This window comes from Pantherophis guttatus, chromosome 2 (genome assembly GCF_059756535.1).
Source record: "Pantherophis guttatus breed Tessera chromosome 2, ASM5975653v1, whole genome shotgun sequence".
Lineage (NCBI taxonomy): Eukaryota > Metazoa > Chordata > Lepidosauria > Squamata > Colubridae > Pantherophis > Pantherophis guttatus.
In genome coordinates, this window is record NC_142064.1 from 150,086,428 (window position 1) to 150,193,471 (window position 107,044).

The 107,044-nt window shown below is 38.6% G+C and overlaps 1 protein-coding gene and 1 pseudogene across 1 annotated transcript; one reads left to right on the forward strand and one right to left on the reverse strand.

Annotated features, from left to right (window-relative positions):
* Positions 1 to 12,496: 12,496 nt before the first annotated feature.
* LOC148115374 (uncharacterized) lies at positions 12,497 to 17,151 on the reverse strand (annotated as a pseudogene).
* A 7,811-nt stretch (positions 17,152 to 24,962) lies between these two features.
* Positions 24,963 to 95,783, forward strand: LOC148115375 (ABC-type organic anion transporter ABCA8-like). Its single transcript, XM_087885153.1, has 35 exons — positions 24,963 to 25,155; positions 26,025 to 26,226; positions 29,187 to 29,345; positions 37,156 to 37,256; positions 39,376 to 39,602; positions 40,033 to 40,171; positions 40,367 to 40,552; positions 41,260 to 41,392; positions 42,886 to 43,057; positions 43,402 to 43,460; positions 44,684 to 44,794; positions 45,396 to 45,571; positions 45,883 to 46,002; positions 52,086 to 52,224; positions 55,423 to 55,513; positions 56,691 to 56,830; positions 57,326 to 57,442; positions 57,825 to 58,014; positions 58,796 to 58,959; positions 60,218 to 60,345; positions 61,422 to 61,559; positions 61,795 to 61,911; positions 62,731 to 62,907; positions 75,242 to 75,333; positions 76,756 to 76,879; positions 78,693 to 78,816; positions 78,998 to 79,089; positions 79,584 to 79,750; positions 80,240 to 80,315; positions 81,481 to 81,575; positions 82,331 to 82,450; positions 90,746 to 90,886; positions 91,952 to 92,031; positions 94,636 to 94,691; positions 95,416 to 95,783. Exons 1-35 carry the CDS (start codon positions 25,051 to 25,053, stop codon positions 95,512 to 95,514), a joined length of 4,557 nt encoding a protein of 1,518 aa, XP_087741279.1. The 5' UTR covers positions 24,963 to 25,050; the 3' UTR covers positions 95,515 to 95,783.
* Positions 95,784 to 107,044: the final 11,261 nt, after the last annotated feature.

Consider the following 107,044-nt stretch of genomic DNA (forward strand, 5'->3'; position numbering starts at 1 on the left):
AGACCCCTGGCCATGTCTAGGCCAAATTTGTATCATCACTCTAAGGTTAAAATGTACTCTAGGGCAAAACTTCTTGAGCTGCGAGATTCCCCCCTCTCGCAGGCCTGGCCCTCTATGTTATCGAGGGCCCACCTTAATGACGGATCTTGGGACCCCGAGAGGTGGCATGTCGCAAAAAGGGGATTGAGGGGTTTTTTAAAGACTTTTTTAATTAGATTTTTAAGGGGTTCTGAGGGTGGGGGAGGTTATGTGGGTTTGGGGGAAAACCCACAGGGGTTGGAGACTAGTCCGGCTGCTATTAATGGTGCCGTAGGGGGTACGGACTCTGGGGGAAAGAGGACTGTTAGAATGCCCTCTAGTGAGGGCTTCTCTATTAACACGCTGAGTGGGAGGGGCAGGTATGGCGGGAGCAGGGGGCCATATCATTGGTGGGGGCACGTGCTCGCTATCTCCAAGCGATTGTGTGCCCCGGTCCCCTTAGCTCTTCCCGTTCCCCAGGCTGCTTAGAGTCTCAGCGCCCGAGTCTCCGGCTGATGTTATGTAATGCCAGGTCCGTAGTAAATAAAGCCCCCCTCATTTGTGATCTTATTCAGGAGGGGGGAGCGGACCTGGCAGGTATCACGGAGACCTGGTTGGGCCATGAGGGGGGAGTTCCCCTCGTGGAGATGTGCCCATCAGGCTTCCGTGCATTTCATCAGCCGAGAGCTCAGGGCAGGGGCGGGGGGGTGGCGGTCATTTTAAAAGAGGGTCTTGATCCGAGGGAGGCCACTGTACCTCAGATAGCCGGATGTGAGTCCCTTTTTGTGAAGTGGGGTCGTGGGGTGCAGATGGGTCTGTTGATCACGTACCTGGCTCCCTGCCACGTGGCAACGACCCTGCCCAAACTCCTCAATGTTATAGCCGAGGTGGCGGCTGATACCCCCAGACTTGTGGTCATGGGGGATTTCAACCTGCCATCCATCGGTGAGACATCTGAGGTGGCTCGGGAGTTCATGGCTTCCATGACGGCCATGGACCTGACCCAGGTAATTCACGGCCCTACTCATATGGGGGGACACACACTGGACTTAGTTTTTATCTCTGGTCAGTGGTTGAGTGGCCTTGATATAGGGGATGTAGATATTGAACCCTTGTCATGGTCTGACCACTCGCTCCTTCGACTTGACTTTCTGACCGCCGTACCCCATCGCAGGGAGGCGGAACCGACCAGGTGGTTCCGCCCCAGGCGCCTGATGGACCCTGATAGGTTCCAGATGGAGCTTGGGCCATTTCCTGAGACTCTAGCTCATGACTCGGCTGATGACCTGGTGGCCGCCTGGGATAGGGCGGCTGCCGGGGCTTTGGACCAGGTCGTGCCTTTGCGGCCTCTGACCCGGCACCGAACTCACTTAGCTCCTTGGTTTTCTGAGGAGCTGAGGGTGATGAAGCGCCGGAAAAGACGCCTAGAGAGCGGTTGGAGGGCCAGTCGTTCCGAGTCTGACTTGACACTGGTAAGGTCTCACATTAAGACCTACCTAGTGGCGATAAAAGCGGCGAAATCTAGCTATTTTGCCGCTCTTATCGCGTCATCAGATAACCGCCCAGCCGCCCTGTTTAGGGTGACCCGCTCCCTCCTTCATCTGGGAGCGCGGGAGGACCCCTTGCAGGGCCGAGCTGAGGATTTTGTACAGTATCTGGATGATAAAATAACTCAGATTCGGGAAGACTTGGCCGCCAACTGGGTTAGTTCAGACGAGATGACTGAGGCAGGCCTTGAGAGCGTTATCTGGGAGGAGTTCGATCCTGTGGCTCCCGAGGACATGGACAGGATCTTGGGGCGGCTGAACGCAACCACATGTTTATTGGACCCGTGTCCCTCCTGGTTGGTGCTGGCTTCCCGGGAGGTTACATGAGGCTGGCTCCAGGGGATTATTAACGCTTCTTTGAGCGAGGGTGTCCTGCCGGCTGCCTTGAAAGAGGCGGTGGTGAGGCCTCTCCTCAAGAAGCCATCCCTGGATCCGGCTGTTTCGGCTAACTATCGTCCAGTCTCCAACCTTCGCTTTATTGCGAAGGTTGTTGAGAGTGTGGTGGCGCGACAGCTTCCCCAGTACCTGGATGAAGCTGTCTATCTGGACCCGCTCCAGTCCGGCTTCAGACCTGGGTACAGCACGGAAACGGCATTGGTCGCGTTGGTGGATGATCTCTGGAGGGCCCGGGATAGGGGTTCTTCCTCTATTCTGGTCCTATTAGACCTCTCAGCGGCTTTTGATACCATCGACCATGGTATCATGTTGCGCCGGCTGGAGGGACTGGGAGTGGGGGGCACCATTTTGCGGTGGTTCTCCTCCTATCTCTCTGACCGGTCGCAATCCGTGTTGACAGGGGGGCAGCGGTCGACCCCAAGGCGCCTTGTTTGTGGGGTGCCGCAAGGGTCGGTCCTCTCGCCTCTCCTGTTCAACATTTATGTGAAGCCGCTGGGTGAGATCATCCGTGGTTTTGGGGTGGAGTTCCATCAGTACGCTGATGATACTCAGCTGTACATTTCCACCCCAGACCACCCCAACGATGCCTTGGAAGTGATGTCCCAGTGTCTGGAGGCCGTGCGGGTCTGGATGGGGAGAAACAGGCTTCGACTCAACCCTTCCAAGACCGAGTGGCTGTGGCTGCCGGCGTCCCGGTATAGCCAGCTGACGCCATCGCTGGTTATTGGGGGCGAATCATTGGCCCCCACGGAGAGGGCCCGCAACTTGGGTGTCCTCCTGGATGCGCGGCTGTCTTTAGAGGGGCATATGACAGCCGTGGCCAGGGGGGCTTTTTGTCAGGTTCGCCTGATACGCCAGTTGCGCCCCTTTCTGGACCGGGACTCCCTACGCACGGTCACTCAAGCACTCGTCACTTCTCGTCTGGACTATTGTAACGCTCTCTACATGGGGCTCCCCTTGGGGTATACCCGGAGGCTCCAACTGGTGCAGAATGCGGCTGCGCGGGGGATTATGGGAGCGACGGTGCGCTCCCATGTGACTCCTCTCCTGCGCGAGCTGCATTGGCTTCCGGTGGACTTCCGGGTACGCTTCAAGGTGTTGGTGATCACCTTTAAAGCGCTCCATGGCTTAGGGCCAGGGTACTTACGGGACCGCCTTCTGCCACCAATAGCCTCCCACCGGCCGGTTCGCTCCCACAGAGAGGGCCTCCTCAGGGTGCCGTCGGCCAGACAATGCCGGCTGACGACCCCCAGGAGGAGAGCCTTCTCTGTGGTGGCACCTACCCTATGGAACAATCTACCCCCAGAGATACGAGTGATCTCCGACCTTCGGATTTTTCGTCGGGCCCTAAAAACTTATTTTTTCCAGTTAGCCGGTCTGTCTTGATTTTAGGGTTAGTTTTAAAATTTTAATATTGATTTTAATTGACAAGTTTTAAATTATGGGCCAAATTTATAAATTATTTTAACTTTATTTTAATTGTGATGTTTGTATCGATGTTTTTATCTTGGCTGTTCACCGCCCTGAGTCCGAAAGGAGAAGGGCGGTATACAAATTTGAATAAATAAATAAATAAATAAATAAATAAATAAATAAATAAAGCAGCATTATCGACAGCTGAAATTCCAAAATCTTGGACAGAAACCATTATTACATTAATACACAAAGAAGACACAGACCCGACCCAGGTTAGAAACTATAGACCAATTTCATTACTCAATGTGGATTATAATCTATTCATGTCAATACTGGCACAGAGACTCAAAGCAATAATTCACAAATACATACATCCAGACCAAAATGGCTTTATACCTAGGAGACAGATTAAAAACAATTTGAGAACGATTATAAATATTTTGGAATACTATGATCAGAAGATAAACAAAGAAGTGGCTCTAATATTTCTCGATGCCCAGAAGGCCTTCGATAATTTAAATTGGTCCTTTCTTACAACACAACTTGAGTCGATGAACTGTGGAGATCAATTTCTCAAATTGATAAAAAAAATATATTCCCACCAAACAGCAAAAATCTCAATAAACGGCGACATGACACAAATTTTTGATATTCAGAAAGGAGTATGACAAGGATGTCCTATGTCACCCTTATTATTTATAATAGCATTGGAAGTTGCACTAAACAAAATCAGGAAAGAGGAAGAAATTAAAGGTCTCAGGAGGAGTATAAACTACTCACCTTCGCAGATGACGTAATTTTCATTCTGGAAAATCAACACTTTCTGGACCCAGGCTGATGGCAATGATAGAGGAATATGGGGAAGTCGCGGGCCTCAAAATAAATAAACAAAAAAATGAAAGTACTGACGAAAAATATGACTCAGATACAGAGGTTGAAATTAAAAGAAGAATTAGGAATCCAAATAGTAAAGAAGATAAAATACTTAGGTATTTGGTTGATGGCAAAAGCAACTACGATTAAAGAAGACAATTATACTAAATTACTAAAACAAATTAAAAAAGATTTGGAAATTTGGAATAGATTACAACTGTTGCTGTTGGGCAGAATTGCCTCAATAAAAATGAACATATTACCAAGAGTATTATACCTATACCAGGTAATACCAATACATCCGGGAAGAGATTTTTTCAAGAACCTTAACAAAACAATAATGACATATATGGCAGGGAAAGAAGGCCAGAATCAAGGTCAGATTCATTAATACAATTAGAGATGGACAGGGTGTCGTTCTACCTACGCTTCCAAAATGTAGAAGAAGACAAAGAGGAGGATCTGGGAGAGAAGATGGTGGAACTAATTGCAGAAGTACTCCAACAGGACAAACGTGAGATTATTAGAGAACTGGACGATGTTTACAGAGTCCAAACAAACTATGCGAGGAGGAATAGGCTCCCCAGAGAAGTCCACATTCGATTCGCAGGAAAAAAAGTAAAAGACATCTTATACAACATGGCGAGGGACGGACAAATAACATATAGAGGAAAAGAAGTGATAATACTAAAACAGATCCCAAGAAGAGTGAGGGAGGTGAGAAAAGGTTATAGATTTTTGGCAGTGCAATTGAATAAAAGAAATATATTATTTAGATGGCTCCTGCCAGAGGGGATGCTAATCACCTGGCAGGGGAGAAAAATAAAAATAGATAGCTTGAGCACAGCACAAGACTTTCTCAACCAGCTAAGGGGTGCAGAAGAAGAACAAAGTAGTAAGGAGGAAGTAGAGGTGACAAATTTAGAAGAGGAAGGAACCGCGGAGAAGAAGACCGAAGAAGAAGCCAAGGAAAAAAAAACAAGACCAGTAAGAGCCGTAAGACTAAACAAGAACTAAAACCGAGCAAGGAAAATAGGAATGAAGGATTTGAAATTAATTTCAGTAAATGTTAATGGATTAAACGATAGCAAAAAAACGAAATTAACACTTACAAAGCTAGCAAAACAAAATATGGATATAATCTGCCTACAGGAGGTTCATATAAAAAAAGATGAGGGCAAATGTCTGGAGTATAAAAAGTATGGTAAATTATTTACCTCATTAGCAGAAAAAAGAAAGAGAGGGGTAGCAATTTATGTCAAAAAAGGAATTGAAGCAGAATTGAAATATATTATATAAATATAATATAATTATATTTCATTATATAATGAAATATAATAATTGAAATATATAATACAAAGGGAAGAATATTCATGGTTGAAGTTTCGATAGAAAATTCTAAAATGTTACTAGTGGGCATTTATGCCCCAAATAAAAAGCAGGGAGAATTTTTTCAAAAGCTTCGTGAACAATTAGGGAATATGGAATACAATGAAATTTGCATGATAGGGGATTTTAATGGAATCATAGACCCAGATAACGATCATAAAAGCAGTAAAAGGAACAAAAATACGACCTTGCCAAAACCCTTTTTTGACCTGGTGGAGGAAATGAATTTAATTGATATATGGCGAACTTTGCACCCAAGTGAAAGACAATTTACATTTTATTCCAATTCGCAACAGTCATGGTCGAGATTAGATATGGCTTGGGTTACCAGGACGTTGGGGGTAGAAATAGAGACGGCAGAAATCAGCCCAAACATTTGGGCAGATCATAACCCCCTGGAAATAAAATGGAGAAACATAAGGAGAAAGAAACAACAGAGATGGAGGCTCAATGCAAAATTACTATGTGACAAAGAGTGTATAGAAAAGCTGAAAGGAGAAATAAAGACTTTTTTCTTAGAAAATGAAAACCAAGGGACACCCCGCAAAATAGTATGGGATACAATGAAGGCCTATCTAAGAGGGGTAATAATATCTTACACAGCATATAAAAATAAATTAAAGCGAAAATCCAGGGAAGATCTCATTAAACATCTAGATGAAGCAGAAAGGAAACTTCAGAAGATGCCTGGAGATGCTTTAGCAAAAGAAAGTTGGATGGTGTGGCGACATAAATTAAATATTTTAGACCAAGAAGAGCTAGCCCAAAAAATAAAAAGAACAAAACAGCACTATTTTGAAAATGCCAATAAATCAGGCAGGTGGCTGGCCTACAAATTAAAAAAGGAAAATGACAAAGGGACAATTCAGATACTAGAAGACGCTGAGGGAAATCTCCTAAATAAAGAAGAAGATAAACTGGAAAGAGCGAGAGACTATTATGAATCCCTATATAAAGAAGAGGAGGCCTCGGAGGAAAAAATAGACCAATTTGGCAAATGTCGAGCTCCCACAAATAACGGAGGAAGAGAAGGAGATGCTAAACGCGAAGATAACAACTGAAGAATTTAAAAAAGCCCTCTCCAAACTCAAAAACAATAAATCACCTGGCCCAGACGGATTCCCAGGAGAAATATACAAAAAATTGGAAGAAATTCTACAGCCCAAATTAATGGAAATTTTCAATGAGGTTTTGACGGGCTCAAAAATCCCTGACTCGTGGAGGGAAGCCCATGTTACATTACTGCCGAAAGAAGATGCCGATCCAAAAAAAATCCAAAATTATAGACCGATTTCACTTCTAAACACCGATTATAAATTATTTATGTGTATAATGGCAGAAAGAACCAAAAAAATATTAAACAATTGGATTCATAAAGACCAAAATGGATTCCTCCCGGGACGACAAATTAGGGACAATTTGAGAATTGTGTTAGATATTCTAGAATACTATGAGGAACACCCAGAAAAGCAGTTGGCCTTAGTCTCTTTGGATGCCCAAAAGGCATTTGATAATTTAAACTGGAATTTTATGATCAAGCAAATCAAAATAATGGGATTCGGGCAAAATTTCGAAAAGATGATAAAGACTATTTATGATAATCAGAGGGCAAGCATTCTTGTGAATGGAGATAGGACAAGAACTTTTCAAATTAAGAAGGGAGTAAGGCAAGGCTGCCCCCTGTCACCGCTACTATTTATTTTGGCTCTAGAAGTTCTGTTACGCAAGATTAGAAATAACGAGGAAATCAAAGGTCTGAAAATTAGAAAAGAGATTTATAAAACGCAAGCCTTTGCGGATGACGTGGCGTTAATACTAGAAGACCCATTAATATCTGGACAAAAAGTATTAGAGGAATTGGGTAAATATGGAGAGGTGGCTGGCTTTAAATTGAATAAATCTAAAACTAAAATACTTACTAAGAATGTAACTGAGACGCAGAAGAAAGAGATAGAAGAAACTCTGGGCCTACAAGTTGTTCCAAAAATAAAATATCTAGGTATTTGGTTAACCAAAAGGTGTTCATCTCTAAAAGAAGACAATTATACCCCATTAATTAATAAATTAAAACAAGATTTGGATAGATGGAAAAAGATTAAATTGTCACTTATAGGCAAAATTGCGGCAATCAAGATGAACATCCTCCCCAAGATTTTATTTTTATATCAAAATTTGCCAGTGAACTTAGAGAAAAATATTTTTTTAGAACTAAATAAGACTATCAGGGAATTTGTTTGGGAGGGAAAAAAATCGAGGATCTCACTCAAAATTTTGCAGGAAAAAAGGAATGTGGGAGGACTTGGACTCCCAAATTGGGAAACGTATTACAGAGCAGCAAAGTTGATATGGATACGGGATTGGATCACCTTGGAGAATAAGAGAATTCTAACGTTAGAAGGCCACGACCTACAGAAAGGGTGGCATGCGTATTTATGGGACAAAGACAATAAAAAGAAAACCTATTTCCACAGGCATAAAATTAGGGGCTCCTTAATACAAACGTGGGTGGGGATTAGGCAGAGATACTACTCAAAAGTCCCAAACTGGCTCTCTACGGCAGAGGCAATGATTTACCCCAACAGGTGGGGAATGGAGAAATTGTGCAGATATAAAGACATTGTTGATGGTGGGGGAAACATTAAATCAAATGATGCTCTGAGAGACCAAGGTATAGTCTTAGATTGGTGGATTTATCTGCAAATAAAATCAAGATACCAGAAAGATAAAGAGGAATATGGCTTAGAATTAGGATATAGTGGATTAGACAAAATTTTGATGGGACCAGGGAAAAAAGCTTTGGCCAAGCTGTATAATTACCTATTAGACGAAGACAGAGACGAGGATAAAATCAGAGACCAATTGAGAGCATGGGAGAGAAATATTGGACACAGTTTGAATTTTAATGAATGGGAAGAAGCGTGGAATAGAAACTATAAATTAACTAGAGCAGCCTCGTACAAGGAAAACCATTACAAAATGCTTCATAGGTGGCACTTAGCACCTGCAAGACTAGCAAAGATGTTCCCCAATGCTCATCCAAATTGTTGGAAATGTGGCCATGGTCACGGCACTTTCTTTCATATGTGGTGGACATGCCCCGAAGCAAAAAGATATTGGAGCAAAATTCGGAGATGGCTGAAAGACATACTTAAAGAAGAAATTGATTTGAATCCAGAAATATTTCTCCTGGGAATGGCAAAGAAAGGACATGGAAAGGAAAAGGTCCACCTCCTAATACACATAACTACAGCTGCCAGACTGGCATATGCTCAATACTGGAAAAAGAAAGACCTACCACCAGATGATCTTATAATTAACAAAATATTAGAGTGTGCAGAGATAAGTAAATTAACGCACGAGATAAATGATGATGAAAATTCAGATTATGATACTGTGTGGGGAAGATGGTATGAATGGATAAATGATAGAATTAAGGAAGGAGTAAAAGGTGCAGAAATTAGTTAGAAATGTATAGTATAAATGACACCAGATATTTATTCATATAAATATGTACAAACACTGCGAATCCGATGCTAAATAGAATTGTTACTATATTTTATTTGTGTAAAAAAAAATCAATAAAATTGTATTAAAAAAAAAAAACAGAATCAAGATCAAAGCTTTACAAGATTCACGAGACAATGGAGGCCTAGCAATACCAGATTGGGAACTCTACTATAAGGCATCAGGGCTGACCTGGATTAAAGAATGGATGAAATTGGACAATAAAAGAATTCTATATTTAGAAGGCTTCGATTTAACATGAGGATGGCATGCTTTCCTATGGGACGGACCAGACAAATGACATATGTATTTCCAATGACATATAATTCGAGCTTCACTACTCAAGATTTGGCAGGGAATTAAGAAAAATCATTACACCAGAATACCAAAATGGTGGTCCCCGATGGAGGCATTGATACATCCAAACACTCTCGAGATAGGAAAGATGATGCGGTACCAAGACCTATTAAACCAGGAAGGTGAACTCATTCCAAGACAGCAACTTCAAAATTGTGGCATAAATATTGAGTGGTGGCCCTATACCCAAATATACTCAAGATACACAACAGACAAAAAACAATATGGAATCTCGAACAACCTGAATGAATTGGACAAGATTTTACAAGGTGCAGAACAAAAGTTGATAACCAAAATATACAACTATCTTCTTAGATACAAGTGAGGGTGACTTTCCCGCCGCCTTGAAAGAGGCGGTGGTGAGGCCTCTCCTCAAGAAGCCTTCCCTGGACCCGGCAATGTTGGTAAATTATCGTCCGGTCTCCAACCTTCGCTTTGTTGCGAAGGTTGTTGAGAGTGTGGTCGCGCAACAGCTCCCCCAGCACCTGGATGAAACGACGTATCTGGATCCGTTCCAGTCGGGTTTCAGGCCCGGGTACAGCACGGAAACGGCATTGGTCGCGTTGGTTGATGATCTCTGGAGGGCTCGGGACAGGGGGTGCTCCTCTGTCCTGGTCCTGTTAGATCTCTCAGCGGCTTTTGATACCATCGACCATGGTATCATGCTGCACTGGTTGGAAGAGTTGGGGGTGGGAGGCACTGTGTTGCGGTGGTTCTCTCTGACCGGTCGCAGTCTGTGTTGACAGGGGGACAGAGGTCAACCCCGAGGCCCCTTATATGTGGGGTGCCGCAAGGGTCGGTCCTCTCGCCTCTCCTGTTCAACATTTATGTGAAGCCGCTGGGCGAGATCATCCGTGGTTTCGGGGTGGAGTACCATCAGTATGCTGACGAAACCCAGCTGTACATCTCCACCCCGGATCACCCCAACGATGCCCTTGAAGTGATGTCCCGGTGCCTGGAGGCCATACGGATCTGGATGGGGAGGAACAGGCTCAGGCTCAACCCATCCAAGACTGAGTGGCTGTAGTTTCCGACGTCCCGATATAGTCAGTTGACGCCATCACTGACTATTGGGGGCGAATCATTGGCCCCCACGGAGAGGACTCGCAACTTGGGCGTCCTCCTGGATTCACGGCTGTCTTTAGAAGAGCACTTGACAGCCGTGACCGGGAGGATTTTTCATCAGGGTCGCCTGATTCGCCAGTTGCGTCCCTTTCTGGATCGGGACTCGTTACGCACGGTCACTCATGCCCTTGTCACCTCCCGCCTGGACTATTGCAATGCTCTCTACATGGGGCTCCCCTTGAGGAGCACCCGGAGGCTCCAACTGGCGCAGAGTGCGGCCGCGCGGGTGGTAATGGGAGCGACATGGCGTTCCCATGTAACAACCCTCCTGCGCGAGCTGCACTGGCTCCCGGTGGTCTTCCGTGTGCACTTCAAGGTTCTGGTTACCACCTTTAAAGCGCTCCATGGCTTAGGACCCGGGTACTTGCGGGACCGCCTACTACCACCAATAGCCTCCCACCGGCCGGTACGCTCCCATAGAGAGGGGCTCCTCTGGGTGCCATCAGCCAAACAATGCCGACTGGCGGCCCCCAGGGGGAGAGCCTTCTCTGTGGGGGCACCTACTATCTGGAACGAGCTCCCCCCAGAGATACGGAGGATCCCGGATCTGCGCACCTTCCGCCGCGCCTTAAAGACCTTACTATTTCACCAGGCTGGCCTGGCCTAATTTTCCCCCTCTTTTATAAAAGATTTTTAAAATTTTAAATATCTTTTAGTATTTTATATATTCAATTTTAAATTGGTTTTAAAAGTTTATGGTTTTAAATTTGTCGGGGCCAAAATTATTTAATTTGATTTTATTCTATTTTTAAATTTTGTATTGTATGTGTTTTTATTGTTTGGCTGTGCACCGCCCTGAGTCCTTCGGGAGTAGGGCGGTATAGAAATCTAATAAATAATAATCATAATCATAATCATAATCATAATCATAATCATAAAATTATTAGAAGAAACAGTAAAAGAAAACATGATAAGGTGGGCTAGGGACATAAGGCATAATATTCAATTGGCAAATTGGGAGAAATTGTGGAAACAAAACATTAAAATGACAAGGGCCACATCTTATAAAGAGAATCTTATCAAAATGTTCTACGGATGGCACCTACCACCGGTTCGATTAGCCAAAATATACCCGAACGCCTCCTCACTCTGTTGGAAGTGTAAAACAAAAAAGGGGATATATTACCATGCTTGGTGGAAATGTATGAAGGCCCAAAAATATTGGCAAGACATAAAGAAAATCATTGGGGAAATAACGAACCTACAAGTAGAAGATAGCCCAGAATTTTTTTTATTCGGCATGATAGCAGCACAATACACCAAAGAGACGAAATATCTTATTATACATATTTTGACAGCAGCACGATTACTGTTCGCTCAAAACTGGAAATTAGACCAACTCCCAACCAAAGATAAAATCATCTCAAAGATAACAGAATGTGCCGAAATGGATAGATTGACGCTGGAACTCCAGGATAAGGAAGAAAGTGACTACTATCTCGTGTGGCACCAATGGTACCAATGGCTGGAAAGGAAAATCAGTACAACTGTAGATGAAAGTACATAGGGGGAAAGATTAATAGTAGGAGATGAATACAGAGAAGATGCAAGATTATTCTTAGTTTAAACTATTTGAATTAAGAGTTTAATACTATTTTCTTATTAATACGTAAAGAAATATATTATATATTCTGTTGATGACAAAAAGCATATACGTAGAATGTTGTGTGGGTTTGTAGGTGGTGGGGTTTTGTTTGTCTTTGTATTGTTTTTATATTTTTGTTTATATTTTAATAATAAAAACATTAAAAAAAAAACTCTGGTGAGACTGAGTTGCTCCAAAGTAACACAATACATTGACTGTGCAGGAAGGCAGTTGCTTTTGTTACAACTTGTGTGAGGTTCAGCTCTTTCCTGAGCCAGATTTAAGCTCAGGTGGTCAATTCCAGGGATCTGTAAAGGAGATCTTTCTCCTTCGACTCAAGCATTCCTTTTCTCTTAAGGACAATGTGGATAACTATGACTCTGGGTTTTGGGCTCAAACCAAACTGACTGCAGAACACCACTTTGGACTTCCAAAGAGATGCACAGTCCATCTACAGGAAACCAATGGTGTCATGTCTTGAACCACATATATGTACAAACTTGCATAGGGCCCGGGCTTAGTTGTGCTTCATTGTGTCAACACTATATTTGAAAGTGTAGTTAAGAAATTACAAATAATGTAATTTAAAATATATAATCTTAAAGCAAAACTGGTACACGTTAAAGATTTACGACCATAATTGAGCCCAAATTTTATTTTGCTGAGACATTTGTTAAGTGAGTTTTATCCCATTTTATGACTTTTCTTCCTACTGTTGTTAAGTGAATCAATGGAATTGATGAATTAGTAACCTGGTTCTTAAGCGAATCTGACTTCCTCATTGGCTTTGCTTGTCGGAAGTTCGCAAAAGTTGATCACATGACCCTGGGATACTGCAACCGTCATTGCCAAATCCATTGCCAAGCACCTGAATTTTGATCACATGACCATGGGGATGCTGCTGTAAGTGTGAAAATGGTCATAAGTCACTTTTCTCAGTGCTGTTTTAACTTTGAATAGTCAATAAACAAACTGTTGTAAGTCAAGGACTACCTGTACATATCAGCATTAAAACTGTTTTGAAGGGTAAATTTAAAGAGTGCGTCTTGATACTCTTTCTAAAAAGAAAGAAGAGATCAGTTGCAATTCCAAAGGGGCTTGTCCTTAGGAGCCAGGCGTCAGTGCTTTACCTACCTTCCTGGTCCCCTTCCACTCATTTTTTAAATTTCATATTTATTTTATTTATTTATTTTTATTTTACTTCAAATTTATATACCGCCCTTCTCCCTAGGGACTCAGGGCGGTGTACAGCCAAGTAAAAACACATAAATACATAATACATAATACATAGATTAAGAAACAGATTTTAAGGAAATACCTCAATTTGGCCCAAAATTTAAAAAGACAAACGAATTTAAAATCATTTAAAATCATTTAAAAGGATTTGTTAGGCCAGCCCGGCTTGTTGAAAAAGGAAAGTTTTAAGGGAACGGCGGAAGGCACGAAGGTCTTGGATTCTCCTTATCTCTGGGGGCAGTTGATTCCAGAGAGTGGGAGCCCCCACAGAGAAGGCCCTCCCCCTGGGGGTCACCAGCCTGCATTGCTTGGCTGATGGCACCCTGAGGAGACCCTCTCTGTGGGAGCGCATGGGTCGATGGGAGGTCGTCGGTGGCAAAAGGCGGTCTCGGAGATAACTAGGTCCTATGCCATGGAGTGCTTTAAAGGTGGTAACCAACACCTTGAAGCGCACCCGGAAGACCACTGGGAGCCAGTGCAGCTTGCGCAGGAGCGGTGTTATGCGGGAGCGCCATGCAGCTCCCGTAATTACCCACGCGGCTGCATTCTGGACCAGTTGGAGCCTCCGGGTGCTCCTCAGGGGAGCCCCATGTAGAAAGCATTGCAGTAGTCCAGGCAAGAGGTGACGAGGGCATGAGTGACTGTGCACACGGAATCCCGATCAAGAAAAGGGCACAACTGGCGAATCAGGCGAACCTGACAAAGATCCCCCTGGCAACAGCCGTCAGATGTTCCTCCAAGGACAGCTGTGTATCCAGGAGGACACCCAGATTGTGCGCCCTCTCCACGGGGGCCAAAGACTCGCCCCCGATAGTCAGCGAGGAGTCAGCTGACTATATCGGGATGCCAGGAACCACAGCCACTCGGTCTTGGAAGGGTTGAGCTTGAGCCTGTTCCTCCCCATCCAGATCCGTACAGCCTCCAGACACTGGGCCATCACTTCAAGGGCATCGCTGGGGTGGCCTGGGGTGGAGATGTACAGCTGGGTGTCATCAGCGTACTGGTAGTATCTCACCCCAAAGCCATGGATGATCTCGCCCAGCGGCTTCACATAAATGTTGAACAGAAGGAGCGAGAGGACCGACCCTTGTGGCACTCCACAGATGAGAGGCCTCGAGGTCGACCTCTGCCCCCCATCAACACAAACTGCGACCAGTCGGAGAGAAAGGAAGAGAACCACCGTAACACGGTGCCCCCCATCCCCAACTCTTCCAGCCGGTGCAGCATGATACCATGGTCGATGGTATCAAAAGCTGCTGAGAGATCTAATAGGACCAGAACAGAGGAGCAGCCCCTGTCCCGAGCCCTCCAGAGATCATCAACCAACACGACCAATGCTGTTTCCGTGCTGTGCCCAAGCCTGAACAGATCTAGATAGGACGTTTCCTCCAGGAATTGTGGAAACTGTCGTACGACCACACTCTCAACAACAAAGCGAAGGTTGGAGACAAGACGGTAGTTAGCCAATACTGCCAGGTCCAGGGAGGGCTTCTTGAGGAGAGGCCTCACCACCGCCTCTTTCAAGGCAGCGGGGAAGTTACCCTCACTCAACGAAGCGTTGATAATTCCCTGGAGCCAGCTTCATGTGACCTCCCGGGAAGCCAGTACTAACTAGGAGGGACAAAGGTCCAGTAAACATGTGGTTGCATTAAGTCTCCCCAAAATCCTGTCCACGTCATCCGGAGTCACAGAGTCAAACTCTTCCCAATGTGTTGGAAGTGCAAGACACAAATGGGGACATATTACCATCTCTGGTGGTTTTGCAGGAAGGCACAACGCTACTGGCAAGAGATTAAGAGAATAATTGAAGAAACAATGAGGCAAAGTGTAGAAATGAAACCAGAATTCTTTCTATTTGGAATGACTACACCACAGTGTACCAAGGAGATAAAATATCTTACCATCCACATATTGACAGCGGCACGTATAGTGTACGCTCAGAATTGGAAATCCGAGATAATACCAACAGAAGAAAAAATAATAACAAAAATAAATGAATGCGCAGAGATGGATAGGCTCACAAAAGAGCTCCAAGATAAAGAGAACACTGACTTTTATTTAGTTTGGCAAAAATGGTACACATGGTTAGAAAGAAGGATAGGGCCAACAACATAGGACATTAGGAGAACATAACTGAAGAATTGTAGAAATAGATACATGAGATGAGCTGTAGGATTGTATAAATAAATGGTTAATATGATTATAGAAAGATACTGCTGAACTTCAATGAATGTATTAAGGTATAAGCAAGTAAATTTGTAAATAGTATGATTAAGGAAAATTGGTTAAATGGACATTAATCACCGATGCGAAGGTTTTCTAGAAGTTAGTCAATTGACTTTTTGTTAATGTATAAGTGTTTACATGTATTTGTGTTTTACGTTTGTTTATGTTAATAAAATTTAATTAAAAAAAAAAAAGTCTCCCCAAAATCCTGTCCACGTCATCCGGAGTCACAGAGTCAAACTCTTCCCAGATAACATTCTCAAGACTATTCCTCGCCATCCTGCCCGGATCTACCCAGTCAGAGTCCAAATCCCGCCGGATCTGAGCGATTTTGTCATACAGATATCATCCGAAATCCTCAGCCCTGCCCTCCAAGGGGTCCTCCCGCACTCCCGGTTGAAGCAGGGAGCGGGTCATTCTGAACAGGGCCGCCGGACAATTCTCTGATGACGCAATAAGAGCGGAAAAGTAATTAGACTTCGCCACTTTTATCGCCACTAGGTAGGTCTTAATATGCGACCTTACCAGTATTCGATCAGATTTTGTGAGACTGGCCCTCCAACCGCTCTCCAGGCGTCTTTTCCAGCGCTTCATCTCCCTCAGCTCCTCAGTGAACCAAGGAGCCGCGAGGGATCGACACCGGGTCAGAGGCCGCAAAGGCACGACTCGATCTAAAGCTCCGCTAGTTGCTTGATCCCAGGCCGCCAGGTCCCCGATCGAGTCATGTGCTAGAACCTCAGGAAATGGCCCAAGCTCCATATGGAATCTATCAGAATCCATCAGGCACCTGGGGCGGACCCATCTTGTAGGCTCCGCCTACCTGCGGCGGGGTGTAGCGGTTCGAAGATCTAGGCGAAGGAGTGAGTGGTCAGACCATGACAAGGGTTCCATGTCTATATCCCCTATAACAAGGCCACTCAACCACTGGCCAGAGACAAAAATCAAGTCCAGAGTGTGACCCCCCCTGTGGGTGGGGCCATGAACTAACTGGGTCAGGTCCATGGCCATCATGGAAGCCATGAACTCCCGGGCCATCTCAGACGTCTCACCAACGGATGGCAGGTTGAAATCACCCATGACCATAAGTCTGGGTGTATCAACTGCCACCGTGACTATCACATCGAGTAGATCGGGCAGGGCCATTGCCACGCGGCAGGGAGCCAGGTACATGAGCAACAGGCCCATCTGAGCCCCATGACCCCATCTCACAAAGAGGGTTTCACATCCGGCAATCTGTGGCACAGTGGTCTCCCTCGGACCAAGACCTTCTTTAATAATAACCGCCACCCCCCCGCCCCTCCCCTGGGCCCTCGGCTGATGAAGCGCTCTGAAGCCCGGTGGGCACGTCTCAACCAGGGGGACCCCTCCCTCCGGGCCCAACCAAGTCTCAGTAATAGCTGCCAGGTCCGCTCCCCCCTCCTGTATAAAATCATGGATGAGGGGGGCCTTATTAATCACGGACCTGGCATTGCATAACATCAGCTGGAGGCCCAGGTCCTGAGTATCTAAGCCACCTAGTATCTGAGTGGAGTCTTGGGGACCGGGGCGCGCAATTGCTCTCAAACAGCGAGTGCGCGCCCCCAGCACATGATGTGGCCCCCTACTCCCGCCATATCTTATTATGATACATATATATGTATCATTAGTACATATATTATTGTACTTCCAGTGTTTATTTTTATTGTATTGTTTATTTACATTTTTGATTTTTTTTTCCTGTTTTGTTGTAAGCCGCCTAGAGCAGCCCCATGGCGAGATGGGCAGCAAATAAATGTAACAAATAAATACATTAATTAAAATATAAATAATTAAGGGTGACTATTATACTTCTGATCAACTTAGTATTATCTATATTTATCCACCCAGGGATGCCTTTTTCCAAGAGCAGGCAAGCTACTCAACATGCATGCACAAATGCACTCCTAGATTCTTTGTATGCCTACTTTTTCAGTGGGTTTTATTGTACATTTGAAGTAAAGGATTCAGTGATTAGGTAGGGATGGGAAGAAAATGTTGGAGAAAAAAAAATGTAACACATGCATTTGCGAATGTTCATGTTTTGTTTTTAGTTAATCCTACTTTGTGGCTTGCATATGTTTCAAAAGCAAGTGACTGACACATATTTTGTCCCTGATACCATATTTTGGTACTGACTCAAACTATCATATCAAAGTTATATTTCTTCCTTTGAAAGGCAAAATATATATTTGACTCAAGCTTGATTCCTGGTGATTTTATGAACTCATCTGTACAGCAATGTCCATTATAAATCAAAATTATGGTTTGAAAAAAATTACATGTGGGTGGATGATGCAAGTTTGGCTGTTTGGTGCTTAAGCTCCCATTCCTGATGCAAGTCGCAGACTTTCAGGTTTTGTATCATGCAGGACAAGTAGTCATCACTTAACCATTCAAAGCAAGAGTTCCCCAGAGCTACTTATCACCTGGTTCTGGAGTTCTGACAGTCAAACCCCCAGTGGTTGTGTGATTGCATTTAAGGCATCTGGCAATTGATTCTTCCTTTATGACCATTTACGACATTTTCACAATTTTCAGCGGTTTGGGCTGGTTTCCAGTGTTTACTTCCAGTTTCTGGCAAAGCACGCTAATTGAAGAAACTGTCTGTACTTAATGACTGCTGTGTTCCCTTAACAACCAGTGCATTCACTTAATGACCACTGCAAAAATGTTCTAAAATCGGGTGCAGTTACATGGTGATTGGCTTAATGACCAGCATAGTTTACAGCTACAGTTCACAGAGGCTCAATCATGGTTATAGCTCAAGAACTTATGTGCCCCTTGGGGGCACATAATCTTGTCATGGCAATGATTAAAAAAACAATAAATATCTAGCATGTGAATCAATGTACAATAGAGCCTTGGTTGCCCTTTCCTTCTCCCCAACTCTTTTTGGCAATCATTTAATGCCTTTTTTAGAGCGTGCCTTTAAATTTTGCCAAGTCCCAGCAGCTAGAAAGAGAAGACAAAGCTGAGAATAAAATGCTTCCATTATTCTCAACACAAGAGACTTTCAGTTCCCTTTAATATGGGAAGAGACAACTTTCAAAATAAAACACACAAGTAAGGAATGTAAATCAGGAATACTCTTGGAATTCTGTTTATTTTCCAGAATAGGCATGGTAGCCATGTTCAAAAACATACATACATACATACATACATACATACATACATACATACATACCTGTGGTGGCTCAGTGCTTAGAATGCAGTTCTGCAGACTACTTCTGCTGACTGTTGGCTGCCAGCAGTTCGGCAGTTTGAATTTCAATGTCAGGGTTCTAAGTAACACCCCAACAAAAGAAAACTCCGAGGCCAGGAATTCCTCAACATTCCACTTTATTAGATATGTCATATTGGCACATCTGGGAAAACCTGCATCTGAGAGTGCCAGGTTTTCCCCATTCAAAAGAAAGTCAAAGTCCCTTTCCCTGCACCCACATGTCCATCACATGGTCCAATCCAGGGGTGGGTTCTAAATTTATTTTTACTACCGGTTCTGTGGGCATGGCTTATTTTGTGGGCGTGGCTTGATGGTCATGTGACAATTATTTAGGATTTAGCAGAGGTACTGGTCTACCAGGCTTTTAACTGCTTGCAGAGCTGTACCGATCTACCCATTTATTTTTGCACGCACTGATCTACCCATTTATTTTTGCAGGCACTGATCTATTCGTGTATTGTCATCTTCTCATCATATCGTCACTGCTATTGGCTCGGTGGAACCGGGCGGAACCAGGAGGAACCCACCACTAGTCCAATCACTTCTTCATCCCAACCGGAGATGATCCCCATCACTTCCCTCCAGGTGCAGGGCAAACATCCTTGACTCCCAGAGAAAGGAATGTTGTTATGGCTAATCTTCCACTGCTCCATGAAATCCCCCCCTCCCGCTTTCCCAGGCACTAAATGTTCCAAAGAAAAAAAAGGCTTCCAAGGCTGACACTCACCAGGCTGACCAGGTTGACTCAGCCTTCCATCTCTCCAAGTTCCGTAAAATGAAGAGCCAGACTGATGGGGGCAATATGCTGACTCTGTAAACTGCTTAGTGTGGGTTGTAAAGCATTGTGAAGCGGGACATAAGTCTAAGTGGTATTGCTATTGCTATATATATAATAGTGTCAACTTGCGAAACTTCTCTAACCTGTTCCCGAGTTGCCATAGGCAGGGGGATGGGGAATCGAGCCTCACAGCTGCATTGAAGAATTTGCACCTCAGTCAAAACAATGCACATCCTAGCTGGCCAAAGTCAAGGCCATCTCCACAGAAACCAGTAATGGCTGGAAGGAGTGACTTCTATGACCCGTGAAATTGCTTCATTGGGGAATGTAACTGATGACACACCTTGGGGGGAGGGGGAAACAGAGGCAGAGACAAGGTGCAAAATGAGTGGGGTCAGAGCTGGCTTCACTAGGTCCGTGCCGACATGGCGCTCCTAATAAACAACTGGAATATAGCAATTTAACATTTAAACATAGCTCTTAGTTCAAATAATGCTTTTTAACACAATTTCCCCATTATCCTAAATTCTATCTATCAAACCATACTATTTATATAACACCAATTAAGTAATTTTTGTTTATAAATCATAATCATATATTGTTTCAGTTTTCTTTTCTTTTTCACTTAGGTAATAAATGTTCAAATTATCACAATTGTTATACATATTTAAACAATATCCCAAAGTATTATAGCTATCAATTTTCTAATTTAACCTTTTCTTTTATCCTTTCATTGTTAATCCCAATGTACAAAATACATCTTTATTCCACTGTTAATCCCAACTTTATTTTTCTCACTGCTAATCTCAGTGTAATCATCTTTATTCACTGTTAATCCCAGTGTAATCATCTTTATTTTTCTCACTGTTAATCTCAGTATAATCATTTTATTTGCTGTTAATCCCAGTATAATTATCTTTATTTTTCTCACTGTTACTCCCAACATAATCATATTTTACTTTTGTAGTTATATTATTAAAAATATTCAAATTATAACAACTGTTATAGGTATTTAAACAATATCCCAGTTATTATAACCATCAATTTCCTCAAGTAGTATCTTTTAACATCGTAATAAAAAATTGGTTCATTATATCCATTGCTATATTTCTTTTAATGCAATCTATTTTCCCTATGTTTTAGCTTCAATCCCTATTTCATTTCTAAATATCTGTAACATAATTCTTCTCACCTCCGGGTGTTTCGCTGCGCACTGAAGATCCTGTTGTTCCACCAGGCCGGGCTATCAACATAATTTTTAAATTGGGGTATTTTAAATTTTCGGGGTTTTAAATCGGGCCAAATCTATGTAATTATTTTAATTTTTAATGATCGTTTGTCTTGTGTTTTTAAATTGGCTGTACACTGCCCTGAGTCCTTCGGGAGAACGGCGGTATAGAAATAAAATAATAATAATAATAATAATAATAATAATAATAATAATAATAATAATAATAATAATAATAATTATTATTATTATTATTATTTATTAGTTAATCTTTAGTGAGATTCACAGCCTTTGAGGCTGGTTAATAGCTCAGCAGCTCGAGTCCTAACCAAGGACCTAGGAACTGTTAAGGTATCGTCGGAGGATGTAAGCTGTTCCGAGTAAGGTGTTTTTTTTTTTTTTTTATTATTATTATTATTATTATTATTATTATTATTATTATTATTATTATTATTATTATTATCTTATCTCAATATAGTCATTATATAAATCCAGATCCTGGACTTCTTTAAATTTCTTAATATTTTCCAACCTTTTATTCTTTTATCATTCAGTATTAATCTCCATATAATCATCATTATATCATTATTAATCTCAGTATCATCATTGTGTTATTGTTAATCTCAATATAATCTCTAGGGACCTCCTTTTTATTATTAGTATTCACATGTTCAATTATTTGTTTATATTTAATCTTTATCTTCTTTAGTTTCCACTTCTATGTCTTATTTCTCCATCTTCATTTTCTTGTCCACACATGTATACTCCATTTCGATTTTTATATCCTCAAATTTTGTCCTCTGTGCAACGTTATAGATATTTCTTTTATTTCCATTCTCCAAATCAAATAGTTGCTCCAATTATAAAAGTTCCATTGTATTCCCTTCTATTTCTTTTTTTATTCCTCCAAAAGTCAAACTCCTTGTAGACAAGAAAATCCTCCTCCATAAATTCTCAGGGTTATTATCTGGTGAAGTTCACAATTTTCCAAACCAAAGAACCAAGTTACAATGTTCCTTTTTACTCCAGATGATGTCTCTCTGCAACCCACAATTTCCAATTGCTTAATAAGTATCCATTTTGTTTCCATTACATCACGATCTTACTTGACTTCTGTTTTTATCCATCCCTTTTTTCTTCCTAAAGCTTATTATCCATTCTTTTTATTTTTCTTGCCATTTAAAAAAGAAAGGGGGGGGGGAAGGATCTCTTTATTTCTTTCCAATCCTTTAATCATATCTAATTATTTAAAGTTTCCAATTAGTTTGTTCAGAAATCAATTTTCAATTGGGTTTTTGTCTCTTCCAAATTACATTTCAAAATCCTCTTTGCCCCCATGCTCCTTAGCCGCTGTTACACATTAGGGGTCTTATAGTTGTAAGATGTTTCTCTCGTTGTTATTCAAGCCTGAGCTGGCTGTCACTCACCCGGCTCCAAAAAGACTCTGTTCTGTTTCTTTCTTCTCTCCAGCTCTATACTTAGACCAGTTGTCCCAACTTCGTGGCAGCCGCCATGGCTGCTGCCCCCCGCCGCCGACTCACAGAGAGTTCCCTCTGACCTTCAAGGAATTTCCCTGTTCCTCTTGGTTGTCCAAGGCGCCTCTTTTTCTTCCCCATTCCTGCAGGATGGTTCTGGTCCGAAGACCCATTGGCAGTGGTTCGGCAGCTGGGGTTTTCGCGGCTCTCATCAGAGCCCGCTAATTCCCCAACTGTCTCGCCGTGATACCAAACCAGAAATCCAATAATTAACAAGTTTCTTTATAGAAATTAGAATAGTAGAATAAAACATCTATTTCCACAATTAATTTTGAGAAGGAGAACCTGCAATTGAGAGAATTTTAATAGATATATGGCTACATGTCTTCTGGATGCAATTCTTTAAGAAATGCCATAAGGGCTATTTTAATCATCAGAGAAAGGTGTTTCACTCATACTAACATGCTTGGCAAAGCACTTTTTTCCCAATTATTTTGAGTAACAATTCACTTGGGAATAAGTTTCTATTCTTGATTTTCCTTCTGACCTGTTGGTTCCTGAAGCACAGCAACAGGATTATTGATCCAAGAAATGCTCAAATGGAGCATTTAAACATCCAATGTCAAATGGACAGAGTTGCATTATGATAAATGAATATATCTGCATTCAATTAAGAGTTACTTCCACTCAATGATTCTCTGTGTCCCTTGGTCCTATACTTTTTTCATTGCTTTTATTACCTGTCATCCCAAACAAATTTTGTGTGAAATATGAATAATATCAGGGACAGGAAATATGGAGTTTTGCACACAAAAAGTGATATGGGAAACACACAAGTATTTTTGACAGTGAGATAACTGCAGTTAAATCTTATATAACCAACACCCCAAAATCAAACATATCTGTTGTATTATCCTTGTACTGTATTAATTTTGAGACCAAAATTATCATCAAATGACAGGTTTTTGCTGTATATTATGTTAGGAACTGTATTCTATTTTTCAGTTGGCTCAGATGATATTCTTGGCTTGCATAATTATAATTATAATTTGAATTCCTGAATCCCTATTTCTGCCAAACAAATATAATAAACAGAAAATTCCATTTGAACTGAACAAGTGACAAATAGAACTTGACCTATTTTGAACCCTTATTTTTTTCCCCCATTGATATTTTTGCACTGCTTTTGTAGATTGGACTGTTGTTAAGACTTGTAAAAGTTTTGAGCCCTTTTAATTTAGTTTCTTTTTCAATCTGGCACGGAAAAGAATGTACATTTTAAAAAGTTGTTTTTACTCTCTCACACTCTATCAATATAATTTTATCTTCTCATACACCAATGAAACATTTGCACCAAGTAAATCCTTTGAATTTTCCTGAGAGAAAAACTTGGAAGAGGGATAATATTGAGAAAACCAGAATATCACATTTACTTGGAAAGTTCTTGGATCTTTTGACTGTGAAAAAGGGCTGAAGGAAGGAAGGAAGGAAGGCTCAAAGCAACAAAAAGAGCTGTTGCAGACAGAATGCTAATGACATTTCAGACAAATCTCCATTATTAGCATTTGGTGAATTCTTTGCTGAGCTTCTGGCTTAAGCCAATTGCTTAAGGTAAGCATATTCATGTTATCTTTTCACTGTTGTATTTACAACAATAACTTGAAATTGCATCTGTCTTGAGGTTCTTTAATTTGTTTTGTTGAGTAGTATTTGTTTTACTCATTAAAACAAAACTCATTTGTTTGAATTCATTAAAAAACACAGTTACTCAGAATAATATTTGGATATCAAGGTATCTGTGATTTAACCTATTAGAAATGATTCTGCTTGACTCATCTCAATCCAACACTCATGGTAACTTTCATTTAGTTCAGTGTACGCCTGTATATCATTAAACTGGGTAAGCTTTTGATGTTGCTTACAGGAGGGGTTTTATTTATTTAATCAAGCAAGGCAAGTGTTTTTTTTGTTTTTTCACAACTGGAACAGTTATTTTTAACAAAAATCTACACTTAGACATCTGGAAATACTACGAGATAACCATTGATTTGAGAGGAACAGTTTAGATTTTAACAGAGTAACCTTTTTCTCACATTTTGACTGTTTCTTCTCACTGCTATCTAGCTAAGAAACAAAATAATAAAAGACTACTACACTCTAGCAGTATAATTTCATCTTAGAGAAATATATCTTATCGAGGCATAGATCATTGCTTCATCCTATTCAGATGAAATGGTTTACATGATCTTTCTGGAATACAGGGATTTTATTTAAGTACAACATTCAAAAATGTATGAATAGGTTGTTTATTCATAATTGGATTGGTTCTGAATAAGGATGTCCTAGAGATTTGGAAATACCTTGGGAGGGGCGGGGGGGGGGTTACAAATAGAGAGGAGTATTATGCAAGTATCTGAAGATTCCTTTCCCCCCCTTTTTTTTGCTGTTATAGCTGGTTAAAAAAACGAAACCTTCTCCAGCAATGCTAGCTCAAAACCCCGCACAGTTCTATTAATCTTTTATGAAACACAGAGCATTGCGTAATAAAGCAGGAGGGGGAGGGGAATTGCTCCGTTTAACTTGTGTGTCCTACTGCAGTGCGCTCAGTGTCAAGATCTCTCTGTAGGGCCCTTTCTGATGTCCAGCGGACTTTAAAATGCAGAAACCGCGCATAAGAGAAAGAAGCGTGTGTCAACAGACTGCTGCCCTTCTGTGGAAAAATGTAATGTTGAAGTGGAGAATGAGAATGCACAGTTTTCAGGCAAGTATACACCATTAAATGAGGCTTTAAAAGGAGTTCCAGCTCGCTTTGCTTTCTTCTGGTTTTCCTTCTCCCTTTTTAAAGAGACAATCAAGAAAAGGGCTACAATGTATTTGTGTTCATTGCTCTACATGGTTATCGAAAGGCATTGTTTGGGGATTCTTTAAAGTTATCCATCTGTTTATCCTTTGGTGCCTTCTTTTAGTCCAAACAAGAGAGAATCTAGTTCAAAACAGCTACACAGAAGTGCGAAGTGTTAACGATTTATGGGAAAGCATCCTGTTTTCTTCCTGCCTTTTTCTGTTTATGCAGACCTGAACAAGTGGGTAGGCTGAAGGCTGCCAAAATTTTGTCAAGTCCTTACAAGGGGTCACTTAATGACCAGTCACAGCTGTGATGGGCTTCAAAAAAGATACTGTAACATGCATCTTTGAAATTACAATTACTGCTCACATTCTACTGTCAAGTGATTGTATTTAGGGTTCTTGGTAATGACTCCCATGTATGACCGTTTGCAGTGTCCTGCAGTCAAAGGACCACAACTTACAATGTTTCTTGCTGGCAGAAAATGATCATTGGTTATGCCGGATTTGCTTAATGATTAGATGGCTTGCTTAGCAACCACATGATTTGCTTAGTGACTCTGGTGACTTGCTTTATAACCATCATAAAAATGATCATAAAATCAAGTCCAGTCACAATTGAGATTTCACCCCTCCCTCAGGCTCAGCCTGGTCATCTCCTACAGTTATCATTCTGAGTTCTTAATGCTGTATATTAATTAGCATGTCCCAACATTATGCTTTCAAGCCCGTTAATAATATTATATTATTACACTGCTAAGATGTATGTTTGATTTTTGTCTCCAGGAATGGTCCTCGTCCTTGGCTCTTCTCATTGCAGCAATAATAATGGCAAACATGATATACTATGAGTCTCCCCAAGAAGTACCTTTAGCCATCCTTGGGAAACTTCCCGGGAATAATACTGGACTTAGAATTGCTTATACTCCAAATACCACTTTGGCAAGAGAAATAATGGACAAAATAGAAACAATATCTATCCTGAAAGGTATATCTATCTTTTCTTTTAATACCAAGTAACATTTAATACCAAGTAAGATAGGGACATGGTGGCTCAGTGGCTAAGATGCTGAGCTTGTCAATCAAAAGATTGACAGTTCATTGGTTCAAATCCCTAGTGCTGCGTAATGGGGTGAGCTGCAGTTACTTGCCCCAGCTTCTGCCAACCTAGCAGTTCAAAAGCACATAAAAAATGCAAGTAGAAAAATAGGGACCACCTTTGGTGGGAAGGTAACAGCGTTCAGTGCGGCTTTGGCATTTAGTCATGCTGGCCACATGACCATGGAAATGTCTTCGGACAGTGCTGGCTCTTCGGCTTTGAAATGGAGATATGTGCTAGAGTCGGGAACGACTAGCACATATGTGTGAAGGGAACTTTACCTTTACCTTAGCATTTGTTTCTGCAGGAAAAGTATTTGGCTATCTATGAGTTATTTTCAAAGCAGAGTATAACCTATCAGCATTTTTCTTAGGATTTAAGCATTGTATAAATTACTTAAGTTTTGAAACATTGTTTTCTCTATTCCAACTTTACTGTGCCAAAAATAAACTGAGTGAAGTAGAAAGGATTCTAAAGCCAAATTATACTGTGCTGGAAATAGATTTCTGTTTGTAATTGAAACCATGTCTATTCGAAAATATTAATTTGTTCCTTTTAATTACTCTCAAGACTCAAAATTAAAGTGCAATCAATCAAAGTTTAATATAACCTGAAGCTCACTTCTATGCATTTTGCCCTACCAACAACCTGTTTTAACAGGTTACATTTTGAACAAGTCCAAACAACAGTGGATCCATCAGTTGGCTCAGATCATATACAGAGACAGAAACAGACAGAAATACATACACACACTGTCTTTCAGATCTGTTGATGGCTGAATGGATAGTGTTTGAGAACCAGATTGTAGGTACCTGCACAGGGGTTACAAGAGAGGGAAAGTAACAACATGTGTTGTGATTCAAATTCCATCTATTACAGGTTGATTTACAACTGTTGGTTTAGTGACTATTTGACATAAGTCAAGGACTACCTGTATATACTTGTATGGAACACTGATTCAAGCATGAAAACATGGATCGTGTTATTGTCAACTTGAAACTGAACCTGGCAGAAGGCAGAATGGGGGGAGAGGCTGCAATGCCTTGCTAGACATAACACAGAACTTCCCCATGGGAACTAAGATCATCTCCACAAGTGTCAGATGAAGATGGAGAAGAGTGCCTAATTGGTCAATGTGACCTGTGACACTTGGGGAGAGAATCATTTACTCTTTTAATTATACTGAAACAGCGGGAAACATAGAGTTGGTTTTGCCTTTAATCGTGCCAATATGATATACCCAATAAAGAAGTTTTTTGAGGAAGATTCCAGTCTCAGACTTCTGATTTGTTTGAGTTTGTTAGTCGGAACCTTGACAGTTATTTTGGCATTATTGTGTCTAAAAGTGAAGCAAATTGCCTTTTTCCTCCCAAGTTTCCATTTGCCTATCTGTAGTCTATTCCCTTTTAAATACAGGTTCTCATTTAACAACTGCCACACTTAGCAACAGTTTGCAGTTATGATGAAGATGAAAATGAAACTTTTTCATCCTCCTCCCAGTCATGACCTTCACAGGTCTATAGGGCAAAACAAAGCTGAAGTAAGATCGTAAGCACAGTTGCAGTTTGTATCTGCTTCACTTAACAACCAAGTTGCCAGTCCCAGTTGTGGCCACGAAACTGGGTACTAACAAAAGCATAGGTTTTAGTTAATATAATTAATGCTTTTGCCAGAGCTGCAAGCCGACTTCTTAGCCTGACCCAGAAACACCTCTTGAGGTTCTCTGCACATTGTCTTCAACTACCAGATATCTCAATCACATAACAATTCCCAAATTCAGAAGGGCCTTTTCTTTAGCCCAGAGTTCCCCAACTTTTCCAGTTTTGCGTGTGCATGCACACAACTCCATTTGCGCGAGCGGCAGGCACGCATGTCTGGCGCTTGGGCAAATGGAGTGGAGCACGCCAGAGGTGGGTTTCAGCAAGTTCTGACCAGTTCTGGAGAACCGGTAGTGGAAATTTTAGGTAGTTTGGGGAACCGGTAAATACCACCTCTGACTGGCCCCACCCCCATCTATTCTCTGCCTCCCAAGTCCCAGCTGATAGGGAGGAAATGGGGATTTTGCAGTATCCTTCTCCTGGAGTGGGGAGGGAATGGAGATTTTACAGTATCCTTCCCGTGCCACACCCACCAAGTCACACCCACCAAGCCACGCCCACCAAGCCACGCCCACAGAACCGGTAGTAAAAAAATTTGAAACCCACCACTGGAGTGCACCTGTATATGCTCACCCACTGCTTAAGCAAGGGGGAATGTGCTCATGTCTTCTAGTTCGACCTCCTGCTCAATTCCACAGAATTGTTGTGTCAGGAAATTTCTCCTTAGTTCTAGGTTGGTTTTCTCCCTAATTAGTTTCCATCCATTGCTTCTTGTTGATGGAACACTTTGTTCTCTATTATCCCTAGTCTAGGCAGGATCATGGCAGTACATATTGTTTCCATTTTTTAATTAAATATCCAGGTTATTCAAATTCATTTTATCTTAAAATGTTATTCTTGGATCAATCTGACTCCATCTTTCTGTCTAAGTACTGCTAAGTAATCTGCAATTTACGCTGTAGGGTCTAACCCCTCTTAGATATTTCAGATATTTTAAAATATTTATATACTGTATATACACATTTTTTAAATTTTATTTTCATTAACTGTATCCTACATGCTGGTCTATGATCAAATAAAAATTTGTTTGTTTGATTGATTGATTGAATACTTTTGCCAAATCCTGCCTTTTAGGATATCTTCATGGAATGCTAGATTGATGCACCTAGTCAAACATCTAGACAGTGAGACATTTTTTCTGTGTCACTCCTGCATGCGATCACACATATTAACCAGATTTCTGTGCTAAAGGTGTAGAGACAGAAGCGATGGAAGATGAAAAATTCATGGAAGAAGCACAAGTGGAAGAAACAGACCTAATTGGAGTTGTATTTCAAGATGAAGTCTCATATCGACTCCGATTCCCTTCATATATAATGGTTTCCCCAAATCAACATATTGGAGAGATAGGTAATTTATGATATTTGTGTGCTTATGTTCCAGTTTCCAAATACGTATATGTGTACAGGAAAGTTAGATGCAGATTTGGGTTTTTGCATTTCTATAGTCTTATATGTCATTAATGTAACATATGAAAAGGACTTTCTTCTTTATATCGGTTGTACAGATTCATATTTAAATAATATAATTCTTTTCTTTAAATGAGAGTGTAACATATTTGGCCTCATTGCATATGACAGCACCTAGCTGACCTTGATCAACTTGATAAAACTATTGTAATTTAAAATTTTAATGAAAATTTTATACATATAAAAAACAATCACATTGAGTTCATGCGTCATGCACATTGTTTCCAGTTAAATATATCATAATTAATGTCTTCTTCTTGTTGTTGTTAGTTGCGAAGTCGTGTCCGACCCATCATGACCCCATGGACAATGTTCCTCCAGGGCTTCCTGTCCTCTACCATCCTCTGGAGTCCATTTAAACTCACACCTACTGCTTCAGTGACTCCATACAGCCACCTCATTCTCTGTCGTCCCTTTCTTTTGCCCTCAGTCTTTCCCAGAATTAGGCTTTTCTCCAGTGAGTCCTTACTTCTCATTAGGTGGCCAAAGTATTTGAGTTTCATCTTCAGGATCTGGCCTTCTAAAGAGCATTCAGGGTTGATCTCCTCTAGGACTGACCGGTTTGATCGCCTTGCAGTTCAAGGGACTCCCAGGAGTCTTCTCCAACACCATCGTTCAAAGGCCTGAATTCTTTGGCGCTCAGCCTTTCTTATGATCCAACTTTCACAGCCATTGCAACTGGGAAAACCATAGCCTTGACTATGCGCACTTTTGTTGGCAGGGTGGTGTCTCTGCTTTTTAGAATGCTGTCTAGATTTGCCATAGCTTTCCTCCCCAGGAGCAAGCGTCTTTTAATTTCTTGTCTGCAGTCCCCATCTGCAGTGATCTTGGAGCCCAGGACAATAAAATCTGTCACTACCTCCATTTATTCCCCATGTATTAGCCAGGAATTGAGAAGGCCAGATGCCATGATCTTAGTTTTCTTAATATTGAGTTTCAAGCCAACTTTTCAAGGTCATGGACTCTAAAATTGGACTGCCTACACCACAGAGCATTCTGCTTATTAATATCTAGTATATCTCCTGCTATGTATCATAGTATTAAGCATAACTTGACTGTCTCAGAGATTATTCACTGCATGTTTAAATTGTTTCATAGTGAAAGTGTAGCAACCACTACAAGAATGTCTAAAGATTTCTTCTCAGCTAGGGTAAAACCTGGGGTTACTATAAGTGAACATTTGATACCTCTAAACAAAATCAGAGCAGAGCTACATTTAAGGGGAGAAATAATTTCAGACCAGACAATGAAAAGTGTTATCATTAATTCATTAGACCCATCGTGGGATAACTACATATCACATTTAGACACAATTAATTTGGGATACTTATCCATAGAAAATTTATCAAATAAGCTAATAGCTGAAGATAATTTAAGAAGAAGCCGCTGCAATACACACATAGAACATAGACAAAATAAGAGTGTGGTATTTCAAGAAAAATATTGAGAATTTATTGAGTGTCATAATTGTGGATCCAAAGAACACTGTAGAAGAAATTGTCCTAAATTTCTTAGAGAAAGACAAAAACATGACTATAGAAACAGATATCATAACAGACAATCGTCTATTGACAGACATAGATATAGAAACTCATGTAATTTTAGAGAGCGTAGAGGGGGCAGAGATAATTCAAGAGATAGGAAATCTGGATCATTAAATGGATTAGAGAAACATAATATAGCTAACATACAGGATTCAAGGGATAATGATTGTCTCATTGATTCTGGGGCAATTAATCACACAACACATAACAAAAAAATATTATCCTCCTTTGTAGAAGATAAATTTATTATTAAGGTAGCCAATCAAGAAAAGGTTCAAGTTATTGGTAGAGGAAATGTAAACTTACCCGGTCTAGGGAAAATAGAGGGGGTATTATTAATACCAGAAGTACCTCATAACATACTTAGTGCAATAAAACTAAGTAGAGATTCTGACATAAATATAATATTCTCAAAAGGAAAGGCAACACTAGAGAAAAATAAAACAAATTTGAGTAGTGTGGTTATCAGAGGGGGTCTACCATATTTGGTCACAGAAGAAAAATGGCTACACAATATTGATTCAAACATGGAAGATGACACTAACATAGAGAATCAAGACAATAGTAATAGTAATAAAGAAGAACATGAAACAAGTCATAATCACAAAAACACATCTATTAATGACACACTAAATAACAAAAAACCTACAATTGGAAAACCAATACACGATGAATGTGCACATATATTACATAGGAAATTGGGACATGCTAGTTTTCCTGTAGTACAAAAAATGATTGAACATGCTGAAGGTGTTAAAATAAAAAATTGTAAAAATTATTTAGAATGCTCAGTATGTAAGTCCTCAAAACTCAGAACTAATCCCAAACCAAAAAAGGCAACACGATCAACTAATCACATTTTTGATCTGGTACATATGGATCTAGTTGGTCCATTAACCCCATCAATCACATATAGAAAACGATATTTTCTAACTATTGTAGATGACTATAGTCGTTATGGATTTGTCTATACTTTGAGACACAAAGATGAAACATTTCAAAAATTTAAAGAGTTTTATAAACGTGTAGAAACACAGCATAATATTAAAATAAAACAAATCATGACAGACAGGGGATCTGAATTCATGTCAAAAGAATTCTCCCAATGGTTAAAAAACAAAGGAATGCTACACTTCACATCTAGCCCCTTCTCTGCATTCCAAAATGGAGTGGTAGAAAGAAAGAACTCGACACTACAAACCATGATTAGATGCACATTAGAAGATGCTGGCTTAGGAAAACAATTCTGGTCAGAAGCATTATTATATTCCAATTATACTCAAAACAGAACTTGGTCCAGCATAGTAAACAAAACGCCATATGAACTAATGTATAAAAGAAAACCCAAAATAACACACATGCACATATTTGGAGTCACAGCGGATGTACACATACCAAAACAGTTGAGGCGTAAAGGAGAGAACGTATCCAGAAGACTTAGATTCATGGGATACGAAACAGGCACAAAAGGGTACAGATTTATTGATAATAACAACAGATTCATAATTTCTAGAACAGCTGTGTTTCATGAACAGGCCAATTGGTCTAAAATACATCTTAATGAGATATTCCCAAATACAAAAACAGACACTGTACATCAAGACAAAACAGATAGAGAAGAATTCAATCACAATGCACATGAAAACAAAAATAAAACATGGACAAATAGTCACCCCAGAATAAAAACAGATTCATTAACAAAAAAGGAGGCAAGATATTTACACGATAACGATAGCAAGCCAGAAAAAACAATCAGATGTAATAGAAATCAGGTGCCAAGCAAATATAAGGATTACATAATGCACTTGGATAATGAGACATCAACACCTAACACATACGAGGATGTATTAAAACTCCCCATTGAAGAAAGAAAAAAATGGGAATCAGCTATGGCCAAAGAGATGGACAGTTTGCGAGAGTTAAATGTATTTACACCCACTCCTGCACCTAAGGGCAAAACTATTATAGGCACCAGGTGGATATTCAAAATTAAAAATCTGGAAGAAGGCAACACATTATATAAAGCTAGATTAGTTGCACAAGGTTATGCTCAAAAGTATCCTGAGGATTACACAGACACATACTCTCCCACAGTAAGAACTGAGAGTGTTAAGACAGCTTTAGTCATAGCATTTGCACTTAATCTTGATGTCTTTCAATATGACATACAGACAGCATATTTACACGCAAAACTCGATAAAGAAATATATGTAAGAGCACCTCATAGTCAATACACAAACAAAAATGAAACTTGGTTATTGAATAAAAGTTTGTACGGATTAAAACAATCTGGCAAACGTTGGTATGAATGTTTAGTCAACGTACTCAAAACTATGAATTTCAATGCCACAACTGCTGACAATTGTTTCTTTGTTAAAAAAGAAGGTGACTCATTAGAATTTGTGTTAATTTATGTGGATGATATTTTATATATTGGTAAACATAAAGAGAAAAGAGATACATTTGTAACAAAACTAAATGAACATTTTTCTTTAAAAGCATTAGGAAAAGTAAACAAATACCTTGGAGTTCAAATCAGTAAAACCAAAAAAGGTTTTAAACTTTCTCAAAAAGATAAAATTATAGAACTCCTGAACAAGTGTAATTTGAATGATGCCAAATCTTGTGATACTCCAATGCAGGTTGATTTCTTAAGAAACATGGATGAGTCATCCCCTGAATTTAAAGATAATACACTTTACAGATCAGTTATTGGTTCCCTTTTGTATATATCCAATTGGACTAGACCTGATATTGCTTTACCCCTCAATCTGTTATCCAGATATGTTGGTAAACCCTTAATGTATCACTGGGAAGCCATTAAACGAATATTGAGGTATTTAAAACACACCTTAGACTTCTGCCTACTACTGGAACCCAATAATATTAAGGAGCCCATCCTCACTTGTTACACTGATGCGGATTGGGCAGGTGATACTAAATGCAGAAAAAGCACCTCAGGTTATATATTCTTTCTTAATAATTGTCCAGTTTACTGGTATACTGGAAAACAAGATTTAGTGGCCACATCAACGACCGAGGCAGAATATGTTTGTTTGTCTAAAGCCTCCAATAATCTTGTATGGTTTAATGATTTATTAACAGATGTTTGGAAAAATCCTTCCTTACCATTTATCATACATGACGATAATAAAGCTGCTATTGAGATATCTAGATCTGATGCCATTGGTAAAAGATCCAGGCATATAGATATCAAATTCAAGCATGTAAGGCAATTATCTCAAGATGGATTTATTAAGGCCATCCATTGCGAAACTTCAGAACAGATAGCTGATATATTGACTAAGCCTTTGCCATCTAAACAACATAAATATTTAACTTCAAAACTACAAGTCTTATATTGTTCTGAATCTGAATGTAATTATTGTTGTATATCGAATCGGCATTTAGAGGGGGATTTGTCACAAGTAAATGCCTTATTCTCAAATGGAGAAAATGTACATACACAGTGTATCAGGGGTTAATTTATTCTTCCTTCCTTAATATATTCATATGTAACCACTCCCATCCTTTACTCCGCCTTAATGATATAAAAGGAGATGCATGCACCTCCTTCTTTGCTTCTATCTATGAACATTCAGAGAATATAGAATGCCTACTGTAAATAAATAGTGTTTTGTTTGAATACTTCGTTCTTGAATCATTTATTGAGTCTGATCCTCAAAATTACGCAACATAGTCCCGCCTTTCTCATGATGTATTCTGCATATAAGTTAAATAGGCAGGGTGACAGTATACAGCCTTACCGGATTCCTTTCCCAATTTTGAACCAATCAGTAGTTCCATGCCCAGTTCTCACTGTTGGTTCTTGACCCGCATGTAGGTTTCTCAAGAGACAAATAAGATGGTCTAGTACTCCCATCTCTTTAAGAACCTGCCACAGTTTGTTGTGATCCACACAATCAAAAGCTTTGGTATAGTCAATGAAGCAGAAGTAGATGTTTTTCTGGAACTCCCTAGCTTTCTCCATGATCCAGCGTATGTTGGCAATTTGATCTCTAGTTCCTCTGCCTCTTCGAAATCATGCCTGTACTTCTGGTAGTTCTCAATCCACATACTGCCGGAGCCTAGCTCGTAGGATTTTAAGCATAACCTTACTAGCGTGTGAAATGCTGCAATGGTGTGATAGTTTGAACATTCTTTGGCATTGCCTTTCTTTGTAATTGGAATGTAAACTGACCTTTTCCAATCCTGTGGCCACTGTTGAGTTTTCCAAATTTGATGGCAAATTGAGTGTAGCACTTTTACTGCATCGTCTTTTAAGATTTTGAATAGCTCAGCTGGAATACTATCTCCTCCACTAGCTTTGTTGTTGCTCAGATTTCCTAAGGCCCATTTGACTTCACATTCTAGGATGTCTGGCTCGAGATCAGTGACCACCCATCATGGTTATCAGGGATGTTAAGTTCGTTCTTGTATAGTTCTTCTGTGTAATTTTGCCACCTCTTCTTAATCTCTTCTGCCTTGGTTAGGTACCTGCCATTTTGGTCCTTTATCATGCCCATCTTTGCATGAAATGTTCTCTTCATATCTCCAATTTTCTTGAAGAGATATCTGATCCTCCCTATTCTATTGTTTTCTTCTATTTCTTTGCACTGTTCATTTAAGAAGGCATTCTTATCTCTTCTATTATTCTCTGGAATTCTGTATTCAATTGGGTGTATCTTTCTCTTTCACCCTTGCCTTTTGCTTCCTCAGCTATTTGCAAAGCTTCCTCAGACAGCCATTTTGCTTCCTTGCATTTGTTTTTCTTTGGGATGGTCTTGTACAATGTTGTGAACCTCCATCCATAGTTCTTCAGGCACTCTGTCTATAAGATCTAGTTCCTTAAATCTATTTGTCACCTCTACTGTATATTAATCAGGGATATTATTTAGTTCATACCTGAGTGGCCTAGTGCTTTTCCCTACTTTCTTCAATTTAAGACTAAATTTTGCAAAGAGAAGCTCATGATCTGAGCCACAGTCAGCTCCTGGTCTTGTTTTTACTGGCTGTATAGAGCTTCTCCATCTTTGGCTGCAGAGGACATAGTCAATCTGATTTCTGTGTTGACCGTCTGGTGATGTCCATATGTAGAGTCGTCTCTTGGATTGTTGGAAAAGAGTGTTTGCTATGACCATCGTATTATCTTGACAGAATTCTATGCCCTGCTTCATTTTTTACTCCAAGGCCAAACTTGTCTGTTATTCCTGTTATTGTTTGGCTTCCTACTTTAGCATTCCAATCCCCCATGATGATAAGGACATCATTTTTTGGTGTTAATTCTATAAGCTGCTGTAGGGCTTCATAGAACCGGTCAATTTCATCCTCTTCAGCACCAGTAGTTGGGGCATAGACTTGGATTACTGTGATATTGAATGGTTTGCCTTGGATTCGAACTGAGATCATTCTGTTATTTTGGGGATTGTATCCCAGTATTGCTTTTCCTACTCTTTTATTGATTATGAAAGCTACTCTATTTCTTTTGAGGGATTCTTGCCCACAGTAGTATACCTGATGGTCATCTGAATTAAATTCACCCATTCCTGTCCATTTTAGTTCGCTGATTCCTAAGATGTCGATGTTCAATCTTATCATCTCTTGTTTGACCTCATCCAGTTTGCTTTGATTTATGGATCTTATATTCCAGGTTCCAAAAACAGACAAATAGACAAAAAAATCTTTATAGCATCGGACTTTCCTTTCACCACCAGATGCATCCACAGAAGAGCATCCTTTTGGCTTTGGCCCAGTTGCTTCATTCTTTCTGGCGCTCTAGTACTAGCCCTCTACTCTTCCCCAGTAGCATATTGGACACCTTCTGACCTCAGGGGCTCATCTTCCAGCGTCATATCTTTTTGCCTTTTGGTACTGTCCATGGGGTTTTCATGGCAAAGATACTGGGGTGGGTAGCCATTTCCTTCTCCAATGAATCACATTTTGTCAGAACTCTCTGCCCATTTTGCAGGGGCCATTTTAGGTGGCCCTGCACTGCATAGCTCATAGCTTCATTGAGCTACACAAGCCCCTTCGCCACAATAAAGTAGTAATCCATGAAGGGGAATTAATGTATAGCCTTATTAATAAGGTATTAAATAAATTTTATGCATAATAAACTAGCATTCTCTCTTTATTTCTCTTTTGTAGATTACTGTAACAACTTTACAACATCTGATTGTTTAAATCCAAGGTATTGGTTTCAAGGTTTTGTATCATTGCAATCTAGCATTGATAGTGCACTTATTGAAGTAAGTGAGATAGCTTTAATGTATTTATATTTGTAAATTGTATAACCTAGATGCTATTACCTTTTTGAGAGAGATTATTGTACATTGATTGAATTTTTCTATCAATTGATATACTATTTTTTGTTGTTATTGTTGTGCAGTAGTTCCATAACAATTAGCCCATGAAGGTGCAATCTTCAGATGTCTGAGTTGCCCAAAGCTATAATACAGATTTTATATTCTTGACAAAGGGCAGAGACCTAACCTTAATAAGGAAGAAAGAGCCAACTACAGGTATAGATAGTCCTCATTTAGTGACTACAATTAGGACTACAACTTGTTAACTTGGTTAACAAGTGAGGTAGTCGCTAAGAGAAACATCATGATTTTACAATTTTACTTCAGCTTCCCTTTGCTTTTTACAGACTTGGTCAAGGTCATAACTGCGAGGATTGGTCACAGAGCTTTTTCAGCGTTGTTATTGTGAATGGTCACTAATGAGGCAATTGCTAAATGAGGACTACCTGTTCTTTCTTTCAGTCTTTTTGGAAGTTGGATAAAAGTCAGAATTAGCCTCTCGGTCTCATTCTTCAACTTTCTTGCTCTTAGCCATTGCTAGATATTGTCTGCTTGGCCTGCTAGGTTTTGTGTGGCTGTGTCTATTTGTGAAACAATTCCCCTTGAATCCCATCCTTACTGGAATAAGACAGTGGATGTTGCAATCACATGATATTTAGAAATTACCAGTGAAACAGCAGGCAACTCACCAGTGGTGGGATTCAAATTTTTTTACTACCGGTTCTGTGGGCGTGGCTTGGTGGGCGTGGCATGGCATGGCATGGCTTGGTGGGCATGGCAAGGGAAGGATACTGTAAAATCTCCATTCCCTTCCCACTCTAGGGGAAGATTACTACAAAATCCCCATTTCCTCTTGATCAGCTGGGACTCGGGAGGCAGATAATAGATGGGGGCGGGGCCGGTCAAAGGTGGTATTTACTGGTTCTCCAAACTACCTAAAATTTCCACTACTGGTTCTCCAGAACTGGTCAGAACCTGCTGAAACCCACCTCTGCAACTCACTTATGAACCCTTCATTAGACAGCAGACTCCTTGGTCTCCTACAAGGGCTAATCACTAGTTATATTTTTGCTGCCAAAGGTCTTACATTATCTTGTTACCATAAACAACATTTTATATAGCTTTATGTAGGTGGTGTTTTGTAGATGTGTAACAGGAAAAAGAAAAAGGGAGGCAAGGGAACTAAAGGAAAGCAATGAACCAAAAAGTAATTTTTGAGTGGACAAATTTGGGCTGAATTAAAATTCAGATTCCTTCAAGTTGAGCTTGAGGCCTAGTCCCTTTAGTCACATACCCATTTATAGCTTCCTTCAAAACAATATCATTGCTACCTTCTGGGACACCATTTATAATTTCTTAGCGCTCTTTACAGCCCTAATATTCCCTGAGGTTTCCTCTGCTTATGTTTCTAGCCCAGACAAAATTGGCTACCAACTGTGGTGAAGGTAGATTTATCTGTTAAAAGGAAATGTGCAAAGGATTCAAAACAACTAATAGAAAAATATGAACAGTACTAATAAATATATATATTAGTTTAAAAATTTCTATGGGAATTCTCAATCATCCAGGTTGTAGTTGTCCCAAAGGTACTTTTTTGCCTTTGGGACAGTTTAAAAATACTTTTGAAGATACCTTATTAAGATTGTTGTCAAACTTATATGTCAGGATGAGGGGGAGGGAATCCTTTGCTGTTGTTTTGCATTTTTCCTATAAATTCTTCATATTTTAATATCTCCCCTTAATCCAAAATGGAAATTTGATGACCATAAGTGGTGCAATCATAACTGGTATAATAACATAACTGGTGCAGAGTTGCATAGGTGAGTATTTGTGGAGGGTTACTGCATGAAAGATTACCTCATTTATGCATTTTTAAATAACCTTCTCTTGGCATTATGTTGTATATTATTTATTCTTTGCTCCTTTATCTATGATAGTGAACTGATCATAATATTTTGCAGCAATATAAGAGAAAAGGGTTTGATGCTTCCCCAGACACCTATTTCCATCTCCTAGGGAAGCTACCAGTGATTTCAGAAACATTTTGTTTTTTTATTTTTAGAGGATCACCAATCATTCTGTTTGGGAAGAAATGCAATCTTTGAATGGCATCCGTATGAGATCATCTTCTATTATGCGAGGAAACGAACTGGATAATTGTCTACTCATATGGCTCTTAACACTATGTTATTCACCCTTTATGTATTTCTTGGCACAAACTCTTTCAAGAGAGAAAAGGAAATTAAAGGAGGTGATGAAGACGATGGGACTACGGGATGCAGCTTTCTGGTGAGCTGTGAGGTGGGCTGTGGTGTCTGAAACCAACAACTTCATGTGACAAAGAAAGCAGGAATCCGCTGCTACACAGGGCAGTTAGCACAGAATTAAGTAAGCCAAGCGCTGTCATGAAACTGTGGCTGAAAATAGTGATTCTGTGTTGTTTTCTCTCCAATTTAGACATTTACCTGAGTGAACAGTGCTGTTATGAAGTTGTGCAAGAACTTGCTTCCCCTGTACCTTAGAGTGATGCAGTTATATACGCTTAAATATTCTTTCATTTGTGATTTTACAAAATAATTTTTTAAAAAAACACACAAGGTAGAGGATCCTTTTGGGGTTCTCTTATTATTATTTTTTATGGTTATTTCATTGACATATGGACATTAGTGACATTCCAAGAAGGTTAACAGTATCTCTCTCTCTCTCTCCTTTTCCCTAGGCTTTCCTGGGGTTTGCTGTATGGTGTATACATGTTGATTTTGTCCGGTGCATTTGCATTTCTTTTGCAACATTTCTATTTTCACTTGAACAACATTTCTGCATTGTTTGTTCTGTTCTTCCTTTATGGCATATCATGTGTAAGTCCTCCATATTTGTTTTCAGCGTATTTTCCTGCACTGTTGAAATTCATACTAGTTAAACTGCTTCAATGTCTGATTGAACTTTCTCAATATATATTTCTCTTTTTTCTGTAGAATTACTACTTCATTGATTGAATGGGATATTAGTAAAGAAAACGTTTCATATTAAAATGGCCGTTTTCTCTCTTTCAGATATGCTTCTGTTTCATGATGAGTTCACTCCTAAAGAAGGCCAAAACCACTGCCTTTGTTGTCATCCTCCTCAGTCTTTGTTCTGGAGTCCTTAGCATCACAGCCTCATACAAGTTAATGCCTTCAGCTTTGGAATTAATTTTGAACATATTCTGCCCATTTGCTTTTGGTATTGGGCTTTCAAAGGTTGAGTATTACACTGTTTCATTAAAACACCACTCTTTTAAGTAGGGTAGAACATGCCTGATATATGATACAGGTAGTCCTCAACTTACAACAGTTCATTTAGTGAGTGTTCAAAGATACGACGGCATTGAAAAAAGGTTAGGTTTAGGGACTTATGACCTTTTTCACACTTATGAGCATTGCAGCATCTCCATGGTTATGTGATTAAAATTCAGATGCTTGCCAACTGATTCATACTTATGATACACGCGATTCCCTTTTACAATCATCTGACAAGCAAAGTCAATGGGGGAAGCTAGATTCATTCAACAACCATGTTATTAACTTAACAACTGCAATGATTGACTTAACAACTGTGGCAAGAATAGTTGTAAAATGGGGTTAACAAAGGTTTCACTTAGCAACATAAATTTTGGGATCCGTTGTGGTCGTAACTTGAGGACTACCTGTAATGCAGAGATTCTAGCCATCACTCTATCTTTCTATTTCTATTCTGATACATAATCTGCAAATAACTCTGGATAAATACAAAATGGCTTTTGATTCCATTCCATTTCATTATTTTATTTCATAGAATGAGTTCATGTTTGCTTAAGTTTCCAGGGGGCTAAAGTTTGATTTGTTAAAGGTTTAATTAGATTCCAAATAGTTCTTCCTCCTTCCCTAATGTTTATTAATGACAGTGTGGACTTTGTGTTTTCATGCAGGTTTTTCATTTCCAAAAATATGGAAGAGCCTTCAGTTTCTCAGACATAATGTCTGAATCATTCATTTTATTTTTGCTTTTTGATATTGTTTTATATATGCTGCTGACTTTGTATTTTGACAAGATTGTGCCTGGTAAGCATATTGTGATGCATGTATGATAATTAGCAGACTGTCTTTCTACAAGTTGCATTTCAGGTGAACTTCCCTGGAATTGATCATGTAAATCATTACTGCAGTTTGTCTGCAAAAATCTTTGTGAAAAAGGAAGTCCATTATTTCTTTAGATTTATTTGCTTATAGTACATTTTAATTTCCTACATACAATTTGTTTCCTCAAATGTAAATAGTCTGCATTTTGGATCTTTGTTCCCTATTCTATTTTCATGCAAAATCTCTTTAAAAACTCAGTTCAACCAAAATGATACAGTGCCTTAATTCTAACATTCAGGATAAATTTAGAATAGTATAAAGATGCACTCCTTATTAGTGCTAGCCATTGAAAAACAAGCTTTTTGATCATTTTTCAAGGTAGATTTACACTTTTGCACTGGCAGTATCCTTCTCCACTTCCCTGCATATAATTTCTTATAATCATTTATGGAAAATAAGAATTATTTGTTTGGCAAGAAAGCCACTTCTAATTATAAGTCAGTGCTGCCTAAAAGCACTTTGGATTTGTTTGTTTTTAAGTTTGTTGTAATGCTGCAAGATGTACTACAAGTGAAACTGCCACTCATTACTGTTGAAGGATACATGTAGGAGAAGAGCAGGCTGAGATGGAAAGTGGAGTAAAACATGTTATCAGTTTGGAGTTATTGTATTGCCACGAGAGACCCAGGTCCAGCCCTCTGTGAATTCCGTTGATTCTTATGTACAGATAGTAATAATAAACTCTTCTGTGCTTTGAACTCAAGGAATGCTCCTGGTCATTTGCACCTGCCAATACATTTCAGAATGTATTCTACCATAATCAAACCTTTCCTTTGATTGGACTGGACTATTCTGGTACTTCTCCTTCAGTGAGCAATCAGGGATTATTTGATTGGTCCAACCAAGTGCTTGATGGATTTTCTTGATTTTTCAAGGGTGTTTAAGGAATTTCCTGAGATTCTGATGGGAAGTTTAATTTGAAGCCTTAGTTACCACTTGTGATGAGCAAGTGACAACAGCCTGGGTAGGATTGTTCCTGAGTAGCCTATGCTGTTCATTGCTCCTAGATGTATGTATGTTTGAGTTGATTTATTGAGTTGCTCCATGAAATGAAGTAGCAGAAGAGATACCAAAAGCACTGTTGTAGAAAGACCAGGCGCAACTGTGATTGAATGCATATATTACCCTGGATTAAGGTTTACAGTCTAGTGATAAGAGAAGCAATAACATAGCTTTCTCCCCATTCTTATTACCTCTATGGAGTCCTGCTCAGTTAGAGTAGGCACAAGTCCCTCTAGTTCCAATTCATCTGTCTTTTAAAAAGAAACTTTTAACATTTTTAGTTTTTCAAACAGGCAACTTGGGATCTTGTTTGACTGATGATGGGTGGCTGGAATGTTCTTTCTGGTCTTTGTAAGAATTTACAGTTATTTCAGATGTATGAGAATTTGATGTTCTTTAAAAATATCTTTTAGACAAATATGGGCTGCCTTATCCTCCCTTATTTTTCTTGAAGAAGAACTATTGGTTTAAATCAAGAAAGCCTTACACCAATGGTGTTCCTACAAATGAACAAAGTCATGGAAATATATTCAGCGAAAATATTGAACCTGTGCCTCCTGAATTCAATGGGAAGGAAGCCATTCGGTAAGAGACTAGAAATATGGCATTCAATATTTGGAGCGATCGAAGATATTCTAACAGGACCATACTGTAATTTTCTCTTATTCATAAATCTTTCCTCAGCTTGAATGTCTCCATTCAAGACAATCTAACTGTGCATATTAAGGATCTCCTTCAAAAAAGTAAACTAAAAAAAGAAATATATCACTCCTGAAATCCAAACTGGATTCATGTAATATTTCTAGTGAAATGCCAAAAGTTAAGCGTAAGGTATAAAATTGCTTCCCCCCACCTGTGCATTGTAAGATCATTTGTGAGAATAATATATGAGTTAATTAAAAAGTTCAATATTTCCCTTTTTTTTAAAGATTAAATAACATTAAAAAAACATATAAAGTGGAAAAAACAAGCACAGAAGCTTTGAAAGGTAAGATATATTTGCATGTCTTAATTTTTTCCGCTTAATTTTCTTTCCTCAAATTCAAGAAAGATTTGCTCTAACATAGCACTGGTTTTGAATAGCTATGCTGCCTTTTAGTGTGAAATTTAACCCGGGAATCAGTCTGAACAATGCTTTGTGCAGATAGTCCATAGTTGAACGTCCATGATAGCACTTAATGACATTGTTACAACTTCCTGTCCAAGGATTTTCAAAATTACAAATATCCAAAATGCTGGGAGATTGTTTAAAAAAGGCAGTAGAATCTTATACAAAAATACTATTTTTATTTAAGATTTCATATTTTTTTTTGGAGAAAATGCTGAAATCTTGTAATATGTTAAATATAAGCACTAATATTTCATGAATATTTTTTGGATATCCAGAGGGAATCAAAGGTTCATGAGATTTGACTAACTTCACAAAATTCCAGCATTTTAAAATTTTAAAACTTGAGTGGACCCAAGCTTTTAGGTGACATGATATGACAGAATCTGACACCTGAAAAGATTGCTGGCAAACATGTAACTTCCTCTGGAAAAAAAAATCCTGAGGTCCTTTTCAGTGGGTAGTACATAAACTTCATGCAGTTTTTCAAGGTCCATCTGCATCTGTTTTCCTAGAATTTCCATTAGCATCCTAACTGGCAACAGATGCTGAGAGAAAATCACTAAGCTCTTGTAGAGAGGTGCACAACAAATTGTTGGGAAGATATATATAAAGATTCCCAGGCTAGAAGGAAAAATTATCATTAGCTGAAATTTATTACCGGGTTTGGGACAAAAAAATACTGGTTTTGAGATTAAATCCCTGAATGATAAGCAAATATGATTATCCTGATTTGTGAAAGCAAACACGGTTCATTTGTAGACAACTAGAAAATACTTTTCTTTTACTAGGATTGGCAAGATTGGCCAAGGTTTTAAAATGCCCATTTGCAGATAGCGTTTTGAGTTCATGGACTGCCTAGAAACAAGAATCAATTGAGGCACATACTGAACTTGCTCCTTTGCTTATCTCTAAGTCTAAAGTGTCTTTTCATTCTTAGTAAATGTCCTTCAGATCTTTGGCTTGGCTATGTTTTCAAGAGAACAATGGCAGGGCAGTGCTCACTGAAAACAAAAATCAGTTTGGAAAGCAGCTTGCATTCTTCTCTTGAAACTTCATATATCGCTGAACTTTTAGAACTAACACATATTCTTCTACATTAGGCTTATCTTTGGATATTATTGAAGGGCAGATCACTGCAATTCTTGGTCATAATGGAGCAGGAAAAACGACATTACTAAACATCCTTGGTGGACTTTCTAAGCCAACTGATGGTAAGAATTGGACTTTAAAAAGAGGTCAGATCAAGATTAATCCCAACCTAGTTTACATAAAAAGAGTTCATCTGGATCAGACTAGCCACTGAGAATCAATGCAAGCAAGAACAAACTTACCAGTTCTTATTCTTACATGTACTTTGTGAAAATTTACTCTTCAACCGTGCTTAGAATTCCCCTCATTATATTTAGGAGAGTGGTTCATAGGTTGTTTGGGGATTTGCTTCCCTGAGAAATAAGGGCTTGTTCTGTCCCCAGGAGTTTTTTTTCATCCAGTGCAGTTTTTCCTCTGGTTTACCAGGAAAGGAGATCTTTTGCTCTTCCCCTGCAAATTCCCTCTCTCCCCAATGTATGCTCCCCAGTGTATGCTCCTCCTTTCACCCCCTTTCTCCTTGTACTGGGAGGAACAGATTCATTAGGGCAGTTCTTAAAGATACTTTCCTAGGTAGAATAACACTCTGGAAACAGTTATTTTGAACATTGGTATTGTTTTCATACAATGATAGACCATGCATCATTCTCTATTAAAATATTACTAGCTTGCACAGAGTTAAAACTCACCATATACTTTTTTTTTTTTTTTGGTTAATGTTTACAGGTTCTGCAACCATTTTGGAGTACAATATAGCTGAAAGGGAAGAGATGGAACAAATTAGACAATTTAGTGGTGTGTGTCCACAATTCAATATTCAGTTTGAATATTTAACAGTGAAAGAAAATTTAAAGACATTTGCTAAAATAAAGGGGATACCATTCAGCGATATAGAAAACGAGGTAAGCATATATTCAGAAGAATATAACTGAGTTGAGGTTGAAAAGGATAGCGGAATAGGCAAGAAAGGTACAGAAATGCAACTGCTTTATAGCACTGTCATCAGGATTCTGGAGATCACCTGGGGAAGCAAACCACAGCAGTTCTACCTAGTCAGCAACATCTGCTTTTCAAATATGTTAAGATTCAAATCCGTATAAAATGTATGTATATTGATAGAACGTACTTTAGTTTCCAATCAGCTGAGACTGAAAAACATGCTAGGAAATTTAACAGATTTGAATATCAATGTACACATTGTTTTGCTTTATAGGTAGAAAAAATACAGACTCTCTTGGATATCAGTGCCATTCAGAATACACAAGCTAAGAATTTAAGTGGTGGACAAAAACGTAAATTGACTCTGGCGATTACTTTCTTAGGACAACCACAGGTAAAAACCACCCATGGGCAAAAATGTCTATTGCACATATTCTTCCTTCCTTCCTTCCTTCCTTCCTTCCTTCCTTCCTTCCTTCCTTCCTTCCTTCCTTCCTCCCTCGCTCCCTCCCTCCCTCCCTCCCCCCTCCCCTTCTCTTTGCTTCCCTTCCCTTCACTCCATCTCTTTTTTCCTTCCTTGATCTGCATAGGATTATATAAATCCCTAATTTAGATGTGTAATTCCAGACTTTTCTGTATATAAAAGTTGATTCCTTTCTTCTAATAGAAAATAACTATTGGAAGGATAAGGATTTAGAATACCTTTCTCTGGCTTAATTTCTTTGAAAAATACAATTTTATTCTCAAAAGTTTCTTAACACTTGCTTGATCTTTTTCTGAAAAGGGAAATATTCTCATCTGGGTTAATTTCATTTTAGTTGCCAAAAATTAGATTTCATAAAGTTTATTCTAAAGTCAATGAATTTTCCAATCTTCTCATTTAATCATAAAGAATAATTGAAATTTATACAATGATATTTCTCAATATTATATATGTATACTTACATATAATATACAGGTAGTCTTCAATTTATGACCACAAATCAATCCAAATTTCCATTGCTAAGCAAAGCAGTTATTAAGTGAATTCTTCTCACAATTGTTAAGTGAATCACTACAGTTGTTAAGTTAGTAACACGGTTGTTAAGCGAATCTGGCTTCCCCATTAGCTTTGCTTGTCAGGAGGTTATAAAAGGTGATCACATGACCCAGAGACACTGCAATGGTCATAAATATGAGTCAGTTGCCAAGTGCCCAAATATTGATCATGTGACCACAGGAATGCTACAATGGTCATTAAGTGTGAAAAATAGTCATATGCCACTTTTTTCAGTGCCATTGTATCTTTGAATGGTCACTAAATGAACGGTTGTAAGTCAAATGCTGTTTCCTCCTTAGGCTAAACAATATTAAACAGAGTGAAGAAAAGAAAAAAGCCAAAGAAAACAAGGAACAACATAAGAAAAAGAAACGAAATGTAATTCAAACTAATTTTGATCACAACTTGCTGTATTTCTCCATGCTTCTCTGCCCTTGCAAACCATTGTCATGGTTCTGTGTACGTAATGCTCCCAACCAGTTCAAGACTCTGACACTGTTCCTTTCTCAAAGATCCTATTTATTGAGTACATCATATTGGCACGTTCAAATGTAAAGCCAACTCTGAATAATTCCCACACTTTGGCAAAATTAATTGATAGATACTGGCCACACACACCCCTTGTGTCACAGGTCACGTTAAAATTCACAACGAAAAGCCCGGAGGTCAGAGATCTTGCGTATTTCTGGGGGCAGTTCGTTCCAAAGGGCAGGAGCTCTCACAGAGAAGGCTTTCCCCCTGGGTGTCACCAGTCGACATAATTTGGCTGACGGCACCCTGAGGAGTCCCTCTCTGTGGGAGCGAACTGGCCGGTGGGAGGCTATCGGTGGCAGAAGGCGGTCTCGCAGGTACCCAGGTCCTATGCCATGGAGCGCTTTAAAGGTGGTGACCAACACCTTGAATCGCACCCGGAAGACCACTGGGAGCCAGTGCAGCTCGCGCAGGAGAGGTGTTACATGGGCGCAATGAGTTGCGCCCATAATCACCCACGCGGCCACTTTCTGGACCAGTTGGAGCCTCCGGGTGCTCTTCAAGGGGAGCCCCATGTAGAGAGCATTACAGTAGTCCAGACGGGAGGTGACAAGGGCATGAGTGACTGTGTGCAGGGCATCCCAGTCCAGAAAGGGACGCAACTGGTGGATCAGACGAACCTGATAAAAAGCCCCCCTGGCCACGGCCGTCATATGCTCTTCTAAAGGCAGCCAAGCATCCAGGAGGACACCCAGATTGCGAGCCTTTTCTGTGGGGGCCAAAGTTTCACCCCCAATAGTCAGCAATGGCACCAGCTGACTATACTGGGACTCCGGGAGCCACAGCCACTCAATCTTGGAAGGGTTGAGTCTGGGCCTATTTCTCCCCATCCAGACCTGTACGGCCTCCAGACAGCGGGACATCACGTCAAGGGCATCATTGGGGTGGTCTGGGGTGGAGATGTACAGCTGAGTGTCATCAGCATACTGATGTACCCTCATCCCAAAACCACAGATGATCTCACCCAGAGGCTTCACATAAATGTTGAACAGAAGGGGCGAGAGGACTGACCCTTGCAGCACCCCACAAACAAGGCACCTTGAGGTCAACCTCTGTCCCCTGCCAACACAAACTGTGAATGGTTGGAGAGGAAGGAGGAGAACCACCGCAACACGGTGCCCCCTGTTCCTAACCCCTCCAACCACTGCAGCATGATACCATGGTCAATGGTATCAAAAGCCGCTGAGAGATCTAATAGGACCAAGACAAAGGAACAACCCCTGTCCCGAGCCCTCCAGAGATCATCAACCAATGTGACCAATGCTGTTTCCGTGCTGTACCCCCGCCTGAAGCCCGACTGGTACGGATCTAGATAGACAGCTTCATCCAGGTACCAGGGGAGCTGTTGCGCCACCACACTCTCAACAACCTTCACCACAAAACGAATGTTGGAGACTGGACGGTAGCTCGATAAAACAGCCGGGTTCAGGGAAGGCTTCTTGAGGAGTAGCTTCACCACCACCTCTTTCAAGGCGGTGGGAAAAGCACCCTCACTCAAAGAAGCATTTATAACCCCTGGAGCCAGCCTCGTGTAACCTCCTGGGAGGCCAGTACCAACCAGGAGGGACACGGATCCAATAAACATGTGGCAGCACTAAGCCTACCCAGAGCCCTGTCCACATCCTCGGGAGCCACAGGGTCGAACTCTTCCCAGATAATATTCTCAAGACCTATCCCCATCTCCCCACCTGGACCTACCCAGTCGGAGTCCAAGTCTTCCCGAATCTGAGTGACTTTATCATGCAGGAATTGCACGAAATCCTCAGCTCGACCCTGCAAGGGGTCTTCCTGTGCTCCCCCCTGAAGAAGGGAGCGGGTCACCCTAATCAGAGCAGCTGGGCGGTTCTCTGCAGATGCGATAAGAGTGGAAAAATAATTAGATTTTGCCGCTTTTATCCCCACTAGGTAGATCTTGATATAAGACCTCACCAGTGTTCGGTCAGATTCAGATTGGCTAGTCCTCCAGACGCTCTCTAGGCGTCTAGAAGGAGATGAAGGAAATGCAGGCAGAAACAAAGCTGTAGAGCCAGACTGCGTGTAAGGTTAGGAAAAAATCCTCACAAGCCTGCACTGCCAAGTCTTTTTGTTTCAAATGTTAGATCTCTCCCTAATAAGATTGAGGAACTGGAACTTACTATCTCTCTGCAGAAAAACATTCAGGACTGCTGTATTATGGTCTTTACAGAGACGTGGCTTGACCCTACCATTCCAGGAGAGGCTATTGAATTACAAGGACGCTCAGTTTATCGAGCGGATAGAACCATGGTCTCTGGGAAGAGCAGAGGAGGGGGACTTTGTGTTTACATAGATAACAACTGGAGCACAAATGTTAAAATAATGGACACTCACTGTTCTCCTGATTTGGAATACTTGGCAGTGAAATGCCGCCCCTTTTATCTGCCTTGTGAGTTTAACATTGTGATAACAACTGCACTATATATACCTCGTGATGCTAACACAACCACAGCCATGAGTCACCTGTTAACTGCTATTAGCAAACAGCAACAGGCCTACCCGGATGGAGTGCTCGTGGTTGATTTCAATCAAGACAACTTAAAGTCTGTCCTCCCTAAATTCTATCCGTACATAGACTGTCCCACTAGAGGAAAAAATACCTTGGATCAGGTATATAGTAACATCATGCATGGATACAGGACTATGCCTTTACCCCACCTGGGACAGTCAGATCATATATCTGTGTTCTTGATCCCATCATAAAGACCTCTTGTCAACAGAATTAGACCATCGATTAGAGAAATACAAGTGTGGCCAGCGGGTGCATCGGAGCAACTTCAAGATTGTTTTGGGAGCACTGATTGGGCACTGTTGAGGAGGACAATATTGACACTTACACTTCAATAGTATTGTTTTACATTAAAAGCTGCATTGATGTTGTCACTACCACCAGACAAGTTCGGGTGTTCTCTAACAACATGCCCTGGATAAATAGAAAAGTGTGTCTTTTATTAAGAGCAAGAAATGCTGCTTTCCATTCTGGTGATGTGCTACAGTATAGTGAGGCAAGAGCTAAATTGAAAAGGGGTATCAAGGACGCTAAAGCTACATACAGACGGAGGATTGAACATCTTTTTGAGAACTCAGACTCTGGTCGTGTATGGCAAGGTCTGTGACAAATCACAGGACAAAGCAATAAAAATAGTTTGTCTAGCAGTAGTGACTCTTTGGCTGAGCAGCTAAATCAATTCTTCAGCCGTTTTGAGGTGGACACAGGAACGACCATCATTCCAGCATTTACCACTGATAGTGCACCATTAACATCTACCATTGATAGACAACAATTTCTACTGCAGATCTCTGATGTGAGATGTGCTTTCCAGAATGTTAATATCCGGAAGGCAGCTGGGCCTGATGGAATTCTGGGATAAGTTGTTAGGGACTGCGCTGCAGAGCTAGCTGAAGTGTACACAGATATTTTCAATCTATCCCTGTTGCAGTGCTCTATCCCTACCTGCCTGAAGACATCTGTTATAGTGCCAGTCCCTAAGCAGACAGTAGTGGTATCCCTTAATGATTATAGAGCTTTATATTGTCATGTAATGTTTTGAGAGGCTGGTGTTGAACTATATTAAGGCTAGTCTTCCATCTACTTTGGACCCATGCCAATTTGCATATGGGGTAGATCAACTGATGATGCTATGTCTCTTGTTGTCCATACTGTCTTGACTCACTTGGAACATCAGGGAACATATGCAAGGCTGTTATTTGTGGACTATAGCTCTGCCTTTAACACCATTTTACTCAACAGGTTGTTTTTTTAAATGTCCAATTTGGGTATAAATCAGAGGATTTGCTTGTGGATAAGGGATTTTCTGACAGGTAGGCCACAGTCAGTAAGGATGGGATCTCACCATTCCTCTACTCTGATACGAAGCACAGGAGCCCCCCAGGGTTGTGTGCTAAGCCCTTTCCTTTATTCCTTGTACATGCATGACTGCACCCCACTGTATAACACCAACGCAATTATTAAATTTGTGGATGACACAACAGTGGTGGGGATCATTAATAAGAACAATGAGTCTGCTTATAGAAAGGAAGTACAACGGCTGACATTGTGGTGTAATGAAAATAATCTCACACTTAACACCACAAAAACTAAAGAACTTATAATTGACTTCAGGAGGAAGAGAGATGTACATCTACCACTGTACATAAATGGTGAGGAGGTGGAGAGGGTGGGTAGTTTTAAATTTCTGGGCATTTATATCTTGGAGGACCTCTCATGGATTATGAATGCTAACATGCTTGTGAAGAAGGCACAGAAGAGGCTGTACTTCCTGAGAATGCTCAGGAAGATAAATCTATCTCAGCATCTACTTCTGTCCTACTATCGCAGCACCATTGAGAGTGTCCTGACATACGGCATTCTTGCATGGTATGGGAGCAGCTCTGTAGTGGACAAAAAAGCTCTACAGAGAATCATTAAAACTGCCCACAATATTATCGGACTCCAGCTACTAGCCCTGGACAACATCTTCGAATCTCGCTGTTTGAGGATGTTGCATAACATTCTCAGAGACTCTTCCCATCCTGCTTACAATCTTTTTGGACTGTTGCCTTCTGGAAGAAGATACAGAACAATTAAAACTTGGACCACACATTTTCTGAATAGTTTTTATCCCAGAGCTATAATTGCACTCAACAATGAACTAAAGGGCCACCATCAGTGAGCTGTTGGACAGTATTACTTGGTCTGTTGTGTGGATGTTTGGGTGGTTTAGGGGTGGGGAATTGTGGTAGGTGGGAGTGTGTTTGGGGATTATGTGTGTGGGACCTGGTCTTTAGGTGTCAAGTAAATTTCGTTGTATGTGTGTACTGTGTATACACATACAATGACAATAAAGTTTATTTATTATTCTTTATTTATTTCTTGTACTTCTCACCTGCAGGTTTTATTGCTAGATGAGCCAACTGCAGGATTGGATCCTTATTCTAGACATCAAGTATGGAGTCTCCTAAATGAGCAAAAAGCAGGTCGAGTCATTCTCTTAACTACCCAGTTCATGGATGAAGCTGATATCCTTTCTGGTGAGTAGATCTTGCTATAATAAAGCAATATACAAACATGAAGTAAGAGGCATAGAGGTATATTATAATGTTACTTCTGTATATATTGTCAGGCTGCTTTCTGTTTTTATTTAGTAGAAGAAAATTCTTTCGAACCGCATAGACAATGCTTGATATAGCATCCTAAGCATCTTCATATGCTGCACTGCAAATGATCAGTTTTCCATGCTAAATCTTCTACTTCTATTTCTAAGAGCCGTGGTGGCACAGTGGTTAGAATGCAGCATTGCAGGCTAAATTCTGCCCACAACCAGCAGTTCAGTCCTAACCGGCTCAAGGTTGACTCAGCCTTCCATCCTTTCAAAATCAGTAAAATGAGGACCCAGATTATTGGGGGCAATATGCTGACTCTGTAAATCAATTAGAAAGGGCTGTAAAGCACTGTGAAGCGGTATATAAGTCTAAGTGATGAATTCGATCTGATGGTTTTATTTTCCATACTAAGCTCACTCTTCACTTCTTCCTATCTTCTTTTTTTAAAAATATACTTTATTAGATTTTGTAATTAAAAAAACAACAACAAATCTCTACTAAAATCAGAAGTGCAGTGTTTGTACATATTTACAAGATATACATCAGATATACTTCACACATAAATTGCAAGCAATAAGCATAATAATAAGCATACCCTGACATCATGATTTTATCCTATTATTTAACCATTCATACCACTTTCCCCATACTACTTGGTGTTTAGACTCCTCGTCGTTGTTTAGCTCGTTCGTTAGTTTTGACATTTCTGTGCACTCTAAAATTTTATTTATTAAAATTTCCTCTGGTGGTATGGTTTTTTCTTTCCAAAATTTTGCATAGACTAATCTGGCTGCTGTGTATTATAAGTTGAATTTTTTCCTTAGTAAATCCATTACTAATTATTCCCAGGAGAAAAATTTCCGGGGATATATCTAATTCCACATCGATTATCTCCCGTAACCAGATTCGAATTCTAGACCAGAACCTTTTTGTCATTGAGCAGGTCCACCACATATGATAGAAGGTGCCGACCTCCTTACCACACTTCCAACAGATTGCTGAAGCATTAGGAAACATCTTCGCAAGTATGGCTGGCGCTAGGTGCCACCTATGGAGCATCTTATAATGGTTTTCCCTATATGTTGCGGCTTTGGTCATTTTGTAGTTTCTATTCCAGGCCTCTTCCCAATCATTAAAATTTAAGTTATATCCAATGTTTTTTCCCCAGATAATTAATTGGTTTCCAGCTATATTTTCAGCCCTATCTTTGTCTAATAAAAGGTTATATATTTTTGCTAACATTTTCTTTTCCACCCCCAACAAAATTTTGTCTAGATTTCCATACTTTGCTTCTATGCCAAATTGATCCCTATCCTTCTGGTACCTCGAATTTATCTGCAAATAGTTCCACCAATCTAGGTTAAATCCTTGGTCTCTCAATATGTCCAGTGATTTGAGGATTCCGTTTTCATCTAATAAATCCTTGTATGTGCCAAATTTTGTAATAACTCTTCTATTTGGGAGGACAAAGCCTCCATAACAGAGAGCCAGTTTGGTACTTTGGTGTAGAACTGCTGCCTAATTACCTCCCACATTTGTATAAGGGTCTCTCTTACTTTATGTTTGTGAAAATAAGATTTTTTCTTATTTCTTGGGTCCCACAAATGGGCGTGCCATCCTTCTTGTAAATCATGACCCTCTAGGGTCAAAATTCTCCTATTTTGCAATGTGACTCACTCCTTAATCCAGACTAATTTCGCTGCCTTTTGGTAAGCTTCCCAATCAGGGAGTCCAAAACCGCCCATATTTCTTTTCCCCTGCAATATGTTATATGAAATCCTCGCCTTCTTCCCCTCCCATAAAAAATTCCAAACTCTTTTGTTAACGTCTAAAAAATTTTTTTTATCCAGACTCACTGGTATGCTTTGAAATAGAAAAATAATTTTAGGGAGAATATTCATCTTGATAGCTGCTATTTTACCTGTGAAAGACAATTTTAACTTTTTCCATCTGTCTAAGTCCTGATATATTTTTTGCAATAGTGGAGTGTAATTATCTTCTTTTAATGATGTAATCCATTTTCCTAAATATTTTGTTTTCTTCACTACCTGAGGCCTAAGGTATCTTCCAACTCTTTCTTATATGCTTCTGTTACGTTTTTCACTATTATTTTGGTTTTTGTTTTATTAAGTTTGAAGCCGGCAACTTCTCCATACTTCTGTGTTTCCTGTAGTAATTTAGGGCCAGATTCTAAAGGGTCTTCTAATATTAGAGCCACATCATCAGCAAAAGCTTGCGTTTTAAAAATTTCTTTCCTAATCTCTAGCCCTTTAATTTCTTTATTAGATCTAATCTTCCTAAGCAACACTTCTAACGTCAGAATGAAAAGTAGAGGTGATAGGGGGCATCCCTGCCTTACTCCCTTTTGGATCTGGAATGTTCGGGTCTTGTCTCCATTCATCAATATACTCGCCCTCTGTTTGTGATAAATATTCTCAATCATTTTTCTAAAATCTGCTCCAAATCCCATTAAATTAATTTGATTGACCATAAAGCTCCAATTCAGGTTGTCGAACGCCTTTTGGGGTTCTTCCTATCTTCTATCTTCGACAAGTTTGAAGGCCCACTGTCATTTGTCCCCTTCATTCTTTTTTTCCTTGCATTCCAACAAGGAAATTCCTTCTTTCCATTCATTTATAGCCCAATGATTGAGGTGTTTTCTCTCAAGGATTTTCATCCAACAGGGTACAGTTTCAGAGTCTAATAACAAAATTACTATATTTTTTCATAATTTTATCTTGACTTTCCTACTAAAAAATATTTTACATTGGGAAGCAAGTTCAACCTCAAGAATTAGGTTGGACTGATTGCAGTTTAGCTGGGACCAGTCAGCGATCATTGTACTGAAATAGAGATTTGGAATATGGGATATTCAGGTTGCACATGCATTATGTAGGTTTATCCTATTGCAAGGGAACAAATCTGCTGTTACATAGTAATAAAAACCAGTTACAATGCATAGGCTTTTCACAAGGAATAATTGATGTCAAAGTAGTATTTGTTGGTTTTCTTTGCTGACTCACTTTTCTAAAACACCCATTTATTTGGCAGTTGGAATTTGGTATAGAGGGCTTTGTACTGCTAAACAGATAACAACAAAAATGTTATTGCTTGCTGTTTCTCTAGATCGCAAAGCTATTATCTCACACGGCAGCCTGAATTGTGTTGGCTCATCTCTGTTCTTGAAGAAAAAATGGGGAATTGGCTATCATTTAAGGTACTAGAACTATGGCAGCATTGTGTTTTATTTGCTTGGCATGGTGGTTTCTTTCCTATCAATCCTATGCAGTCTTGATTAACTTAATTTCATTAATTCCTGCAATCATTCATTCATCCTTTTCCATCTGCAAAATGGAATTCTCAAGGAACTTATTGATTAATCATTAAAATAATTAAATTAATAAAAGAAAAGTTCCATAAAAAATAAAAACAACACGAAGAGCAGTTTCAGTTTATATAACAAAAACCTACAAATCCAGGAAGTATCCAGCTTGATGATTGAGGCAGACAGAATTTGGGATCTAAATAGTAATTACTGTCTTGGTGGTCACGAAATCCTTAATTAAACATGATAAATTCCTATTAAAGTTTGAAGACAAAATGGTAATTGAGGAATATATAAATCTAAAAATAAACAAGTGGACAAATTCAGTAGTTCTGCAAAGACATTTTTAGTTTGGAGGAGTAACTGAAAGGCTAATAAATCTGCTATAAATTTAGCAATTTTTAATATGGGATCTTACAGAAGTTGCTAAACCAAATTTCCAAGCAACCTTAACCTTCCTGATTAGTAATGAGAGGTGCTGGGAGATGACATTTAGCTATATAGTTAGGACACATCTATACAAAAGTGTATTTAATGAAATGTGATATGATGCAATAATCATATTTCTATGAATGAGGAGGGAGAGGGATTTAGATAAACTATCAAAAAGATAATATCACATTATGTGTTTCATAGTTATAGGATAAATGTTAAAAGAAATTAAATACTAGATTTAAATTTAGCCAACTTTAAATAACTTGGTCAGAAATTAACAGATACTTATTTAATTGATTTCCCCAAATATAAGAACCTCTCAATTTAGGCAATTTTGTGGGAAATGTGATACATGTTAAAGCTGAATGTCCATTAAATCAGAATATTTTTATGCATTGATATTTTATATAATTTAGCATATTATAAGCATAGATTTTATATGTGCATATATATGTATTTAAGTAATTTATATAATTGTCCATCTTGCAGTTTGTGATCCTGGATGGGTTACATAAGGTTATAACAAAAACAGAAAATAATAAATGAAAATAAAAATGAAGTCCATGCATTCAAGGATTTATTGGAAAAAATACAATTTTTTCTGCCTACCTGAATGTTTGTTTAATATGAACAGGATGCATATAAACGAAACTTGTGATTCTGAAAGAACGACGTCACTGGTTAAGCACTACATTCCTTCTGTGAAATTATCAGGACAACGTGAAAATGAGCTGAGATACATCCTGCCTTCAGAACACGTGAATAAATTTCCAGGTAATTATCGAGTAAATAAAAATGAGTTTAGTTACTCTTTTTGGAAAAAAGCCCATATAGTTGAAGTCACATTAATTTAACTTGCTTTCTATTATATGCCAGGGGGGCCTATGTAAATTTATGATGGACTCTTACAATAGAATAAAAGAATTGGAAAGGATCTTAGAGTTTTTCTAATCCAACCATCTGCTCAAGCAGGAAACTCTATATCATTTCAGTCTGTCCAATCTCTCTTAAAAACCTCCAGTTATGGAGCACTCACAATTTCTGAAGGCAAGCCATTCTACACATTCCCACCAATTTCTTTTTATTTCAAGGTTGGATTTCTCCTTCATAAGTTTTCATTTATTGCTTCTTGCCCTGCCTTCAGGCGCTTTGGCGAATAGCTTGACTCCTTCTTCTTTGTGGCAGCCCCTTAGACCTTAATTTAAAACCTTATTTTAAATTAGAAGGACAAATCAAAGTCAAGCATGTGATTTGTTTTTGTCTAATCAGATTTGTTCAATGAAATCGATCAACAGACAGATCTAGGAGTAATTGATTATGGAGTTACGATGACAACTCTGGAAGATGTCTTCTTGAAATTAGAAGGAAATGAAAAAAATTGTGACGGTAAAGTATTTGGAATATCTTCTGCTGGAGGTACTTTACGGCAGTGGGTCTCAACCTTCCTAATGCCATGACCCTTTAATACAGTTCCTCATGTTGTGGTGATCCCCAACCATAAAATTATTCCTAAAACCATTGAAAATATGTGTTTTCCAATGGTCTTAGGCAACCCCTGTGAAAGGGTCGTTCGACCCCCAAAGGGGTCCTGACCCACAGGTTGAGAACCACTGCTTTAGGATGATAATTGAAGAGATATAGCAAAGAGTGCAATGAAGAGATTTGGGTGTGAGAATCTAGAAGGGAGTAGGGAGGGATGAAGGTCAGAAAATGAAGACTTTCTTCAACTGAAATAAGCATACTAATTCCACTTTGAAAATTATCTTAGATTATGGAGTCCGGCATGAAGGGGAAGAAGAAGAACCAGGAAAGGACGAAATGGAACAGGATCTGCTGTTACTGTCAGAGATGGGAAAAGTGACTGTGAAGGGCTTAGAACTCTGGAGACAACAAGTTTGTGCCATTGCAAGAATGCACTTTTTAAACCTCAAGAGGGAATGCAAAATCTGGGGAGGCCTGTGAGTGATTTATTAATTATATTTGAAGCAATCTTCTGATGGAATAAGGCCAAAAATAAATGCTTTGATTGAAGTTAAAATTTGCCTTCATGAATTGTGAACAACATAAAGGTCTCTCTCCCTCCCCTCCTCTTTCTTTTCTCTCCCTTTCTCCCTCTCCTCTCTTCTTCTCCCTCCCTCCCTCATTCTCCCTCTCCCCCTCTCCCGCCCTGTCTCTTAATGATCATTACAGGGTCCAAGGATATAAAATATTTATTCTCCAAGGATGGAGACAAATTATGATTTCAGAGAGAGGGCATGGATGATCCTCTGTTATTTGTGCAAACAAATACATAAACACCTAAGACAGATTTTGCTATACTCCTATTTCACTCTGAAAATATCACATTTTGTCAATGGAGTTTTTGATCCTGTCCATGTTACTTGTTGACTAATTATAAATTTTATTATAAACTATAGCTACTTTTCTTCATATAAAGATACTCTAAAACTATAAAATATACAAAATTATGGGTTGGAGAAAACCTGCTTTGTTTTGTATTACCAGGATTCCATTGGCTTCATATACAGTAAATTATTTTGTTTAATTAAGATATTTAAATAGATAGAGGTGCGATTCCCCCCCCCCTCAGTGGTTCTAAACTTAAAGGACTTAATAAAGATCACTTTTCCTCTAAATAATGTTGCTCTCATTATGCCTATCTTAATAAATTAAGTAGGATGGCAATGGTTGGATGTTACATCTCTACTATGTTTAATCTTTATTTCTCTTTTGTTACAGTTTACTAATTTTTGGAATCATTATAGTACCTTATATAGTTAAAATTTCTTCCTCTGGTGTCTCATTGACCATGCATTATGCAGAGCTTCATCCTGGGTTATACTTTCAGCCAGGAAAATGGAATTTCAAGGAAAACTCTGGACTTCTGATCCTTAACAACACAGGTAAGGGTGAGGAATATGTTCTTTTTTCATAGTATTTATATTACAAATTACAAACACAATGATAAAAACTAATAAGAAATAAACAAAAGAAAAGAAACAATAGGGAAAAAAAATCACTATCTATTGAAATACAACAAATGTTCTTTTCTTCCTATGTCCCATTCTTCTTCCTGTGCCATATACGTCATCGGATGTTGATGATCATGTTGGCAATCCTGTTACTAAATTTTGTCTAAACCAGTTCCTTAGATTTTGATATATCCCATATCTTATCTATAAACAAATCCTTAAAACCTTGTTTCAGTCCCATAAAACTCTATTAAGGGTTATCAGAGATAATAACATATTTTAACTGTGATCAAATAAACCAGCTTTATATTTCTTCCTTTCACTTCTAACCATCTTGAACTTTTTAGTCCCTTCAAGTAAGGTCCTAGACCTTCATTTCTTTTAGTTTTTTCTTTGTCCCTTCTCACAAAATTTTTCAGAGCTTTAACAAGCCTCTTTTGTAAATCCAATATATGATAATTATTCAAGTCACTCTTTCGCTTTATTTATACAGTGCTTTTATTTATTAAGATACTTGCCAGTTTCTTTATTATGTCCAGTATGACATATTTTTCTTATCATTTTTGTATCCGATTGTTTTTAAATAAACATTCAAATCAGTGTCAGTTTGCCAGGTAAAATTTGTTCCTCTTCCATAATATCTTTTAAACCACAGTCTATCTATAGAGATAGACATTCTTAATAAACTGATTTCTGTGTCCAGTGTTCAAAAGTATCATTCAATATGTCCAATATTAAAATAGTTTGATTTACTCTGTATTTATAAATTAGGTGTGAGAAGTCTCCTACATTGCTTGTAATCTTTAGTTCCTTCTAGTTCTAGTGCCCAATTTTAAAAGACTTTTTAAAAAAGAATTTAAAACAAAAACATTTTCCTGTGGCAAGGATTCTTTCTAATTACTTCCAAAATATAGATAGATAGATAGATAGATAGATAGATAGATAGATAGATAGATAGATAGATGATAGATAGATAGTGGATAGACAGATAGGTAATAGACTGATTTAGAATTTGATAAAGGGTAGAGGATCAGAGTTCTCCATCCTAATCTACAATTAAAAGTAAATTGAATATTAGATGTACAATTATATTTAAATATTGTATTGTTGATTATTTGGTTCTCTTATCTTTCTTTGGAAAGTAAATACCCCATAAATTTATCATGTCCTTCTTTGTTTTATTTTCCAGGTGAAAAAATTGATGATTTTGTCCAGGGAGTAAAGAATCAGAACATTCTGATGGATGTAATCTCAGGTAACAATATCAGTGACCAGCTGATTCACAATGGGGCCATACAAGTAGACATTGAAGACAAGGTAACATTGAATTCTTTCCCTCTTTTTGGAAAATGAAACAATGGATTTAATGGAATTGACTGAAGAGGTTATAACTGCCTTTTGGAAGTATATTTTTAATTATATATTAAATATAATTAATATATATTTAATTATTTAATTAATATAATTTAATTATATTTAGGGCCAACCATGTTTGTAGGATATCCGATTTAAAAGAAAAGGAAAAAATGATTGTTCCTTGTTTTTACAGGTAGTCCTTGACTTATGACTATAAATGAGCCTGGAATTATAAACATAAGTAGTTAGAGTCATAAGTCGAGGAATCACGTGACAAAATTCAACATTACAACCTTTCTTAATGACAGTTGTTAATCAACCACAGCAATTGCTAAGTGATTATGATAATTGTTAAGCAAATCCATTTTCCCTAAGAGTTTTTTTTTTTTGCCAGAAACTGGAAATAAATGCTAAAAACTGGCAAACCCCCCCCCCCTCAAATTGCTGCAAATGTCTATAACAGTGATCCAGTTGCCGAGCTCACCAAATGTGATCATGTTACTACAGGGGTGGGCTCTACTTACCTTTACCACAAGTTCACAATGGGATCGCACGCACGCGCTTTCTTTGCTCGCATGCCTTGCTTTTGCACAGGCGCAGATCACTGATGACGACATCCGGGCCGGTGAGTGGGGCCTCCTGCCGGCTTTACTACCAGTTCTTGTGAACCGATCCGAACTGGGGGCAACCCACCATTGTGTTACCACAGGAGGATATGCAAATGTCATAACTCCAAAAACATGTTACAAGTAGCTCTGAGGAGTCTGTCGTAATTTTGACCAGTTGCTAAATGACCGGTTGTAAGTCAAAGACTATCTGTAATCTAAAATGAGCACAAAGGACACTAGTGGGGCATAAACTGATTTGAAACCAAAAGGGATAAAGTATTAAATACGTTTAACATAATTGTGTTAAATTTAAGTAATTTTTATCCTAGTTCTCATTCAAAAACCAGATGAAGCCCTTAGGCTATAATTGTTTTTTTATCACTTTCTTCTCTTGATTCATCTATATTCTAACTTGATGCCTTGATTCAGAAATACAGGTTCACACTTATGTGCCACACAGAAATAACTAACTGCTATCCCGTGCTTGTCAACATCATCAGCAATGCATTTTTGCACATGCTTAATTCCACTGCCCGTCTTCGAATTTGGAGTCAAATATTTTTAGGAGTAAGTATTCCAAGAAGATCATAAATACGGAGGCAGAGAACCAATGGGTACATTAAAAGAATCAATGTAAATTTTAAGAAATCATTAAAATGTGGAAGAATCAATTGGTTATACTATTTTAAATTTCATTATCAGTCGTATCTAAGCTTGCCATGTAAACATATTTAGAACAACTGTTTCATTATAACATTTTATCACATATAAAGTGTTTTCTTTTAAAAAATCAATTTTCCAGGAAATTCGTCAGGAAAATTTTGCGTTTTATTTTTTGGAGATACAAATGTTTGAAGCTTTCTTTTTCATGCCTGCTCTTCCACCTCAGTTTGCAATGATGAGCATGCAAGACTACAAGGTAAAACTAATTAAATTTATGTTAAAATATTCCACTGCATTAACAAAGTTGTAATGATTAAAAAGGAAACATCAGATCACTGTGAGGGTACATATGTGGCACAGTTTATGTTTTATATTACAGTCCAATTGCCTATATTAACTCTGGTATATTTCTGTTTTGTATGTTTTGGAGGGATATGGTGGCTCAGTGGCTAAGATGCTGGGCTTGTCGATCAAAAAGTCGGCAGTTCAGTGGTTTCAATGCCAAGCGCCGCATAACGGGGTGAGCTCCCGTTACTTGTCCCAGCTTCTGCCAACCTAGCAGTTTGAAAGCACGTAAAAAATGCAAGTAGAAAAATAGGGACCACTTTGGTGGGAAGGTAACAGCACTCCGTGCACCTTTGCTGTTTAGTCATGCTGGCCACATGACCATGGAGATGTCTTCGGACAGCACTGGCTCTTCAGCTTAGAAACGGAGATGAGCACCGCCCCTAGACCTGGAAACGACAAGCACATATGTGCAAGGGGAACCTTTACCTTTACCTTATGTTCTGTTTAATTAGTTTTCCCTTCTTTTGTCTTAAATCTGTTTAATCATAAAAGTCATCTGGGTAGATTTTAAAACCATTAAAAAATAAATCTGTATTCTGTGTAGCTTTTTCTCTCTACATGTAAGAGTTTAGAAATTATAATCTGTAAATGATAGTAGTAATGACCTAAAAAGGTCTGTCTGACTGATTTTACAATTTGACCTCAAAACCTAATCTAACTTCTCCCTCCACTCTGCTCTCTCCCCTCCCCTCCAAATATTTATTTGTTTGTTTGTTTGTTTTGCTAGATAAAAGCTCACTCTCAACTCCGAATCTCAGGGCTTTTGCCTTCTGTATATTGGTGTGGACAAGCTCTGATAGATGTTCCTCTCCACTTTGCCCTACTTGTTTTAGTGCTATGGCAATGGCTTCTAAAATTAATTGTTGTATCCGGTATGAAACTGAACATTTTCGATTTACTTTTGGTAAGTTTAATTATTTAAATAACATTTAAAACATTTAAAGTTTACACTTTCCCATTATGGGCATCAATAACTTACTTAATAATATGTAGCAAAAGTTCCAGTTTCAGGCTTTGGATGATAGGCTTCTATCTTTAATTATAAGTATTTCATTAAATGATTGAAGAATAACAAAGAGAAGCTACTTGAAATTGGGATAAAGGCTCTGTAATCAGCTGAATATCTCCATATTTATTCAGGTAACATCATTATAAGACAGTTTTAGCTGATATAACCAGTGGTCTTGCTGGGGTGTGATGCAGACTCAAGGTTAAGACACCGGACATGTCAACTATAAGATTAGCAATTTCAGATTCAAGTACCGCGTGACTGGGTGGGCCCCTGTTCTTGCCCCAGGTTCTGCCAAGCTAGCCATTCAAAAGCATGCAAATGCGAGTAGTTAAATAGGTATCACATTGATGGGAAGGTAACAGTGCTCCCCGTCTCCCTTCAGCATGTAGTCATGCCGGCCACATGATCATGGAAAATGTCTCTGGACAATGCTGGATATTTGGCTGTGAATCGGAGATAAGCACCATCCCCTAGATTTGGATATGGCTGGAGAAACCTATATCTTTTTTTTCTAGCATTCTTTCATTTTGCTATTTTATTATGTAATTTTAAAAAATACAAGTGTGCATTGTTTCTTCTGGCATACAAATTAATTTAAAGACTGACAGGACAAAACAAGAGGATGGTAGAACATTTGTCACACAACAAAAGCAGACCTGGATCGCATCCCACCAGGCAAAAAGAAATAAAATAGTCAACCTGCACATACTTAACCCATTAAATTAAAACTTTAGAAACCTCAAAGTAGGTTAAAGAAATATGTGATGTGCTGAATTTTATATAAACTTCTAAATTTATACTCATTTACTGTTGGAGCTATCTCTAGAATCAAGCAATGCAAAACAACATGCTTCAGCATCCTTTTTCTACATTTGTTCTGCCCCAGCTACAGACCCCAAAGAACGCAGCATGCACAAAGTCCGTACAAACCTTAATTTACTAATTAAAGACTACTAATGAGCTTTCTTAGTAGTTGTTCGAACACAAGTACAATAAATCAGTCTTTTCTGAACAAGGGCTATTAATTTAACTTCATTAACAGCTGACAAGAATTCAAAGAATAATAACTCAGTTCTGAGACACAGTATTTCAGATAACCATAATCTTACTGTGGTTGGCAGAATGCCCAGAAGCAATTTGCAGGAAAACTGATAAGAGAGAAACAAGAGCCGAATCAAACGTTTTCTGTAATCAAGAAGGAATTTGAATGAAGTTGTTTCCTGCAAATTGCATCAGTCGTTGTCCTTCCTTAAATAGGCTATGGTAGTGGCCAATTAGCCCCAAGCCTTACTATCGAGGAGACCTCTTCCTGAGGAGCCACTCCTGCCTTTTTGCAGCTCTGCACGCCTGGGTATTGAGAAGAGGCTCCTCCTCTTCTTCCTCTTCACTTATGGGAGCTTCTGGACGTTCTGAAGGCCCTGGCTGAATCCCTGCCTCTGGCACCACATCTTCTCCAGCCTCCTCATTGTCCGACTCAAGTGCCAACTGCACAGGCTGCTGGCCAGCACCACACCAGCCTCCTCGCTGTCAGAATCAGCTACTAACTGCACAGACCACTGACAGGCCACAACAACATTATAGCGTTGATCGCATATGTGAAATAGTTCTTAATAACCCTTGGCACAAATGCTATGCATTCTGACAGAACAAATATATATAGAACATTTTTATTTTTTATCTTATTTATTTGATTTGATTTCTACACCGCCCTACTCCTGAAGGACTCAGGGCGGTGCATAGCCAAACAATAAAATACATATATACAAAATTTAAAAAGTGGAATTAAAATCAAATTAAATGGTTTTGGCCCAGACAAATTAAAACCCCAATCAATTTAAAACCAATTTTAAAATTTGAATATATAAAAAACTAAAATTATTAAAAATTAAAAGTCTTTTATAAAAGAGGGAGAAAATTAGGCCAGGCCCGCCTGGTGAAATAAAAAGGTCTTTAGAGCGCGGCAGAAGGTGCGCAGATCCGGGATCCTCCATATCTCCGGGGGGAGCTCGTTCCAGATAGTAAGTGCCCCCACAGAGAAGGCTGTCCCCCTGGGGGCCGCCAGTCGGCATTGTTTGGCTGACGGCACCCAGAGGAACCCCTCTCTATGGGATCGTACTGGCCGGTGGGAGGCTATTGGTGATAGTAGGCAAGTACCCAGGTCCTGAGCCATGGAGCGCTTTAAAGGTGGTAACTAAAACCTTGAAGCGCACCCGGAAGACCACCGGGAGCCAGTGCAGCTCACGCAGGAGGGGTGTTACATGGGAACGTCATGTCGCTCCCATTACCACCCGCGCGGCTGCACTCTGCGCCAGTTGGAGCCTCCGGGTGCTCCTCAAGGGGAGCCCCATGTAGAGAGCATTACAATAGTCCAGGCGGGAGGTGACAAGGGCATGAGTGACCGTGCGTAAGGAGGCCCGATCCAGAAAGGTGGATCAGGCGAACCTGATGAAAAATCCTCCCGGTCACGGCCGTCAAGTGCTCTTCTAAAGACAGCCGTGAATCCAGGAGGATGCCCAAGTTGCGCGCCCTCTCCGTAGGGGCCAATGATTCGCACCAACTGACTATATCGGGACGTCGGAAACCACAGCCACTCGGTCTTGGATGGGTTGAGCCTGAGCCTATTCCTCCCCATCCAGATCCGCACGGCCTCCAGGCACCGGGACATCACTTCAAAGGCATCGTTGGGGTGGTATTATAAACATATTTATAATATAGTAAATCCACATTTTTGGAGGGAAGGGTTATCCAATAAAGGGAACTGTCCATGAAATCCAAATGGGATTTTTATACATGTGAAATATAAAACTTATGAATAGATTTTGTGGATTGCATCTGAAGTCTGCTAAACTGAGGTCCTTAAATCAAATGTTTAATATAATATGCTTTTGTGTTACTATTTAAATGTTATTTATATTTAAATATTTAAAATATTGCATATATTAATATGAATAATTTATTTCTATTTTTCCAAAAAAGTAGCATACCATTAATTTAAGGCCTTATTTTTAAACAGGTGATATTTCTGCTTGGTTATAGTACCTCTATGGTCCTATTCCTATATGTAATTGCCTTCATATTTCGTAAAATTAGGCATACTGCCAGTTTTTGGTCTTTCATCTTGATATTAGTAAGTATGCGACCGAATCATTCACTTCTCCTCACCCCCCCCCCCCGCATGGGTGTCCTTGAGTTGCAACCATTCATTTAGTGGTTGTTCAAAGTTACAATAGCACTGAAAAAAGTGACCTATGACTGTTTTTTCACACTTATGACTGTTGATCAGAATTTGGATGCTTGGCAACTGGCATATGTTTGTGTTGGTTGTAGTGCCCAGAGTAGACTACCTGTCTACTGGCTGGTGGAAACAATGACAGATGTAACAAAAAGTTGCCTTGCAGTGATATGGGTGGCAAACAGATTTAATAAATGAATGAATAAATAAAAATGCGCACAATGGGATGGGGTCGGCCGGGCCTGTGCTCGTGTGCGCTTGTGCAATGATGCTCCCCCTTAATGCGAATGCTTTAAGTGAAATCTCAATTTCACTCTCTCCTAGTTTTTATGGTTGCAAAGAGACTGTTCTGATTTATTTCTGTCACCTTGTGACTTATTTTATAGATTTATGTATGCTTTACCTCAGGGGCGAAATGCTCCTGGTTCAGACCGGATCGTCCGATCTGGTAGCGATGGCGGTGGGTGGTTCGGAGAACCGGTAGCAAAAATCCCTGCACGCCCCACCCCCCATGCTCAGCTGAGCTGCCCGATCATCAGAGGCTTTTTTTTTTTACTTTTAAAAGCATTTTTTCTACAACTTCTTCCACGGAAAAAAATCTTTTAAAAGTAAAAAAAAAAAAGCCTCTGATGATCGCGCGGCTCAGTTGGGATCTCAGAGGCTTTTCAAAGCATTTTTTCTGCAACCTCTTCCGGGGAAGAGGTGGTTAAAAAAATGCTTTGAAAAGGCTCTGACGATCCCAGCTGTGTTCCTGATCGGCAGAGGCTTTTCAAAGCATTTTTTTTGCATTTGCAGAAAAAATACTTTGAAAAGTTTTAAAAAAAAAAAGTTGGCCATGCCCACTCGTCACATTACCCCCCCAAGCCACACCCACAGAACCTGTAGTAACAAATTTTACATTTCACCCCTGCTTTACCTGCTATTCCAGAATGTATATGAGAGTTGTGTACGTTTCTTTAGGTGTTCTTTGGTTTATCTTTCACATCACATCTTGAAGATTGCAATTATCTTTACTGATCCAGTTGGACCTATTAGTGTCTAATTGGCATGTTTTGAGATGAGGCAATCTTGTATTCCCATTATCTCTCTTTACAGTAAAGCAGAGTAACTGTTAAAATAGCAGTCAGAACCTCTGAATAAGTTGTATAGCAAAGCTACTACTGTACAGTATATTGCCTTCCAGGATTCTAATGTTTTACTCCCTGTCTTTTTTTATCCTTTTCTTTTCAGTTGTAACACAGTTCTCTCCACTGGGAATCTATATGCATGCTCAACTGATTTTGATCAACGTTTTATGTTAAACCTATATAACCTAGTAGTTCTATCTCTTGGCCTCTTCAGGAGCAAGAGACCAATGACTCAATGTAATTTGCAAACTTTGGAAGGTGATAGAGCAATAATTTGGACTCTCTCTAACTGCCATCTTTTGAGCAGTAGCTTTATCCCAACAACCATTGACAAATTTTCACAACTGAGGCAGTGAAATTAGCAAAGTGAAGAATTCAAACCTAGTTTTCTGCAGCAGGTTTAACTGCAGAAGCTGAAAGGAATGAAAATTGAGAGTATTTGTCAGTACAGACAAGTATAAACAGGTTCAGAGACATTTCTTAGAGTGCAACTTTAGCTGGGGTGTAAATTTAAGGAGTAAAGGCACAACAGACTTTATGGAAAGGGATACCTGGGTGAAGAGGCTTAGCAAGTTAAAAGCATTAATATACTTTCTTATTTCATTTTAGGTGTCTGTGATTTCATTTGCAATATTTATAACATCTGATTCATATCAGCTATATCTACTTAATATTTTCATTCCTACATGTCCAAGTATGAGTTTTCTATTTTTCTTTTCAACGGTAAGATAAAATGCAGTACTATCTTTCGGGTCTATGACAATTCACCACGGCCAACTCGCCATGACCAACTTGCCTCAGCCACCTCACCACAGAATAAGACTTATACTAATATCAAAGAAATGGTGGAATAGAATCCTTAAAGAAAGGATGCAAAAGGAGGGACAGAAATGTGAATGGCAAAAATTAAAATATTTTTTAATTTATTTTAAACAATTAAGTAGAATTGTTATATTGTCCTGCAGTGAGTTGTCCTGTGGTGAATTGGCCATGATGAGTTGGCTGCGGCAAGTTGTCCCATTCCCCTGCCTGTAAGCCTGTTCCTGTGAAAATTGGGGCAGGTTTAGGGCCTTACAAATTTCTCCATCATATTTATGGATAAAGCCATTGGATGGACAACTACTAAATTGTAGTAACTGGCCTCAAGTTCCAATCCTGAAGTCCCCATCTTTTTTCATTCTATTTCAATATATTAGCCTTTCTGCCAATTCCCTAACTACCAGGGTAGTCTAAGGAGCAATTCTTCCCTGCATTTCACAGATCCAATAAGATCAGATATGCTGCTCTGTGACCACTTCTGGCCATGAACTTTTCTTTCTTATTTCAATTCAGAAATGAGCGTTCAGACAACTCTATATACCGTGTTTCCCTGAAAATAAGACCCTGTCTTATATTTTTTTGAACCCTGAAATAAGCGCTTGGCCTTATTGCGATGCGCTCAAAAGCCCGATTGGTCTTATTATCAGGGGATGTCTTATTTTGGGGGAAACAGGGTAGTCCTTACCTGGAACCTACAGATTTGCAAACAGATTTCTGCAGTAAAAAGTAGAAAAAATAACTTTACACAACAATAGCATTTTATGGCAAACATCTACCAGTTTACATTAGCATCATTCATTTTCCCAACTTTGCTGCAAACCCTTGGGCTACATAAATTTGATGATTAGACATACACTCCAGTTCCGTTCCTATTCACACATTTTGATGTGTGAAATGGTAGAAAGGAACGTCTTATTTAAGAAAGGTAAAGGGACCTAAATTGTATCTTGGGATGCTCCTTTGCCTTTCTAGAAATCTGGTGCAACCATCATCAAGCTCATCAGAAGTTCCTTAGGAAACTATGTCTGCAAAAGAAAATGGAAGACTCCCTTGAGTCAAGGTTTTTTTTCCTGCTGTCTATGAAGTTTTCAATAGAAGAGAATATTTATAGCTCAGGATTGAGCTGTGAGGTCCTTGGTCAGAGAGCTTGCTTGTTTTCTTGAAGATGTTTCATTACCCAACTAGATAACAACATCAGTGCACTAGTGATGTTACCGTGTTTCCCCGAAAATAAGACCCTGTCTTATATTTTTTTGAACCCTGAAATAAGCGCTTGGCTTTATTGCCATGCACTCAAAAGCCCAATTGGGCTTATTATCAGGGGATGTCTTATTGTGGGGAAAACAGGATACTTAGTTGGGAAATTATAATGCTACCTAGTTGAGTAATGTAACTGCAAGAAAACAACTAAGCTCAGAGGGCACCAAGGACGCTACACTATGTAGTTTTCTTTGTAAGAGTACAAAAGGGGATTGGCATTGCTTTTTGGTGGGAAGATTTTTTAAAATTCCCTGTTTAGTTTACAGTCTGGCATTTCCTGATGGTCTCCTATTTGCATGTTAGCTAGCCCAGTAGGTTTTCTGTCACCACCAATCTGCAGCACAATTGGCAAATAAAAACAAAAATTTCAAAACACTACCAAGCCTCATACAATCACCTTCTAAAGAACATGAAACCAGAAATTTTATCTATTGAGGACAAAGAACTTCCAGGTCCTGGAACTGAGGAACTGGACTAGGCATAACAAGTAATCTAAGAATAAGAATAAACTTTTTAAATTGTGGATCTAATACTGTTGCTCTGTGCTTTATTCTTACTCTTAGTTGTTCAGTTAATCCGTGGTAAATGCTTCATTGTTCCCAAATTATGCCACCAATGAAGATGTATACCAATAAAACATTGTAAAAAAAGCACAACACTTACACAGTTGTATCACTGTTTATATTGTCTTGAAGGACAATTTTATGAAACCTTTTGTTTGTAGTTGAAAAAAATGATATGTAGGTAAGTTATCCTTTGCTTCTGGAGAAACCAGTAACTTTCTTTTAAAAGTTTTGTTTTACTTTCAGAGTGAATTGTATAAACTGTACTTAGGAACTTTATTGACTGCTTTTTTTATCTACATTTTTATATAGATGGTGAATTTTCCTTATGGTGATTATATTTTATATATCTGGATATCTGCCTTCATGGTGAGGAACAAACATATTGTTCTTATAACAAGGAGATTTAAAAAATATTTTTTTAGAAAAGCATTAATATAGTCAGATTATCTTATTATCCAAGAAGTTAATATCTACATCTATGTATATCTTCACATAAATGTACATAAATACAGCCAATGCCAGATTCTAGAGCAGTGGTTCTCAACCTTCCTAATGCCACGACCCTTTAATACAGTTCCTCATGTTGTGGTGACCCCCAACCAGGGGTGGGTTCTAAATTTTTTACTACCGGTTCTGTGGGCGTGGCTTATTTTGTGGGCATGGCTTGGAAGTCATGTGACTGGGTGGGTGTGGCTAGCTGGTCATGTGACCGGGTGGCCATGGCTATGTGTATAGGGACTACTCAGAGGGCTGAAAAAAGTCATTTCTGACAGGTCCTCGCACTTTTGACTGGTCCTCACACTTATGACCATCCTCACATTTATGCCCGTGCAGCATTCTTAACAACCACGTCACTCATTTCACAACTGCTTTTCTTCACCATGGTGATAAGATAGGGCAAAAAACGTAAAATGTAAGGACAGTCGTAAATCGAGGACTGGTCAAAAGTGCGAGGACCAGTCAAAAATAACTTTTTCAGCCCTCTGAGTAGTCAATGTGCACAAAAGGACTACCCAGAGGGCTGAAAAAAGTGATTTCTGACAGGTCCTCACACTTTTGACCAGTCTTCGCACTTATGACTGGTCATCATTTATGCCCTTTGTAGCATTCTTAACAACCATGTCACTCATTTCACAACTGCTTCTCTTCACCATGGTGACAAGATAGGGCAAAAATGTAATATGTGAGGACAGTCGTAAGTTCGAGGACTGGTCAAAAGTGCGAGGACCAGTCACAAAAAACTTTTTCAGCCCTCTGAATAGTCCATATGCATAAAAGGATACAGCAATAGAGAGGGATGAAGGAAGGGAAGGGAAATTAGAGTAGGAGTGAGGGTAAGAGAGGGAGGAAGAGAGGAGGAGAAGGAGAAAGGAAGAGGAAGTAGGGAGGAGAAGAAGAGGGGGGGAAGAGAAAGTAAGAATGAAAGAAAAAAGAGAGGTGGTAGGTTTGAGGAGAAAGATTGCTGTACAATAAAAAAGATGAAAGGGAAGAAAACCAACCCAAACAAATATAAAGATATTAAGATAAAGAATGAATTATTAAACTTTAAAGAATAAAAGAGAACAAATATGAATAAATAGCAATAATTAGAAACACACATACAAACATACAATGTATTTTCTTTGAACAGAGTATTTGGCCGGTTCACAAATTTAAACAGTGTTTAGTCATTTCAATTAAATTTACAATTTCTATATTTCCTTTTTGCCATATTTATTCCTCATCTATTTTTTTTAAAAAAACAATATTACCCTTCATCCTCATCTCTAATCTTAATCAAATTCAATTTTTCCCTTCTATTCTATATTGTACCCCTTTGCATTGTCATCTATTTTTATATCCATCCCCACATTGGTTAATTATGTAATACAGTTGTTTAATACAAATTCAACATTTTAATATAAATCAATTAGTTATATAACTATCTTTTTTGTATATTAATCAATATGAACATGAATATTCCAATTATTTCCATGCAATCCAATTTCTTACAAATCAATTAATTATATTTACCAATAATAATAAACCAAATAATTTCCCCCATATATTCCTCCAAACCACAACTTAACCATTTCTGCTTTCAACACAATTATAGGATTGCCAGGTGTCCACTATTTGAGCAGACAGTCCACTTTTTTCACATTATGTTCACTATTTTTTTTCACAAAATAGTGGACATTTTTTTTATTCCAAAGCTTTATGATGAAATGGTATGTAATCTAAAGCTGTACAGTCTAAGAGAATAAGGATAGGAGAATCGCGTTTTGTCTTTTTTTTTCATAAATTAGAATGAGACAAAGATCAAATGCTCATTGCAATAATCACATTTTACACAATAGCACAAAAAATGCATTAAAGCAGTTATCTTTTGATATCGAAAATGTAGTGCTGAAGGTTTTTGCTGAATTTTCGAGTTGAAATCATTTTTTGAGTTTTGCGAGTCAGAATTCCATGAAGTTCCAACACGTTGGTTAAGTTTGTTTAAAGCAGTCGAAAGACTTCTTTTAAACTGGATACCTCTAAAATCGTATTTTATTTCTCTTGGATCTGATGAGTGCCATAAGGTTATTTGGAACCTTATTTCGGATCAGGAAAATGAACTCGCAAAGGACGATGAACCAACAATTTCAGAATTGTATTTATATTTCATGCACTTCTTCATGTCAATAATGCAAGACACCCTACTGAAGCTGGAAAGCAAGAAAATTCTTGCATGTGATCTTCACATTATTATGTGTAAGCTGCGTGATTCTTTGCAAAAAAAATACGATGAGCAGTTTTTTGGAATGAAAGTTTTATTTGCCTTACGTAAAAAACATTTGCTTGAGAATGCCGTGCAAAAGTTCAAGAGAGAAGCCATCAACGTGTATCAAAGAGCCATTGCGTACCTAGAAAAGTGGTATAATTTCACCAATTCAGTATATGAGACGCTAAGTTGTTTCAATCTAATTGATCTAATTGATCGCAATAATCCTCCAACTTTAGAAGAAATGACGAACATCTGGTTATTATCACCATGGCGAGAAGAACTTCCACCCAACACTCTCTTCGATGAAATTTCTGCCTTAGAAGAAGTTTATGTTCATCTGCAGGGTGATTCATCCCTTGATAAGTGGACGTACTTTTTCAAGAAAGAGCCAGCTCCGAGATTACTGAAACTGTTCCAGTATTGTGCATCAATTCCGGTATCAAATGCAAACGTTGAACGAATTTTCAGCATCATGGGAAATTTGTGGACTGACAAACGTAACCGACTGCTTGTATCAGTTCGAAGTGAACTTTGTATATTTTTTAATATTTCTCAACGTTGTACTGAAATTAAAGAATTATTCCTTAAACACAAAGAATTGATCAAAGCTGCGCAGTCAAATAAAAAATACATACGACAGCAAAGTAAAATGTAATTTAATATTTTACATATTATTATAATATATTTGATGTTTTGAATTTTAAGTAAAGTTTTGAAGTGATTATTTTAATACGTGTTAAAATGTTTGTAAGAAAATATATAATTTAATTGTAATTTATTTTTTATTTTTTTACTACTTAACACCCCCCCACCCCCGGCTCGTCAGCTATTTTTTGGAAGCAGACCTGGCAACCCTAAATATACAATTAATAGTATCTCAATTATTACAATTCCTTAGTTAAATAGAGCTTTTTTTTCTTTTGTGTTTTAAAATCTTGAACCTCCTCTTTTGCCTTAAATTTCCAATTGTTTGCAGTTTTGCACCTACCTTTTTTGGTGAGGAAAAAGAAAAAGAAATCTCTCTCTGTCTCATTTTGTCACGTTGCAGCAAAGACCCTGCTTTACTTTCAGTTTCACTTTTTCAGCATAGCTAGGGGGGAAAAATCTGCTCCAGCAATTTACCTCTTTGCAGCTAGCTAGCAACAGAGCCCTCTGCAAAACAGCTGAGAGCAAATCAGCTGAGGGTCGGGACGCTGATCAAATCAACTTATGGTAATTAACCTATACTTAAGATGAAAGGGGCTGTTTTTTTTCTATTTTTGCTGGCACCGGTCTACTCATTTGTTTTCTTTTAACACTGATCAGCTATAGGGCGGCCCTTTGAAGCCCCGCGGCAAGAATTTAAACAGTTTTTTTCCCCCTCTAGCCATCAGCTGGGACTCAGGAGGCAGCAATAGATTGGGAGTGGGCGGGGTAAGCGACCGGCGAGCGGCGATCCAACAGAGGCAGAGGGTGAGGGTGAGTGAAGGCATGGGGGGCAAGAGAGGGCTTTGCCGACCCCTGTGAAATGGCCGCTCGACCCCCAAAGGGGTCACGACCCCCAGGTTGAGAACCGCTGTTCTAGAGATTCCTGTTAGAACTGCAGCATACCTGCAACTCAGTTGTGCACTAATCCCATCTAATTCTAATATGTTAAAATAATAAACTAAAATGGAGAGCCAGTTTGTTCTAGTGGTTAAGACACCAGGCTAGAAAGTGGGAGACCATAAGTTCTAATCCCACTTTAGGTATGAAGTCCAGATGGGTGCCTTTGGGCCAATCATATTCTCTCAACCTAAATCAGAGTTGTTATGAGGAAAATAGGAGGAGGAAGGTGTGCTGGATATATTTTCTGCCTTATTTGTAAAAATAATAAAGGCGGGATACAGATAAATAACTAAAAATCCCTATGAGGTTAAATAGTGAGAAAGTGTTTTTTTTTCTGATTCAGATATATCCAAGAAACTTGCAGGAATATGGATGATCATCTTCTTGAGGGAGGAAATTATGCTGTACATCATGGGTGTCAAACTCGCCATGTCACGTTGCCATCAATGACATATCATGATGTTTTTCCCCTTCGCAGAGCTGGAGTGAGCGTGGCCTCCACATGACGCATCGGCCCGCAGGCCGCCAGTTTGACACCCCTGCTGTACATCAATAAGTGGTGGCTTATTGGTATGCTGGCTTCAGAAATATAGTGGCATCCTTTTCACATCTGCCTAAGCCTTCTAATTCAGTATGGATTGTGAGGTAGCTGATACTGGCACTACTTGAAAGGACATCAGTATAAATACTTTTCTACTATACTAATATAAAAGATTGAGTAAAGTCTTCCTTCTCTAATTATTAAGTCTGACATAAAATAATTGTATATATATGTTCCCTAAATCTATATATATTTAACCAAATACAGAATTAAATGTATTAAATTAAGATCTGTCTATGGGTGTACATATGTTCAATATAATTTTCTGTTTGTGTTTTTATGTAGCCTTACATACACAGCATAATTTTCATTTTTTTACTTCGCTACCTGGGATTGAAATATGACGGACCAGTTATGAGAAGAGATCCTGTATTTAGGTTGGTATATATGTTAGTAGGCTCAAGGAGAGAAAGTGTGTGACTACATGCATGCATCGGTTGGTTGGTTGGTTGGTTGATTGATTATGAGTCATTAAGTTATTTTTGACTCCAAGTGACCACATACATAGATTTTCTCCATGATGATTTATCCCTAACTTGTGATTTTTGATCTCCCATTGATTGCTGCTGTAACTGAGTCATCCACTTTGCTACTGGTCATCCTCTTCTTTTTCCTTCCATTTTTCCCAGCATTAGAATTTTCTCCTGAGACCTAGGTCTTTATTTATATATCACATTTAGAAACTGCCCATCTCCGGCTCACAGCAATTCTGTAAAATGGAAGATCACCCATGAGTGCTCTGAATGGCAACTCCTTGTGAGTCATCCATAAAGCAATGGGCCTCCATGTGTTTGACGCCACGAACTGAGGGAAACAACATCTTTGCTCTCAGGAGCAGCAGAGCCTTTACAAAGGATACTAAGCCAGCTGAACTCATTTCTAATCACATTCAGAAATGTTCAGTTTAACAATTTCAAAAAGGCAAGCTTTATTTGACACTTGGTGAGTGTTAAATAAAACAAACAAACAAACAAACATATGGAGGAAGATGTCCTGTAAATTATCCAGTTTGCAAAGCATATAGCCTTGTATGTCAATACAAGTACCTTTGTTCTCTTTTTAAAATAATTTTTAATTTTACAATTAAAATTATTGAATGGTTGAAATGGCTGGAGGAAGGTTGAAAGAACATTTTCAGATTGTTGCGGCTTTTGTTGTATTGCAATTTTACCTTGTATTTATATTGCATTATTCTCATTATTGTGATCTTGTTTTGTACATTATTTACACTCTTTTGGAGTAAATTGACTTATAAATTTACTTCTTTGAAACCAAGTTGGTGTTAGTAACCATTCCTTTTGTAAAATATACTCATTAGTTATAGGATTTCCTTCAATAGGCTGTTTTAAGTAATTTGCATGTTATCTGCAGGATAAAGTTCTTCATATCCATTTGAAGTTAGATTCTGGATAGGTAAGTCCAATTGAGGTGATAGGCATTATCCAGTATGAGTCAAGTTGCTGAATATTGTGAACCATTGATAGATTGGTTACCTGGTTTGTTAAAGTGGCTTAGGAATGGACAAGAGTTCGTTTAATTCAAAATAGTGAAGAAACATTGATAACAAGGGAAAGGAGGACCATCAAGCACTCTAATCATGCCACAATGATTGAGAAAATGGGAGCAAAGAAAAGCAATAATATAAATAATAGAGCTGCACAAGCATTGAGTAAGTTACCACATGAGATCTCCACCAACCTTCTACCTCACGGTTGGACTCCTGATTGCTTTCTAGTTGAAATCAACATTTATCCTTTAGTACTCAGTCACTTCAGACTTGTTGTATCTTTGATCCCTAGGATTTCTCCACAAAGAAGAAGAACCCATCAGAATCCTGAGGAGCTCAGCGAAGAGAATGATAGAGATGTCCTAGATGAAAGGACAAGAGCTCAGAATGCACTGACTTCTGACAATGAAGAAGAGGTAAAACGTAACTAGTGGGCTTTTCAAATTTTGAAAAAATACATACAGTATGAATTGCTCCATTTATATTTGTGATTTGCTTATGAAGCATGGTTAAATGCACAATCCTACCTATCACTTTCTATGGCTTAATTACATGGTGCAAAGACATAATTATCAGGATTGCTTTCAGGGATACTAAGATACAGTCGAAGAAAGAAAATACCAGAGTCTAGAGTTGCTAAGGTGGCATTTTCAAAAGTATGTACTTTTTTTCATTTTCAAAACTATGTACCAGGTCATCCAGATATTGTTGTATTGCAATTTTACCTTGTATTTATATTGTATTATTATCATTATTGTTACCTTGTTTTTTACATTATTTACACTCTTTGGAGTAAATTGCCTTATAAATTTACTTCTTCGTAACCATGCTGGTATTAGTAACTATTCCTTTTGCAAAATATACTCATTAGTTCTATGTACAGTACAGATAGGAATTTTAGGAGGCTTTGCTTGGTACTGAGAAAACTATGAGCAGAAGCATAACCTCGACAAAATGAGTTATGGAAGCACTATGGAAGGGATATGAGTCAGATTATTTCTCCTTAGCAATGAAAATATAAATATTTTAAAACTCTAAAATGGAGACAGTTTCTCAGAGGCCAGAAATATCTTATAGCAATAAAAATGAGGTGCAAACCACCAAAATGTTGTTCATTTCTGTGAGGATAACATGGCATTCTGGATGCTGAAAAACTAAACACTCTTTAACTGAAACAATTATTGTAGGCGGAACCAACATACACATAATATTCAAAAAGGATACAATAGGTGTATGCTTGTAGCAGCACTTTCCCAAGCCATGGAAGAGGGATAGTAAATGGGATATGACTATGAAAGAATAAATAAATATGTTTTAAACTTGCCAAGCAAAGCATTTTTAGACAACTCCGGAATGGTCCATATTTCTCATCTGGATTAAACTAATCTGGCTATTCTGGATCCAAGCAGATTTAACTTCTGAAAACAAGGAAACTTCTCCCAAAATAAACAGATCTGTTTGGAAATAAGGGAACTATCAGTGTTTCTGTCCCAGGTGAAAGATAATGCCTATTTGGCTTTTTCTGAATAAATAAATGATAGAAATATATTTGTGTTTATATATACACTGTGTATGTGTGTTTGTATGTGTATATACATATACACACATACATATACATATGTGTTTGTGTATGTACCATATTTCCCCGAAAATAAGACCCTGTCTTATATTTTTTTGAACCCTAAAATAAGCGCTTGGCCTTATTTTAGAGGAGGTCTTATTATTTTGGGGCACATGGAGCAGGATGGGGCTCCTTTTGCCATCTTACCTGATTTCCAGCTCTGGCTCCCTAACCAGAAAAAATGGTGGGGACCGGCTGCACATGTATTTAAATATTTTCGGGGAGGGCTTATTTTCAGGGAAGCATGGTATATGTAAGTATATATGTGTGTGTATATATATATATATTTATATCTTTCCCCTGGCTCAAGCTGATGAAGGGAGGAGAACTTGTGGCTCAGAAGGTTAATTCAACTGCCTAACATGCTGGAAGCCCAAGTTCGAATCTGAATAAGGGTATGGCTAGCTGATAAAAGCTAAAAAGCTTGAAATAGATCTATACTAGTCTCCTTTATTTATCGGCAAAATATAAATTTTATCTATATAAATTTATATATATAAATATATAAATTTATAGATATAGATATAGATATAGATATAGATATAGATATATCTCACACACACACACACACACACACAAACATCTCTCTGTCTCTCCTCTTTATTTAGAAACCAGTTATCATTGTCCACAACTTGCGCAAAGAGTACGGGAAGGCTTGTTCTATTCCATTTTGCAACAGAAAGCAGAGGAGAAAATTGGCTACCAGAAATGTTTCTTTTTGTGTTAAAAAAGGTAATATGTCCCTCAAATGCATTTAATCAAATACAACAGCAGCCATTTGATGAGAGAAGATCGTGCCTCAGTGCTTTGAACCCTACTTCTTAGGAAAATAAAAAAACCCTCTGAGATTTCTTAAAGCAGCATATACAACACATTTTAAAGCTATATTTTAATAGCAATAATTTCTTTGCAGGAGAAATATTAGGGCTTCTGGGACCAAATGGTGCTGGTAAAAGTACAACAATTAGCATGATAATGGGAGCTGTGGCTCCAACTGCTGGGCAGGTATGTGTAACTTTTACTTTAGAAAGAAAAGTATATTATGGTCTTTCTGTTATTTATTATTGCATGGTAATACTGGGTATCCAGTTTAGGAAGGTAATAGCAATATAACCACTTTAAATAATATTACTGTAATATATCAGAGAATAGATGAAGAAAAGACAGAGACCCATTGAAAAGGCCTATTTATTAATTTATCAAAGGCATAATGATTGGAGGGAAAACTTTCTGTGGAGTTTCCTTTGTCACTTTCAATGCAATTTAGTTATCCACAGTCCTTATGCTCTGCCATATTGTCTGCTTCTGCATTATTCGTATATTGTGCTAGATCTCCTCTTCCTTCTTAGATAACATTAAGATCTTTAATAAACTTCCTGATTTAATATAAATGACAGTTATTGATGAGAAATGCATCTTGTCACATCTTTGATATTTCGAAGTATATTCTCACATTGGACAAAAGCAGATGAGGTCCTCATGCTACCTATTTGGAACAGGTGCAGATTAAAGGAGCGGATGGAGCTGTGACAGAGGAAAATGCTGCTTTTGGCTACTGTCCTCAGGAGAATCTGCTCTGGCCCAACCTGACCATGAAAGAACATTTGGAGATTTTTGCAGCTGTAAAAGGGATCAGGAAGGATGATGCCACATTGGCCATTAATAGGTAGTGAAGCCCAAGATATTGTTTATATTACAAAATTTATTTCCCAAGATTGTTCATTCTTAGGAATTGAATTTCTCAGGCTGTATGTTTGAAATAACCAATACTCTGGAAAATATGAAATTGCTTTCTGAGTAGTTAGCAAAAAACAGGCATTCTTGTCAGGGATGGGTTCTACTTACCTTTACCACCGGTTCGCAATGGGATCACGTGCAAGCGCTTGCTTCGCTCGCACATGCAGAAGCTTCTGCGCATGCGTAGATCACTGATGATGGCATCTGGGGCAGTGGGCGGGGCCTCCCACCAGTTTTAGTACCGGTTCTTGCGAACCAGTCCGAACCAAGGCAACCCACCACTGATTCTTGTGTATTTAAGTAATGGATAAAACACATATCCATTTCTATTATTTTATTGCAGCGTGCTGTGTTTTGCAGTTGTCATACAAAGAGCCTCACGTAGAGATTAAAACAGCAAAATTTCTGCTTTTTTCAGAATAACTCGAGTTCTAGACCTTGAAGAGCATTTAAAAAAGACAACTAAGACATTATCAGCAGGGTTACGTAGAAAAGTAAGCTCTCTGATTCATTGTATTTTAGCTACAAGTCTTCTGATACCATATCCAGCTGTGCTTTGACATTTCTCCTTTTAAACTTCTTCTTAAATGCAGTTTTTGTCCAGCTTGTCTGCTCTCTGAAAGTATTTCCATAAAATAAAGAAATGAAGTTGAGAAAAGAAGAGACAGGACTGAAGATAAGGGAGGAAGCCTTTTGGCATTGAGGAGCCATGCTAGGACATCATGGATATCTGCATTTTATGCTGGCAAGCCACCATGCATAACTAAAATTAGTATGATGTGCTCCTTGCTTAAAAAATGTGTCAGTCTTTCACCTGACTAAAGGAAAGGAGACCATGCTAAAGAATGACACAATAGCATGTTCCTGAGTACTCAAGCACAAAAACTTCTAAACTGACTTACTTCTTTACATAATATTGTGATATTTTGCATTCCTCAATTGTTTTATGAAATTCTGTTGTATTGTTGTAGGAATCTGTCAGAGGTAATTAGCCCATTAATTAATTAATTAATTAATTATAGATTTTCAAGGCACCTTAAAAATCTGAGGACATAGACAACCATATAGAACAAAACTGTACATGGTTAAGAATAATTGGATAGTGATTTTTAATGTCCTGATTTACATTATGCAGTTCAGTTTGTAATGGCTGCATTGTCATGTATTGTTGGTGGGCTGCAGTACCTGGAAGCTCTATGGAATTATAAATGAATTAAGCATGCCCAAATTTACCCCAAGAGACTCGTAGACTTTGCTGTAATTGAATAACTCTCCTGATAATTGTCTTAAAAGTCTAAATCGGTAATTACTAAGAATTTGTTACGTCTCCAAATGTATTTTGTGTTAAGCCACCAAGACTGTTCTCAAGCCTGATGAGGTTGTAGTGGAACAGAGTGAAAGAATATCTTTGCCTATTCCCGTCCTTCAAGAAGATATCATGTAAAAATTAAAATGCCTTTTAATAATTCAGTTTATTGGTTAGAATCTCAGAACACTAATATTAGTTTGTCCTCACTGATATGTTGCTTTTCCATTTGTGCAGCTATCATTAAGAAAATGTGTGTTTGAAGAACATACTGAAATGTATATTCTTTACATTTCCATCTTTTGTATGTGTAAAATATTTAAGAGGGTTTAATATAATTTCCTGCATTTCAGTTGTGCTTTGCTCTGAGCATGTTGAGTAATCCTACCGTGTGGTTTCTAGATGAACCAACCACTGGCCTGGATCCCAAAGGAAAACACCAAGTGTGGTAAGTGTTCTGTACATTGAACATTTAGGAGTAGATTTGCACACTTAACAGTTGTAATAAAAATTCATCTCCAAACTCTTATCTTTTATATCTCAACAATCAAGTATGTATTGTTTGAATTATTGAAAAGTTTTTGACAAAATTGACCATTTTGGGGATTTGATTTCCACTCTTACCTCTTGTAGCTTCTTAGTGTACTGTTAGAAAATGTTATTTTTGTATCTGTGTATGTGATGAATCTCAGGCTTTCTAGAGACACCCAGCTGTCTTGACTTTATTCATGATTCTAGGGATTAAAATAGATTTTTGCAAGGTTTTCAGTGTTCTCCTCTTCCAATGGAAATGCATCAGGCTATTTCTCATTGAAACTGACAAGTCACAAAAAATAAGAATAGAATAGAATAGAATAGAATAGAATAGAATAGAATAGAATAGAATAGAATAGAATAGAATAGAATAGAATAGAGCCAGCCAATTTTAGGATTTATGAAATGTCCATTGACATCATGCCAGTGAAATGGAAGGAGATAAGAGAATTAGCTATTTTTGTCTTCACCATTCCTTTTGAAAAAAAATATACTTGAATCTAGAGAGTCTCCAGGAATAGCACAGAGCTTATACTAATTTTAGTTTATTTATTTATTAGATTCAGGCATACTAAGTATTCTGGCTTGTATGTTCCACTCATCAGTTAAAGCTGAATCATAGCAGAATTCAGGTTTCCTTCATTTTCATCAGTTGAATGGTTTCTTTAGGAGAGCAATTCACACCATGTTGCAGAACAAGGATAAAGGTGCCATTTTGACAACTCATCATATGGAGGAAGCAGAGGCAGTGTGCGACCGAGTAGCTATCATGGTGTCTGGACAGCTCAGGTAGGTTTTCTAGTGCATGCTTTCTTTGTGGAGCAGATAGGACTTTCTTGTAGACTTTTTCTCTTTTTGGTTATTACAGATTTTTTTTTTTAATAAGAGCCTTGGTGGCACAGCAGCTTAAGCAGTAGCTTAAGTGGTGCTAAAGTGACACCAGCTGCCTGCAATTACTGCAAGTTCGAATCTCACCAGGCTCAAGGTTGACTCAGCCTTCCATCCTTTCAAGGCAGGTAAAATGAGGACCCGGATTGTGGGGGCAATAAGATGACTTTGTATAAAAAAGAACACCACTTGGGGGGGGGGCGAAAGCCCTACTAAGCAGGTATATACAAAAGTATGAAAGCTGTTGCTTAACGCATTGTAAGCCACCCTGAGTCTCCGGAGAAGGGCGGCATATAAATTAAATTTAAAAAAAAAAAGAATTTCTGCATGAAAAAAAGGATACAAACATCCTCTGCATCCTCTGACATTAGCTTTGAAGATTACTCAGAAGTTGTTGCAGGTAATGCAAAGTGCTGCAGTGTACACAGATTATCTCCTGCTGTGTGGTCTGATGGATACTCTTCTCCTATTTTCTGATTAATCAAAAACAAACTCCAAATGTTCTACTGACAAACAGATGTTAGTTTGCTTAATTGGAATGTTGCCCGAAAATGAGTTACGCAAGTTAAATTTGGTAGTGTTAAATATGGTACTGTCTGCTGATATCCCCATTCAGGGGGGAAAAAGAAAGAAAGAAGGCAGTATTCTAGCCCCTTTCCCCCTTAATATTTAGGTAGCTCAATTGTGTATACCATAACTAAAAAGAATTCTACCTTCCTTAACTCTATGATGAACAATTTAGCTGTGCTTCTTTATGCTGATGATGTGACTATTCTTTCTTTGACTCACATTGGTCTTAGAGGTCTTTAAGCCCTAGCGATACGTTGTAGGAAGTCAAGATACACACAAGTACACCAAAACCAAAATAATGGGATTTGTTGTTACGGAAAAGAACTTGAACAATACAAACTTTAGTGGCAGTTAAACAATAATATTATAGTCCAAGTATCATCCTTCAAATATCTTGGCATAGTATTTCAACTTTTTGGTGTCTGGTGTGAACAAATTTAATCTACTTCTAATGAGGCTAATAGTGCTAAAGCCAGTTCAGATTCCTAAGGGTGCTGTTTTGTGTTCTGTGTTGCATTTCAACCTTAACAATCTACTTTGAAACTGGGATGATCCTGTTGGAATGCAAAAATCAGCCCTATATCTCACTTAAGCTTCATCTTTCCAGTGATTCTCTATCCATCATAAATCTTTTTGACACATTTTTCTCTTCTAGGAAAAGTAGGATCCATAATGATCTATGCCAATGCAACTTCTAGTGTCAAGCTCTGTTGGCTATGAAACTATTAAGAGTTAGAGTCATACTCCAGCACCCTATGTTCAGTATAACTTTCCCAATAGATCAAAGTGATTTAGATAATTAATACTGGAGGGATATAAACAGGAAACCCTCTTCTCCATCAAATTACCTATTTGGGCTATGTATCCTACACACAATAGAGTCTCTTTCTTTGGCCTGCTTTCATGATGTTAGATGTAAATGCCTTATTCTCTAATGTGTAAATAGTATGTAAATGGGATATCAGGGGTTAACTTATTCTTTAATTCTTAATGTATTCATGATCCACCACTCCCACTTATAGCTCCACCCATTGTATATATAAGGAGCCACCTTCCCCTTTTTCCCTGCTTCTATCTGTGAATATTCAGTGAATATAGAATGCCTATTGTAAATAAAAGGTTATATATTTAAACCTTCAACTCTTAATAATATTATTGAGTCTGATCCTAAAATATCGCAACAATCTGGTAGCAGAAGATGGTTAATTGACTCAATAAAAGAAAAAACTTAAAAATGTCCAAGAAGGATAGACCCAACACCAGGGCCTACAGCAAAGAAATGGAAACAGAACAAGAAATAATCAATGAATCGACAAACGCAATCTCAAGAGAATCCGAAGAATACACCACTGAAGATGAAGAAATAATAGATGAAAATGATGACCAGGAGGAAATCGAAATAGAGAATAACGAACTCAGGTCAGAAATATTAAAACTATTAAAAAGCCAAAAGAATGATGAAAACCTCATCGCGAACCTCCAAGAAATGCTGAAGAACAGCGGAGCAGCGAGAGAAAAAAACATCACTAATGAGAAGTCTAAAGAACCAAAAATAGTGAGTAATATGACTACAGAAAAAGTCGTTAAAAAGAAGAAAAAATGTGATCCCGCGCGAAATTTTGAATGGCAGCCATCTTGGTTTCAACAGGCCTCCAAGGTGAGCGAAGCAGAGCCAATCAAAATGCTCAGTTCAAAATTTCTGGCGCGAAATACGTTATCAGACAACGAAAATGAAAAGGAAGATTCAAAATCCTCGGAAGAGTCAGAATCAGAAAGTGAAGATGACTCAACAAAGTCTCAAATAAAATCAGCGATGAAAACGCTTTTTGCTGCATTTGGGCCAAAACTAAAAATTACCAAAGAGTCACCAAAGAAGCAAGCGAGCAAACCGATGCCTCGAGACCTGCCCGCCTCCATCCTGACTTCGAGAGCGACGACGCCCGAACCCAGAGAACCTTGTCGATTCCGCCCTACACCAAAGACTTAAGCAAGCGACAACGCTCACAAAAGAAGAAGAAAAGCAGCCGCCGTCACCATGACTCCAAAGACCGAGCCAGAGACCGACTCGTCTGAAGAGGAGCAGAACGAGTGAGCCGCGATGGAGAGAACCTTCCACGACGACGCCAAAGAAGAAATGGACAACGCGCATGCGCGAAGCTACGCAGACGATCCGGGAAGATCTGAACTAATGAGAGAACCGCGCAGACTCGTTGCGAACATCCCCATGCCGTTTTGCAATTTCCTACACTTGCGAGATCACGGACTGCCTCAGGTTGTAAGTAACGGACAAAATAATGTGGGAAACTTACCCAGTGACTTCCCAAAGTTAAGGGTTGATGGCATTAATTTGCAAGAATGGTACCAGCAGCTCCAGGTTATCTTTATGAAAGAAAACTTACTATTCTTTATCACTAGTCCCCCAAGAAGACCTTGGACTTTAAAAATAGATTGTTTACATCATAGAGCTTTTTTCTTAATAATAGCTAGTATGTCTCCTGCAATGTATTATAGCATCAAACCAAATCTGACTGTTTCAGAAATTATTCAATGCATGTTTAATTTGTTTCACAGCGACAGTGTAGCTACCACCACAAGAATGTCTAAGGATTTCTTTTCATCTAGAGTAAAACCAGGGGTTTCTATAAGTGAGCATTTAATATCTTTAAACAAAATAAGAGCTGAACTGCATTTGAGGGGGGAAGTGATTTCAGACCAAACAATGAAAAGTGTTATTATCAACTCACTTGATTCATCATGGGACAATTTTATGTCACATTTAGACACTATTAATCTAGGATATTTATCCATAGAAAGTCTATCCAACAAATTGATAGCAGAAGACAATTCAAGAAAAAATCGTTCTAGCAACCACACAGAACACAAACCTTTTAGGAAAGTAGCTTTCCAAGAAAAATATAATGAAACATATAAATGTCATAATTGTGGATCCAAGGAACACAATAGAAGAGATTGCCCCAAATTCTCAAGAGAAAAACATAGATCAGAATACATGAACAAACACAATTATAGACAGTCTTCCATAGATAGACATAGATATAGAAGCCCACCAAATTATAGAGAAAATAGAGGGGGCAGAGAAAATTCAAGAGATAGAAAATCTGGTTCACTGAATGGACTAAATAAACAAGACAACACAAAATTACAACAAAATGAGTACAATAATTGGCTTATTGATTCTGGAGCAACAAATCACACCACTAATAACAAAAATATACTGTCTTCTTTTGCAGAAGATAATTTTGTAATAAAGGTAGCTAACCAAGAAAAAGTTCAAGTATTAGGCAGAGGGAATGTAACTTTGCCTGGTCTAGGAAAAATAGAGGGGGTATTGTTAATACCTGAAATACCTCATAACATATTAAGTGCCATAAAACTAAGTAGAGACTCTGACATTAACATAATTTTCTCAAAAGGAAAAGCGACTTTGGAGAAAAATAAAAGTAATATAGGTACTGTAATGATTAAAGGAGGCCTACTTTACCTAATAACAAAGGAAGAATGGTTGCATAACATTGATTCAAATGTAGAAGACTGTATAGAAGTAGATGATGAAAATGTTAGCAACAGTGACAATGATGAATGTAAAATATCTCATGATCATACTGATGCACACAATATAGAAAAACCAAAAATAGGTAAGCCAATCCATGATGAGTGTGCTCACATCTTACATAGGAAGTTAGGACATGCCAGCTTTCCTGTAGTACAAAAAATGACTGAACACGCAGAAGGTGTCAAAATAAAAAATTGTGAAAACTATTTGGAATGCTCAGTATGTAAATCTACAAAACTGAAAACTAGTCCCAGGCCAAAAAAATCTACTAGATCAACTAACAAAATTTTTGATTTAGTACACATGGACTTAGTAGGCCCACTAACTCCATCAATCAATTATAGGAAACGTTATTTTCTGACAATAGTAGATGATTATAGTCGTTATGGGTTTGTTTACACATTGAAACATAAAGATGAAACTTTTCAAAAATTTAAGGAATTTTATAAACGCATAGAAACGCAACATAATATCAGAATAAAACAAATTATGACAGATAGGGGATGTGAATTCATGTCCAAAGAATTCTCCCAATGGTTAAAAGATAGGGGAATGCTACATTACACGTCCAGTCCATTTTCTGCGTTCCAAAACGGAATTGCAGAGAGAAAGAATTCCACGTTACAAACCATGATTAGATGCACATTAGAGGATGCCGGCTTAAGCAAACAATTTTGGTCAGAAGCCTTACATTATTCAAATTACACACAAAATAGGACCTGGTCCAGTGTTATAAATAAGACACCATACGAAGTTATGTATAATAGAAAACCAAAATTGGCACATATGCACATTTTTGGAGTCACTGCAGACGTACACATACCTAAACAGTTGAGAAGAAAGGGAGAAAATGTATCCAGAAGACTCAGATTCATGGGATATGAAACTGGTACTAAAGGATATAGATTCATTGATAGCAACAATAAATTTATAGTTTCCAGAACTGCCGTGTTCCATGAACAGGCCAACTGGTCCAAATTACATCTTAATGAAATATTTCCAAATAAACACAAAGAAACAAAACCTCATGACTGTAGATAAACAAAATATCAACAAACACAAAAACAAAACCAAAACCTGGACAAATAGCCAACACAAAATAAAGACTGACACACTAACAAAAAAGGAGGCAAGATATATGCATGATAACAATAGCAAACCTGAGAGAATTATTAGGAACAACAGGAATAAAATGCCAAATAAATATAGAGATTACGTAATGCATATGGATGGTGAACCAATAACACCTAATACATACGAAGAAGTATTAAAACTTCCTCGTGAAGAAAAGGAAAAATGGGAACTAGCCATGAAAAAAGAAATGGAAAGTTTGCAAGGATTAAATGTATTTACACCTGCAACTGCACCTAAGGATAAAACAATTATTGGTACCAGGTGGATATATAAAATTAAGAACTTAGAAGAAGGTAATACCCTATACAAAGCTAGATTAGTTGCTCAAGGTTATGCACAAAAATATCCAGAGGACTATACTGACACATATTCCCCCACTGTAAGGACAGAGAGTGTCAAAACAGCTCTAGTGGTAGCATCAGCACTCAATCTTGATGTATTCCAATATGACATACAGACTGCGTACTTACACGCAAAGCTAGACAAGGAAATATATGTAAGGGCTCCTCACAGTCAATACACCAACAAAAATGAAATTTGGTTGTTGAACAAAAGCTTATATGGATTAAAACAATCCGGTAAAAGATGGTATGATTGTCTAGTAAAAGTACTTAAGACCATGGATTTCAATGCTACCTCTGCTGATAACTGTTTTTTTGTCAAAAAGAGTAATGATCATATTGAATTTGTATTAATTTATGTAGATGACATTTTATATATTGGAAAACACAAAGAAAGAAGAGAAATCTTTGTAAACAAGTTAAATGAACACTTCTCACTGAAATCACTAGGTAAAGTAAACAAATATCTTGGTGTACAAATTAATAAGACTAGAAAAGGATTCAAACTTACTCAAAAAGATAAGATTATAGAGCTTTTGAACAAATGTAATTTAATCAATGCTAAACCCTGTGATACTCCTATGCAAACTGATTTTCTCAGAAATACTGATGAATCTTCTCCTGAATTTAAGGATAACACATTTTACAGATCAATCATAGGTTCACTTCTTTATATATCTAATTGGACTAGACCAGATATAGCATTACCACTTAATTTACTATCCAGATACGTCAGCAAACCAACAATATATCACTGGGAAGCTGTCAAAAGAATTTTAAGATATCTAAAAAGCACATTAGATTTCTGTCTAATATTAGAACCTAGTGATAATAAGGAACCAAGACTTATATGTTACGCAGATGCGGATTGGGCCGGAGACACATCTTGCAGAAAAAGTACATCAGGTTATATTTTTTTCCTAAATGACTGTCCAGTTTACTGGTATACCGGTAAACAAGAACTAGTAGCCATTTCTACGACAGAAGCGGAATACGTTTGTTTATCCAAAGCTGCAAATAACCTTGTATGGTTTAATGATTTAATTTCAGATGTGTGGAAAAAACCTGCTTTACCTTTTGTTATGAATGAGGACAACAAAGCAGCTATTGAAATATCTAGATCCGATGCTATTGGACAAAGGTCCAGGCACATAGATATAAAGTTTAAACATGTGAGACAATTGTCTCAGGATGGGTTTATTAAAGCAGTGCATTGTGATACTTCGGAACAAGTAGCTGACATATTGACAAAACCTTTACCTTCTAAACAGCACAAATATTTAACTTCCAAACTACATGTATTGTATTGTCCCGAATCTGAATGTAATTGGTGTTGTATAACTAATCGGCATTTAGAGGGGGATTTGTTAGATGTAAATGTCTTATTCTCTAATGTGTAAATAGTATGTAAATGGGATATCAGGGGTTAACTTATTCTTTAATTCTTAATGTATTCATGATCCACCACTCCCACTTATAGCTCCACCCATTGTATATATAAGGAGCCACCTTCCCCTTTTTCCCTGCTTCTATCTGTGAATATTCAGTGAATATAGAATGCCTATTGTAAATAAAAGGTTATATATTTAAACCTTCAACTCTTAATAATATTATTGAGTCTGATCCTAAAATATCGCAACACATGACTTGTCCCCAGTGATATTGTAGAGAAGTGTTTTGCTCTGTTTTTGCAGAGCGAATATGTTGCTGTGATCTGGAGGAACTAGAGCCTGTCCTCCACATGTCCCTTCCATGTCTTATTTATACAATGAGGATCAGGGGTGGGCGGCTGGGGGTTTGCAGGGTTCGGGAGAACCTCTAGCTAAGATTTTGTGCAGTTCAGAGAAGAGCTCTTGCCTCACAATCAGGAGGTTGTGAGTTCGATCCTAGGTAGAGGCAGAGGTAGGGTTTCCTGCTTGAGCAGGGTCAGAATGGTCTTAATAGTTTTAGTATTATGAGTGAACCCCAGCCTGTCAGTTTTCAGTAAACTATCAGTTAGCTAGGAGCTTCCTGTAAATTTGCAAGGCAAGCTGTCAGACTTATTCAGTCCATGTCAGTCCAAACAGAGTTCTTAGATGTGAATTGGATTGAAAGGGTAAGGGAAAAACATAATCAAAATACAGCAGGATTCCAAATATCAGATATAACACGGATTGAGGCATGTGAGAATGCAATGGAAAATAGGGTATCTCTCTAAAGGCATCTCTCCCAGCCTCTCTCCAGTTGCAATTGTTGCCTGACAGTTCAAATTATAGAAGATCTGATAGAAGAGAATATTTGTAGTTCAGGTTTGAACTGTAGGGTTCTTGATGCTCTTTGTTTTCTTGCAGATATTTCATTACCAAACTAGGTAACATCATCAGTGCTTACAGAAGAGCACGAGGTCCCATGCTATTTGTACTCCTATGCACTTAATCCTTTCTCTTCTCTACATGAACTTGGCAATGCCATTGGTGGCTCAATGGACTGGTGTCTTTTAAAATCAGCATGTGGGGGCATGGATCAGACTAGTGCTACCCAATAACAATTTGATGCCATACATTGTACACTGATTTTTTTTATTTATTTTTTTTGCAGGTGCCTGGGTTCAATTCAGCATCTGAAAAGCAAATTTGGAAAAAATTATTTGCTGCAAATTAAAGTAAAGGGGGTAGAACAAGGTGATCTTGTGAATACTCAGATTCTAAAAATGTTCCCACAAGCAGCTCGTCAAGAAAGGTAACAGCAACTTTTATCTACAACTTGACTGAACGCTTAAAATTGTTTGAAACGGAAATCCTTGTGCTTTTGGGATGGCTTAAGTGAAGAAGAGAATTCCTTTTTTTAAATTTAATCTCCTATTAGGAAGATTCTGCTTCTGAGGACAAAGTCATACCTTTAATCCAGATGGTTATGCCGTATGTTTTGCCTATTGGATGCAGTTGCTTCTCAAAATTAATTGCCATACTGTGGCCAAGATGGAGATGTTTGTAATGTGGAGAGCCAGTCTGGTCTTCAGGCTAGAAAGTGGAAGACTGTGAGTTCTAGTCCTGCCTTAGCCATGAAAGCCAGCTGGGTGACTTTCGGCCAGTCATTCATTCTCAGGCCAACCCACCACACTGGGTGGTTGTTGTGGGGAAAATAGGAGGAGGAAGGTGTGTTGGATATGTTCACCACCTTGAGTTATTTGTTAAAATAATAAAGGTGAGATATAAATACAAATAAATACAATCTTTGTTATTCCTCCCTGGACAAACTGCACCTTTATTTTTAAAGTTTCTATATATACAAATTGGGTTGCTCTGCCCAATAGTCTTGTGGGTCAGAATTATCAGTGGTACAGATTATTGTTTATTATTGTATAGTATCTTGGTTTTAATTGCCTTCTAGAAAGTTTAATTTTTGCCAACATCTTGTTTTGAAGCCACTCTTGGCATCTTACAGCATCAAAACATTAGGGATAAAATGAAAGTCCAATCAAAGTAAAATCATAGTTATAAGATTGAGAAGGAAAGGAAAGGTGGGATTGGGTCTTAATTAATCAACCCCCTTCAGTGTACGACTTCCCTGTTATCACTGAAAAAACTATACTGGTTTCCAGGAGCAGGCTATTCCATAATATTGAGGTCATCACACTTTTTAATAGCCTCAACTCCACTCACTTCCAAAAAGTGGGGAACCACCAATAATTTTCCCAAGGAAGATGAGTTTGAATGGGCTGAATCAAGTTGGAACAAGCAGTCCCGAAGGTGGTATTATTATTTCTCCTCCCCTTAAGATATTTATGGTTTCACCTATTTTTAGGATATCCACTTTATTGGACTACAAGATTCCAATGGAAGATGCACTGCCTCTCTCTAAAGCTTTTTCCATGCTAGAAAAAGGTATGTCTCAAAGTATTATAAAATGTGAAAACATAAACTTCAAATTAGATGACATTATCTGGTACTTTGCTTGCATGAACACTGAAGGAAAATATTTTTCTCATCTACCAGATATTAAAAAAAATATTTAGCATCTCTGGACATCCATCAACAGTGTGAAATTTGAATTTATTTGTTTATGTACAATCGTCATAAATACATGCCAGTTGTCAAGTGTCTGAATTTTCATCATGTGACCACAGTGAAACTGCAATGGTCAGAAATGTGAAAAACATTCCTAAGGCACCTTTTCTTCCAATGCCATTGTAACTTCAAATGGTTACTAAATGAAATTTAGTAAATTTACTAAATTGTAATTTGAGGACTACTTGTAAGTACTTAAGAAGCAGCCCAGAACTGTAGATCTAAGTTTACCATTCATGATCAAGATCAGGAACTAGTTATTTTTTTCCTTACCTATGAATTCTGGTTTCAGCCACCACCCAGGAATGTGGTATTTGTTCAAAGTGATGAAACATGGAAAATTAACAAAAGTTGATAATATTAAAAAAAAAAACACCATATATTTTTCCACCCCAAACGTCCCATCTTCTCGTAAGATTTACTCAGTGGGGAAATTGTCTCTCTTCAGACTAGCAAGATAACTCTGAGAGAAATAAATGACTCAGAGTCCATGTGCCGGAAAAAGTACAAATGTTGAACTATGTGTGATTTTCTTGAGGACAGCAGCAAACTGAGTACAATGTGTGTGGATAATACTCAGGAGATGTCAGCTGAAATAATTTGTTTACTGCAGCGCCTTTCAATTTTTGCAGCTTAGAGTCTCTGTAGGATTTCCCAAAGCAGGTGCAAGTTTCCATTATAAATCCAAAGCACCGCCCCCATCTCCCCCGTGGTAATTTTAGTCAGGAGGAATAATCTGCAAATGTCTAGTTTTAGCCCAGAAGAATGATAGCAATAGATCTGCATGGCAGAGCTTATTTCAGAAATTTGGCCCTTCAGCGAGTTTTCAAAAACCAATTGGAGCAAGTCAGGGAGGTGAATAAACAGTATGCAGCCCGCCATTGGTAGAAGGGCCACCTTTTAAAGATTTGAACCTGGAACTTTTAGGAAACTGAATCTGTCTATATGGGCGTTCTGTCCATATTGCTAAGGTAAACCCAGCTATAAACTCCCAGGAACACCCCTTATTGACATGATGTTTTATCATTGACATCTTATGCTATTTTGCTTACTATGTATGTAGTCTCTACTATGCAGTTCATTATGGAGAATACCCTTTACTCTGAGAGAAATCATACACTCTTATAATTCACTGTACTTGGTCAACTTTATTTGGTAACTTGCCTTCAGGATGACTAGATTTTTTAATTATGTTTATATTATGATTATGTTTAAGACAGATGAATAGACAGAGACATTACAAAATACTGGTAATTGCAAAGTAATGCTATAGGAGTCTAACCATATTTAAAAGCACTATTTTGGAAATATTTTGAAAACTGGGCCTTACAAGGAATAGCAGCTCCCTGCAATGCTTTAAAACAGAGGTCTTCAAACTTGGCAGCTTTAAGACTTGTGGACTTCAACTCCCAGAAGACTCCAGCCAGCATAGCTATTTTATTTTATTTATGCTATTTTAAAGAGTTGACTCATTAATGTGATGCTTAATCAGACACAGCATTTCTCAAGACTCAAGAAGTCAGTCTGTTTTAATGAACAGCACAGAGGTGGGTGTTCATAGTTGTGTGAGGTCTAAAGCATACCTTCTGGATTAATTTCAAAGTATGCATAGCCCTAATCCTTAGCCTGACTTTCACTATTAGTGACCTTTCCAGAACGGTAATGCACCAGGATTAGACAATTTTCTCACCAGAATTTTTAATGACTATCCTGAGGTAAACTGTTATGGATAGTTTTATTACAGGAATGATCCAGGTGTCAGAAGGGCACTTTAATTTGTCTTGTCTTTATACATGTTGTGGCATCTGAACTGAGTCAATTGCTGCTAATTTAATCAGTAAAAGTAATAAAGATCAATATTTCATTATTGGATGGTTAGAGTTTTGGGTATGCTTTGAACGTTTTGCTTTTAGCTGAGAATGACCTTCTCTATTTTAAGCCAAATACACAATGGACAAGATAAATTTATTGTCTAGCCCCTAACAGTAACTAAGAAAGTTGGACTCCCATAAAGTGTCATCTGCCATGTTTTAAGATGAGGAAAAAAACAAGATTACAGAATCATGGAAACTGGTCAGTTTGTTTACTTCCACAGTCAGCATGTGGTGGGTGCTCTTTGAGGCTGTTGAACCTCTTTCCAGATCTCTCTCTCTTGATTGAATGGGAACTAGCTAGTCATTCAGGGGATAAGAATGGAATGCTCTTGCTTTTCTTCTGTAATGTATTATAAACATCCCTTCTTGTTCCCAGAATATCCCACTGCACCCAATGAATTCTCAAAAATAAACATATCAATCAGTCTAAAGGAAATGGCTATATGGGTGTTGAGTAGGGAATGAATATGCTATGCACCGAAGACAAGCAAAAAAGGTTCCATGCAAAGCCTAATTCAACCAAGCCTACTTTTTTTCCCTTACATAGCGAAACAACTGTTCAATCTTGAGGAGTACAGCTTTTCTTTGAACACTTTGGAACAGGTAATCTCTTTAAATAATACACTTATATGATAGAATTTGTGGGGATACCCCCCCCCCCCAGATCTTGCAACCTTATCATGGCAGAACAGTGTTCCTGGGAGGGGTCCAAGTGAAGAACACTTGCAATGGACAGGAGGAATATATGTTCTGTGTAGGGTCATTCCATAGTGACCCTATATTCTCCATAGAGTCACTCAAGGCATGAAGGTCATTCCAAAGCAGGCACCTGTATCTGGCCATAGGGAACTAGGAAGATATTTGGAAGCAGATAATTATCTGCTTCCTACTGCTTGGGAGAAGGCAATGGGAAATCACTCATGTATTTTATCAAGAAAACCATATGGATAGACAAGATAAAATAACTGATGATATAGTGCTGGATGACAGGCCCCTTGGTTTATTTATTTATTTAAAATTATATTGCCGTCTTCACGTCATTCATGGCGACTCAAGGAGGTCTTTTGCCACAAAAAGCAAAGAAGGGATGGCAGTGCTTCCATAAACAGTACAATATAGCAAAGACACTATTTGGACAGAGAACAATCAAGGACCAAATGGTTTCAATCAGAAATCCCTCAAGGATTCTTCATCCAAAAGGTCCTTCTTTTACAAAGGGAACTGAAACTAATATTTTCCTAGGAAAGATCAATATTAGGCAAATGTTATCTCTTATACCATTCATCCACCATTGACTAACCTATTAAACATTGTCTGCTTTATGTAGGTTTTCCTAGAACTTTGCAAAGAGCAAGAGAGAGATTATTTTGATTCGACTCCGAATACAACTTTTGATTGGAAGAAACTTCAGGAGGGTGATCTCTAAGTCATCAATACATTAAAAAAATTGAACAGTACTGACGCAAGCACCAATTCCTGGATCTGCAAGACAGAATATTCTCTAGATAATGGGGCTAATAATCTGCTGCTTAGAATGGAAATCTTTAAGGAAAAGGTGTTGTGACTAACCCTTATATTAGCCATATCTAGAGAATTTACACTCTGAGAAAATTTCAACCAAGAAGAAACATGACTTTTTCTGCATTGTTTCATGTTTCAGGAACATAAATTTCACCTTTTATTGTGGGTATAAATTAAAGTGCTTGCTTAGGACCGGGGTATTTACGAGACCGCCTTCTGCCACCAGTAGCCTCTCACCGACCAGTACGCTCCCATAGAGAGGGGCTCCTCAGGGTGCTGTCAGCCGAACAATGTTGACTGGCGGCCCCCAGGGGGAGAGCCTTCTCTGTGGGGGCACCTGCCATCTGGAACGAGCTCCCCCCGGAGATACGGAGGATCCCGGACCTGCACGCTTTTCGCCGTGCCATCAAAACATTTCTTTTCCAGCAGGCCGGCCTGGCCTAACCTCTCTTTTAAACTGTTAAACTTTTAAAATTCTTTAATTTTAAATTTGTCTTAAGAATTTGGGGTGTTTTAAATTTCATTTTCCGGGCCAATTATTTAATTGTATTTTAATGCTTTTTTAACATTTGTATTATATGTATTTTATCTAGCTGTTCACCGCCCTGAGTCCTTTGGGAGTAGGGCGGTATACAAATTCAATTAATAATAATAATAATAATAATAATAATAATAATAATAATAATAATAATAATAATAATAATATAATAATTAAATATTATATTATAATATAATATATTTATAATATAAATTACAATAATTAAATATAATAATTAAAGTATACATAATGAGGGACACGGTGGCTCAGTGGCTAAGATACTGAGCTTGTTGAACGAAAGGTCAGCAGTTCAGTACAAAAGCACATAAAAATGCAAGTAGAAAAATAGGAACTATCTTTGGTGGGAAGGTAACAGCGTTCTGTGCACCTTTGACATTTAGTCATGCTGGCCACATGACCATGGAGACCTCTTTGGACAGCACTGGCTCTTCAACTTTGAAATGGAGATGAGCACCGCCCCCTAGAATTGGGAACGACTAGCACATATGCGCGAGGGGAACCTTTACCTTTACCTAATACTTTCAAATATATATTTTTACATCTGCTTTCTTAAATGTGCAAAGATGGTATATTGTTCAGATTAAAATATGTAAATGCCTTAATTCTGATAAATATGATATATACAAAGGTTTATATGACAAATAAATTGCTGCATTCTAAATATCTAAGCATCTTTCTCTCCTATCCTACATGCAGATTGCAACAGCGAAAAACCGAACACAGAAATATCAACAGTGCACAGAAAAAAATGATTTTTTTGAGGTGAGGGAATGCCCCTTCTTCATACTGTTAGCCAGTGATGGCTAATCTTTTTGCCGTCATGTGCCAAAAGCGGGGAGGGGGGAGCACAGAGGGGTCATGCCCACGCGTGCCCACACCCATAATTCAGTGCGCTGAATGCCCTGCCCCCCACACATGCACGCATGACACCCCTGTGCTCCTCCCACTTTTAGCACACAATGGCATGGTGGGCCCAGTAGGCCCAATTTTCGCCCTCCCCAGGCTCCAGAGTGTTTCTAGGAGCCTGGGGAAGTTGAAAATGGCCTTTCCCAGCCCCCTGGAGGCCCTCCGGAGCCGGAAATAGCCTGTTTCCCGACTTCCGGTGGGCCCGGAAGACCCGAAAATCAGCTGGCCGGCGCTGAGCTAGGGCAACACTCACATGCCCACCGATATGGCTCCATGTGCCACCTGTAGCACGCGTGCCATAGGTTTGCCATCACGGCTGTTAGCAATAGTGAGAAACAGAAGAAAGCATAGAAAACTTTATTTATTTTGTTCATCAGAAGTGACTTTGGGATTATTATTATTATTATTATTATTTATTAAATTTCTATACCGCCCTTCTCCAAATAGGACTCAGGGCGGTGCACAGCCAGAGTAAAAACAGAGCATACAAAATTTAAAAAACAGTATTAAAATAATTTAAATATTTTGGCCGTAAATTAAAACAACCCAATTTAAAATCAATCTAAAATTAAGTCAAGCCAGCCCAGCTAGTTCAAATAAATAAGGGATTAATGTATATGTCAGAGCCTGAGCCAGAGAAGCAAATAACATTTCTCAAACCCTACTGAAAATGAATAAAGCTCAAAGCCAATCAAATTATTTTCTTATATGAAGTACACATTTTTCCAAACAATCTTTGTTCTCCTTGGTGGAAAAAAGACTTAACAATTAACCATTTGCTATACTCTAAGGACATCAGAGATGGCGCAGTGGTTAGAGTGCAGTACTGCAGGCTACTTCAGCTGACTGCTAGCTGCAGTTCAGCAGTTCAAATCTCACCGGCTCAAGGTTGATTCAGCCTGCCATCCTTCCGAGGTGGGTAAAATGAGGACCCAGATTGTTGGGGACAATAGCTGACTCTGTAAACTACTATGAAGGAGTATATAAATCTAAGTGCTATTGCTACCCACCCCCCCACCCACCCCCACCCACCCCAAAAAAACCCCATCTTTGCACAGTCACAAAACTCTTCATCTTTCTACTGGGTCTGCTTCAAGAATTAAGTCTGAAGAAGTTGTGATAGTGAACTTTTTTGTAATGTATTTTGACTGCCCTAGCTAGGACTGATGGGGTCTACTGTTATAAATTGGTTTTAGTCTGTTTTAGTCTGTTTTAATCTGTATTTATTGGGATTGTTTCATTTGATGTGAGCCGCCCTGAGTCCTTTGGAGAGAGGGCGGCATATAAATCCAATAAATAAATAATAATAATAATAATTTTCAAACATCACATAAAAAACAGCTGTTATGTAAAGATTAAATAACATTAAAATACTATTGGGATTAACTACAGCTTTACTCAGAACCAGTTTCTGAATGATTAATTGCTTGTGTTCTTTTTTTAATTGCCGTGGATTTCCGAGAACGGAAAATTATAGACTGAAAGAATGTTTTCTATTTCATATGTTAATTTACTGAGTTATATGATGTATTATTTCTTAATTTACTCTCTTGGAATTAGCAATTTACTGTGGAATAGGTTTTTAAATCCTCAGTAGCATGTCAGTTCCTGGAAAATAGTTGTTTAAACCCTAAAGATTTAAGTGAATATTGTCTTGTATTGTGATAATATCTCTGGCATCAACTAAATGGTTTAGTTGTTTGATTTTTGCTTATTTAGCTTCATGGTTTATTGGACTTTTGAAGTCACCCTATTTCATTTGCTTGATTAGCCTCTTCCCTGATCTACTAGATCAGGGGTCTAAATATTTTTATCTTGAATTATAATACAAGACTCAGGATTTGTCACATGCAAAGTTTATATGAAAATAGTTACTTCCAGCATTTTCTAGTTTGGAGAAATAACAGATCAACAGAAGTCTGCCATGGTTATTAATTCTTTGCTGTCTCTTCCCTAAATTGAAATATGGAAATATTAATTGAGTAGTTTTGTGTTGGCTGTCGCTGGAAATAGCCATCATGGAACTTACTGGGTATTTTTAGGGTATGGTTAGCTAATACTGTTAATTTTTAATGAATTAAACATTAAGGGTAACTTTAACCAATAACCAATTTGAATACCTACCAGGAATTAAGTTGAATCAAACAATTTCTTTGAGGCTAAGCCAAAGAGGAGCTCTATGAGGTAACCACACATTCTGGTCCATAACTATAATTAAAATGAAAACTGAAAGTGTTGAAAATTAATTCATGTTTCCAGTATATTTAAACTAGGGGAACTCTGTATTATAAATTGATGATAATATAAGTATAGAGTGATGCATATTGGAACATAAAGTCTTAACCTCACATAATCAACAATCCATTCAATACAATTCTTCAATTTAACTTCACATATGCAACTATAACTTATAAAAAAGGATTGGAGGTTCTTATCATGGTTTCCAAGATTCTATATTCTACCCAATGCATGCATTAAAACTCCTTATTTAAATCTATGTGTGTCTTGATTTCATAATGATACTGTCAAGGTTCTGAGTAACACATCCAAAGAAATCAGAACTTCAAGGCAGGAAGGGTCCTCAAAGAACATGTTTATTGAATGCATCATATCAGCATGGCTTGGTGAAAGCCAACTCTAAAAGTTTCCCATGGTTATAGCATAATTAAAAAAGTAAATGTTTCCCTCCCCAGATGTCACAGTTCACATTGTCCAATTAAAGTAGTTGGCGGGCTCCTCATTTGGATGACACCTGTGAGGATGACCTTGGTTCCCATGGGAGAACTCTTTGTTATGTTTGTGAAATGTCCCATTTATTCTCTCCCCCAGAATGTTTGGCAACTATGAAGTGGCAAAGGAAAAAGAAAAAAATGGCTTCAGCCAGGTTCGATTCAGAGTTTATTTATTTATTTATTGGTTCGATTTATATGCCGCCCTTCTCCGGAGACTCAGGGGGGCTTACAATGTGTTAAGCAGTAGCCTTCATACTTTTGTATATACCTTTTTAGTTGACAGGTACCTTCTGGTATGGGAGCTGACAATGCATTTTTATATGTTTTTATATATCTCATCATTTAGATTTAGATTTAGTGTGTGACATCTTTCCAACATCTGTAGAGAATAAAGAAAATGATCTTGACACAGATATGCAAAATCAGTTGCCAGTGTGATGAGGGCTAAAACATATTTTAAGCAGGGGTGGGTTCTACTTACCTTTACCACCGGTTCGTAACGGGATTACACGCATGCACTCGCTTTGCTCGTGCACGTGCCTTGCTTCTGCACATGCGCAGATCGCTTCTGATGACGTCAGGATCAGTGGGCGGAGCCTCCCGCCAGTTTTACTACCAGTTCTATAGAACTGGTCCGAACCAGGGGCAACCCTAGTGAGCCTTGGTAGCGCAACAGACTAAAGTACTGTTAAGTAACACCAGCTGCCTGCAATTGCTGCAAATTCAAATCTCACCAGGCTCAAGATTGACTCAGCCTTCCATCCTTTCGAGGTAGATAAAATGAGGACCCGGATTGTGGGGGCAATAAGATGACTTTGTATAAAAAAGAACACTGCTTAGGGGGGGCCGAAAGCCCTACTAAGCAGGTATATACAAAAGTATGAAGGCTATTGCTTAACGCATTGTAAGCTGCCCTGAGTCTCTGGGGAAGGGCGGCATATAAATTGAACCAATAAATAAATAAATAAATAAACCCACCACTGATCTTAAGTCCCCAACAGACAGACCAATTGGAAAGATTTGGAAGAGGCACAAACACCTCCTATGTGTGGACTATAAGTAATATGAAGTTCGATAGAGGTGGTATTCAACCGGTTCGGATGGGTTCAGGTGAACCGGTAGTGGAAATTTTACCTAGTTCACCAAACCAGTAAATACCACCTCTGGCTGGCCCCATCTATGCCCGCCCAGTTGCCTGCTCACTGCTCCTCCTTCCGGCTGCTCACTGCTCACTCCTTCTGGCTGCTTGCCCCTTCCGGCCACTCACCCTGCCCCCCCGCCCTATGTATGCTGCCTTCGCCATGCCAGTCACCTCACAAACACCAGCTCAGCTCAGCTCACCAAAGGTAAGCAATGCATGGTGCCCGCTCGCCCTTCATCTTGGGTCGGGGGGTTCTACTTACCTTTACTACCAGTTCACAATGGGATCGATTTCTTGAATCTCAATACTGCAAATGTAAGATGATTAAAGAATAGCAGATGAATAGGGTATAGTTCCAGAATAGCAGTGACACAAGAAGCCAAGAGCCAGTAAATAATCTATTTACATCTCCTCCTTCTTATTTATCATGAAAATATCAAGCTGATCCTGTATTGCTGCCTACCGATTTTCTGCCTGAAATTTCTATTTGTTGATAGGTTGACCACCAGTCACTATTACAGCTGTTACTAATTCTTTGTGTAGTAGTTTCTGACATTGTAGAGGAAAGGGACACTGGCAAATCAGCCTTATTCTGAGTTTTGTACCTTCCACTGTAGTCATCACACATATATCCTGTTTTCCCCAAAATAAGACATCCCCTGATAATAAGCCTAATTAGGCTTTTGAGCACATGGCAATAAGGCCAAGCACTTATTTCAGGGTTCAAAAAAATATAAGACAAGGTTTTATTTTCGGGAAAACATGGTATTGATGGTTAGCATAGACATGATGCTGCTCTCAATAAGTTCTCACTAGACTGGGACTAATGGGGTGAAATCCAACAGGTTCTGACAGGTTCTGGAAAACCGGTAGCAGAAATTTTGAGCAGTTCGGAGAACCAGTAGCAGAAATTTTGAGTAATTCGGAGAACTGGCAAATAACACCTCTGGCTGGTCCCAGAGTGGGGTGGGAATGGAGATTTTGCAATATCCTTCCCCCAGGAGTGGGGAGGGAATGGGGGTTTTAACAGTATCCTTCCCCAGGAGTGGGGTGGGAATGGAAATTTTTCAGTATCCTTCCCCTGCCATGCCCACCAAGCCACGCCCATCAAGCCACACCACGCCCACCAAGCCACACCACAGAACTGGTAGTAAAAAAAAATTTGATTTCACCACTGGACTAATCACTCTGATATTGTTAGAATTCAAGCCTCTAGATGTTTTGGTTCCCCTCCTGATTTCAAAATCGAAAATGATGGTTAAACTGTGTATAGTGTTTTGGTTTATTTTGCTGGCATTTAAACACTCAGAAACCCAGACAGTCACCATCTTGATTCAGAGAGGAAGCAGTCTGTTTTTTTAGGTTTAGCTATAACTAGGAAGGCTATATCATCATGGGGAGGTTTAGGGTCCTCTCCACCCTCCACTACTATCTCATAGTCTCCTATTCTTTATAAATGAGTTGGTTTTGTTTTATGCTTTTCCAGTTCCTACATTTTTTTGAGTGATTCCTTCTTTTCTCTTGTTACCCTTGAAATGGAAATGGCATGTTTCCTAATCAATGACAGTCAAGCCTTAATTCATCAACTCTTTCCCTGTGCTATACTGTGCTGTCTGCCCTGGGGAGACATTGTGAGTCTTAATTGCATTGTTTAATTCTCCACACTGGAGCCAAAAGTCAACCAATAAACTTCCAATGAACTCTTGTGTCTGTGGGTTGAATAAAACATGGTCCTTAAATTTTATTCCAAAGCAGTAATCATTACACCACACTAATTTTTGTAGGTTTGGGTATCTCATGGCCTTTAGTTGCACTTCCTGCCATTTATTATTGCATTATAAAATTTCCTAAACTTCTGGATGTTAATTTAGTGATAGAAATAATGACTGGAAATAGAAAAACACTCTGTGTAACACATCATCTTCCATGAAATCTTTTCTCTAGGTAAAAGTTGCAGTCTGATAGTGGATACAGCCTGTGTCTCCTGTGTTATGCTCGGTCTCCTTTTCTTTCTCAGGCTGAGTTCTCATTTACTGATTTGGTATGAAAAGACAGACATTCTTTGTCACATCTCTGACACTTCAAAAAATATTCTTAAAATGGACAAAATTAAATAAGTTTCTTATACCACACATACTTGAAACGGGGTAGATTATGAGGGCGAATACAGATGTAAAGAAGAAAATGTTGCTGCTTGGCTACTATCCTCAGGAGAAAGCCCTATGGTCAACCTGATCCTGGAAAAAAAAAAAACAGATGGAAATTTATGCAGATATTAAAGGGATAATACTGGATGCTGCTCTTATGGCCATAAATTGGTATGGGCAAAAATATCCTTTTAATCATGAAATCCCTACCACAAGATATTTTATTGCTTCCTGATTACAGCTATTACAGTACCATGCTCTTTATTTTCTTAATGGGTTTGTTTACAGTTGGAGTATAAGAAATAGATCAAGCATTGTCATTTCTACTTTGTTTTTAGAATAGCTTGTGCTGTAGAATTCAAAGGTCATTTAAAAAAATAATAAAGACCTTAGCAGGTGGGTTGACCAGAAAAGTTCAGTGTTTTCCTAGTCAGATACAGATGGACAGATGTTAAAAGTTGGTACACATTTGATAGCACCATTAAGGACAATTGGGCTGTCTGAGCCATTTGATTCCTTTCATTCTTGCATTTGATCTCTTCCCTTTTTTTTCTGTAAAAGTCCAAGCCAAGTTGGAGTTGCTTGAAAGTAAATTTCTGTGAGAGGTGGCAAGAAGAGAATAGCAATAGCAGCAGCACTTAAACTTATATACCGCTTCACAGTGCTTTACAGCCCTCTCTAAGTGGCTTACATATTGTGCCCAACAATCTGGGTCCCTATTTTACCAACCTCAGAAGGATGGAAGGCTGAGTCAACCTTTAGCCTGGTGAGAATGCCCACCAGAGTATGAGAATCTTTGGGTGAAGAATTACAAAGGGCTGAGGTATTTAAGGGTTCTTCAACTGATGGAGTCTTGCTAAAACAACTTGAGTCATTTAGTTGTATTTTGCATCTACTTGAACTCCAGCTACTTGGTTTGGACCGGTTCAGGCGAGCCAGTTGTTAAGATTTTGTGCATTTCAGAGAACCAGCTAATCACACCACTGGCTGACCCTGTCCCTCCTGCCCCTCCCCACCTTATCTCACCTTGCTCACCTTGGCTGGTGACTAGAGTTGCCTGTGCCCAGCTACTCTCTGCCTCCTTCGCTTGCTCGCCCAGACCATGTGGCCCAGCTGATCTCCGCGCCTTGCCCACTGTGCTCACCGCAGCTGCCCGTGAAGGTAAGGAGCTTGGCCAAAGGGCTGCCTTGGGGTGGACACGGTGAGGCTCAGCCATCTTTCAGGCCTGGTTCTCACCATCCTTCTGCCTGCATGCCGCCCGCTCTCCCTTCGCCTTTCTACTGTCTGTTTGTCAGTATAAATTTCCTAACCGTAACAATGAATGCTTGACAGGGATATAGCAATAAAGTAAGGTAGCAAGGTAAGATTAGCGTGTTGAAAACATGATCTTTGGAAGTGGTTAAAGAGCAGGCCTAGAAACCAAGATACTAGTGACACCTTAGCCATGAAAGTCAGCTGGCCAGTCACTCTTAACATTACCTTCAATTGCATTTGATTTTTCCAAATATCAAGGTTTCCTCCAGTGACTCTTGCCGTCACATGATGTCTCCAAACTAAGTAGCTTCATATTAGTGAAGCAACCTGGTCTTATTTCATCTGGTATTGAATAGTTTTTCTTGTGGTCCAATTATTATCAATAATTTTCCTTCATTCACCTTTTGGTGGATGGGTTTGCATGTATGACACTGTGATGTTTCCACCCTTTTGTGTTTTCTCCAGATTTGTCTTAGCCTTTCTCCTAAGTTTAATTTCAGAGCTACAATCATTGTCCCTGTGAATGATTGAGCCACCCTTGAAAGATAAAATCAACCGCTATCTCAACTTCTCTATTTGCAATGAGTTGGCATAACTTTAGTTGTTTTTCAAGGTTTCTGAAAGGCAGAAAGGGCGCAAGGTAACCTTTACTCTGTATATGTTTACAGTTGTGTTCCATTTAATAAAATCCCTCTACTTCCTCCCTCCTCCCCACCATTGCTCTGCTGTAAATCTGACCCAAATCTATTGCTTTGTTAGACCAAACCATTTGGCAAATCCTAACAGATCTAAAAAAAAAGCTGAATGGGCAGGAATTATGGCGAGCAACAGACAGTAAAAACAAACACTTGTTATACTTTGGACCATTTAAACTTTTCTTTAAAATTCAAAGCATAATGACTGCATAATTGAAAAGAAACATTGGAGATATTATAACTCAACATACATTACCAAAAAAACCCATCAATTTTGCAAGACACAATGCTGGACCTCTGAGGATCTCAAGAATGGGCCATCCTCTTAGATAGCTTCTTCAAGGTTTTCTGAAATACTTTCTTGAGTCACCTTCATTACCCATGTCATACAAAGCATTTCATTAGGACAAAGCTAAGCCATTTTACTCAGTCCTATGGATCCTCAATTAGAACTGAGATGCTTATTAGATTGGCCTTGGAAGTCTGCTAGCATCAGGATCTGTGCAGGATTTGATGCTTTCATCAAAGCAACAAAAGTAGCTTTGCAATTCAAGCTCTGACCCATTCGTGCAGAAATGTGACGTCTTGTTGTGACAACAAAAACGATGGAACAATGAAAGGGTATAATGCTGTTTTCATCATTTGAAGCCCCCTGTGGAGGCTTCAGCCCAGTACGACATTCATCTACCATTGTAATTTTAACAATATACAGGCAAACACAAAATATTCATTCTGTCAGAAATCTAAATCTGGAAGTTATTGAGAGTAGATATAGTCCTGACTGCAAAAACAGACTAATAAGAGGAACTCTTTAGAATAATGAGAAATCCATTGGTGTTTGTGTATGGATTGGGGTCCAATTAGATTTCTGGCTGCAAAACAAATCCCTAATGTGCAGAGATCAATTTTTCATTAACAAAATTTTATTCCCCATGAAAGTATGAGAAAGTGTCAAGCTACTTTACCAATCTTGAGGGTCTTGTTGATTGAAAGTTGTATTTTTCATCAATATTGCAAAGTTGTTGAAATCAACACAGTGCACCAGCAAGGCCGGCTCAAACTACTATACAGCAGAAAACATTGTGATATTTCTTATACAAAACTGAGCAGTTGATTTTTTTTTCTCCTTCTACCCTGGCCAATAACACAAATCTGATGAAAAAGCTATCTTTGGTGGATTATTATAAATTGCATGGCACACACAGAGCTTCCATTCTCTGATTTCTGTGCCCAAATCCACCCTATTGTTTGTTTAAGCAAATGCAAACTGAGACACAAATCTAGCACAAGATGTCTCGTCTCTTCCCGATTGATTGTTCTATCCAATGTGAAACATTGAAAGAACATAAATAGCTGAGCCAATCAGTTGGACCACATTAATGCCACGTAAGAATCCTTATCACACTGAAAACCGAATGTCTCAAGAAAAACCCATATGATACCTACCTCAATCTCTGTTCAGCATCTGCTAAATTATGCAGGTTGTTCACTCTACTTCATGTTTTCTCAAACTTGGCAATTTTAAAGTGTGTGGACTTCAACTCCCAGAATTCCAAGTTGCCAAGTTTGAGAATCATTGCTCTACCTAATAGTAGGGCTTCAGCTCTAGGAGAAAGTCCACATATCTTAAAGTTGCCAAGTTTGAGAAACACTGATCTACCTAATGCTAGGGCTGAAACTCCAAAGACAACGAAACCTACACATCTTAATCTCATTTCCAGATTGTGTCTTTAAAAATGCATATTTTTCACCTAGGTGCAGAAAAAAAATATAAATGTTAATAAATTCTTTGTCTCTCTCAAACTCTGGAATATAACAAGTTCTTTTTCAGAGATACAGCTGTATGAACACTGATGAAACCTTCAAAACAAAAAAAATCTGTTCAGCTGATTGGGAGAGGGAAGATCAGAGGAGGTAAATTAAGAACACCAAAGTATTGTGAAAGACTGTGGCTTTTTTGCTGGGTTAATAAATTGAAGGAATGAAGTCATGAAAAACAAA

Excerpts from the sequence above, each read along its gene's own strand:
- LOC148115375 (XM_087885153.1), top strand. The coding sequence starts at position 25,051 with ATGCAGAAACCGCGCATAAGAGAAAGAAGCGTGTGTCAACAGACTGCT. Across the intron at positions 29,346-37,155 it reads TCAACATATTGGAGAGATAG|ATTACTGTAACAACTTTACA; the intron begins GTAATTTATGAT and ends TCTCTTTTGTAG. Across the intron at positions 60,346-61,421 it reads AAGTAGACATTGAAGACAAG|AAATACAGGTTCACACTTAT; the intron begins GTAACATTGAAT and ends GCCTTGATTCAG.